This window comes from Myodes glareolus, chromosome 18 (assembly GCF_982192425.1).
Source record: "Myodes glareolus chromosome 18, mMyoGla1.1, whole genome shotgun sequence".
NCBI classification, from domain to species: domain Eukaryota; kingdom Metazoa; phylum Chordata; class Mammalia; order Rodentia; family Cricetidae; genus Myodes; species Myodes glareolus.
Genome location: NC_142043.1, coordinates 29670535 through 29814713, shown reverse-complemented (window position 1 = coordinate 29814713; position 144179 = coordinate 29670535). Strand labels below are relative to the sequence as shown.

General features: G+C 41.2%; 1 long non-coding RNA gene across 1 annotated transcript; it reads right to left on the bottom strand.

The window, feature by feature from the left end:
* Positions 1–74604: 74604 nt before the first annotated feature.
* LOC146890752 (uncharacterized) lies at positions 74605–132552 on the bottom strand. The gene is made up of 3 exons (XR_014998446.1): positions 132351–132552; positions 75186–75288; positions 74605–74689 (listed from the first exon to the last, which is right to left on the bottom strand). It is a non-coding gene; the product is annotated as an uncharacterized LOC146890752 (long non-coding RNA).
* Between the last annotated feature and the right edge of the window lie 11627 nt (positions 132553–144179).

The window sequence follows — 144179 nt, the reverse complement described above, 5'->3', positions numbered from 1 at the left end:
AACTAGTAGGCACTCACTGACTCTGGACTGGCAACCAGAGAACCTGCATGAGACCTATCTAGGCCCCCTGAAGGTGTGCAACAGTGAGTGGCTTGGCAGTTTGTGGGACCACTGGCAGTGGGACGAGAAGTTATTCCTAATGAATGAACTGGCCTTTTGGAGTCCATTTCCTATGAAGAGAAACCTTGCTCAGCCTAGAAAAGACAGGAAGGGCATTGGTCGTGCCTCAATGTGGTGATGTGACAGAATTCGTTGACTCCCCATGGGAGGCCTTACCCTCTCTGAGGAGCAGATGGGGGTGGTGTGAAGGGAAGGTGGGAGGGGGATCCAGAAGAAGGTCTATATATATGAGATAAAGTAAAATGTAAAAGGGAAAAAAAAAGAAAGAAAATATCCCCATGAGACTGGCCTATAAGCATGCCTGTGGAGCATATTCTTGGTTAATAATTCATATGGAAAGGCCCGTATTACTGCGGGTACAGCCAACCTTGGACAGGTGGTCCTGAGTTGTACAATAAAGCAAACTAAGCAAACCAGGAAGCAAAAACCAGTAAGGAGCCTTTCTCCACGCCCTCTGCTTCAGTTCTTGCTTCCACATTCCTGCCCCAGCTTCCCTTAGTAACCAAGTATGACCTGAGTGTTATAAGGTAAAATAAACCCTTTCCCTCTCCGAGTAGCTCATGGTCATGATGTAATGGCACAGCAATAGAAACCATAACTAAGACACAACCCTCTGTTTATTCCCTTAAACTCTCTTCTATACACTGCTGAGAGAGAATGTGCTAATGCAGTTAAAACCCATGGTTGTAAAATATGGAGATTATCTAGGTGGCCTAATTGGCTGCAGGAGCCATTTGAAATCAGTTTCCTCTGACTACCCAAGGTAGGAAGGTGACTCAGAAAGACTGAAGACCACCAAAAGAAACAAATGCTACCTGGAGACAGAGAAGGCCACAAACCAGGCAAGGACACCAGCTTACGCATGATATGTCAGGCCTCCACCTGACCAGCAACAAGGAAACAGACTCAGTCCTGAGAAAGAGTGGGATATCTGTGTTATAACTAGAAAGTTTAATGGGTCATTGTTGTAGACTATGATTTTAAGTTGTGTTACATTTGTTTAACAATGTAAGGATGTGTTGCATTGGTTTATGCTGTGGAATATTATTTTAACTGTTTAGAGATGTATTACATTTGTTCATGCCACATTTGTTTAATTATGAAAAGATGTGCTGCTGTTTCACCTTGCCTGCCTAAGGCACCTGATTGGCCTAATAAAAAAGCTGAATGGTCAATAGCTAGGCAGGAGAGGGATAGCTGGACTGGCAGGCAGAGAAAATAAAATAAAATAGAAAATAAATAGGAGGAGAAATATAAGCAAGAGAAGAGGAGAAGAGAGGAGAGGAGAGGAGAGGGGAGGGGAGGGGAGGGGAGGGGAGGGGAGGGGAGGGGAGGGGAGGGGAGGAGAGGAGAGGAGAGGAGAGGAGAGGAGAGGAGAGGAGAGGAGAGGAGAGAAGAGAAGAGAAGAGAAGAGAAGAGAAGAGAAGAGAAGAGAAGAGAAGAGAAGAGAAGAGAAGAGAAGAGAAGAGAAGAGAGAACAAGGGAAAAAGAGAGAAAGCCAGGAGCCACCAGCCAGACATGAGAAGCAGTGAAAGAAAGATATACAAGAGGGGGAAAAAAGCCCAGAGGCAAAACGTAGATGAAGAGAAACAGGTTAAGTTATAAGAGCTAGCAAGAAAGGAGTCTAAGCTAAGGCCAGGCATTCATAACTAATAATAAGACTCATGTCATGGTTTGGGAACTGGTTGGTGGCTCAAAAGTAAAAGCCTGGTACAGGTCATATTTTTCTTACAGTTTTATCTAAAAGGCCAACCCCAAATCAAAACTTCAGCTTTGGCCGTAAAAGAGGAGAACCCAGAAAATTAATAACAATCTCTGTGTGGTAGAGTTTTTTTGTATGTAAGTGACTATATGGGGATGACCCTGTGTATTTGTGGAGATCTGAGAACAACTTTGTGGGGTTGGTTCTTGCCTTCCACCTTTATGTGGGTTCCGGAAATAAAACTGAGATCCTTAGGCCACACAGAAAGATCTTCACCTGCTGAGTCATCCTCAGAAATGGAATTATGAAATAATAAATAGGTATGATTTGGTTTGCTAAATTACTGGCAAATTTCTTTCTTTCTTTCTTTCTTTCGTTTCTTTGTTTGTTTGTTTTGTTTGTTTGTTGAGACAGAGTTTCTCTGTAGCTTTGGAGCCTGTCCTGGAACTCACTCTGTAGACCAACCTGGTCTTGAACTCACAAAGATCTGCCTATCTCTGCCTCCCGAGTGCTGGCAAATTTCTTATTCCAACATAGAAAACAAATATAATTCCAAAGGATTATAAAAGCAATGCCAAAGTGACTTGAACGTCTTAGCAATAAAACTAAAATCTAGAAGGAAAGCAATGCCAAATCCAAAACCACCTCCTACAACTATCAAGCAAGAATGAAGCTATGCAGTGACAGTCCAGAGAACCAGCAGTCTGTTGATCTGAAACTAGTCACATAGCCACTTAGCTGCAAGAGATGCTGGGAAGTAATTGTCTCCATTGTGGTCAACTGTACATCTTACTGAAAGTCATGGGCCCCAAAACTAAGGAAAAATCAATGATGAGTCTGAGTAGCAATCTCAGGCACAATAATTTTCCCCGAACAGGTTTCCCTACTTAATGAAAGAAGATGCTTCCATAAACTAAGTTTGCAAAGTGAAAGTGTTTTTCCTGAAATCCATATTCTATTTCCTCAATCCATTTGTTGATTATTATGCTAGCCCTCATTTTACTGCTGCTATTTTAAGCATATTTAATGACACTGCAGCTTAACCAGAAATACATATTTATTTTCTGCCTGGCCCTGAAACAGAGTTCCTCACACCCGAGCAATGTTCTGAGCAACAAGTGTGCTAGAGAAATCTTTGATCCTCTCGTTTGACCTTGACCCAGTTGTCAATGGAGCTTAACCCAGGTCCGTAGAGTTTCCTGGTTGATGGGATTGTCTTCATTGTCGCCTCAGTGATGTGGGAGTTCATCATCAGAAAGACCAACTCACAATGACATGAGTGCTGAATCAGTACCTCCTACAGCAGGGAGAAGCTGGAAGGTGAGCTAATAATTGATAGAGTCTCTATTGCATGAGCAGATTTTGCAGGCAGGTCACCATTGCAGACCAGGGGGTTTGTAGATAGGCTGTTGTTTATCTTTCTCCAGAGGGTTTGTAGATGGGCTGTTGTTTATCTTTCTCCTCTGGTAGCATGCAGAGTACCTTCTAGTACCACGAACGGTAGCAGTGAAAGTTATAGATAGATACACAGTCTACTTCTGCATGTTTAATAAGATAGGTAGGTACTGTCTTCAGTAGTGGGGCGTTAACATTAGTTTGTGGTGAAAGCTTGAGTTGTTTGGGGTTTCCATGGGGTCTCTTTGGCCAACAATTCACTTAGATGTAACTCATTCCTGGAACCGGCAGTTTCAGGTTGCTGGGGAAAGATGTCTACTTGTGCCATTGTCTCTCCATTATATTTTATTTTTCTGGTCTTTGCTTATTTATTGTGGTTTTCAGTTTTGTGTTGTTATTGTTTTGTGTGTGTATGCACACACATGTGTATGTGTTTCTAGTGCTTTTTTGTTCTTTCTTTATTCTGATTTTCTGTCTTTTTTTTTTAATTTGCCTGTTTGATTTTAAAAGAAAGAGAGAGAGAAAGAAATCCTGAATTGGATGGGTGGGAAGGTGGGAGAATCTTGGAGTCAATGGAGGAGGGTAAACTGTGATCAGAATATATTAAATGAAATTTCCATGAATTTATATAATTGGTAGAGACTCCCAGAAGACTATGAGCTGCATTTTCTGAACACGGAGGACATGGAGGTATTATATTGATGGTACACTCCAAATAGGTCATGGAGAAGGCTTTTTGTAACTTACTTTTTGCTGCGGCCTGTTCATTTGTACCCTCTGCTACATCCTTTCTAATAAACTGCTAAGCCTGAGGAAAAGATCCTCCTAAGATCTAGGCGCCACTCTGGCAGATGGCAGAGCACAGGTAGTCAACATTGGTGTGTGGGGAGAAAAGAATCTAACATATGGTGTCTACGTAAGGAATTCAGAGTGCAGACTGAACGTAAAGAAAAAGGCCTTTAATAAAAACAAAACTGCTTTCATTGTCCCCTTTCAAAACTCCTTTACATAGGAATTTTGAACGCAGTATCTTTAAAACAAATAAGCCATAAAACCATGCTGTCATTTTGAATTTGCATCAATCTGTAGGCTACCTGAGGGGAATTGCTTCTTTACAATTTGTAGCGGTATTATAATGATATTGTTCTCCATTTATTTGCGCTGTCTGTGTTCCTTAGTTAAGCTGAACGGTTTTATTTGTTGATCAGATATACAATTGTAAGGCCATTTCTAGAGCTGGCGAGCTGGCTCAGCTGGTGAAAGTGCCTGCCACACAACCCCAACAACTTTGATTTGATTTGATTTGTAGCACTGATGGAAAATAGCCAGATGCCGTGCTTCCTGCTTCTAATCCCAGCCCTTTTACTCATACGGTAAGATGGGAAACAGAAACAGGAAAATGGTCCAGAAGCAGTAGCAAGAGTAACCCTGCTCCAAAACCAAGGTAGGAGGGACGAGAACCAACTCTTGAAAAGTTGCCCTCGGACCTCTAGGTGTGTGTGCGAACAGCCTTGGCACACACACCTGCATATCTGCCTCCCCACCTCATCCCCTACACCCACTAAATAAAAATAAATCTTAAAGCCATTTTTTTTTCTGTTTCCACTTCATCTCTATTCCTTCATCCCAGGCTCACGCCCTCCTTCCTTTCTTCCGTCATTCATTTTTTCCCTGGATGGATTTTTCCAATGGGATATGAAGTCTAGGAAGGTCTCTAGATAAAAGGATGTTTTCCACAGTTGATGGCACGTTATTTATGAAAGCAAGCGAGATAACTGATGCTCAAGTCCTTTGAAAATTTGGAAAGTTACAAAGTAAATTTGTGTTCAATTAGTCACGAGCTGAAAATGGGCAAGCTGCATGACTAACGGTGTTTGGGACGCCTCTTCAATCAATGGTAACTCATTAAGAATCTGAAATACTTGCTGATTCATAAGTGACTCACATAGCATGGCCCATTACTCAGGAGTGACTTGGGCAGAGCTATTTCTAGTATTAGAAAAATGTTAACTATGGAAATGAAAAATAAGATGGAAGACTCAGCCTCTAGTCCTTGACATCTCCAAAAACCAAAGCAGAACCCTTCTTCAGCCACCAAAAATCAAACAAAGCCATTCATTCATAATAGAAGGTAATAAATGACTTGGTCATTCAGTATTAGGCAAGAGCTAAGGAATTTAATCAAACTTAGAGATTTAGGAGAATGATGAGCTTGAGAAACAGTGGCCACATAAGAAAAAAACAAAGACAGCCAGCCAGATGCAAATAATGAGGGAATGTCCATAAACTCTTGGCTTATAGAACATTCTGGTTTGTTTTTCTTTTTTAGTTAATAAAGAAATCTAGCTGGGCGGTGGTGGCACACGCCTTTAACCCCAGCACTTAGGAGGCAGAGGCAGGTGGATCTCAATGAGTTTGAGACCAGTTTGCTTGGTTTAGGAGTTCAAGGACAGTCAGGACTGTTACACAAAGAAATCCTGTCTCAAAAGAAAAGAAAAGAAAAAGAAGGAGAAGAAGAAGAAGAAGAAGAAGAAGAAGAAGAAGAAGAAGAAGAAGAAGAAGAAGAAGAAGAAGAAGAAGAAAAGAAGGAAGGAAGGAAAGCAAGCAAGCAAGAAAGAAAGAATGAATGAAAGAAAGAAAATGTCATATCTTTAAGTCACCCCCAGGCTTGTAGAGGGACAAGGATAAACCATGCAATTCTAAGAAGATGAACGAACTTCTTGGGTGGAGTAGTGAAGCCTCTTGGAGGACTAATGACAATAGAAGCATGGATTCAAAAAGGAAAAAAAAGGCTTTCAAAGGGTAGAGGTTAATGCAAAGCTCTCTGGAGGCGTGGTTTACATCGGTGTGCGGCCTTGAAACAAATGCTGTTTGTATTCCTGGAGGTGCTGCCCTGCCAGAGAAGCCAAAGCTTGAGGCTCCCTGCGCTGAGCAAACAAGGGGAGCACTCAAGGGTGCATTAAGGAGGGCGTAGAGCAGGAGAGGTTCAGGCCCTTCCCAAGACCTTACTTACCTACCAGGAAAGCCGTCTATCCGTCAATTGTTACTGAGGCAGGGGAGATATTTAACTTAATCATAATTGCACTTTAGAAAGATGCCATCAGGAGTCCCACTGGAATGTGAAATGGGAGCGGTAAGGGGAAAACTGGAAAATGGGGCCGAATTACAGAAGGCTTGCAATGCAGATGAGACAACAGTGCCCTAGATTTCCAGGCTACAGACACCTTTCTTTTTTATATGCATTTATTGGGGTGGTGTGCAAGCGCCATGCTGGGTGTATGGAGGTCTAACGACTTCTTCTTTTTTGAGGGGGTGAGGGTGGAGTTCCAGGCTTGCTCTCAGTTTGATAGGTTTTTCCTTTTTTTTTTTTTTAATTGATTTTAATTGAGCTCTACATTTTTCTCTCTGCTCCCCTCAGCAAGGGCGTTTTTAACCTGCGGAGTGGTCTCACCAACCCTGTACATCCTGTTTGTTATTCAATCACACATTACCTGAAATCCTCCTATGGACTTTGTGGTGCACTTCAGGCCTCACATCCGTAAGGGTGGAAAAACTACCTGGAAGAGCCTGCCCTCATCATGAGTCCCAAACTCTGTCTAGAGGCGCACAACAGAAGCCAGAGCGAGCCAAAGCATGAAAGGAATGCCACACCTCCAGGGAGTTTGCCCAGGGCTCAGTGAAAGTGGCCTCTGAAATTTGAGCCGCGGAAGCGGAAGTCCAGCGAGGGACTTCAGTCACACTTTAGACTATGCCCTCCTGTGCTTCCAGGGCTCCAGCAGGTCCGATGTCCAGGTGTGACGCGGTTAAATTCTGGGCTTAACATGGGGACCTGGGAAGGTGAGTCTTGCATGGAGACTCCGTGGAACGATGCACTTCCAAACTCTTCCAGGAAGTGAAAGTAGAAAAAGAACGAGTATTTAACACACAAATTAATTACGCTAACTCATAACTTTGGAGTTAAGGAAACTAAATGCTCCTGGCAGGGATGACATATACCTTTAATCCCAGCGCTCAGGAGGCAGAGGTCTCCTCTGTGAGTTTAAGGCCAGCTTGCTCTACAAAGTGAGCTCCAAAACAGCCAGAGCTGTTACACAGAGAAACCTTGTCTCGAAAAACCACAAGAAAAAAACAAACAAGAGAACCAAATTCTCAAGGTTATTTTTGGCAGATGAGGGACATTGTTGCACAAACACAAGTACTTCAATTTCTGTGTCCAGCTTCCAATATCTGTAATATAAAAACAATTACCTCGCTAATTACCTTACGTGTCTACTAAGATATTCAAAGTGTTGCTGACTCTAAAACAGTTTATATATTTTACTTAACCCTAGAGCTAGTCCAGTCATAACCACCCATCTATAAGCCAGGTATTATCGCTGAGCATTTAAAGTAACCTGAAATAAAGCTAAAAGTTTCTGAAAATTTGTTGTATTTCTGGATTTAAGGAGGACATACTAAAAGCTGTGCTTGATGCATATTGCAGAGTCATCAAGACAATTCGGAAATTAATTAGCAATTAAAGAAATTGGTTTTCAGCCTAATAAAAGATAATTGACTACTCAGTCACTGCCATCCAGTGTGTGTACCAGTGCCAAAGCCTAACTGTATTTGTGCCTCCAGTTCTGCCCCATGAATCCGGCATTCAAATCCTAACCTCCAGATTAGTGCATTTTGCCTCTAAAAACTGACTGGATCCTCAGGACATTAAGCTAAAAAACAAGATGAGGGTCAGGGATCGCTGGTCCCTCTCCCAGCGAGGCAGGCATGAGTAGACTCACAGATCCCAAGTCCTACATCAGTTCTGTCTGGTTCTCCTCATCCTACAGGACGGAGATAAATTTGTTCACTCTTAGAGCCCACGTGAGTTATGATATTTTGTTATAACAGCCTGAAAAAGTCTAAGACGAAGACAAAAAAACTAAAATCATTTTCCACAGAATAAAACTAAGCGGCAACCCAGTAATTCAGTTGGAAAAACGATATATTTTTCAATAAGATTTCAGTTACATAAACTATAACCTGTTCAAACCTGAAACAGGTTTTGTTTGTTTGTTTCGACATACTAAAGGAGATCTCGGGAACGCTAGAACTTTACGTCAGGATTTTCCAATCTATATTAATATAAAATCTTACAGCGAACAGGTCGGTACAGTACTTAAAAGGAAGTTAATGAAAGCGTAAATAATTTTAAAAGAGAACGTGATCGAGGTAAAAGAAATGAAGTTTGGGGGAAGCGTGTTTGTTACATAAGGGCGTTATACCACCAGCAAACAGCAGGTGGCAGCATCTGCACAGCCTCTGTGGCCGTCACCATGGCCGTGAGCTAATGATTCACCAAATGTGGGACTTTCCCAAATTCACTTACCAGAAGCGCTATTTGTGCATGAGTACATTCTTTGATTGTGTTCTTTTATTTTAGGACAGCGTGCTTGTGCCTCGTCAGAGGGACTCCGCTAGAGTCGTTAATCTTTAAAATGTTCCAGATGAGTCATGTTAGATTGTTCATCTAATTCTGACAGGAAGACACAGAAAATCTTCCCTCATGTGGGCTGGACAGATGAGGCAATCGAATTAGAAGGGGTTCAGAATTCACAGAATCAAGGGTACAGGAGTTTTTAAAACCTAAAATAATCATTCAATTCATCAAGAAATGAACCCATTAATTCTCTGCTTGATATGTTTGTATACTAGGGAGCCCTGGGGATTATTTTCTTCAACCAAAATTTGCCCTGGTATAAATGAACAAGTGGAAGTTCGAGAAGTGGATCAGCAACTAAGAGTGAATTCGGCTTGCTGATTCCCAACAACGAGAACTCACAGGCAAAAGGTGGGCGGACTTCAGGTGGGGAGTTTTAGCAGGGAGAATGAGGGAGTATTAAGAAAAACAAAGCAGCCACAGAATCATCCCGACTACCATATTTTACACTGGCAGAAGGTACCTCTGGAGACACAGGCTGTTTCGCCTTTGAACACAGCAGCCCACTCTGTTCTCTGGAAGCCTGAGAACCAAGGCAGATGTGTGAGCCCACACAGTTATCACAGGTGAGTTTCCACTCCTAAGAGGCCTCTGAGGAAGTAAAAGGCCAAGTCTCTGTGGCCTTGGAGTCTGTTCTTTCCAGTTGCAGAGACTCGCAGGAGCACCTTTAGGACAGCAGGGGTCAGTAACACAAAGATGAGGGACAAAGGAATCTGCAGGAAGGCTGCCTCTCTGTGCTCCACTGTCAACAGGAAAGAAATGGGCAGCAATTTTTCCAACACACACACACTACATTCACACATATGCACAATATGTCTACCGCATGTGCACTATACACACACCAGACACATACACACGCTTTACACAGACCACACCACACATATACACAAATATATATACCACATACACTATACATAGACCACACATAAACCCCCACAGACACATACACACACAAATACACACAATACACCCTGCATACAGACAATGACTTGGCCCTCCGCACTCAGCAGAACCTCTAGACCATGTGGGTCTGGTCCTGGCAACAATGCCTTCACGGTGTGGTCAGATACATAAGACTCTTCTGACCAAGTAGTTCCAATCCTAAAATATTTTTTTAAAGAACCATAATAGATTGTAAGGTAAATAATATATATAATTTATATATATACTATATATATAATTTAAAATATATATAATTTATATGTATATATTGCTATATATATATAGCAAAACTACATTCTTATGTTACTGAAGTTGTGTCCCATTTCCTTGATAATTAGACAGTTATTTTTCTTTCAAAAGGGGACAAATTATTTTTTTCAATGGAATACTGAAATATTTACCTCTGCAGTCTTTCGACAGCTATTCACTGAGTGCCATATAGGGCTCTGAGTACTGACGGGGGGGGGGGAATGAACAAAGATTTTCATGCCCCTCCCCTTAGAAAGCTTAGCATCTATAATGGCAGACAGAAATAGAAACAGTAAACAAGCTAAACCTAATGTATACATATCAGGTGATAGGTCCCAAGACAACCAAAGTGAAACGCCGCAACTGAGTAACTTAAAATAACCAAAATGTCTTGTTTTGCAGTGTTGAGTGCTTGAATTACCAAGGGAGTTGGCGAGGCACATGGATCTGAACGAGGATCCCTGCTTTTCTCTGGAGCCCAGTGTTTCCTCACAGCGGCCAGGCAGGGCTTCAGAGGCGTCACCCTCGCCCTCCAGCTTCACACAGAGCTCTTTCTGTCTCTCCGCGTGTTCGTTCATCTTTGGCTATGTCCACACATTTTCCTTTTACATAGGATACCAGTCATATTGGACTATGACCCAATAATCTGATAATCAAATCTAGATCTCCACCCCAAGGACCTCATTTACAAATTCACCTCCTGAGCTACTGGACATGAGGATTTCAACAAACTGTTTGGAGGGGGACACACGCAATTCCACTCATATCACACACAATGAGAGAGTGACCTAAAAAGAACCAAGGAGAGATCAGAGGCCAGGGACAGTGACACATGTCTATCATTGTAGTAGTGGGGGAGGGGTGAGATAGGAGAAGAGTGAGTTCAAAACCCACCTAAGATTCATAGTATTTCTGTCTATAGAATGAGAGAGAAAGAGTGCATATTGGTCGGGGGAGGGTTGTGCTTGGGGTTCATCTCAGTAGAGTGCTTTTCTATTAAGCATGTATGAGATGCCACATGAGGAATGAATGGGGGACAGCTGCACCAGATAAGGAAGAAGCATGTCTAGTTGGACAAGGAAAGGAGGGACATTTAAAGAGAGATGGGGCAATTTGAAGAAATAAGGGTAATTTGTTGGCTATGCATGTAACTAGTAACCATCTTCCACAAAAGTAGGAGTTTTGGTTGGTTGGTTGGTTGGTTGGTTGGTTGGTTGGTTGGTTGGTTGGTTGGTTGATTGGTTGGCTGTTGGGTTGACTGGTTGGTTGTTGGGTTGGCTGGTTGGTTGTTGGGTGGGTGGGTTGGTTGGTTGTTGGGTTGTTTGGTTGATTGGTTGGTTTGCTGGTTGGTTGGCTGTTTTATTGTTTTTTAAAGATGGGGTTTCACTGTGTAGCCCTGGTTGTGCTGGAACTCTGTAGACCAGGATGGCCCCAAACACACAGAAATCTGCCTGCTTCTGCTTCTCAAGAATTGGGATTAAAGATGTGTGCCATCACTGCCCAGTCAAAAGTAAGATTTTAAGTGCTGAAACTATACTATGGTCATTTTTTCACTATCTAAAATACTTCTATGATTATAAAACCCTATAAATAATGACAGCCACAAATCATAAGTCTGAACAAAGAGACAATTCTCACTTACTTCCAGTGAAAACAGAAGAAATGCTGTCTGTATTCTGGGGCACTGCTTTTACAGATATGTTTTAGTTTAAGGTCTGTATATGTGTCCGTATACATACACAAGCATATTCGAGCTTGCCCACATGTGAACGCAATGCTGGAGGAGGCCAAAGGGGGACCCCATTTACCCTGGAGCTGGACTTGCAGGTGACTCTGCAAGAACAGCACCATCTCTTAATAAGTGCCCTCTCTCCAGCCCCCAGGTACACATTCTTGCTGTGAACACAGCAAGGGCAGAAGAATGTGATGCTCTTTGCCTTTACAAAGTCTAGCATTGTTTAAGACCTAGTTTCGCAAAGCCTAGAAAGACTTCACACTTGCTCTAAGGCTGAGGGTGACCTTGGATTTATGATCCTCCTGCCTCCACCTTCCAAGTGACAGAGTATAGGCCTGCGTTCCGTTTCCTTGACCGCTGGTTTAGAAACTGAAGACTCTTCAGGAAGAGCAGAGCAAATTCACAGGACCACGGAGAACCATGGCCTCTCGTGAGGGACCCATAAAGGCATTCTGGTCTAAGCACCTACCTAACAGAGAATTTTCTATAACAGTAAGGCAACATTAATTTGTACAGCATCTATTTCACCAGTGCAGTTAGCAGCCCTCCAACCTCGCTGTCATGAAGCCAACTTCCCTGGGACGACCTTACCTAACCCTAACCAGCTCCCACAGGTCCCTTGTTTGAAAATGTAGCCAAATTACATTTCCACCATCTGGATACTTTGCAACGAGGAAACTGTTCAATATCAAAATCATAACTCTCTTCTCCCTTCTAGAATTCTCTCACCCTCCTCTCCGTTTGAAAATACAATCCTGCCATGAGTTGTGGAAAGCAATGCTGTAGAAAGCATTGTTGCTTACTGTTCTACAGACAGACTAAATTGCCGGGCGGTGACGGCGCGCCTTTAATCCCAGCACTTGGAAGGCAGAGGCAGGTGGGTCACTGAGTTCAAGGTCAGACTGGTCAACAAGAACTAGTTCCAGGACAGGCTCTAAAACTACAGTGAAACCCTGTCTCCAAAAAGAAGGAAGGGAGGGAGTGAGGAATAGAGGGAGGGAGGGAGGGAGGGAGGGAGGGAGGGAGGGAGGGAGGGAGGGAGGGAGGGAGGGAGGGAAAGGAAGGAAGGAAGGAAGAAAGAAAGAAAGAAAGAAAGAAAGAAAGAAAGAAAGAAAGAAAGAAAGAAAGAAAGGAAGGAAGAAAGAAAGGAAGGAAGGAAGAAAAATGAAAGAAAAAAGAAAAATGAAAGAAAGAAAGAAAGAAAGAAAGAAAGAAAGAAAAAAAGAAAGAAAGAAAGAAGGAAAGAGAGAGACAGACTAAGTTACACAAAGCCCACAAATAGGTGTTGGTCTCTGTTGCCACTAATGCATATGAAGAGAATATTTCAGAATTAGCATGGCAGTGTTCACGCAGGCACGGAGCCAAGGTGGGTTGCCACCCTGGCAGTTAAAGTCACGATCTCACCATCCTACAATCAAACAGCACCAGCAAACAGGTGAACCATGAGACCCGCTCTGTAAAGCAAAGGGGGAGGCATTCCCCGGTGCATCTGTTCTGGAAGTTATTTGAAACTCGGGCCACCTTCAGATTGTCTTCCAGAAATGGGCCATGAATTTCAAACTGAGCATCATCTCCTTGAGAGCCATCTGGTGCTGATTTTCTCACCACACCTCCTGAGAACTCAAAAGAGCCAAAAAAAAAGAAAGAAAGGAAATAATAATTCTTTTCTTTGCAGCTGCTGAAGTGGTCATAAAAGTTTGTTTTTATTTTACCTATAAATGAGACCCAGCATTCGGAGCAGGGCGGCGTTATTAAAGCAAGGGCTTAGCGGGCAGAAGGGAATGTCTTACTCGACTATACTTAATCCTGATGGCTTTTGGTCATCTTAGCTCCCTAGAATCAGACAGTGGGATTTTTCAGGTCCAGGACAATGATGGGAGAAATCCAGCCCCAGAGCAGATCTGTTACAGAATGGCTTCTTTTCCAAGAGCCAGCCCATTGTTTTCTTCTGTTCTTTCTTTAACAGACTTTTCTTTCTCATGGTACAGCTTTTGAGTCTACTGTTTTCATCTATGCTTATTCTCACCAAAGTCAACACCCTCTCTAATCCGAATCTTTCTTAAACTGTTGACTTTAAGAATTGCATGCTTGCAACTCAGGAAGGTAGATGTAAATTTTGATGACTATATAACCAATTTTACTTATGGCACAAAAGAGATAGAATTTAAAAAATGCCCCCGGGCCCACTGTGTCCTTGAGACACTAGTTAGATAGCTTTGCCCCAGGCATAGAAGTCAATTGACTGTGTGATAAGATTAGAAAGCGGTTCCCACAGCTCTGAACTTAACACCTATCAAGAACCCAGAGTGGTGAGAATGCTCAGTGAAACTTGGCTTCTTTGATCAAACTGACATAGAGTCCTGTCCCCTGCAAACCCAAATAAGCCAAAAAAAAAAAAAAAAGGTTGAAAGATAGTTTATCTGTCTTAACTCACTGTTAGTAAGTCGATTCATCTTTTTTTCTTAAGAGTATCTTTATCCTTGGTGTGGGTGAGAAAGGAATAGGAAGAGAGGCAAAATAGTAGTTAGTAGTCACAAGGGGATTTTCTAAATTCAGGCTGAAAACAGAAGAACTAGCTCTATGTCATGGTTTCGTGTGGGCTCCTCGGGCTGATGATAATGTACAAACCGTTTTCACGATGTTTCTTTAAAGAGTTGCAAAATGCAATTTAGAGAAGAGGGCTGATGATTAGCCTTATTGCAGCACTGTTTCCCCTGCCCATCAATACATCGGTGACATCCCATTTCATAAAATATCTCTCTGCCCAAGAACCGCAGCCACCAGCACGAGGCTCTGGGCTGACGTAGGCTATGGAGAGCCAGCTGGCACCCCTTGTCATCTCCCATTCATTCTCACCACAGCCATTTTGTTTGTGCAGTTTGAAAACGCTCTGCTGAGAAATTATGATGAGAAGAATAACATATAAACGAGCACAAAGCTTATTCCCACATTAGATGTCTTTGAGGGGGTAGTAACTAGAGTGGATTAATCTCGTAATCACGTCAGTGAACGCCAGTAATAAGAGAACTGTGGGAGGTGGCCCCTGATAATTGTGTGAGGTGCCACAATGGGAAGAAGAAGGAGAAGCTCTTATGTTCTGATCCCGTCCTCAAAAATTGAACATGACGTGTGTTTGCTTTTCTTGTTTAGTTTTTGAAAACTTGTGTGTGTATAATATGTGTATGCAGCATATATGTAAGTGCCACAGCATGCATGTGAAGGTTAAAGGATAAACTCAGCTACGGTCTTTGCCTTCTGCCTTGTTGGAGGGAGCGTCTCTGGCTTGAGTCACAGTCTAGCTGACCTGCGAGCTTCTGGAGCGTTTCCTGTCTCCCTGCTGTCTCACCGTAGCTGCTCTGGGACTACGGAAGGTAACTACAGTATCTGGATTGTAAACGCTTCCGGGGATCTCAGCTGCAGTCAGGTTTGCTCAGCAAGTCCTCTTCCACTGAGCCATCTCCTCGGCCCCTTAGTTAGTCTTTGCTGATCATCCTAAACTTGACGGCCGTCCAGCTCCACTTGGGAGATCAGGAAAATGGAGAGCCCGAGGAGCTGCAGGGAGAGTACAAATCTGTAGGCAGATGTGGTGGGGTCACTTCCTCCCTACGGAAGGAGCAGTGCTGTGGTTGGGTGCGCAGTTGAATGCTTCGCCGTTGTCCGCATCGGATAATGTTAATTTTCTCAGGAGTCTTGCAGTTCCTGGACCTAGAGCAGCTGGTGGCTTCCATGATGCTCCTGCCTTCTTCCATTCCAGAACTCACACAATCTACCATCCAACCTCTCACTACAGGGGAAAAACTGAGAACCAACGTGCTGGGTCCAATGTTTGCCATGGGCAGTATACAGAAGGACTACATGCGCCAAGGTGAAATGTTATCAAGTTTCTCTCCATATATGGACTTGGCTCCATTGCTATTATGACATGTGACGTTACCACCCTGGCACATGAAACCTGGAATAAGTCTATAAAAGAAGACACCATTATAACCAAACCCTTTCTCTGCAGTGCTCAGAACGTAGAAGCTTTGAGCTGGCTCTGGAACTTTTCTACAAACAGCTGGAAGGAGGCAGTGCTCAGGAGCTTCTGGAGATGCCAAAGCACACATGGAGGCCGACCACGACTGACAACAAACCACTACAGGGAACAGCCATGCCTGCAAAGACTGTATTCTATTGTAAGGACATATCAGAACCAACCTAAATTACGTTTTTAAAAAAGTATTTTATTTATTCTTTTATGTGCACATTTGTCTGTGTGAGGGTGTCAGATCCCCTGGAACTGGAATTATAGACAGTTGTGAACTGTCATGTGTGTGCTATGAATTGAACTAAGGTCCTCTGGAAGAGCAGCCAATGCTCCTATCCACTGAGTCATCTCTCCAGCCCATCTAAATGACATTTTATTTCACAACATTTTTAGCTAGTAGGGCTAAAGACATAAGAACTACTTAATTAAAGAAGACTAAAGAGACAGTGATGAGGTACTTCATTTTGAAGCCTGTACCAAATAAGAAAACCCAAAGACAAAAGAGTGTCTTTCAAATACTTTATCGATTTAAAGGTGACCTTTCTGGCTAGTTTTGGTGTGAGTCTACTTCATCAGCTGTTAGAATAGCCATGCTTACTTACTTCTTAGTTCCATTTGTGTATGGTTTCTCTTTCTATCTTTTTACACTAAGGTGGTGTCTATCTTCGATGATGAAACAACAAAAAGACGGATCCTGTTTCTAATCCAGTGTTAGTTTGTGCTTCTCTTTCTTGGAAAATTGATATCGTTAATATTCAGAGTTATTAATGAAAGATGTATATTATTTCCTGTCAGTTGTTTTGTGATGCATTCTTAGTCCTCTTTTTATTAACAGTTATGGAACTGTTAATTCCTAATGCCTTCTCTCCAGACCAAAGGGTTTCTTCCAGTATTCTCTGTAGTGCCAGTTTGGTAGCCTTAAATTCCCTTAGTATGCTTCTATCATGCAAATTTTTTCTTTTTTCCTTCTGTTATGACTGGTAGGCTTTTTTTGTTACAGAAGTCTTGGCTAGCATCTGTGGTCGTTCAGTATGAACAGAACGTTATTTCAAGTCCTCCTGGCTCTGAAAGTCTCCATTGACAAATCAGCTGTTAGTCTCACCAGTTTGTCTATATATGACTTGGTCTTGCTCCCCTGTAGCTTTCCATAGCTTTTCTTTGTTCTGTAAACTAAGTGTTAGTGTTTTGCCTATGACCTGATGTGATTATTTCTTTTGGTCCTGTCTATTTGGTGTTCTGTATGCCTTTTATACCGCCATAGGTAACTCTATCTTTAGGAACTTTTTTTCTATTGCTTTGCAAAAATATATTCTGGGCTGTTAGAAAGAGGTCACTTGTTTGTTCCCGGCCGCTTATTCCCTAAATAATCACACAGAAACTGTATTAATTAAATTACTGCTTGGTCTATTAGCTCTAGCTTCTTATTGGCTAACTCTTACATCTTAATTTAACCCATCTCCATTAGTCTGTGCATCACCACAAGGTTGTGGCCTACCAGCAAAGTTTCAGCATGTCTATCTCTGCCAGTGGCTCCATGGCATCTCTCTGTCTCCGCTCTTCTACCCCCCCAACACACTCGTTCAGCCTAGCTTTCCCTGCCTACAGAAGTTCTGTCTTGCTATACGTCCAAAGAAGTTTCTTTATTTATTAATGGTAATCACAGTACACAGAGGGAACTCCCACATCACTGTCCCTTTAATTTGGGTTTATTCTACTTTTCCTATACCTATTATTTCTGAATTTTTGTCTTTTATAGTGTTACAAAGTTCCTGCTTGCTCCATTCATAGGTATTTTATATTTAACATTTTTTTTTTGAGTGACCCTCTTCGTCTACCTTGTCATCAGGGTATTCTCTTTTCCGTTTGATCCTTTCTAATGATGAGGCTTTCCATTGACCTTTTTGTTTAATTTCCTTAATTTCTCACTTAGAGTTAAATTCAATTCAACTTTTCTTCAGAAATTCTTTGTTAAATTCTATTTTCATATCTAGAATTGTTTCCTTTATTTAATTGATCTGATTTGTGTTGTGGTGTTCATTCTGGCATTTATTCATATTGTCTTTGAACTCCTTGAACATATTTGTACCTGCTATTTTGAAACCATTGTCTTGAATGTCATAAAAGATGATTTTCTAGGGAACATTTCTATGGGAGTAGTGAGTTTGGGTGATGTTTAACTTAGGGTTTCTGTTGTTTCAATGAAACACCATGTCCATAAAGCTTGCTGGGGAGAAAAGAGATTATTTGACTTGCCACTTCCTACGGTGATTTGAAAGAAAATGACCCACAAAGGGAACAGCACTACTAGGAGATGTGGTCTTGTCACTGTGGAGGCAGGCTTTGGGGTCTCATATATGTTCAAGATATCTTTCAGTGTCTCAGACCACTTCCTGTTGTGTACAAGTCAAGATGTAGAACTCTCAGTTATTTCCCCAGCATCGCGTCTGCATGTATGCCACCATGTCACACCAAGATGATAATTAACTCAACTCTGAAAGTGGAAGCCACCCATTGTATAACACTGTATAAGAGTTGCAGTGGTCACAATGTCTCTCCATAGCAATAGAAATGCTAACTAAGACACTTTCATATTTTTGCTCTTCTTTGAAGTAACTTCAGAAAAGGACATATCAACTAATCAGAGACCATTTGCAATTATACCAGGCAAGAATCTTGAAACTTTACCATCATTTTACTTTTACAGGAACCTATGGAAAGAACATTACCCCCAAGACAGCTGGAAATAATTTTAGAAGACAATGGCCCCTTCTCCCAACAAAGTTTGTCCTCAGGGTTAAGGACATCATTAAGGATTTGATTATTACTGGTATACAGTTGGGGTGGAAATTATATAAGCTCAGAGATCTCTTTGAGGAAAAAGGGAGAATTGAATGGGATAATAGGTAGACTAGTATATAATAATAATAATAATAGTAATAGAGTAAATACTTGTGAGCTATTATTTATAGACAACTTACATTGGTATAAATTCTTGTATATTGCTACAAATTCAAATTATATTTGTTATATTGAATATGTTCCTATTTCTATTTCCAATATTTGTACACCTATGCAAAGTTATTTTGTTAGATTGTATGCATGCTTGTTTCTACCTCTGTTTAAGGCAGTTTGTATATTGGTACAATTTTAGGATATATTTATCATACTGTATTATACATTTCTACCGATGATCAAGATACTTAGACATTGTTTACATTTTGAGGTCATTGTTCTTGTTTGCTGCATAGTCGTTTAAAAATTGTTTAATATTCCAATATGAAGTCTTAGTCTTAAAGTATCATAGGCTAATAGTCATTTATGTTTGTAATATTTATGGTTAGAGTAATCAGATTCTTTAGATACACAGAGCTTGTATTTTGCCTGAATAGGTAATCTTCAACCACTTCAAAGAACTGTAGAATATGTCATTTAAATAACTTAGGGGTCTGTTAATATAAAACACAATTGCTCCTGGCAGCATAATCTATTCCCAAGAGAATGTTGAACACTGAGACACTCCACCTGGAGCTTGTTTTCTTCTTGGCAAAACTGGCCTTTGGGCAAGGAACTGCCCATGCCTTGTCCAGACTGGACAAGCAGGATACAAAATAAAAAGACTGCCAAACCTTGCCAATGCAGGGTAAGACAGTTTTGAAAAATTCCTGCCTCTGAAAATGGTCTGTTGGTTGTTCTAGGCCTTAGCCAAAGTTGGTTGCTTCAACATTGCAAGTGAGACTTTGGGTGATTGTCCAGGTGATCAATTATCTCTGTCATCTACTGCATATTTTGGAAGCTGCTTGATTCTGTTTCCTGCCTACTAAAGTAATATTATCTCATTTCTCAGGCCTTTGATGAGGTTGAAGATTAGATAGTTACTTTGCTCTTATAACTTAGCCAAGCCATGTCTAACACAAGACTTAGACTCCTTAGGATAGAGTTAGTATTGAAACATTTAGCATATGTTCCTTGTTTAATATTGTTTATGCTAGTTGTTATAATTCTAAATTTTATACTTAATATATGTTCTTATTGTATATAGTTTCGTATTGGGTTTGAAACTCTCTTAGAGTTTCAAAAGTGTAAGGTAATAGGGAACCTCCTTCAGCCAAAGGCCTTTGAAAGGCTGGACCAGGTCAAGGCATGGCTTTGCATATACCAAAATATCACAGTCCTACCCACTTGCCGCTCTTCTTCCCATACACCACACTTGGTTATCAGATCCCATTCTGATTTTTTCATTGTGATCTGTGAGTTTTCCTTTTAAAGAAAGAAAAACCTTAGTATGTCTATTTGGAGCTAGTGTGGGAGTATTTGATTCATGTTCCCCGTTTGACACGTTCCACTTCACTAGCCAGTATTAAATAAAGCTTGTTTTAATTGAAAAAAAAAACATACTTCTCAGTGTCTCAGACCACTGCCTGCTGCCTACATGTCAAGATGTAGGACTCTCAGTTATTTCCCCAGCATCACGTCTGCATGTATGCCATCATGTCACACCATGATGATAATTAACTAAACCTCTGAAAATGTAAGCCACCCCAATTTAATGTCTTCCTGTATAAGAGGTGCAGTGATCACAATGCCTCTCCACAGCAATAGAAATGCTAACTAAGACATGTCCATACTACTGCTCCCATTGAAGGAAGGCCGGACAAGAACTCAAACAGAGCAGGAACCTGGAAACAGAGCTGAAGCATAGGTCATGTAGGATGCTGCTTACTGACTTGCTCATCATGGCTTGTTCAGACTGTTTTCGTATAGAATCTAAGACTACTAGTTCAAGGATGGTACCATCCACAATCGGCTGAGCTCTTCCCTATCAATCACTAATTTAAAAAGTGACTGACAGCCATATCTTACAGAGGGATTTTCTAAATTGAAGTTCTCTCTTCTCAGACGTTTGCAGGTTGTGTCAAGTTGACATAAAACTATCCAGAACAGGTAGTTACCTATTATCTGTGTCATTCGTATTGTTTGTGTTTATGCAATGGGATTTCAGCATTTGGAGTTAAGCTGTTAGTAATGTTTCTTATATGGATATCTGTTAAACTTTTGTTGGCAGGCCATTCTTTATCTGCTACTATACCCACATGTTAGATTAAGGATCAGCTGAATGACACTTTGGCATTCAGTCAGGGGAAAAAACACTGTTGTTGTAGGAGTAAAGTATCAGAAGTGATCCCAGCTAATCAAGGGCTAGGTACAGCTTCTGAAAGCAGGAGCCAACCTTCTTTAGGGTTACTTCTTGTTGCAGAAGCCCTTGTGAAAGACTCGCAGGTCTCTATGGGTGTTACTTAGGTGTCAGGAGCTAGGGTTACAGTGGGAGTAGACAGTGTTACCTAAAGGACTTGGACAGGATGCAAAGTTCGCAGGCTTTGGGGACTGAGAGTGTGAGTCACTGCCTCAGGCAGGTGCACAGGACACATAGTCTTCAGACAGCCAGGATGGGTGTCTCTGTCTGGAAGGTCTACACACACACACACACACACACACACACACACACACACACGAGGGGCAGGTGATGAGCCTGAGCAAATGGTATAAAATTTTAACTTTTATGAAAGTAAAGCTAATTCTCAACAGAAGAATCTCAAATGGCCAAAATATATTTAAAGAATTGTTCAACATCCTTAATCATCAGGGAAACGCAAGTCGAAATGACTCTGAGATTCCATCTTGCACCTGTCAGAATGGCTAAGATTTTAAAAACACTGATGAGAGACAACTTACGCTGGAGAGGATGTGGTGGAAGGATTAACTTGTACAGCCACTTTGGAAATCAATATGGAGGTTTCTCAGAGTAATGGAAGTCAATCTACCTTAAGGCAAAGCTATAGCAGTTTTGGGCATATACCCAAAAGATGGTCAATCATACCACAAGGACACATGTTCAACTATATTCGTAACTGCATTACTCACAATAGCCAGAAGTTGGAAACAACCTAAATGCCCCTCAAGCAAAGAATGGGTAAGAAAAGTGGTACATTTACACAGTGAAGTACTACTCAGTGGTTAAAAAAACAAAACAAAACAAAACAAAACAAAACAAAACAAAACAATGAAATCAGGAAAGCAAATGGAAGGAACTAGCAAAACAGACAAACATGGTATATATTCACTCATTCATGGATATTAGGTGTAAAGAACAGAATAACTAAGCTACAATCTGCAGCCCCAGAGAGGCTATATAGCAAAAGGGACCAAAGGAGGATGGATGGATAAATTTCCCTGGAAAGGGGAAATAGAAGAGATCTCCTGGGTAAACTGGGAGCAGCTGTGTGACAATGCTTTTGTATGCAATAAAGATTTATCATTCATATTGGTTTAATAAAACACTGATTGCTCAGTAACCAGACAGGAAGTATAAGTAGGACAATCAGACTAGGAGAATTCTGGGAAGAGGAAAGGTAGAGATGCAGTCACCACCCAGATGCAGAGAAAGTAAGACGAGAATTCCTCACTGAGAGAAGGTACCAAGCCACATGACTAAACATAGATAAGAATTATGGGTTAATTTAAGCTGTAAGACCTAGTTAATAATAAGCCTGAGCTAATAACCAAACAATCTATAATTAGTATAAGCCTTTCTGTGTTTCTTTTAGACCAAATAGCTGTGGGACCAGGTGAGACAGAAACTTCCATCTACAGTAGGCAGGAGTGGAAGGATGGGGGGATGGAAACTTGAGGGAGTAGATTGGGCAGGCTGGGTGCAAAAAGCAAGTTGAGGGTGGAACAGAGCAGGAGAGTAAGGAAAGAAATGTCTTGATATTGGGGACCATTTTGGGGTTAGGGAGAAGCTTAGTACCAGGGAAACACCCGGGAATCCACAAGGATGACTCCAGCTAAGACTTCTAGTAATAGGGGAGAGGGTACCTGAACTTGCTATCTACAATAATCAGATTGATGACTACCCTAATTGTCATCAGAGAGCCTTTATTCAGTAAGGAGATAGCAGATACAGAGATCCACAGCCAATCACTGGACTGAACTTCAGGAACCCTGAAGAAAGGGGGGGAGAGATTGTAGGAGCCAGGGAGGTCAAGGTCATGATGTGGAAATCCACAGAGACAGCTGTCTGAGCTCATGGGAGCATGTGGACTCTGGACCAACAGCTAGGGAGCCAGCATGGAACTGACCTCTGTATGTGTGTGACAGTTGTGTAGCTTAGTCTGTTTATAAGGCTCCTACCAGTGAGACCACAATCTGTCCCTGGAACTTAGTTGACTTTTAGGAACCTGTTCCCCATACTGGATTACAGTGCCTAGCCTTGATGTGCCTTGTTTTGTTCAAGCCCATGGAAGACCTGCCCCTTTTTGAACAGAGACAAAGGAGGAGTGGATGGGCATGGGAATGAATGGAGCCGGGGCAGAAGAGGAGGGAGGGAAAAGTGTGGTTGGCATGTAAAATAAATTTTTAAAATATTAATTAAATAAAATTAAATTTTAAAAAATTTAAAAAGAAGGTAATGCTAATACATAATGTGCATTGTTTTCTGACAGAGCTTGTTAGGTAGCAACAGCCTAGAACCCACTAAGGAGACTAGGCTTTCAAACTCACAACCATCCTCTTGTCTCTGCCCACACAATGCCAGAATTACAGGCATGTGCAAGACGTCAGGCTCTATGACATGATCTTTCTAGTAGGTGACACTGAATTCTATGTCTCCGGTTCTCAAAAGAGTGGGTAGCACCGTGGAGCACCTTTGTCACCTGACCAGTAAGATGTGATTCTGAGATGCATTCTAGCTTCTATAATATTATGGAGAAGAAAATAAACATGTTGAAATCATAGCCATATTTTAGTCACAATTTACAAATTTAGAGACAGGATTCAAGAAAATTATGACTCAACTATTGTACCTAATTTAGTATCTAAGCAACTTTTCCCTATTGCTGCAGTTGCAAATTAGCATAAATTTAGTAGTTTATAGATAATACAAATCTATTATCTTAAGGTTTTGGGATTCGAACATGCAAATTAGATCTACAAGGAAACCCTCAAAAAAAAATCTCTTGCCTTTTTTGTGTCAACTTAAAGAAGTTGTCTGCCTGCCTTGACTTGTGGTTCCCTCTTCCACTTTTTTATTATTGTGTACATCATACTGTTACATGATTGCAACATTCCCTTCAAATGGAAATATTTGTCCCAGGAAGGAGGAGAAGCTCATGAGCTTCAGGTAACAAACAGGAGGTAACCAAAAGGTCACATACCTAGCAGAAGTATAGAAGCTGGCCCTCACCAACAGTATAAAAGGGAGTATGAAGTTGCTGGGGTTGGAGACTCTAAACAGCCAGAGTGGAAAGAAGATGTTTTGACTGTGAAGCTGGCTGTGTCAATTGCTCCAGGGTTGCAGGTTTAGGGAGTATCCCATGTTGAGGTTGAACGGCTTTTGAGTCATTCCTGAATTCCCTCTCCCATGCTTCTTTTAGTAACTTCAATAAAACAAACAAGTCTCATTGCTTCATCAGTTTGGACATTGGAGCCTTCATTACTCCAGTCTTTTTATTATGGGGTGAGTAAATGTGTGTTTGTTTCATCTCCCCAGGAAAAGTCTGTCACACACACACACATATACTTACTTGATTATGATGCCTACATATAGTTTAGACATGGTATTTATTTCTCCGTGGCTTTCCATTCTGTTGTTTAAGGAAATACTATGCAAAACCTGAATTTTTTGTTTGTTTGGGTTTTTTTTGAAAGTTTGTTTGGGGGATTGTTTTGGTTTTGCTTTTGGTTTTCTTACTTTGTTTGTTCGTTTTGTTTATTTGCTTTTGCTTTTCAAAACAGGATTTCTCTGTGTAGCCTTAACTGTATTAGAACTCACTCATAGACCAGGCTGGCCTTGAACTCAGCAGTCCTCTTACCTCTGCCTCCCTAGTGCTGGAATTAAAGACTATGCCACTCATGCCCAACTGAGATTCTTATCATTAAGAAAAGGAAATTGTCACAGCTGTCACTGACTCCTTTACCAGCTTTTGGGACACTTTTCCTTATTGTGGGATGCCTTGCCTGGCCTTAAAACAAGGGTGGGGGTGCTTATTCTTACTACAACTTGATATACCATGTTTTGTTACTATCCATGTGAGGCCTGCCTTTTTCTGAATAGAACAGGAGGAGTGGGCTGGGGAGGAGTACAGAGGGAAGGTGGGGGAGAGGGACTTGGAGGAGAAAATAGAGGGGGAAATATGTCCTGAATGTAAAATTAATAAATAAATGTATCTAAAAAGGGGGGGAAGAGAAGAGAGAGAGAGAGAGAGAGAGAGAGAGAGAGAGAGAGAGAGAGAGAGAGGAGGAAGAAAAAAGAAAGAAAGAAGGAAAGAAAGAAAGGAGAAAAGAGAAATTGTAACCAGAAATAAGAATTTTTTTTGCTAACTTTAAAATAGTCAAATGATTTGGGTTTTTTTTATTTTGATTTGTTTATTGAGATAGACTCTCATATAATTCAGGCTGGCTTTGAACTCGCTATGTAGCTGAAGATGCCCTTGAACTTTTATCTTCTTGCCTCCTCTTCCCTGAGTGCTGGAATTCCAGGGCTGTGCTCCTAGACCCAGTTTCTGGGATACTGGGTATCAGAGCTCTGACATACTAGGTAAGTACTCCACTGACTGACCTACATCCTCACTCCCTCTGAGCATCTCTCAGTCACACTGGGAGCTGGGATTAAATAACATATCCTTTTATTATTCTTGATGGTGGTTTCAGAGACAGTGTGAAAATGTCTTATCCAGAAACTATAATTAAGTTTTCCCTCTTTACTCATCAAAGCAGCCAAGGGATGCAAATCCTTGTAACTATGGAGTTTCAGCAACTTTCAGTAGTGTTAGTTGTGCCAAGCGTTGATGAAAAGAGAGCATTGTGGATAATCCTCATTACCAATATATACTCCATAATTAAATGCACATGTACATTAAAAGAGTATTTGGCAGCCTTTATGTAAGTGTCAGTTATTTCATGTCTATAGCAATACAGAAATCATTAAGATCATCATTAACAAATATAATACTAGTTTGAGTTGGGATCGCAAGCAAATCTGAAACACACAAGGAAAGATTGCTCTGCAAACTCTCTAGGCTTAATGTGAAACCCAAGATAAAAACACTCTGTGTGTGTGTGTGTGTGTGCGCGCGCGCGCACGTGCGCGTGCGTGCGCCTGTGTGCATGGATCACCAATTTACATTACCTACTTTACAGTATTCATGCAAAGTTAAGTGGTAATTTACTTAAGGCAGTACACACTGGGCTGCTACATTATAGTAATGCATATTATCATTAGTCAAGTCATACAATCTTTTGAATCTATATGTGTCCAAGTGTGGAATTCATATGATGTCTACCAGGATTTGAGTCTCACTGTCTACCTTAGTTGAGGAAAGATCTCTCTTTGTTTCTAAAACTTCACCAAAGCTGTCTAGTTGGTCCACAAACTTCTGGGTGATTCTCTTGTCTCCTTTTATTTATCAGTAGCAGTGCTGAGATTATAGGTGTGAACTACCTCATCTGATTTAAAAAGATTGAAACTCAAGTAGTTGGGCTTGCATGGCAAGTGTGTTATCCTCTGAGACGTCATCCAGGTCCTGTGATGATCTCTCCAAAAGCTACATTTTGAGATGAAGGAAGAAAAACAATAGATAAGGACAGAATGTTAGCATGGAAAAGAAATTACCTCCTTTAATGAAGCAATTGCTTGATTCTTGAAGTAATTGTTTGATTTTAAAAATCTTACAATGTTAACAGCAACATTTTTGTGTACATACTGTGGTCAAAGTCTCAAGATAATAATTTTCTGTGTATTATTTAATCTAGAAGACCAAATGAAGTGAGTATTGTATTGTTCCCCCACACACACTTTTCTTGAGATTGAGCAAATTGGCTATAGTCACACATTAAATACAAAGAGAAATAATGAGATTCCAGACCCCAAGGCACTGTGGTCTCTCTACAACCTAGCGTTCTTCCTCCCCATCCTGTTTAAAACACTTTATGTTCTCTGTGTCTGTGTTGCCCAGCCGCTTTCTGTCTCTGCTTGTATTGGCAGAGATGTGTCTCTCCCAGCACTGAGTATGCTTCAAACGAAAAGACAGGCTCTCTTCCTCCTTTCCCTTCCCTTCCTTTCCTTTCCTTTCTTGTTTATTAACTTACCCGGGGGCTTACTTTGGGGGGAGACAGACCACAGATCATTTCTGAAGAGACACCTCCTCAGGCCCTCAGCACACAGCCATGCAGGCAAACATCCAAGAATACATCTGAAAACAACAGAAAATCCGAACTATTCCCCACTGTCAGTTTTCTTAATCAATAATTCTATTTACTTGGTGTCAAGCCTGTGGAGGTGGAAGATTACCTTGACGTGCAAAGCCTCCAGCTACTGATGCTGATGCCTAGACACCACAGCGCCTGGATTCATTATTCTACATTCCACCTCCTTCACACTGCAGCGAACAGAGGCAGCTAGATAGAGAGCTGGCATTCACAGCTTTGCTTTCATTTCTTCTACAATTACCTGGTTTCCTCTCACTTGAGCACAGTAGAATTTTAGATGTCAGAAAGGAACAATTAGAGAAAAGACCTCACATGGAAGAGAAAAGTAAGAAATTACCATCTAATTTGAGTCTTTAGACTGTCTACCTTGAGCGTTTGAACCAGGCTACCAGTGGGGATAAGATTGCACTGGGTGACTTCCACTAGGGCACACAGAGTGCATTTCAGCAGGGGCATGCCTTCACAAATGACCACTATTTTTATCTGAACATCACTCAGTCAGAGATAATAGGGCTCCAGAAATGTTGAGGCACAAAGCAGAATAAAGGGAAAACATACTCCATGAAGTACTCTTGCCTTCTAATCTAGAACACGCTGCTCTCACAGTTTAAAAAAATGCCTTGAGTGAAAACAACACTTCAAAATAGAAACAGATGCACACAAGCTATAATGCATATCTAAAACGAATTTGACATTGATTTTCCTCTAACTTAGAGGGAAAACATTGCAAAAAGAAACCTGTCTATCTTTGTCACACATGTACTTACAACTCTGTGCAGAAGCCAGTAAATGTTCTTAGCGATCTTTGGTCATAGATACTAATAAACCTTTTAAAAACTATGGCTTGTCCATAGGTAGAGAGAAAACTGTGGGAGGTGCATAAGAGACCCAGCAACCAACCAGGCAGCAAGCAGGGTAAAGTCTGGCAGGTACCATCTGTGTGCTGAGAAGGAGAATCTTCACCAAGCTCCAGTGAAGCCTGACTTCACCCATTTCATCCAGCTCCCTGTCTCTCCTAACGTAGCTTTGAGAAAACTGTTCATTTAAACCTTTTTATTAATTTTTTGTATATGGGTATTCCACTTGCATGTATGTCTCTATACTATACGGGTGTCTATTGAAAAGAAACCCAGAAGGGGATGTCAGATCTCCCAGAATTAGAGTTACAGACAGTTGTAAACTGCCGTGTGTGCTGGGATTCAAACCCAGGTCCACTGAAAGAGCAGGAAGTGTTCTTAACCACTGAGCCATCTCTCAGCCCCCTGTTTGCTCGATCTTTCAGGAGTATTTGTTGAGAACTTATCTTGCCTCTGGCCTGTTACTGTCTGTGTTAGGAATACGTTAGTGGCCAACTGTATGTCTGTCCACACTGGCATACAGTCCAAAGGAGCTCAGAGTTAGATGTTCTGGGATTTGTTACTTCATGAGCGATAAGTACGATATCTATTCAAGTTCTTATAAAAAAAAAAAAGGGCATTGGTAATAATGCAGAAAGTCAAGGTCAGCTCCCAGGGGTATCCTAAGTAAAAGAAGACAGGAACATCTTTTTTTCTGTCAGTGTCACAGCAGAAGGGCAGGAGACAACTGTCCTTTTATATGCACCTGCCTGAAAGTGACACTCACTTACAGCCAGAATATTGATGAGCCCAATGATATGCTGCTCCTCATGACAGCACTAACCCCAAGGACCGAAAGACACGTGCAGTCTGGTGGGATGCTGAGTGAGCTTTGTTGTTCCTGGGATAGACATGTTATTGATAGTCCTGAAAGCCATATTTAAGGAGTCTGTTCTTTCTCAATGGTCGTGAGGTGCCAATAAAGGATGTCTGAGCTATTAAAGGGACAGATTGCCTTAATCTACTTGTAGCATTTACCATTGCATGTTCTCCCCTTACTGCTAATCAAAGATGGGAGTCTTTTAGAATACCCACCATGAAAATAAAAGAGAATGAGAAACTTAATTGACAGAATAAAACTAAAATGTGCTTCAAGAGTGCTTCCATGAGTAATGATCGAAAGTTAAAAGCCAGCCATGGTGTCACACGCCAGTAATTCCAGGTCTTAGTAGGTGGAGCAAGGAGATGAAGAGCTGAAAACCAGCATGGGCTGCATAGACTCTATCTGTAAAAAAAAAAAAAAAAGACTAATACCCTTGTTATAATGGAACAATTTAGTTCTATCAACCAGAGACAAGTTTAATAAACAGAACCAAGAAAAGCCAGGCAGCCTCAGTCCTGAGCTCTGACCATGAGCAGGCACTGTACTTTTATGGTATGTCGTTTCACTTCCTCCACGCATACACCAGTTGACTGTATTACCATCAGAACACAATTACAGACCCATAGCGCAGCATCCAGATCAACACGTAGGGGGCGCTCACATAAGAGAAACCTGGGATGAAGGAGGCCACTTTCTCTGTCATACCAACACAACTCCCCTGTAAAGTTTTCTCGGGGACAGAAGTTAAGGAACATCTGGAAGCTGGGTGCACTGGTGAGCACCAGTATTTCTAGAACTTAAAGGAGTAAGATGGATGAATCGCTTCAAGTTTAAGGTTGGCCTGTTGTATACAAAGAGCCTAAACTGGCTATATACCTGGTATAAAAGCATAAAAGACAGGTGTTGCATATTGTGTAAGTCAAAGACAAGCCCAGCAGGTAACCTTTATCTCATCTCCAGCTGGTCAGTACCTCAGGAGGGTTTTCAAATACAGCCATGTGTCATATGTTCCATTTACTGGAGGAAGACCTTTTTGGTTTCGTTTTGCTGTTGTTTTGTTGTTGTTTTGTTTTGTTTTGTTTTGTTTTTTGTTTCTGAGACAGGGTCACTCTGTGTAACAACCCTCATTGTCCTGGAACTCACTCTGGAGACCAGGCTGGCCTTGAACTCACAGAGATCAGCCTGCCTCTGTCTCCGAGTCCTTGGATTAAAGGCGTGTGCCACCACCCCTGACGTCTTTTTTTTTTCAACAATCATTTCTTCAGACTTGCAAAATGTTGCTCTGTTTAATGTGTGCCATGAAATCATTTTCGTGTTCAAGGTCTTTCATGGCTTTTAGTTGTTTGTAGTTTACTGTTATTCTTTAAGTGTGTCTGTCTCAACTTCTTTCTCTCCAAAAGGCTGTTGAATTTCTAAGCCATAGTGTCCAGGCAGGGCAGACACCTCGGAAACACAGACTAGACAGAAAACAAGCTTCATGGATAATCTGGATGGGGGAATTCTGCAGACACCTCTCAAGGAGGAAGCAGCATTTCTGCCCTGGGCAACACCTATTTTTATCAGTCTGTTCTTTGGAAGACAGCTCATGAACATCACTCTGTTGCATGACAGGTAGCATCTTGAGTGATTGACTCAATAAGATTCACTTCTAAATGCACTTTTTCCAACCTTCCTACAGAAGTTCCAGAAGGAGCATGTTCATCAGGTTGCAGGTTGCATGAAGAGGTATAGGATTTTATCATTTGGAATCAAGATGAGAATAGTTATTTGATCTTTCTTTCTCTAAAGAAATTTGTCAGGTCTCCTTATCCTACATAAATTAAAACTTCCATTTGCCTGTGTGGTTTTTGCTCTGTATTTTATAGAAATGGATTTTCATGTTTGGCTTGGTTTAGTTTGTTGTGTGCTGTTGGTATTTTGACATAGCGTCTCACTATTTAGTCCAGGCTGTCTTCAGAATTCTGATCCTCCTCCCTCAGTTTCCCAAATGCTAACATTACGAGCATATGAGCATATACTATCATGACTGTCTAGGATTGCAAGTTTCTATGAGTTTTATGGAAACACAGAAAATACTTTGGGGGATTTGAGAAAGTAAATTGAGGAAATGCAAATCGCCTCAAAAAAGGTGTGTTATTAGCATTGAAAACTACCTAGCATAAAGCGCCTCTTTTCCTAATCACAACAATAATGTGTGTAAGGCTGATGCTAAAGGCTATTAAAATCTTATAGGGTGAGACTGAAATCAGCAGCCGTCAGGTGACACACTGCCATACTTTCCAGTTCCCTAAAGGCGCTTTGGATGGTGGTGAACTGACAATGAGGGAACCTGCTGAGCAGACTCTTCAGGCTCAGCATGGAGTCCTTGGGCACCTACACAGACATGGGAAATGGGAATGAGCCAGCTGGACTTCTGGGTTTGGTCATCACCTCCCCGCCCCACCCCGCACCACACTGCCCCACCCTACCCTACCCCACCCCACACTAAGAAATATGTTAAGGAATGTTCAACATTCTTGGGCAATTAAAAGGGGCAACTTATAAATTAGTTTGGAATTTTATTTTACCCCTCTCAGAATGGCTAAAATCAAGGAAATAGCTGACAGCAAAAGCAAATGAGAAGCCGGGTGGTGGCGGCTCACGCCTTTAATTCCAGTCCTCGGGAGGCAGAGACAGGTGGATCCCTGTGAGTTCGAGGCCAACCTGGTCTACAAGAGCTAGTTCCAGAACAGGCTCCAAAGCTGCAGGGAAACCCTGTTTTGAAAAACAAAACAAACAAACAAAAAAGGCAAGTGAGGATGTGAAAAAGGAATCCTTATTCAGTGTTGGCGGAATTACAAACCGGTGCAGCCATTGTAAAAATCAGTGTGGAGAATTATTAAATAGGTAAAAACCGACTTGCCATACTATCCAGATAGACCACTCCTTGTTACATGCCCAAAGGACTTGACGTTCTATTCATAGTCACCTTTTAAGACCCGCCATCTCTAAGAGCATCTGACAAACAGAAGGTGCTAAATAGATGTTCAGCAACTCAAGACAAACAATTAAACAACATACAAACACTCGATGTTTGACTAAGAAGAGCCTCAACTTCAAGCCTAGAAAAGAGAAAGCCCATTTGGCAGGAACATGGTCCTTGGTCTTGAGTTCTACTAGGCAGATGCACGGCTAAAAGTGGGGGAAATATTTCCCTACACGCTGTAAACTTGTTCAGGATTCAAGAGTGTATAAAAGATAGGAGGAATGAATGTAGTGCAGTCCTACCAAAAGTGAACAAAGTAGATGTAAGTGTAGATCAAAGACACTCTTATATTCTAGAGAAAGATGAGATGCAGCCAGGTACCCCATCTGAACATAGTCAACACTGTCTGACAACTAGATGAAATTTTCAAAGTGTTATGAGAGGAGTACAGAGATACACCTGGTAGCCTTTCATGGAATGTATCACCTTCTAGGCCATTTCTTATGGAGAATGCATTAAACTGTAACACTCTGAAAACCAACACTGTAAATCAAGGCACAAATTTAGTCTTAACAGCTATTTTTTAAAACCCATCATTAAAATACATAGTGATGTATAAATAGGTAACTATAATTGGATGTTTATACCGACCTGTCATAAGTAATAAATGTGTTGATCACACACAGGGATGAATGGCTGATTATGTTCTCCAGGTTTTAAGGACAGACCATTTTTGAGTAGGACATATAAAATCATATTTCTTTGGAGGAACACAACTTGTTGTAGCAAAAGTCAGTCTCGGTATCTGTTGCCTAAACCTGAGTGGGGAGGTTCAGTATAAATATCATGACCTGAAGTATCAGCTATGGGCAGACAAAGTACAAGACTTTTATCTTTGCTCTAAGTCCTTGTTAGTTCTAAGAATCTGTAGAAACATATGCCAAGATACCTGTAATCTCAGAATCACTGCGTTGAGGCAGAATTGTAAATTCAAGGCCAGCCTGAACTACATAGCAAGATTTTACCTGTAATTGATTATTATTTTTTTTTACTCTTTGCTCTTTGGGGGCCACTACCCAGCTCCCAAATAAATATACAGAGACCTATTCTTACTTAGGAATGCCCAGTCTTAGCGTGACTTATTTCTAGCCAGATTTTCATAACTTAAATTATCCAATTTATCTTTTGCCTCTGGGACTTTACTTTTCTCTATTCTGTATACCTTTCTTTACTTTTAACTCATGGCTGGTTGTGTTGGTGGGTGACCGGCCCCTGGCATCCTCTTCTCCTTCTCCTTTTCTCCCTCCTCCCTCCTCTTTCTTCTATTTATTCTCTCTGCCTTCCAGCCCACCTACTTCTCTCTTCTGCCTAGCTTTTGACCATTCAGCTCTTTATTAGACCAATCAGGTTTTTTAGAATGGCAAACACAGCTTTACAGAGTTAAACAAACGCAACATAAAAGAATGCAACACATCTTTTCATCATTAAACAAATATTCCACAGCATAAATGACTGTAACACATCTTTAACTACTATTCCACAACATTTACCTCAAAAAAAAAAAGTATTCAGCTGCAGTCAGTAATAGTGAAACTTCAAACACAAGGCAGATCTAAGACTTTATTGGTCAAGTTTGCTCTAAATCAACAGATGCCACACAGCAGTCTTTACCTGTAGGAAATTTAATGGAAGCCATATAGAGCTGGACTAAGGCGACCAGCAAGGAGAAGTTGAACAGCCAGTGATGAGCACTTCTCAGAAGCAGCATCGCTACTGAGGGAGGGGTGAGCATCCTCTAGGCCTCTCCTCTATTCACTTCAGTTTTCTGAAAATAATAGAAAATGAGAACACACTGCGAAAGTCACAAAGCAAATGGGGAGGTGAAAGTTGAATGAGAACAGACATTGGCAAGTCCAGCAACTTCGGTGACTTTGCAGGGAACAGAGAGCTGGAAGCTGCTGCGCATGGGTCTCTGGTGTCACCAGTCTGCTCTCTCTTTAAGGCAAGGTTCTGACGAGCAGGCGCACATTTGCAGGAGACTTTTGGGGTCACGCCTTATGGCTACAGGTTGCCCATGCTCAAGGGTGTGGAATTCCATGATAGTTATGTAACTTCTGTTAGATTCTCACGTTCTCTATTACAGCCCTCCTAAAGAAGCAAGCTTACGTAATTTCTACAACTCAAGGGACTTAGTCTTACCACACAAGTAGCTCATAGAAGAATATCCCTTCTGGTCTGAGCCCTCCTGAGAATGTAAGCTTAGCTGAGACTTTCACCGCAGAATTCTCACACACCAAATAGCTACTCTTGGTTGTAAATAGGATTGGATCCGGAATCAATTAAGAAACAGAGAAGGTCTGAGGGATATTTCTGAGGGGAGGAGATGTTCCCTCAGAGTGCCCAGCCTGGTTATAAAGAGATCTCAGAGAAAAACGATGCTATTTCTTGCCTGTTCACCTTCGCTCCTTGCTGATGGATGAATCTACTTTGCTGTTGCTGCAGCTGCCACTCTTTGCTGATCTTGGAACCTAGCCTCTTCAGTTCTCGAAGATTCCTCCAGGCCTTCTGGACCACACTAAGACTTCGCCAGCACTCAGCTTTGTGACCTGTGAAGCTACTAGATTCTCAGCATCTGCAGGGTGAGGACCTGCCATTTCTGTACTCTACAACCTATATCATGCAACCCAATCTAATAAAGGCTCTTTCATTATGTATCCATGCCATCAATTCTGTTCCTCCCTAATGCGGACCCTCAGCTGACTCTTGGTCCTCAGAAGCAGAGATAATGAATATGCGTTCAAGTCACTTTTGACAGTTATCATAGTATATAAGGGCAGGCAATGTCATACAACTACAAATAACTTTATGCACATATATTTGATGACTTAGATTTAAGAATTTTTTTTAAAAGAATAGAAATTGTCAAAATTCACATCTTCCTCATATGTGACCTGTATCTTCTCGTTGTAACTTGACACACTAAGAGTCCAACAGACTCTTTTGATCTCTTAGGAGAAAGTGTAAGAACATTTATGATGGTTCCATCTCCCAAAGACCCACCAATAGCATCATACTGAGGGATAAGGTCCTAACCACTTAAAACTATGAAGCAACAGACACTATTATCAATTATCTGTATTTATGACTGCTAGCAAAGAAAAATGAGGGGTTGACATTTTAAAAGATCTTTTATAATATCACCAAAATATTAAACATTTTTATGACATATTGGATAAAAGGCACCAAATGTCTCTTCAGTTTCTATGATCTTTCTTAGGCATGTATTTGGCTATCAGGTATTACTTGATAATTTTCTCAGACTCCTTTACCCTGTCTGACACGTGTCTAACCTTCTTAAGTATTCATTTACATGATTGTCAAAAGCAACTAACCTTTCTTTTATCAAATTTTGACTATTTCTAGTCATTGTGGTTGTTCTTAGCCACCAGGTTGTAGGTGACATGATTTTGTCTGAAGTTCCTGCTTTGACATTTAGCATCTGCATTATCTGATACAGAAACAGTAATATTTTATAGCTGCTCATTTTTAAAATGAAGATAGGAATTGCTAACAATTCGGGGAGTTGGATACACTGCTTTGGATCCCTTCTGCCACCTCCTTGCTGAATGAATTGAAGTGTATTAGATCTCTGGTGTTTCTGATTTTCAGGATTACCACATCTGTAAAACCGTACATACCTTAGAATGTGGTTATGATAAAATGATGTAAATGTCCCACAGTGATTTAGAGCAAAACCTGGCAGTCAATATATACTTTTCTTATCTTTTCCACCCTGGCTGGCACAGGCCCCATGAACTCTCACAGTGGTGGTAGCTATAATTCCATTCTTCCAGTTGCTTATAATTGAGCCACTCTAAACACAGTAAAAACATACATTTGTTAAAATGTTTTGATTTTTTTAATTGACAGTAATCCAATCAAAGGCCATACTTGATATTATCATAAATTTGAGTGGCGCCTTAATCCGATGTTTACATGAATATTTACTAAGACTGAAACACAAAGTTCCTAAGTCCGTCTCTCTGCCTTTATTTAGCAGTAACCTTTCCCTATTTTTCAAAATGAAATCTGACTCGGAAGACCTATGTATAAATATGTATCAGGTATAGAAGGCAAATAAAAGCACTTTAGTTGAACTGTAATCTCAGGAGGCTATATAGTAATTTCATACTAAGTATGACTATAAAATTGTGCCAGCCCCTGCGGTGGCTCGGGGGCTTTACTTTAATAGATTAAATCAAATGTAAGAAGCCATTTAAACCTTGGTCATTTGTCAATATTAAGTCACCCAAGGAGCAGGGCTTTATGATGGACATTTTAACCAGATAACTAGCCCAGCACTGGGCACTTGGGTATGTAGCAAATGTTAAAAGTAGGCTTCACAGAGTGATCTAAGCAAATTTAGGAACAGCCCTGCATATGGTGAGCAGCTGATACTATAGGCACTTGATATGTCTCCTTTCCAGGACAGAACAAATTTACCTTAAAGTCCTAGGCAGTGATGTTTGGAATAAATTCAAAGTCAGAAATCTCCATTCAGTCTATGCCCTGTGGGCATACAAAAGCACAGATGGGACCTTGTATTGAACTAGTACAAAACATTATTTGTACATTTGGGCCTAGAGTTACCTGTTTATTCTCAGGATACAAACTCTCCTCTGGTAGTTTGCATGTAATTGGCCCTCATAAGCTCGTCGAGAGTGGCATTATTAGAAGGTGTGGCTTGTAGGAGAAGGTGTGGCCTTGTGGGAAGAAGTGTGTCACTGTGGGTGTGGGCTTTGATGTCTCCTTTGCTCAAGCTTCATTCACTGTGACATTCAGACCACTTCCTGCTGCCTGCAGGATCAAGATGCAGCTTCTTCTCCACTTTCAGCTCCTTCTCCAACACCATGTCTGCCTGCATGCCACCATGTTCCGCCATGATGATAATGGGCTAAACCTCAGTAACTGTGAACCATCGAATTAAATGTTTTCTTCTGTAAGAGTTGCTGTGGTTGTGGTGTCTCTTTCACAGTAATTAAAACCCTAAGACACTCCAGTTCTGGATTGGCCTGGAGACTAAAAAACTCCAGGACCCTCTTCTTCAAACTGACTAGAATTTCTGTGAGATCTTTGAAAACTTTGTTGACTGTCCAAAGACCTCAGAAATGCCCTGATTAAGTCATGACAATGGTTTGAAATTTTTCTAGTGTATTAGTGACTTTTCTATTGCTTGGGTAAAAACATCAAGACCAAGACAAGGTATAGAAGAAGGAGTTTATTTGGATTTACATTTCTAGAGGAATGAATCTATCCTGCTGGGGGGGGGGGGTATAGCAGCATGTGGTAGGCACAGTGGCAGGAACTAAGTGCTTACACACTTAACAGCAAGCATGAGGCAAAGAGAGAGAAAAAGACAATACACATTCCAAAGCTGCCCCAGTCATGGATTCCCCTCATTAAGAACACACTCTCTAAACCTCCCTATCATGGCTGACTAACCTTGGTGGACACTTGGCTACATCTGGGATCAACTTCAAGCTCCTGGTCACATGGCGAGTCATTTTCTTAATCAGATTATTTGAGGTCGGAAGACCCACGCTAAATCTGGGCCATACCTTCTGGTGGCAGTCCACATGAAAGGACGTGGACGAAGGCTTTGCATTTTACCTGCTTGCCCCTACTCTCTACAGCAAGCTCATCTTTCCTGCTGCTGAGGCATTCTTTCACCTGTTTAGAACCTATTTCCTGTATGAGGTTTATTGTAGACTGATGACAAGCAGCTCTCCAGGAATCTTCTAGAAGTATGATTATTATTATTACTACTACTACTACTACTATTATTACAGGCATCCCTGAGTAATATGCTCACCAAACAGTGCCACCAACTGGGGACTGAGCATTCATATATCTGAGTCAACAGGGTACATTTTCATTCAAACTACCCCTGAACATGAGGAATCACGGTGTGAGCTGGCATTTTACACCTGAACATGAGGAGTCACGGTGTGAGCTGGCATTTATCAGACACTCCCACAATTATTTTCGCTTTCCAATTTTCAACTAGTTCAAATCACACGGGCGACAGGTGAGGGGGAGAGAGAGGCAACAGAAGTGAGAATCATGGCAATAGAGTCCTGATTGAGTCATCTTTCCATTTAAAGGCCATTGTCTTCCACATCATGAATCCCAAGATCTGCCCCTGCAGAGAGACTTCAACCTCTTTCACTGCAGAGCTCACACTGATCACTAATTTAACAACCATGAAGTTTACTTTCTTTGTGCTCCTATGTAAAATAATTTAAGAATTTTAAATGTCCAAATGGTCACTAGATCTTGCACGTTTGATAACACCCAAGTGTTTTAACGTAATGGTGGGCAATTAACAGAGAGTCAACAGAAGAATAAAATTAATTTTTGATATATCCAAAGGCAAAGACAAAATCTAAAAGCAATGATATTCGATTTTCTGGTTTATATTTACAGACTTGAAAGAAAGGCAAGTTGGAAGAAGAGACTAGTTTGAAAATTATTTGCTAGTATAAGTCAATGGACTGAGAAAATTTGAGAACATCATAATTTTTATATGTCATTTTTATTTAATTTATTCATTTTACATCCTGGCTGCAGTTTCCCCTCTCAGCTCTCTTCCCATCCCCTCCATCACCTCTCCTCTACCACCCCCAAATCCATTCCTCTGTTTCTGTACAGAAAGGGTCAGGACTTCCATGGGTATTGGCAAAGCATGAAACATCAAGTTGAAATAAAAGCAAGCACCTCCCCTTACACCAAGGTTTGGCAAGGCAATCCAGTAGGAGGACTAGGTTCCCAAGAGCCAGCCAAAGCATTAGGGACAGCCCCTGCTCCTGTTATTAAAAGTCATACAAGTAAACCAAGCTACACAACTGCCCCATATATGTAGAGGGCCTATGTTGGTCCCATGAAGACTCTCTGGTTTAGACTCTGTGAGTTCTCATGAGCCCAGATCAGTTATTTCTGTGGAATTTCTTGTGCTATCCTTGACCCCTCTGGCTCAAACAATCCTTCTTCCCTCTCTTCAGCAGGATTTCCCAAGTTCAGCCTAGTATGTGGCTGTGGGTCTCTGCATTTGTTTCCATCAACCGCTGGATGACAGATCCTTGGTGGCAACTGGGGCAGTCACCAATCTGATCCCAGGAGGTGATCAGTTCAGACTACACACCCATAGTCTTACCTGGGGTCAGCCTTGGAGATTCATGGGAGTTTCCCTCACACCAGGCTTCTATCTGACCCCCAAAAGCCTCCTCCTCCCATTCATTTCTTTCAGTGCTTACCTCATGCACCCCCAAACCTGATCCCTCATGTTCCCATCTCTACCTGCCCCCAGTCCACCCAGGAGATCCCTTCTATTTCTCCTTCCCAAGGAGAGTCATGTGTTTTGTCCCCACCATACCTTGGGCCCTCCTTGTTACCTAATTTCCCTGGTCTGCGGATTGCAGCATGGTTATCTTTTACTTTTCAGCTAATATCCACTTTTGAATGAGTACATACAATGTTTCTCTTTCTGGTCTGGGTTACCTCACTCAGGATGATTTTTTTTCTAGGTCCATCCATTTGTCTTTAAATTTCCTGACGTCATTGTTTTTTAACAGCTGACTAATACTCCTCTATGTAAATGATATCCAAAGTAGCTAGCTGGACAAGTTTGCTGTTGTGGGAGTAACTTCCGCTGCCTCAACCAATAATCACTGAAGCAGGAGCCCACAGTGCAGCGGGGAGCGACTTCCGCTCCGTCAGCCAATAGCTGCTGAAATACCAGCCCACTGGGGCGTGGTATATTTCTCTCTTAAAAAGAGAAGCAGTTCCGGATAAGGCCCTCTTGGTTCCGGCTCTTGGTTCCGGTGCTCGGTCTCAGCTGCTGCTCCCGGCTCCTGCTCCAGCGACTAGGCTCCCTTCCTGACGGTTTATGGTGTATGTAAGTTTTACCCCCCGCCAAATAAATAACCCCTTAAAACATAACTGGTGTGGGATTGATTCGTTAATAGTTTGCATTCCCACCAGCAATGGAGGAGTGTTCCCCTCGTCCCACTTCCTCTCCAGCACAAGCTGTCATTTGTGTTTTTAATCTTAGTCATTCTGGCAGGTGTAAGATTAAGATGAATTTTTTTTCACTAAAGTCCTAGTGAACCTACAGATTAATAAAATATGAAACACTATTATCTATCCCAATGATAACACATTACTGTAGGAATCTATATGACAAGTGAAAGTTTTACTCTTTATCATCTGATAAGCATCCTTGAACCTTTACAGAATGGGTGCCGCATGCAGTTTTTAGATCTCTAGCAGGGTAACTGACAATCAAGAATAGATGTGTTTCTTATTGAAATCTATAAACCTCCTAAGAAATGAATGGTGGTGTGGTTTGTAAAAACACCCCCATATGTGCATGCATTTGAATATTTGGTCCCTAGTCGGTGGAATTATTTGGAAAAAACTAGGAGGTGTGACTTCACTGGGGAGAGGTGTGCCTTTGAGGTTTCAAAAGTCCACATACTCCCATCTGATTTTAATTCTTTGCCTAGTGCTCATGGATCAAGATATAAACTCTCATCTACTAATGCCTGCCTGTTGCCACATTCCCTGCCATGATGGTCATGGACATTCCCTCTGAAACTGTAAGAATTCTTCTATAAGTTTCATTGGTCATGGTGTCTTACTGCAGCAATGAAAAAGTAACTAAGACAGGTGATACTATAAAATTTGAAAAGGAAGAGAAGTTGGCATTTATTACATGATGTTTTTTCCTTACATCAAATTTTTGCTCCAATTTTACTTAGCCGCATATCTGACTGATGCCAGTCGTGTATGAAAAACCCACACCTTGCTGTAATTAAGTGATCGCTGGGCTAGAACGAGAGATTCTTGTGCTGCAGTTCCAAGGCTGAGTCGTTCTCCAACCTTAGGCAACCCTTCCAGCAGAAGTCTCAAATCATTCCAATCAAAGCGAAAATGCCAGTTTCCACCTACTAAATGTATGGCACATGGTCTGTGATATGACTTTCTTCCTTCGCATGAATAAAGGTTATTCCAAATAAAGGCACAGGGCTATGGAAGCATTTCTCTATGGAATGCTACATTTAATTATCTGCTGTAATTTAGCCTTGATTGAGCAAGATAGTAAGATAGAAGGATATTCTTCTGAGTTTTCTTTAAAATTAAAATGCATAGTAGCCTTTGTGTATGTGTATACTTTAAATATATTACCATGCTTATCTTAAATATTAGAGTCAGAAGAGTCACTAATCTTGGTGTCCTGTATTTAAAGTCTTGCAGTTATTGAGATGCCTGGAAATTGGGTTTCTGAACACTGCCTGTGTTCTCTCTGTGTTGTCTACATTTCATGACTGTGGTCAAACAGTGTCTCGGCCTCAGCACATAAGGGTATCAACATAGTATTGGAGATTTGGTCCTTAGTGTTGTGATGTGAAAGATAGTAGGTATCTAAGAGGGAAGAGCCTAGCGGGAGGCCTTTAGAAAACTGAACATAAAAGTCTAAGCTTTTTCCAACTGTGGTATTACACATCAACAATCTGAGCACTTGGGAACCTGAGGCAGGGAAATCAGGAGTTCAAGACCAGGCTGGGCTACCCTGAGACTATAGACCAAGACCCTGCTCAAAAACAAAGCAAGCAGCCTGGAGGGATGGCTCAGCTGTTAAAGGCTAGGCTCACAACCACAAACATAAGAGTTCAGTTCCCAGAACCCATGGCTGTTCCTCCAGGTACATTAAAGAAAATAAAATCAAAAAAAAAAAAAAAAAAGCAAGAAACTTCTAAGTTCAACCCCTAAATCTCTCCCTGCCTTCCTGGCTGCTGGTTTATTCTCTTCCTCCCATATGGGTTCCCACCATTGTCACACTAGCCCGTGCAGTCCATCCCATAGCCAAGCTATGCCAGGATCATGCTCAGATTTGTGAGCTAGTCGTATTTTCTTTATAAAGTTAACTTGCCTTATAGATTCTGTTATAGAAACCCGTCAATGTTCTTTATCTTACACTTACTGTATACATATATTTTTTTCAAACACTTGCCTTCTCTTTTCTTGAAATTTTTTTGTTCACTAGTTATAAAATTTCAGTTACATTAAATTACAAGGTTGTGTGACAATTCTGGGAATATATGTATAAACATCTATTTACCCCAGATAGTAAACCAACCAGAAACCAAAGTAAGCATAACACCAATGTCTAACTTACTGAACCAATGAGTTTTATTGGGGTTACTTACAGGAATATGTATGAATGGTTAGTTACAGAACAGCCACATCACCAAATGCCTACCCGTCTGGATAACAACTGAAAACTTGGAGCACTGTGCACAACTTGTGGGCAGCTCAACATATTGAAGAGTATCTCTTTCAAGAAATTCTGGAGGGCTAAGCCTCATTCAGGTAATTGTACTGGTTACCATCTCTTTCAGGTAGCTTTGGTAGTCTCTGTTTTTACCAAGCAGCTCAACTGATCTGAATGTCTTGTCGAAGTGAGAGCACCTCTCAGCAGTCCTTATCACTTACATTCTCTTGGGGTGGGAGGTGGCTAGTGAAACTGCTTGGTTTCAGGGACTTCCTCAAGCTTTTGAGCTGAGCTTAAGAAGATTCCTCACAGGATGGAAAGTTTCACTTCCCTTTAGAAGATTCTACATCTTAATAAGCTTTCTTCCAAAGTGAAGTTTATTTTTCAGAGGAAATTGCTATATAACAATAAATTCTGCAAAACTATACAACTTAATCACTATCATATTGTGTATTTCAAAACTGTTAGGAAGGTAGATGCCAAGCATTATTCAATGAAACCAAGGGACATTCAGAGAGAGGTGTTGGTGATTGTGGTGGTGGTATCAGCAGTCTTGCACATGTACAAATTGTAAGCTAGTGCGAATGAAAGAATTCAGCTCTTTGTATATTTATTATAACTCAATAAAGCACTTTTAATAGATGGAAATTTTCTTAGTAAAATTAAATATTCCACCATTTCTTTGAAAAAAAATTGAGAGACTTCATGTAGCTAGAGGAAAAAAGTGTTTTCCCAACATGAAAGACCCCTGCAATTTCATAGAGTTCCAAATCACGCCTGAATTTTATTCTACATGTCTTATTTCATGTTCATATAGATGTCACATAGGTTGTGTTATGTGAGCTTTCTCTTTGTAAAGTCACATGTGGATTCACTATTCCTCCATCTAAACTCATTAAACATGTGGAGAATGCAGACACTGGGATGAAGTATCCACTTAATCTAATAAAGAAACATCCAAACTGAAACAAATTCTTCTCATCCTTCATTTTCCCAACCAGTGAGGAGAAAAGAAAAATCAAAAAGTTACATTCATTTATTTCATCTCAAATTTCATCTTCCCCTCTCCTTACAAATAAATATAATTTTATGGGAGAGAAAAGTTGGCACTGTACCTAGCTAAGCCTTGGCTTCATCCTTCTTCCCTGCAGAAACGTTACTGAAAGGCATCATGATTCACCGCTACTGATGCAAATGCTAAGGCAAACTGTCTTCAGACAATACTGAAGTGTGTGTGTGCAGAAAAGCATTCAGCATCTGCAGAATAGAAGTCGACAGTCAATGATCACGGTGCCTTACAAGAGAATAATAGGTGCCAAACTGAGAAATAAGGTGTGTACATCTTTTTAAGATCAATTCTATTTTTAATAATGTATCTATGGGTTGTGCTGGCTAGTTCTGTGTCAACTAGATACAAGCCAGAGTCATCAAAGAGGAGGGAACCTCAACTGAGAAAAAAATCTGCATCAAATTAGGCTGTAGGCAAACCTGTAGGGCATTTTCTTAATGAGTGATTGATGGGGGAGGGTGCAGCCTATTGTGGGTAGTGCTAATCCTGGCCTGGTGGTCCTCAGTTAAGTAGGGTAAGACAAACAGGAATCAAACCAGTAAGCAACACTCCTCTATGGTTTTTCCATCAGCTTCCACCTCTAGGTCCCTGCTCTACTTGAGTTTCTATCCTGATTTCCTTTGATGATGAACTGTAATATGTAAACAAAAACCAAATAACACCCCCCCTCCCGATTTCTTTAGTGATGATGTTTCATCATCAAGAGTAACTCTAACTAAGGCAGGCGGAGAGGGTATGTGCATATGAGTGCCGGTGTGAGTAGAGACCCAAAGAAGGCATTGCATCCCCCGGAGCTGTAGTTAAAGGTGGTTGTAAGCACAGGAAGAAGCTGAGAACCAAACCTGGGTCCTCTAGAAGAGCAGTATATACGCTTAATTGTTGGATTGTCTCTTCAGCACCAGTGATATATAAAATAAGACTATAAAAATTAGATGAGAGATATCAGAGGAATACAAATTTAAAAAGTGCTGACATTTCATCTCGCCTCAGTTGGGACAGCAGACAAAGAGGAAACAAATGTTGGTTAGGATGTGGACAGAAGTGAACCATTCTACCTTCTGCTGGGAATGTAAAATAGTCTAGCCACAATGAAAATCAGAAGGCAAGTTCCTCAGAAGACTGAAGATAGACCTACCATATGCACCAGTGCCCCACTCCTGGGTGTTTACCCAGATGGCTCCAAGTCAAAGCATCACAGAGACACGTCTACACCAGCGCTTACTGCACCACTATTCACAATCATTAGGCTGTGAGGCCAATCCATAAGGCCAAACTGTGGAGGAATGAATAAAGAAAATAGAGTACTCATACACAATGAAGCTCTTCAGCCTTAAAAAAGAACAAAGTCATGAATTTGCAGGAGAGTAGGTGCAACTGTAGATAATCATATCCCACAAATTAATCTTCAGAACGAGAGATACATTTTCTTTAATGTCGCTGTCTATTTAAAATCTTTATACAAAATCAAGGAGGCATATTTGACACAGAAGTAGAAGTGAAGCTATCTGGGGTGATAAAGAGGATTGATTGGGAAGAACTGGGAGGAATTCACACAGCTGACAATATATAGTTGTACAGAAATGTCTGTATGTAACACAGTACCACAGACACAATGCCAGGCGAGGCAGAGGTTAAAGCGGGATCTAGCTGTCAGATGTTGTCATATGGGGAGAGGAGGATGCGGTAGAAGAAAGGAAGGGAGCACCAACCGTACCCTGCCATTCATTCAGGATGAGAACTAAACCACGGCACAGGAACCAAAAAAAAAAAAATTGCAGAAATAACCTGGGTTTAATAACATAATGCAATACTGAGAGGATGAACAATGCACAAATGAGACAATTTCATCACATAATGTGTAATGATGGTGTTTAAAGATAACGTCTGCAAAGTAATAGAAAAAAATGTTTCTTAATGGGATGATAATAAACTTCAGAATAGCTAGGAACGAGGTGTTCTCTCTGTCGGGGAAGAAACTGGAATTGTGAAAAGTCAGACAGACGTAGTTATGGGTTGTCCTCAGTCTTTGCACTTTGTTTTTTAAGGATTTCTTTTCATATTTATGCATGCAGGTATTTTGCCTGCATGTATGTCAGTGTATGCAGTCCCTAAGGAGGCCAACGAAGGCATTGGTTTCCCTGGAAGTACAGATGGTTGTGAGCCATGATGTGGGTAGTAAGAACTGAACCAGGGACTTCCAGAAGACCAACCTGTGCTCTTAACCACTCAGTCATCTCTCCAGTTGCCTGCATTTCATTTTAATATTTTGGTAAGTAGACAATGTGAATTTTAAGCCGAGTATGGTGGTGAACACCTAATTTCTTCACTAAGGGGTCTGAGGCAGGACAGACACTGGAAGGTTAAGGCCAGCCTAGGATATCATATGAAATTCTGTCTCAAAATTATTATTTATTATTATTATTATTTTTCAAAATCCACAACAAGACCCCTTCCCATATGGATGAATTAATACATACTTTTTCTATATTTTAATATAATTATAACTAAAGTCTTCAATATTATATATAAATGAAAAATGTTATATATAAAAGAAAAAAACCCTATGGAAGGACAAAGGAACAGCTCAGCTAAGCAGCTTAGAACTAAGGATCAAGCCAAGGCACAGGTCCCTGGTTTGCTTGGTTTTGTTGCATGTGCCGTGCACTTAGAACTGAAGAAGCCCTCAGTTGGGGAATCCCAATGACTTCCAGCCAAAGAGCCAAGACAGGGTTCCATAGCAAGATAAGAAAATTACCTTTAGTAATGTGGCAGGATACAAGATCAACTCCAAAAAATCGGTTGCCGTCCTATACACAAAGGATAAAGAAGCAGAGAGGGAAATCAGAGAAACATCACCTTTCACGATAGCCACAAATAGCATAAAATATCTTGGGGTAACTCTAACCAAGAAAGTGAAAGATCTATTTGACAAGAACTTTAAGTCTTTGAAGAAAGAAATTGAGGAGGTTACCAGAAAATAGAAAGACCTCTCCTGCTCTTGGATTGGGAGAATCAACATAGTAAAAATGGCAATTCTACCCAAAGCAATCTATAGATTCAATGCAATCTCCATCAAAATCCCATCAAACTTCTTCACAGACCTTGAGAGAACAATAATCAACTTTATATGGCAAAACAAAACACCCAGGATAGCCAAAACAATCTTATACAATAAAGGAACTTCTGGAGGCATTACCATCCCTGACTTCAAACTTTATTACAGAGCGACAGTATTGAAAACAGCTTGGTATTGGCATAAGAACAGAGAAGTCGACCTATGGAATCGAATAGAAGACCCGGATATTAACCCACAAACCTATGAATACCTGATTTTCAACAAGGAAGCTAAAGGTATACAATGGAAGAAGGAAAGCATCTTTAACAAATGGTGCTGGCATAACTGAATGTCAACCTGTAGAAGAATGAAAGTAGATCCATATCTATCACCATGTACAAAACTCAAGTCCAAATGGATTAAAGACATCAACATTAATCCGACCACTTTGAACCTGATAGAAGAGAAAGTGGGAAGTAGTCTACAAGATATAGGCACAGGATACCACTTCCTAAGTAGAACCCAAGTAGCACAGACAATAAGAGAAACAATGAATAAATGGGACCTACTGAAACTGAGAAGCTTCTGTAAAGCAAAGGACACTGTCAGTAAGACAAAAAGACTACCTTCTGACTGGGAGAAGATCTTCACCAACCCCTCATCAGACAAAGGTCTGATCTCCAAAATATACAAAGAACTCAAGAAACTAGACACTAAAACTCTAATTAACCCAATTAAAAAATGGGGTACTGAACTGAACAGAGAATTCACAACAGATGAACTTCGAATGGCCAAAAGGCACTTAAGGTCATGCTCTACCTCCTTAGTGATCAGGGAAATGCAAATCAAAACCACTTTGAGATACCATCTTATACCTGTCAGAATAGCCAAACTCAAAAACACCAATGATAGCCTGTGCTGGAGAAGATGTGGAGTGGAGTGAAGGGAACACTCATCCATTGTTGGTGGGAATGCAAACTTGTGCAGCCACTGTGGAAATCAATGTGGCGGTTTCTCAGGAAACTGAGAGTCAACCTCCCTCAGGACCCAGCAATTCCACTCTTGGGAATATACCCAAGAGATGCCCTATCATACTACAAAAGCATTTGTTCAACTATGTTCATAGCTGCACTATTTGTAATAGCCAGAACATGGAAACAACCTAGGTGCCCCTCAATAGAAGAATGGTTAAGAAAGGTGTGGAACATATATGCATTAGAGTTTTACTCAGCGGTAAAAAACAATGATATCTTGAATTTTGCATGCAAATGGATGGAAATAGAAAACGCTTTACTGAGTGAGGTAAGCCAGACCCAAAAAGAGGAATATGGTATGTACTCACTCATAAGTGGATTCTAGCCATAGTTAAAGGTCTTTGAGCCTATAATTCGTGATCCTAGAATAGCTAAATAAGAAGGTGAACCTGAAGAAAACCATATGGTTATCCTCCTGGATATTGGAAGTAGACAAGATTGCCAGGCAAACTTGGGTGCACGGGGGGTCGGGGGTGGAAGTAAGGGGAGATGGTTAGAGAGAAGGGAGAGGGGGAGGATAGGGGATGGCTTGGGGGAATGGGATGGGGGGAGGGAGGAAGGATGGATATGGGAGCAGGGAAGTATATATCTCAACTAAGGGAGCCATTTTAGGGTTTGCAAGAGACTTGATTCTGGAGGGATTCTCAGGCCCAAGGAGAGGTCCCCAGATTGTTCCCTGGGCAGCAGAGAAGAGGGTGCCTGAACTGGCCTTGGCCCATAACCATACTGATGAATATTTTGCATATCACCATAGAACCTTCATCTGGCGACGGATGGAGATAGAAACAGAGACACATATTGGAACACTGGACTTAACTCCCTAGGTCCAAATGAGAAGCAGAAGGAGGGAGAACGTGAGCAAGAAAGGCAGGACCAGAGGGAACCTTCATCTGACGATAGATGGAGATAGAGACGGAGACCCACACTGGAGCACTGGACTGAGCCCCCAAGGTCCAAATGAGGAGCAGAAGGAGGGAGAACACGAAAAAGGAAGTCAGAACTGCGAAGGTTGCGTTCACCCTCTGATACAAGGGGACTGATCGAATGAGAGCTCACCAAGGCCAGCTGGACTGGGACTGAACGAGCATGTGATCAAACCGGAGTCTCTGAATGTGGCTGACATGGGGGCTGACTGAGAAGCCATTGACAATGGCACTGGGTCTTGTTTCCTCTGCATGTACTGGCTGTTTGGGATCCTAGTCTGGTTGGATGCTCACCTTCCTAGACCTGGAGGGAGAGGGGAGGAACTTGAACTTCCCACAGGGCAGGAAACGCTGACTGCTCTTAGGACTGGAGAGGGAGGAGAAGAGGGAGTGGGGGGAATGGGAGGGTATGGGGAGCAGGGGAGGAAGTGGAAATTTTTATAAACAAATAAATAAATAAATTTGGGGAAAAAATACAGCTGTCATAACTCACAACACAACACAGAAAACATTGTATCCCAAGCCCAGAGTGCCCAGTCACAGGGCTCGCTCCCACCCTGCTAGCAGGCCACCCACTCCCACCGGGGCAGTGCCCGGGAAGGCCTGGTGCAAAGTCAGAACTGCAGCCATTGCTGGAAGGAGTTGGGACTCCTCCACATCCATGTCCACCAAAGCCAACTGATTTGAATACTGAGGAAAATTGTGTGAGATTTTTCGTGTCCCACCATTGGCAACTGAGAGGCCCTAACCCGGAGGGCATCACAGGGAAGTCATTCTCTTATGATACAGTCTGAAGAAGTGAGGTCAGGGACTCAGGACCCGGAGGCCACAGTCCTATCTGAACATGTATTTCCAGCCCAACCCCCTCTCGACTGGGGTCTCCTTCTAGCGAAATGCCAGAGAAACTGAACACTAAGTGTGTGGTACTGTCCTGCCATTACCCTTCTCACTCCCCCAGCCCTGAATCTGGAAAACTGGAGTCATCCTCTGCTTATAGCTCCCTCAGACCAGAACATACGGTTAATTCCAAAGACCCAAATTTTATGACCCATAGGCTGAGAGCTCCTCCTAATGCACTTTGTAATTCTGATCTAAGTAAAATTTAAAGTGATTCAACTGTGATTTGCTCAAAAAGTAAAAAAATAAATAAAATAAAAAACAGCCATAAGGATGCTAAAACTTGGTACGAAAATCACTCAATTCTGGCTACCTCTGGGCTTCTGATGCTCACACATATACACACAGCATCGATGTACACTGCTTATACATATACACACACATACATGTCACATAAATCCATATTGCTTACACACATATGCACACTTCCTATACACTCACACACATACTTGTACACATACACAGCTTACACACACACACACACACGATGCTGCTTGTCTTTTATGTATGTACCAGTACTGAATCCCAGGGAACCAAGGGCTGCATAAAGGTATTAATTTTAAATTCCCCTCATTAAGGGTAAGTGAAGTCTGAACCACTGTCCTGATATTCTAACTATTACAGTGTGAAACAGCTCATGAACTTGTCTTGTCTTCCCATGGCTGACAGTGTTGGATTTGACTATTGCTGCACCCTTTTGTATTTAGATAGAATTCCATGTCATAAAAGAATTACCTAACAGTAAGAACTCACAGGCCTCTTCCTCTCTCCCTCACAGTTTGATGTTTTCCTTTGTGTGCCTCTACAATGCTAACTACCATGAACATGTATTACTAAAAACTTACAGAGAGAGAGAGAGAGAGAGAGAGAGAGAGAGAGAGAGAGAGAGAGAAGAAAGTTGAAATTTTAAGCAAAAGCTTAAAATTCCTTAAAAAAGGGAAAGGGAGTTTAGGCCATTTCTGATCTTTCTTCTCAATTTAAAGGGTCACAACACACATTCTTAATTCAAATTATTTTATTTTGCTTTTAGACCCACATGTGCACACATGTGTTCACATCTGTGTATGTATATACACACAGGGGCACAGTTGTGCTGTGGTACACCTGTGAATGTCAAAAAGCAACTTTTTGGAGCTGGTTCTCTCTTTCCACTGTAGCTTCCAGGTATCAAATTCAGGTTATGGGTCTGGAAAGTAAGTGCCTTTACCCTGATTGCTTGCCCAGATTTTCACATTTTTTTAAATATTTATTTATTTGCTTATTATGTATACAGTATTCTTTCTTCAGTCCAGAAGAGGGCACCAGGCCTCATTTCAGATGGTTGTGAGCCACCATGTGGTTGCTGGGAATTGAACTCAGGATCTTTGGAAGAGCAGGCAATGCTCTTAACCTCTGAGCCATCTCTCCAGCCCCAGATTTTCACATTTTTAATGTACTAGTTTGAAATGTTTGAAGGCAAATATGGTTCATAGTAGCTGGCCAGAACTACTCTATCAATTCTCTTTGATACTGTGTTCTCTAGTCCTTTACCTAGTGATTCAAAGGACTCCGGTTCCTAATCAATTATAAATGTGTTTTTCGCCTTGTGGGAGGCTTGGCTAAAATGAGATTATGAAAGAAGACACTGTCTTCTTGTGACCAGATTATTAAAAATTTGTTCTCATAATCAAATGGTCAAAACTCAGCTCCAATCAAAACACCAACCAAAGATACAATAAATAAATGAAACTGAAGTCTGTCACTTCAAATAAAGTTACACTTGACACTAGAGGCCTATTTTCTTCAAGATATCGATAAGAAATAAAAACTGGCTCCTAATTATCCATATATCTCCGCATTTAAGAAAATAGTATCATAAATGCTAGCGTGATTGTTTTTAAATCAATATGTGGTGTGGAGACATATGACAGACATGAGTTATAACCTTCAGCCTGTGGTTTCCTAACAGGAGTAAACAAGTCATTAAAAGTAGGGTGGCTGTCCTGGGGCTTCCCCTTCCACTGAGGGCAACACTCTCATTGCTCTGGATGTTTGCTTTGAAACCAAGCATCACTATTAATAAGACCTCTTATACAAAAATAAAATGTTTACGAAATGAAGCAGGCCCCCACCCACCACCTCCCTCTGGTGAAACCCTGCCTATGTTTGGTTAGAATCCCTTTGTAATTACGGAAATCTGTTTTTGGTTCTGCGGCTTGGATATGAGGTACTTGTGTAAAGGAATGGACAAATGAGTTAATAGAGGCACAGTTCTTTAAAAATAGAATATTCACAAACAGCATAGGTAAAACTCCTAGACTGGCGACCTTTTGATCCAGATGATCTGCAAACTGCTGCTGCCTTTATTCCGCCTCAGTGAGGCGAACCCCCAAAAACCACTCAATTGTGTGGAGGAATTAGCCCCTGATGGGTGCTTCAGTCCTCATGGATGGACCCTGTCTGAGAGGCTATACGTGAGGATGCTTTCCAGCAAAGCTTTGATTGTCCTCATCGAAAGTCCTGATTCACTTCAATAGTTCTGAACTTTTGTTTGACGAGTCAGCGTTATAAAAGGCTGGAGAGGTGGCTCAGTAGTTAAGAGCACTGGCTGCTCTTCCAGAGGTCCTGGGATTGATTCCCAGCACCCACATGGTGGTTTCCAGCTGTCTGTAACTCCAGTTCCAGGAGATCCAGCATCATCTTCTGGCCTCCATGGGCTCTATAAGCCAGTGGTGCACAGAAGTACATCTTCACACAGACAGACAGACACATAAAATAATAAAATAATAAAATTTGTTTCAAAGTGATGGGGAAGATACTACCTCGTAGACATATAGATGAGGCCTCAGGAATTATCCAGAAAGAACCTGTTTCAGCAGTTCTGCACCTGTAGCAGGAAGACAATCACAGGCAGAAATAAGTCTGGCATGATGGCCCATGCCCATACTTGCCACACTGGGGAGGTGGAGGCTGGAAGATCAGGGGAGCGAAACCACCTTCAGGTACATAGCCAATTCTAGATCAATCTGGGCTACATGAAACCCCCTCTCAAGAAACATAAAAATGGACTGGGAAGATAGCTCATTTGAATGAATACTTACCTATCAAGCAGGGGGCCATTGGGACTTCACAGAACCTTTGCAAAGACCTTGTCAGATTTCTAAGGCTCACGGGCCCACTTAATCTAAATGGTGAGTTTCAGGACTCTGAAAGACTGTGCCTCTCAAGCGGTTCCAAAAATGTTAGACAGGGCCAGAGAAATGATAACCAAGGCTGTCCTCTGACCTCCATGTGCACTGCACACACACACACACACACACACACACACACACACACACATCACAAAACACAAGGAAATCCTCAAAAACAAACCAAAAAGCAAGAGTTACAAGTGGTAAATATAATGAAATATGTTCTTTGGATATGTCTCCCTTCCTAAAATTTTGGGAATATATCAATCCGGCTGCCATATATTCCCTTCTTCAATAATGAATTCTTGATAATCTTTGAATACCACTATTTTGAACTTTATTGTTAAAAGCATCATTATGTGTGCATGTATATGTACATGCTTGTGTGTGTGTGTGTGTGTGTGTGTGTGTGTGTGTGTGTGTCGCGCGCGCACATCAGGGCCCACAGTGTATGCATGGATACATGTAAGCAATAATACCTTGCTTTCAAGAGTTGGTTTCGTTTTTCCACTGTGGACTGTTGCGAATTAGGTCGGTATGAAAAGCAACCAGGCTAGCTCAAGAGTAACAGGAATACTTTAATGGTTAAAGAGGGGGAAACTTACATTATAATAATGGGAGTTCCGAAATCCGATAGGTCCGGCGGGCACCGCGGGAGGGGGGGGGGGAGCCTGCATCCCCCGGTTTTTCCTCCTGGGTACCAGGTCACCACGCCCCAATTAGCTGTGATTGGCTAACAGAGTTTCCCCATCATCGGGCCCCAGGGATTGAACTCAGATTATCCAGCTCGCACTTGGCACACCAAGGACTTCTACCTGCTATGCTCTCCAACGGCCCCTTCAAGCTGACAGCTTGTATTTCTTTTCAGAGATGGCGAACAATAATTATGACAGAGGTGTGTGCTTCTCAAAACATGGAGGAATCAGAACAGCTAAAGTACAAAGGTTGAGAAGCAGTACAAAGCAAGAAGAAGTCTGGAGGCAGCAACTGTGAAAGCCGATCCAGGTGCTCAGCACGGCCACCAGGAACCCAGACTCCTAACGTTCTGTCCCAGTATCTTCAGCATGTTGTCTTCTGTAGCCATGTTGCCTTATGGTAGCACGGTGCTTGTGGGCCCTCGTTCATGGAAGGATTCAATGAGGAATATGTGCAATATTGTTCATATTTGATTGCCTTTAGTAATAAAGCCAGAAGCAGTCAGGACTGGTGCCTCACCCTTAGTCCTAGCACTTGGAGGGCTGAGGGCTGAGGACCATGACTTTTAAGGCAGCCTGGCCTATATGGTGAGATACTGTTTCAGTTAAAAAAAAAAAAAAGCCACAAATGCCACCACCAACAGCAGCAGCAAAAATATCTCAGAAATGCCCAGGAGAGTTTCTTCCTAAGTTTGAATGTCTAGAGTGAAATGAGTTATGACTTGAACAGGCCAATTTGGATGAATTACACCAATGCTTTGCTTACGGCTGTGCTGTCCTGAATAAATGAAGGATGGCATTGATGGAAGCTCCGAAGACAGACATAAAGGTTCATGCCTACAGAAGCTGAGGTAGGAGGATTGCCACAAGTTCCCATCCAGCTTGGGCTCCAGGTGAGACCCTATTAGAGAGAGGAGCGTGGGAGGAGAAAAAGAAAAGTGGAAAAGAGGTAAGGAAAAGAGTGCAAAGGGAAAGAAAAATCTATTTGGTAGGTCCTAACCTTGTCGACAAGATTTATGATTCAGAATGAAGGACATTTAAAAGAAACTTGAGCGATCATGTCTTACTCAATTTTTATTGCTCTCAACTGGGTGTCTGGCAAAATACAAGTCTGCTAATGAGCAAATAATAATACCTTGCTCGTCTAGAAAGCCTTGCAGCATACAAAGTGCCGGCACATACATCATCCCATTTGATCCTTGCAAAGATCCCTGTGAGTCAGACACCAAGGGCATCTCATCTCACCTCGCAGATGAATAATCAGAAGTTCAGAGAGGAGAGCCACCCACCTGGCTTTGGGTCATGCTATTATTAAGTGGTAGAACTAGAAAACAAAGTCAAGGTTGCTGACTCCAAGCTCTGCCCTCCAGAGCCAAGCCTTGGCCACTGTAGCTCCTGAAAGAAGGGCATGAAGTCAACGGCTATGTGCTGGCTGGCACCTGTGGGAGAGGACGAACAGCTTCTTTCAGAGTCTCCAATTTCCTAAACTCAAAGAGTCTGACACAGGATCCCTGGGACAAAAATGTCAAGCTAGACTAACATTACCAGAGCGCTCTGAGATCAGCAAGATGGTGTACCTCAAGGTAGAAAATGATCAAAACACCCAATGCCAACCTCCAGCGTCTGCACTTGCACACTCATGCAAACATGCATGCAACACACACACACACACACACACACACGAGTAATTTCATCTGCCTCTTGAGCGCTTGACATTTATATGAGAGTTGAGGACTTGAACTCTATTCCTCCCTTCACACAGTGAACCATCTCCTCGGGCCACAGATTCTGTTTCTAACTGAACCTATTTAGAATATAAGTTTCAATGTCATACAACATAAATTGAAATCTTAGCTTCGATATTGTCTAGGTGACCATAAGAAAGCTGTTTAGCCCCATGTTCTGTTGATTTTGCTATTCTGTCAAATGTAAATACAGGGCTAGGGTGATGGCTCTGTGGTGATAATATTTGCTGCACAAACAACTACTGTAAGGAATGGAATTCTGATACCATAAACGCAATTGCTGGACGAGTATGGCAGCCCACCTGACATTGCAGTGCTCAGAAGACAGACACAGGGACACGCTGGGACAAACTGGCTAGCCAAACTAATGACATTGACAAGCTCTGAGTTCACACAAGATACCCTGCCTCCATAAATAAGGAGGAGCTTAATGAAATGAGACTCCCAAAGTCAGCCTCAAGCCTCCCTACTCATGAATACACATATGTACATACTCACAAAACACCACAGACCCATGCAAAATAGAACGAAATATTGAGGTCCTTGTTTTAATGTTGGTATGAGGTTTAAACTAGATGGTCTATGTAAAGTAGTTAAATAATGAATGTGGTACCTCACCTCTGTGATACTGTGACTGCCGATGATTTGAATTCTGTCAGAAGTCTACAGAAGTTTTCAACTTTGTCAAGAAGTAGCATGGATAAGCGACAGAGCCATATCCGTCAGCCCTCAACAATGTGATTTCTATGCCTCTGGCCCTTCGCCTGTTTCTGATAGCTAATGTTTCCATATGCCTGACATGCTTCAGGGGGCAGGAAGTAAAATTTTAATATTTCCACACAGTTAGAGTTTCCTGTAAAATTTTTACTTTGTTTTATAATAACAGATTCGACATTCAAAATATTATTGACCAGGTAGTAAAACAAAACAAAACAAACAAACAAGCAAAAACAAAAAAAACCTATTTACCTGGAGGTCTCAAGCTCTAGAAGACTGCCGACAACCACAGAGACCCCCTGAGAGGGGTAAACTGCCTACATGTGCCTTATTTCTCTGGAGGTACTTGCTCTCTACAGGGTGAAAATTCAGGATTCTTCCCTTTCTTTGCCCAAGGAAAGTTATTTTCTTTTTATCCCTTTCTCAAACTATAAGGAAATGGGCCTTTCGTAAAACAGTTCCATGTTCATTATCAGTGGGGTTCCTGACCTGCAGGACTGTCTTCCTGCTTCTCAGTCACACACATGTGTGGACATCATTTCATCACCGGAGAAGCCAGATGTTTGGGAGGGAAGGGAACCAGTATAGTGATCACTGTAGCATCAGCAGCCTGACCCTGTCCAGAAACCTCCTCCTCCTGTTCTTCAGGATGGTGCAGAATATGGAACTATCAGATGTCATTCATCTATTTCTCACTAGTATGTTTATTACAACCACTATTTTTTACTTTTGATAAAATATATGTATTTTTTTAAATTTTCATACATGAAAATAGTATATCTTATATACCCACCCCACCTCCTCCCTTCCACTCTTCCCAGTCTTCCCAATGTGTTCCTCTCTCTTGTGTAGGTTTTGGGCAAGTAAACACAGTTGCTGTAATTTCCTGAGTGCCACAACCATGCCATGTACAGCATTCCTCTGCATCCTCCAGTTCTTGCGTTCTTTCTGTTCCTTCCCTCACAGCATTCCCTGAGTCTGTGGTAGGGTGTTAAACTTATGTCCTGTAGCACGAATAGTAAAAACCCAGAGACACTATTGGGGTTCAACCTAAAGATCAGAAAAGCAAAGCAGTCAAGCCACTAGAGATCTCTTACCTCTTTGACATCTTCAAACTGAAAGAGAGTGAGTTCCTGTCTCATCCCGGTTTATATTCCTCTCTAGTGTTGGGGTTAAAGGCGTGCACCACCACGCCTGCCTTTGGGGCTAACTAGTATGGCTGGTAGGTAGTGTGCCACTACAAAACAGTGTGGTTGTTTTATGTTCTGATCTTCAGGCAAACTTTATTTATTAAAATAAAAATGAAATCTCACTTCATTATCGCCTTTAGGACTGAGTCCCAAATGGTCACTTATTCTCATCCCTATCACTGTTTACAGTCTCTGCATCAACTGCTAACAACTTCAGTGAGAAACTTCTCTAGCCAAGGCCAAGTGCAGAGCTGGCCTGTGGATAAACATTTAGAAAGCAGCTTGACAGACAATGTGCATCTTGACAACGTGTCATTTAGCAAAGCAATAGTAGTCAGTTTCCCTACACACCAAGAACCTCTGCTCTGCTTTTGGACCAGATTTACAGTATGAGGCACAAATTCCCTCCTGTGAAACGTGTAACATGGGGGGAGGGGGACCTGCTTTTTTGTGTTTTCTGTCTCGCTTGGTTCCCCCAGCCGGCAGGCCCCAGAGAAAATCAACCACCCAGAGATTTCTATACGTTCTAAAGCTGATTGGCCCTTTAGGTCAGGCTTCTCACTGGCTAACTCTCACATCTTGATTAACCCATTTTTTTGATCTATTTTAGCCATGTGGCTCAGTACCTTTTTTAGTGGGGCAGCTCACATCCTGCTGCTTTGATGGCCTGAGCAGAAGTGTGAGTAATCAACTTCCTCCTCCCCAGAATTTTCCTGCTCTCCTTGTATCAATTCCACTTCCTGTCTGTTTTTCCCGCCTATACCTCCTGCCTGGCCAATCAGCATTTATTTAAAACATGATTGACAGAGCCTCAAATAAAATCAGAAAGTGGTGAACTACCCCCCTACAACCATCACTCTTTTACTAGTGGCCACATCTTGCCAGGAAGGTCAGTATTCTTGTATACCACTTGGTCATACCGTTGATGGATTTTCTCTCTGTAGTAGTTTGAATGAGAAATGTCCCTCAGGGGCTCATGTCTTTGAACACTTGGTCCCCATCAGTGGCACTGCTTGGTGAAGTAATGGAACTGTTAAGATGTAGAGCCATGCAGGAGGAAGTCCATTGCTAGGAATGGGCTTTGAGCATTTATAGCCTCACCACACATCTAGTTCCATTTCTTAGCTTCCTGTTCCTGCCACCAGCCACCATGCCTTCCCTGATATTATGGACTTTCATCCTCTGAAACAATAAGCCAAAATAAAGTCTTCATTAATTTGCTTTTGGTTATGGTACTTGTGGTATTTTGAATAAGAATGGCCCCCATAGGCTCATATACTTGAATGCTTAGTCACCATGATGTGTAATTGTTTGAAAAGTTTAAAAGGATTAGATGGTGTGGCCTTGTTGGAGGAAAGTGTGTCACAGGGGGTGGGCTTTGAGGTTTCAAAAGCTCATGCCACACCTAGTATCTCTCTCTCTCTCTCTCTCTTCCTCTCTCTTTCTCTCTGTCCTCCCCCTTTTTCTTCTCCCCCTCTCTCTCTGTCTAGATAGATAGATAGATAGATAGAGAGAGAGAGAGAGAGATAGATAGATAGATAGATAGATAGATAGATAGATAGATAGAGAGAGGTAGAGATATATGCTTACAGAATTAGAGTATAGCTCTTAGCTGCTTGTCCAGCACCATGCCTTAATGTGAGTTGCTGTGGTCATGGTGTCTCTTCACAGCAATAGAACAGTGACTTAGATGGTATTTTATCACAGCAGTGGAAAAGAAACCAATACATTCTGCCAGTGAACCGCACAGCACTTTCCAGCAAAGAGGAAGTTTCCAGATCAGCTCCATCTTGATCCCCCTATGACCTGCAACTTAAGTATATGGGATCTTCATATACTGTATTAGCTGTATTAGCATTAACATCTACGAAGTCCATTTTCTTCCATGGAAGTGCTGAGGCACAGAGATATGATGTAACTCCCCTGAAACTACTCAACTAGTAAACAACAAAGGGAAGATTTGAGCAGCAGGATTGGAGCCCAAAGCTCTGCTCCAAGTCCTATGTCACACTTCCTCTAACCAGTGACTTTTCCTCCAAATGTCTGCAAACCCAACAGAAACTGTCCCACAACCAAAAATCTCCTATTTAATCTTCTCCCCACATAGCCTCTTTCAACTGAAAGAACTGTAGAAGGATTGTCCTTCTCCTAGTTATCATGGGTCCTGAAATAATAAGTACACACATATCTACATAATATTCAATAAAAGTACTCATTCCTCAAAATCACTTTGCCTATGCTAGGTTCCCGTAGGCCATGAGTGTTCAAGTCCTGGTGGTAATAAATGACCTGAACCTGAGGGTGCTCTACTCTGAGACAAAATTGCCTCTGATGTTTAAACAGCTTTGAGTATTTTCAGTACAAAGGGTTCTTATTTTCCCACTCATCTCTGCCCGTGCAGCCTAATCAGGAGGCTAATAGGAAACAGGCAGGACAGGGAAGGGGCGTGCAATAAAGCATGTATCTACAGAGGAAGAAACGGTATTAAGAGAGGTCAACAAAGGCTGATGTTGCTCCTAGTTCTGAGAATAACTGGGATCCCTCAGCACCCCTATGGTTAGAGAGGGTTCCTGGAACCCAGAGAGGCCAATGCAAGCTCACACACAGGGCTGCGCCTCAATCTTTATGGCATTCGTCAGAGTCACAGTCACTCCATGGAACCCAGAAAAAAAAAACGAGCCTGAGCAATAAGCTGGAAAATCTCTTCCGTTTTCGCGATCACATCTCTACAAACACTTGAAATCAAAGTAGGAAGAGATGCCTGTGGTTCATCCTTAAAAGGCTGCCGCTGAACACGCAGGAGAAAGCAGTCACGATGGAGAAACAGAAACTGCGGAGCCTACTGTAAAAGTCTCATGGGCTTGCCCCTTCCTGTTAGCCCAGTCTATTGGTGATGCTCTTCTTCAGCTCTTGCTTAGGCAGCCATGTTGATAAGGTCTCACAGGTGCCAGCTTCTCTGACATTTCTAAGAAGCACAACCTCACAGTAAACTCCCTGCTCCTCCGGCTCTTACAAACTTTCTGCTGCCTCCTCGGCGATGTTCCCTGAGACTTACATGCTGGCCTTGAGTTACAGTTGTATCAGCTGTGGTTTTCTATAAAGATCACTATCTATTGCAAGGAGAAATTATCTCGATGAGGGGTGAGAACCATACTTACCTGTAGGCATAGGAACAAATATTTAGGAATTAATTAGGAACTATGCTCCTTTAGCAAAGTGGGAATTGTACACTAGCAACCAAGATCTACGATTTCATAAGCTTTAGGTGATTAGCTAGGTTTCTAGAACCAGGCATGATCTTGGTTTTTTGTTTGTTTGTTTGTTTGTTTTGTTTGTTTTGGTTTGGTTTTGGTTTGGTTTGGTTTTTCTCTGTAGCTTTGGAGCCTGTCCTGGAACTAGCTCTGGTAGACCAGGCTGGCCTTGAACTCAACATAAATCTGCCTGCCTCTGCCTCGGAGTGCTGGGATTAAAGGCATGAGTCACCACCACCTGGCGGTCTTGTTCTTGTTGAGTCCAGTTAGAGAACTGTTGGTTACCACCAACACATGCATGCCACTAAGGCATCCTATGGGTTATTGTACCATGGAGGTCATTGTGGTTCACAGGCATCATAGCTGAGTAGGACTGTTGTTTGCTTTACCCCCCACTCCTGCTGGAAGCATAATTTAAACGTCTTCTGATACCATGAAAGTCAATCCTCAGGAGAGGCTGTCAAGTCACTTGGAGATGGTCTCTGGTGACTGTTCTTTGCCAAAAGAAACTCTCTCTAAAGAGAAGCTTCCTGATCTCTGAGTTATGTGTTTTGAGGAGCAAGATGTTCTCGAGCCATGCTATCAGCAGCAACAACGTCATCATAGAGCTGGAGCCACTGATCTGTGATCAAAACTCCATGATCCAGCCAGCTCAGGACGATACTGGCTGTGCTGGAAGAGATCATGGAATATAGAGGTGGCGGGAGAGGGACATAGCCCAAGGTGGCATGAGAGGAACATAGTCCAAAGCCAGCTAGGTTCACAGATCACTGAACTGGGTTCCAAGTAAGATCAGGTTGGCCGACTGGAGCACACTTAAGGATAGAAAAAATTGGAGCTTGCAGTACACCATTCCTGTCCAATTTTGCATTTGAAGACACTGCCTATGAGGCTTCTACTCTAAACCTGGCTGCTCTTTACCCTTCATTAGTGTGTATTGCAACAGACACTCTAAACACTAATGGTGATATGGGATTATATATTACCCAGCTTCCACCTCTGTTTACCTCACCCCCAGACACATAAGTCTTTTGTCCAGAAAGGACCCAATGCGACTCTTTTAGAATGTAAGTCAGATAGCAGGTCTTTTTTGCTGTTGTTTTTTGCTTTTTGTTTTTTTCCCCCTTTGCCTGTAACTCTCTATTGATTTCCCACTTCAGTTACAGTAAAATCCAGGACTTAGAAACATGAAGCCCTATCAGATTTTCCCCAACTGGACACCATAGCTCATTTATCATAAAATCTGTTTAGTATATCACATTTAGTATCTTCTTGCAACTGAATTATAGCAGATATTTAACATGGAATCACATAAAATAGCAACTACTAGCAAATGAAATTAATAAATGTTTGATGGTTTCCATATGTGCTTATAATTTGAATAACATTTCTAATAGTGAGTCTTTGTTCAAAACAGTTTTCAATTCTCTGTGACCTCTGGCCTTTTTCCTGATTTCACACTCAGCCTGTCCTTTGGGTCCCTAAGCTCCAGCCAGCTGCTAACCTTGTGTCTTTGCACTCTGACAAGTGGCATTTCCCCCAGAAATCCACACAAAATCTACCCCCAGATGTCTAAAAATGGTTACATGTCAATTCCCTCAGGTGCGAATGTCACATTCCCAGACAGGATGTCCCTGGCTGTGTAATAGAGGAGACACCATCGTCACTCCCTTGTCCTTTACCCTACATTATTTTTTCTTCAAAGTTTTTTATCCAGTGAAATGTCATATCTTTATCTGCTGTTTTCCTGCCTCCCTGTTAGAATGTCAATTCATTGGGAACTTATAATTCATAGTACACACTGCTACATCTCCAGGCTGAGAACAGTGCCTAATGTGTGGTTGGGGCCAGAAACACTGCTGTTTTCGGTGGGTAGGCGGGTAGCTGGGAGAGGAATGCACAGGAAAGAGCGGTGACATGGCCTTTAGGAAATAGTGTGCTTAAGCAAGACCCACAAATCCTGCAATGGAGCATAGTGGCTCAGGCCTGGAAACTCAAATGTTGAAAGGGTAAAACAGGTTTACTTTGAGTTCAAGGTCAGCCTGGAATTTTCCCTCCCTCTGTTCTATGTACAGCTCTCTTCTTCTTCTTCTTCTTCTTCTTCTTCTTCTTCTTCTTCTTCTTCTTCTTCTTCTTCTTCTTCTTCTTCTTCTTCCTCCTCCTCCTCCTCCTCCTCTTCCTCCTCCTCTTCCTCCTCCTTTTCCTCCTCCTCATCTTCTTTCTCTTCTCCTCCTCCTTCTCCTTCTTTTTAATTAAATTTTTATTATTTAAAAATTTTTAACTTTAAAATATTTTGATCATATTCTTCAGAACCCCCATCCTTACCAACACAGCTTTAAATTCTTTGTTGAAAAGCAAATAAAAACCCAATACAACAAAACCTCCACCAAGGCGAAAAAATAAATTAAAATACCACCAAAAAAAAGAAAATAATACATAAAACGAAACACCAAACTGTAACAAAATTAAAACATATACACAAAAACCTATAGAGTCCATTATATATTAGTCAACTGTTCCTCAGCATGAGGCCTGCCCTGGAGTGATTGGTAGTCCAGTAACACTCCTTTAGAGACAACCGGTCTTCCCTCTCCCACCAGGTATGAATGACAGCTCAGTTGTTAACCTTTACTGTTGTGGCTCAGTTTTTATTCATTTGTTCTTTTTTTAACCTAACAAAATCAAGATAATAAGACAAAATAAAAACTATCACACAAAAGTGGGACAAGACTAACTAACTGAAGGAAAAGAGCCCAAGAGAAGGTACAAAAAATCAGATAGCCACTGGCCCTCACACTAGGAGTCCCATAAAAACACTAAACTAGTGTTTTAGTGCAGAGGACCTGGTGCAGGCCCACCAAGGCCTTGTGCATGTTCCAGTCTCTGTGAGTTCATGCGAGCTTTGCTGTGTTGATTTATAAGGCCTTGTTTCCTTGGTGTTCTCCATCCTCTCTGACTCTTACACTTTTTCTGCCTCTTCTTCAGGATTCCATGAGCTCTGAGGGGAGGGATTTGACGGAGAGATCCCATTTAGGGTCTCTGTATTTATTCCCATCTGCTTTAGGAGGAAACTTCCCTAATGATGGCTGAGCTGACCTATGAATGTAGCAGAATGTCATTAGGAGTCATTTTATCTTTCTTGGTTGTGTCTTTGTGTGGTTTTGGTATCAGGGTAACTGTAGCTTCATAAAAAGAATTTGGCAATGACTCTTATGCTTCTATATTATGAAATACATTAAGGAGTATAGGTATTAACTCTTCTTGGAAGTTCTGGTAGAATTCTGCATTGAAACCATCTAGTCCTGGGCTTTTTTTGGTAGGGAGGTTTTTGATAACAGCTTCTATTTCTTTGCTGCTAACAGGTCTATTTAGATTGTTCACCTGCTCTTGATTTAACTTTGGTAAATGGTACTTATCTAAAAACAAGTCCATTTCTTGTACATTTCCAACTTTGTGGCATATAGGCTTTTGTAGTAAGATCTAATGATTCTCTGAATTTCCTCTGTGTCTGTGGTTATGTCCTCCTTTTCATTTCTGATCTTACTAATTTGCGTGTTCTCTCTCTGCCATTTGATTAGTTTGGCCAGGGGTTTGTCAATCTTGTTGATTTTCTCCAAGAACCAGCTTTTTGTTTCATTGATTCTTTGGATGGTTTTACCCTCAGTCTTTAGAATATAGTTTACTTTTAACTGTGAACACCACACCACACACACACACACACACACACACACACAACCTCTCCATCATGACTACTGCCCAGACTCTGACTACTGATAGCATCAAAAGATGTTTTCAGCCAAGTGAAGGTTGAGCCAGGTGTGGGTTCAGCCAGGTGGTTCAGTATACAGAGAAAAGTTCAGGGGGAGTCCATTTGTGCTCACTCACCTTGCCTGGCCTTGATGAAGGTTTGAAGGCAAGATTGTCCATCACAAAGTTCCCGTTTAAAAGCTATTGTTGCCAAAGCCTTCCCTAAAATCTACATGAATGTTTAAGGTCCTGTGCCTTAGTAATTTTTACATTCATCCAGACATGGTGGCTCACACCTAGAATTCTAGCCCTTGAGAAACAGACTGAAGGGTCAAGGAGTTCAAGGTCATACCCCTTTGGCCACACAATGGGGTCAAGGCCAATGTGAGATATATGAGACCCTATCTCAAAAGAATTATCCGAGAGGGAGGAGGAGAGGGAGTGGAGGGAGTGGGAGGGTGTTGGGAGGAGGGGCGGAAATGGAAACTTTTATAATTTAATAAAAAAAGAATTATCCAACTACATTAAAGTCTACTTTACCCACAAATTCAATCTTATCCTCAATACTTTTTACTTTAGAAATATGGTTAAGTGTTTTTGATTAAACATATGCAATTTTTAATAATATCATCCAGAATATAGCTAATTTTATAGCATATGCAATTCCTTTCAAATTTTAAGAGAGAAAAAGATGATGTTTTTATTTTCCAAAGTAGCCCCCTTACATTGGTTTATTAGCAAGGCAGAATATCAAAACTCATTGTTTTCTAACCAAATAAATTGGTGCACTTCAATTACAAGAGTGCTGGATCAAGTTTTCCACCCCACTTTCCCAGGATTAACTCTCCCAAGGCCCTGTCTTCAAAAGAAAGAAAGCAATAGCAACTATTCCCCAAATAGCAAGGCTCAGGATTAGCAGAGAGTGACTGGCCCAAACCCAGAGTGCATTCATCAGCAACTCCAGAGACTTAAAGCCGAGGAAGACATTAGAAAATACTACGGTTTACTTATTCATTAATTTGATAAATATGTATGTGTAAAATATTCCTGATCTATTTTACGTTAGTCACAACTCTTAACAGTGGAATAAAATGCTGAAGACAGACAGCCTATTGCTGTAGAAGTATAAGAACTATAAATATATCAACATACAAATCAACTAATTATGAGAGATCTTACTAGAGAGTAATCATCCTATGCAAAAAAAAATCAAATGTCATAAGGTCTTCTGGAGTGAAGGAGCATCTGGGGATACAAGTGGGTGGAACCGGAGTTGACTAAGTCGAGGGCTCGTGCAGGGCCTCTCTGCACAGTAATTACATGCTCAAGAGATGAAAAGGAAACAGCTTTGCAAAGGTCTCTGTGAGACATTTCCCAGGAACAAGGACAGAAAGGCTCTGAAGTAGAAAGATTTGTAGTGTTTGAGATAAGCAAATGCCATGATGGCCAGAAAGGAGTGAGCAAGATGAATTGAGGAAAACGAGGACAGAAATACAGTACGCATTAGGTTCAGGAGAATGGAGAGATGACTCTGGGGTTAAAGGACTTGCTGCATAGTCATGAGGCCTGCTGGGAGTTTGAATACAGAATGTGTGTAACAAGCCTCAAGCCAGGCATTCTGTAATCACAGAACTCTAGCGCCAAGGGAAAGTCTCTTCTGCTCTCATCTCACGTACAGACACACATATATACATAGACAGACAGACAGAAAGATAGACAGACAGATAAAATGCATTTTAAAAATAAAAATATGTATTAGATTCAAATAAGAGTTGCCAACACTGTAAAAACAAGGCTATTGCTGAAGCAATTTTTAGAAGAAGGTATCTTTGGTGTTAATAATGTAATAATAATAAAAATCATTCTCATCATCATCACTTAGTAGAATCAATATTGTTCCAATACTCAAACCATAGACATACAGCACAAAAGAGAGGAGGGGAGGAAGGAAAGTCAACCGGTACCTCTGAAATATGTGAATGTGAAGCTTCTCAATAAAACATCAGCAAGCCGAATCCAACAGTACATCAACAGGAGTGTCCTCTTCAATGCACTGGGACTTACCCCAGAGATCAAGAAATGTTCAAAACACACAAATCAATATTCATAATACATAAATAAAATGGATAAAGCTACATGATTTTCTGCAATAGTTATATCAAGTGCATGTAAAACATTTAACAAAGGTAAAGAGCAAGGAGGATGTGGATCTTGCATCTGCTTCCATCAGTTACTGGAGGAAGGTTCTGTAATGACCTTCATATACTCTTCAACCTAATTACAGGAAAAGGCCAGTTCGGGCACCCTCTCCACTCTTGCTACTCTTGCTTAGGGTTTTAACTACGGTCAGCCTTGTAAAATGCTGAGACTTTCCTTAGTGTTACATTTATTGAAGAGAGGGAGGAGTGACAATATGAGCAAAGGGATCAATATCATGATGGGGACACCCTCAGAATCAGTTGACCCGAGCTAGTGGGAACTCACTGACTCCAGACTGGTAACTGGGGAACCTGCATAGGACCAAACTAGGCCCTCTAAATGTGGGTGACATTTGTGTGACTTAGGCAGTCTGTGGGGTAACTGGCAATGGGATCAGGATTTATCCCTTGAGCATGAACTGGCTTTTTGGAGTCCTTTCCCTATAAAGGGATACCTTGCTCAGCCTAGATACAAGGAGAGGTCCTTGGTCCTGTGCCAGACTTTGTTGACCCCCCATGGAGGCCTTACCCTCTTTGAGGAGTGGATGAGGGTAGAGAGGGGGAAGGAGAGGGGAGTGGGAGGAGGGGAGGGAGTGGGAACTATATGTAAAATGATAAAGATTTGTTTAAAAGGAGCTTCTCTTGGGTTGGAAGATTTAATGTTGCTAATATATCCATATTACCCAAGGCAATCCACTCATTTGATACAACCCCATCAAAATAACAACCCCAACAAAATAACAGTGGCATTCTTCACAGAATTAGAAAAGACAGTACAAAGATTTCTTTTAAAATATTTTGTTTAATATTCATATGTGAATATATTTTGATCAAACCCACTCTCCTCCAATTTTTTTCCTATGCCCCATTACTTTTTCTTTCAACTCCATGTGCTCTTTCCCACCCTCTTCTTCCCTCTCTGTCTCTCTCTCCTCTCCCCTCCTCCAATATTCACTGAGTCCACGCAGTGCTGCCTATTTGTGCGTGGGTATGGGACCATCTACTGGAGTATGGGCAGCCTCTCAGAGGTTGCATCCTTAAGAAAACAGACTCTCCCTCCCCCACCAGCCATTAGCTGCCCATAGCTCCTCTGAGAAGGGTGAACTTCATGAGACCCCTCCCCTCCATCTGACTTGATCTTGTACAGGTCTTACACACACAGTCACATCCACTATGACTTCGTTTGTGCGGCAGCCCTGTCATGCCTGGCAAACACTGTTTTGCTACAGATATCTACTCCCTCTGACTCTTAAGTTCTTTCTGGCCATCTTCCACAATGATCCATGGACTCTGAAGCAGTGTGTGATATAGATGCCCTGTTCATAGATGCACGGTTCATAGATGCCCTGTTCATAGTCAAACAGTGGAAAGTGCAGCATCATTCCTCTGGAAGCTATAAAGACCCATTTTGTATGAATCTGAGCATAAAAGGAAAGCTGGAAACATCATAATACCTACAGTCAACACACACTGCAGTCCTAATAACAACAGCACACAATACCTTTTCTAGAACTGACATATTGAAGAGTAGAAAAGAATAGAGAATCAAGAAAAAGAATACAAAAGTTAGAGATTGCAGACCCTCAGACCCTGAATTTTCTGCGATCCCTTGCCTGCTGGAGTAAACAATTTGTTTTCCTGTGCTTGCAGCTGCTCTGAGCACGAGCCCCTCATGAGTTCCTGATGGCTCGGGAATGATTTCTGGTGGGCTTACAGCTGAAAAATCCTGAGAGCTAGGGCATGGCCATTAGTCAAGGAGAGTCCTATATAAGTTGCCCTGGAACACAATAAAAGGGGCATTCATATTTCAAAGATGACCCGTCTCTCTCTCTCTCTCTCTCTCTCTCTCTCTCTCTCTCTCTCTCTCTCTCTCTGTGTGTGTGTGTGTGTGTGTGTGTGTGTGTGTGTGTGTGTGTGTGAGTTTCAATCTCCAGCCCCTTGCCCAGCTCGCGAACCATACCATGGTATATGAGTGGAATGGTACATACATATACTTATTAACTTTCATTAATGATACCAAAAGATATCATACATTTTGAGGGAAATTACAGTCTCTAACAAATACATCTGTACCAACTGGATAGCAAAGATGCAAATTAATGAAACTAGAACCCTGTCTCTGACCACTCTCTCCTTCCTCTCTCTCTCTCTCTCTCTCTCTCTCTCTCTCTCTCTCTCTCTCTCTCTGTCTGTCACACACACACACACACACACACACACACACACACACACTATCATCCCAAAATAGATCTAAGAGCTAAATAGGAAACTTTTAGGAGAAAACACATGAAAAACACTTAAAGACAATGGTATGAGCAGGTTTTTGCTTGGATAAGACACAATAGCAAAATTAGACAAGTAGGTCTATGTCCAATAAGAAACTTCCACACAGCAAAGGAAACCACAGAGTAAAGAGACTCCAGAAGAAAAGATTCATCCAATAAAGGACCAATATCTAAACCACATAAAATATTCAACTACAAAAATGATTGGAAATAGATCATCTGAGTAGACATTTTCAAAAATGAAGATATAGAGGTGGTCAAAAAGGTCAGAGAAATAAAAATCAAGACCAAATGACATCATTTGACCCACAGGATGATGCTCTGGTTTGAATATGAGAAGTCCCCAAAGTCTCCTTTGTTGAAGGCAGGCCTTCCAGCAGGGAAAAATGGATCCAGCAATTCCAAATTGAAGCCATGAACCAAAATTAGCCTGTCACCCTTTAACCTGTTCATCTTTGGGATCTGTCATAGCAACAAGATCTAGCTTAAACACATTGCTGTCACTACAATGATTTAAAAAAAAAGTTGGAGAAGATACAGAGCAAGAAGAACTGAGGTCAACAGGGGCCGGACTTTGACCCAATAACCTCTCTGCTGGGGATAGATTCAAGCAAATGATAGGAGTCTGTCTGGGAAATTGTGTTCTTTTGTGTTTGCAGCACTGACTGGCTGCACTGGCCAAGGTATGGACTCAATAAAGGTGTCCTACTAACAGAAGAACACATCGAGAAAATGTGATGTTTCTACACAGAGGAACGTGATTCAGTCTTTACAAATAATGAAATCCTGTGGTGGTGGTTGTTGTTGTTGTTGTTGTTTGGAGGTTTGGGTTTTTTATTTGGAGGGTGTTTGAAGACATGGATAAAACTAAAGACAATATGAGAGAAATGTCAGTCCAGAGACATTTGTACTGCATGTCCTCTTTTATGTTTGGAAGCGAAAAGTTGATTTTGTGGAAAAGATAAAGGAAGACAGGAGAAAATAGGAAGGAATAGAGAAGGGGAACAGAGAGGAAGAATAGAATAGGGGAAAAGAGGAAGGGAACAGTGGAGGGGAGGAGAGGAGAGGAACAGAGGACTGGAGTGATACATTAAGCAAAAGCTACTCAACAAGTGTTTTGTTTTTAATTTAATGCCTGTAGGATAGAGTGCAAAACATGGATCAGAAGGTCACTTTGAGTATTGTTCCATGAAGCTCTTTTCAATCCCATTTCCAGGCCTTTTTTTAATCCGTCAATGAGGTATAGAAAATTCTATTTAAAAGGACTCTAAGTAAGTAGATATTAAAAACCATATTTTAGCTAATATCAGTTAACTGGTAAGAGTCCCATACAGGAGTTTTTATCACCAAGAAATATTGGTGTTTCTTTAATTGACAGTGCCTACAGAGTTTCTAGCAAGTGTTCTGGGATTAAGCTTGCTTTCTTTATTTACTTGGTTCTTTTTTTTTCTTTCTTTTTTCAGTAGTGAAAATTGAATCTACAGCTTCATGCATGTTTGACAAGCACGGAGTTATATCCCCAGCCCTCTTAATTACAATTTATTTTAAGATATGGTCTTGCTATGTTTCCCAGGCTGGTCCTGAACTCCTACTGCAGCCCAAGCTGGCATTAATCTCGTAACCGTCCTTCCGTAGTCTCCTGTATAGCTGGGGTTCCAGGCCTATGGCACCAGGTCCAGCTCTGTCTGAGAACTGTATCCATCTTTAACTCTTTGTAACAACTCTACATAGTACAGCTACCTGCTTTTCGTAGGTGCAAAAACTAAAAGACAAGTCAAACTACTTATGGGAGATCCCCTGGTTGGACAGACCGGCTCAGAAGTCTGTGCTCACGTTCCTTCCAGGGTTACAACCCCAAAGCATATCTCTTTGATGTATAATATCTAAAGCATTGAAAGATAGTAATGAAGGCATGAGATCTCTTGCTCTAATTTGTATAATGTTTCAGACAGTGTTTTGGTTTAAATAGGAACGGCTCCCATAGTCTCAGATATTTGAATGCATGATCATCAAAGAGCACCAGTACTTGAGAGGGAATGGGAGACTTGGCTTTGTTGAAGTTGCTGTGGCTTTGTGTCACTGGGGGTGAGCTCTAGGGTTTCAAAAGCTCAAACTAGGCCCAGTGACCTCCCCTTGCTGCTGTCTGCATATCTAGATGGAGAACTCTCAGCTATTCTCTAGCACCGTTTCTATCTATGTGCTGCCTTGCTCCCTGCCTTGAAGATGAAGGACTAAAACTCTGAAACTATAAGCAAGCCCCAGTTCAATGGTATCTCTTACAAGTTGCCATGGTCATGGTGTCTCTTCACAACAGCAGAACACTGGCTAAGAGAGTCAGAGATTTATTCATTTTCTTGAAGTAGTATAAGAAGCTAGTTCATCTCTTTCCAAAGCTCCCCTGAACCTGGGGGTTGAGGCAGGAATGGGAAATGACCTGAAACTTCCTGAATATTTGCTCAGCATTCCACTATCCTCTGGGCCCCCTCTCCATTCTGTCATTGAAACTTCTCAGTTTCATTTGGAGAAAAATCGTGCTTAACTACACCAAAACTATTTGGTTGGAACCTTTTGTCCCAGCCCCTCTCCTGAAGAATTAATATGCTATCAGTAACTTCGCTTGCGTCCAATTTCCTCTCTGGTTAACATAGAAAGAGGAGAGAGAGGAACAGAACACCATACCTTTGTCCAAACTAGCTGAGTTGATTCAGGGTCTGGGCATGAGTACATTTCCTGGAAAAAATGCCTCATGCAATGCTAATAATCTCATTGATATGCTCTATGCAAGAAATAAGAACATGTACTGATTATCTGTGTTAAACTGTTCTCCGTCGCTGTGACAAAGTACCGGAGCAAAATCAATTCAAAGGGAAGCGGGGTTATTTGGGCTCATGGCTTCAAAGGCAGCTATGCAAGACTGGCCACCTTCATTACTTTGAGAGTGAGAAGAAGAGAAGTGGGAAGAATAGCAAGACAAGGATAGAGAAGAGAAGAAAAAAACTCCAGAGGCAAAACACGCACTTTAAAGGCATCCTCCTAGTGATCTGCCTCACAGTAGACCTTAACTCTTAACAGATTTTCCAGGGGAATCCTACATAACCATGCACTAATTTCTTATAAGAATAGATGTGGGGGCAAAGTACTGGGGTTCTGGAGTCCAATCGAAGTGAAGGAGGAGGGATTATGTGAGCAAGGGGGGTCAAAATCCTGACGGGGAAAACCACAGAGACAGCTGACCTGAGCTAGTGGACTCTGGACTCACAACTGGGGAGCCTGAATGGGACCAAACTAGGCCCTCTGAATGTGGGTGGCAGTTGTGTGGATAGGTCTGTTTGTGGGGACATTGGCAGTGAATCCAGGATTTATCCCTAAAACAAGAACTGGCTTTTTGGAATCCATTCTCTATGGAGGGATATCTTGCTCAGTGTAGATACAGGGGAGAAGGCCTTGGTCCTGCCTCCATGTGATGTGCCAGACTTTGTTGACTTCTCATGAAGGCCTCAGCCTCTCTGAAGAGTGGATGGGGGTGGGCAGATGATGAAAGGATGGGGAGGGCGGGTGATAGGCACAGTATCCGCACTTGGCCATGGCACCGTGGTTCCCTCTCACTCTAGCCAGCAATGGTGTCTTGTTGCAGAAGGAGCGGCGGGCTGTATTTCTGCCTGGATCCCAGGATCCCGGCTAGTTTACACCCAAAATAATTACATGGAAACTGTATTCTTTTAAACACTGCCTGGCCCATTATCTCCAGCCCCTTATTGGCTAACTCTTACATATTGATCTAACCCATTTCTAACAATCTGTGTAGCACCATGAGGTGGTGGCTTACCGGAAAGATTCTAACCTACATCCATCTTGGACCAGAGCTTCATGCGCCTGCCTCATTGCCTTCTTCCCAGCATTCTGTTCTGTCTACTCCACCCACCTATGTTCTGACCTATCAGGCCAAGCAGTTTCTTTATTAATTAAGCAATGAAAGCAGCAGAAATACAGAAGACCCACCTACATCAGAAGAGCAAACAAGAACTACGCTCACCCCAGTGTTGCTTCTGTGTCCTTTTACCCTCGTCTTTTTGCTCCTACTATGCCCTGGTTCCTGACATTACACCAATTTGCTTACTGTGTCTATTGCAGCCTCTTTCTGCGATGACACAGCACAGTTTTCACAAAGACGAGGATTTTGTCCACTGCTCCATCTTCTTAGAAAGCTTGGAGTGCATGGCATGGACCTGAGAAAATGCTTGTTCAGTGCATAAATTGCCTTCGGTTATGAAAGTCGTTATCTACATTACTGGTTCTGGCCCATCTCTAACATACTTTGGGGCTTCTCAATTAATGATGAATTTTAAAATGGCGTCATAGGGTTTATTTGATCCAAGAAAAACCCAGTATACTGAAGAAGACGAAGCTCAGCAGGTTTCAATTTTTTTCCGTTTAATAGCGGCAAGCAGACTTTGCCTAATAAAGCCGCCTTTCTGTTATGATAAACAGTTGTGAGTATCTGCTAAGCAGGAAGGCTGGCTGTCTCTACTGCCAGCAAAGCTCTGGCTTTTTCATGTGGACCGTGAACACTCAGAGGAGTCCTTCTGTTTATGTTCTGGGTCTCAGCGTAGGGTGTGGACCGAGTGATCAGAACTCCGACTACAATGTAAACATGAGAAGTTACATCTAGTGAAATTTACTATCCAGTTAAGTGCAATACTTATATTATTCTTAACTCGATTTGTCTGTTCATTTATATTAATGGCCTTTACAGGTCAAATGATTTCTGGCATCTTATTCATTTTTCAGTATATTTTTAGCACATTTAGAAACTGTAAACAGTAAAGTTAATTTTCCATCAATTTATTTATTTATTATTTATATCTTTAACCTTTGAGAAGTCTTCAAGGAGCTCCCTCCTAGAATCGCATTACAAACGCCAATTCCAAGTGAACGAATGCTCTAGCTATATAGAGTCCAGTGATGGCCTGTATCCATAGGCAACACGAGAAATCCGACTCGACCATCCAGTAAAACTTAGATGCCATTCTACAAGAAAGACTCTAGTGAGCCACAATCCTTGGACTTTTCACAGTTCGCTAAGAGCCTCTTTGATTACAATATTACCTTGGCTGGAAAAGCCCCATTTCAGAAAGACACTTTCCAATTACCAACAACAGTCCATTCAAAGACTTTCTACAGAGAAGACACTGTGCCGACATAGATGATTACATCTCGCTTTTATTTCACAATGTCCTAAGTAATTTTGCTGTACTGAGAAAAAGAAGGCATAAAAGGCTCGCTGTGTACAAAGAGGAAGACTGGACGTCTTAAAATCCTGTATCGGAGAATGAACGGTGCAGACTATTTGAAAAACTAACATTTAGCATGTATCTAAATCTCCCTGACTTTCCTCCTAATTTACTGTAGGTTCCATGGAGGAGTTGAAGTGTTTTAAGAGATTTTAGGCATGAACCACAGGGGCAACTTTCTAGGCTACTGTTACTGTAGATAGGATTCTGTTGCTGTGATTAAAAGCCATGACCAAAAGTTGTTGTGGGACATTTGTACACTGTGTGAAGATGTATTTGCCAAGATTAGTATAATAAAAAGCTGAACCGCCCATAGCTAGGCAGGAGGTGTAGGCAGGACTTCTGGAGAGCAAAAGGAAGAAGAGGAGGAATTGAGATGCCAGAAGACACAGAGAGGAAACAGGAGGCACAAGATGGAAGAAAGGCAATGCCACAAGAAAGAGCATAGATTAATATAAATGGGTTAATTTGAGTTGTGGAAGCTGATTGGGAACAAGTCTGAGCTATATGCTGAAACTTCGTGATTGACGGGAGGTCTCTAGGTCATTATTTGGGAGCTAGCTGGTGAGATAGAAGAAAGCTCATAACAAAAAACAGTTTGAGGAGGCTTACAGACCCGGGGTCATATACAGTTTACTGAGAGAAGTTAAGGCAGGAACTAAAGCAGAGCAGGAACCCCGGGGGCAGGAGCTGACACAGAGAGCAAAGAGGAGTGCTGCTTCCTGGCTTGTTCAGCCTGCTTTCTTACACAATCTAATACCACCACCCCAGGAACAGCGCCACCCACAATAGGTTGGACCTGTCTACATCAACCACTAATTAAGAAAATGCCCTACAGTGGGATCTTATGGAGACATTTTCTCAATGAAGAGTCCCTTCCCATATGACTCTAGCTTGTGTGCAATTGGCATAAAACTAGTCAACTCAGTTGTCAAATTTGGTATATTAGTCTAATCACTGGACTCTAATACATGCAAGTAGAAGTCTAATTTTACATTGCCTTGAACTCCTGATACCTATAAATTGACAACTATGAAATTTAAAGTGGAAAAACCTACCAAAACAACAGAGAATAAGTGAGCCATCTGAGAAAAAAAGAAGAAACACATCACAGAAAATTTTAAAAAAGAAAATAGAAGGAAACATCTGGAGTTAGAAATTCAAGATGGCAGTTGCTCAGACCTCCAAGAAACCAACTGTCCAAACTGAATCAAAAAGACAAAATCCCTGACCTCTGAGCCTATTCAGGCCTGACGTTTGCAGTCTATACAAAATGTTAAAGGGGAATTAGTAGTTGGATCATAGAAAAACCACAAGAACAAAATTAACTCTGAGAAGACCTGCAGGTGTGTACAGCATGAACTCATTACCAACCCTGGCATAAACACACTATAGACAGAACTGAAAGTGACGTTACCTTTTCCCAACAATGGGAGGTGTGCAGAAACCCATTCTCTGAATGGGCACTCAGGTCAGTGCGGAGAGAATGAAGTTCCCCTGTAAGAAACGGGAAATACAACTTAAAAACTACTTCTGCTGTAAAACGTTAGCAAGTGTCTGTACACATGAAGGTAAATAACAGGAGCATCTAACAGAATCGGTTGCTATTAGGAATACAAGAATTAAGTGTAAGGCAAGCCAAAAGGGAAGGTTAGTGCCCTTTTTTTGTAAGTCTAATGCTATTGCTTGAAATATATTCGTGGTTAAAATAAATTTACTTTTTGATTCATTTTGATTTGTTGCTGTTTTATTTTGTTTAGACAAGATCTTTCTATGTAAACATGGCTGTCCTCGAACTCTTTGATGGAGACTCAGAACTCAAACTCTGAGATCTCACTTTTGCCCAAGTCCTGAGATTAAAGGCATGTGCCACCACATTTAGGAAAAAAAAAAAGAATTTTTTTAAAAGGCAATTAGAGACTGGAGAAATGCCTCAGTGCTTTAGAGCATTTTTGCTCCTGCAGAAGATCTGGGTTTGATTCCCGGCACCCACGTGGCAGTTCACAACCATCTGTAACTTCAGTTCCAGGGAATCCAATGTTGTCTTCTGGCTTCTGTGAATATCAGACACACAAGTGGTTCACCGAAATGTGTCCCTGTGAAACAAAAATAAAAGTAAAAGTGTAAAGAGAAAAGGGCATAAAAAGTAACATTCAAAGAAATATGTGTGCATGTATGCGCACGCACACACACACACACACACACACACACACACACACACACACACTACATCGGCTAAGACAGCCATAGATCAATTTGATGGATAACTGTGATAGCTCTACAGTTCTTAAATTAAACTTGGATTCAAGAGATAAACTCACTGCTTGTGATGTGTTTGCACTGTAGTGTTTGGTTAAGGATTTTTGCATAAGTGTTCAGAAGAACTGTTGGCATTTGGGCTTTTTGTTTGGTTCTGTTTTGCTTCTAATGCCCAAATGAGTTCAGACACGATCCCTCTTTGACTTTCTGAAGTCTGTGCAGAAGTGGTCAGTCTCCTCAGATCACATGCCTGGCGGTGGCCTCACTGGGCACACCATCCAGGTTTGGGGTTTTCTTTATGGGAACACGCTTTGCTGACTCTCACGGGTGTTAATAGGCTGGTCAAGTTGCCTGTCTCCTCTTGGGCAAACTTTTGTAGTTTGTGACTTCAAAGGCATCTTAATAGCTTGTGTAACTTTTAAATTTATTGGAATAAAATTATACATAGCCTTTCTTTGGGGTGACTGTGCATGAGTGTGGTATGGGGTGTGTGTGTGTGGGTGGGTGGGTGTGCGCGTGCACACACACACACTACGAATCTCCTGTCGTCATTGGTAACATTCTGTGTTATTTATTTGTCTGTTAATTTTGTGATAGGGTATCTCACTGAAACTGGAGCTCACTGTTTCAGCTCGACTGGCCTGACAGTGATTCCCCCAAGATCTCTCTTTGCCTCCTCTGCCAGTCACATGGCTGAGGATCCAAATGCTGGTCTTTATGCTTGCAGAGAAAGCTCTTTACCAACCGAACCATCCCACAGTCCCCTTTTTTAAATCCATTTTTAAGAACTATCTATTGAGGTGGTTTTCCTTATTTCATCATATTGCTATAACCCTCCCTTTATTTCCCCCACTCCACTCCCACCCCGCCTTTTAATCTTCAGGCTTATCAAATTTATTGATCTTTGCAAAGAAATAATGGCACAATCTGGGGATATATTTTCTGCTTTCTACTTCATCGATTTCTCCTCTTATTTTTATCATTGAATTGTGTGCTTACTTTGGGCTCTTATGTTCTAGTTTTTAAATATTGAACTTTGAATTGTTAATGTGAGCTGTCTTCTTTCCTACCACAAGCATTTGATGCTATAAATTTTCCACTAGTAATGTAGCTGTACATGTCATGCGTTGCTTCTATTTCAATCGATGCAACATATTTTGTCAGGTTGGGATTTTATTATTGCTGTTGTGGCCCTCTGCATACCAGGTGAGAACCACTGAACTATGGCCCCAGTTAGTGGGTAAGTGGTTTTCAACACTGTTATTATGGCTTTATGCTGAATTCTTACTGACTTGCCACCAACCTGTTCATTACAAAGAAAGCAGGTTAGAGATCTGCCTCTTTCTCCTTTTGGTGTCTTCTGATTATTTGGAAGCTCTGTCTTTAAGTACATATGTATTAAGCTTTTAAATTTCCATATGAATTGAAAACTTTGTAGATGTATTAGGTCCCTCTTTCTCCCTGGTAATGGATCCATCTGGTGTTAATATAACTGTGTCAAATTCTTAAAGTATTTGCCTCACAACTGATTTCTGTTATTACCAGCATATGTCATTGTATTTAATTCTCAGAGCAACTCTATGAACTTGGTCCTATTATTAGCCCCAATTACATGTGAGAAAACAGCACATTTCTCCTGCCTGGTGATGCCTCCCCAAGAGCTGGTTTCCAGACCTCTAAGGCTTATTCATGCTACTTCCCAACATAATTTCAAGATTTGTCCATGCTAATTTTTGTTATTTACCATATGAAGTACCAAAAATTAAGTTGCATTTCTTGCTTGCCATTGTCACCATACCACCCAATAAGACTTTACAAAAAGATCATGTGTGTGCAATGTGTGTACACATGTGTTTGGCATGTGCACGTCACAGTGCATGTGTTGAGGTCAGAAGAAAACCTTGCATGTGGGTTGTCACTTTTCACCTTATTTGAGGCAAGGCCTTTTCTTAGGTTTCTGTTTCATAGACCAAGCTAGTTGGCCTGGGGGTTTCTGTGGGTCCTCCTATCTTCACATCCCAGTACCAGCTCTGGGATCGTAGATGCCTGTATGTGTGCTGTCTTTTTACATGGATTGTGAGAATTTACATCCAGACAGTCAGGCCTGCACAGCAGGTGCTTTTTCAACTAACCCATATCCATAGCCCAAGGCTTTAAAAAGCTGCATGTGGAAAACTGAACTATTGATTGAAATATTTGCAATTTCGATGAACTGGTTCTTAAGGGAAGGGAGAGAAAGAACGAAAGATCCCTTATCACTATTGTATAGATACCGCTCTTGAACCACACTTGTATATGTGTTTTCCTCCTATCCATTTCTGCTTTAATTTACTTAATAATTTAGATACAGCAGATAAAAAGCACCCAGCCAAGCTCTGAGCTAGAAGTATTTTTACACCTTAAGGCAGTAAGCCACAACATCTCCGCCAGTAGCATGAGTCAAAGTCAGGGACTAGCTTGTGTCGTAGAAGAGGGTGAGACTGGGAACAGCACCCTCTGATCACGCTCACTGCCCTCAGTGTGTCAGACCATCCTATGGTGGAGTCCTGCTGTGTGGGCTGTGCACTATCAACCCAGTTGTCTGTGATCCTCAGAGATCGAGAACATGGTGAGCCCTCAACTGTAGCACTGGCTAAAAAGCAAAGAAGCTGGAACTGTTGGTGAAAGAGAGAAGGGGAGAAATAACTACAGTCCCACACTGCAGTGAGCATCTCTGAAGAGGCTAGGGATGCCCTCTGTGGTCCTTACCCTAAGTCAACATTTCTAACAGGAGCCCACGGAGATCCTGAATGTTTACCCAGGTTACCTTACAGCTACTCTACCTGAACAAAGGCAAAGCATCCTTTAACCTAAGTGTTTACTGCAAAGCCAGAGCCTCCCTCCACAAATGAGTACCACTCACGCCTTGGCCCCTCTCCTCTCTCAACCTGCCAGCTAGAATATGTGTGATACTCTGGGATATTACAAATGCCTAAAGGTTATGACTTTGACCCTACGTGGCCAAAGACTTAGGTTGACTGGTTTTTTTGTTTGTTTATTTGTTTTTTGGTTCTTCAGCTGAGACAGCGAGAAAGATGGTTCATTGTACACAAGTTACACTTGGCCACAGTGAGAACAGAACTAGCCCAGAATGCCATAGGTCCAAGACAAAGGGCCAGCGGACTGTTTGGTTGTCATGACAACAGTCAGTCTCTCAGGTGGTCTCTGCGAGCAGATGGCGAGGTTCAGGATCCAGAGACTTATACCGACAGTAGCACAGTCGACCTTGTACCAGCGTCCCGGCCTCCAGCATCCCTTACTTCTGCTCCTTCGGCCTTCATGGGTGGACAGGCTAGTTTACTTGGACCTCTGCCTCATCTTTCTTCTCTTGCGCTTGAGCCTGTGCATTCTCTTCTTCCTCCACTTCGCTCTCATGGCACAGGAGCTTCAAGGAAGATGGCAGGCACTAAGGCCAAGAGCGACTAGGTTTTCTAGACTAAATTCATCGTCTAATACATGCATATTTGTTTTTTAAAATATATGTGTGTGTGTGGCATATATATTTATGCTAGAAATTGAATAATTTAGGCTGTTTGCTATCTAAAGTTTTAAAGGTTCCTAAACCCCACATCATAGTAATGGTAACATATTGTAACATCAAGCCAAACCTCCACACTTCCTCCCTCTAGACACTAAAATGATTGGGGGATTTGACTTGATTTGGCTCCTATTGGCTTAAGTTGGGAGTTTTTCACTTTCTATCTCTACCTGAATATAAGGTCTTGCTATATAGACCAGTTTGACCTGGAAATCAGTGTGTAGCTCAGGCTGCCTTACAATTCACAGTAATCGTCACACCTCTGCTTCCCAAGTATTGGGACTATAGGCATGAGCTGCCATACCCAGCACTGGCTTTAATTTTTGAGAATGGATGTCTATCTATAGCGTAGATTGGCCTAGAACTAAGTGATAGTCCTTAAGCCTCTGTCTTCCAGTGGAAGCTATAATTTTATGTTGGGAAAGGACCACATAAAGCATCCTTAGAAGCAAATATCTGTGCCTGTGTATTTTAGACGTTTCATTCACGTTGCTACAGCTCTGGCAATGGCACTGCATTCTGGTCCACGTCCCGCAAAGCAAGAGGTGTGCAGTAACTCAGAATAGTCTCTTGCTTAGAAGGAAGCCGAAGGTCTCTGCTTTGGGAACCAACTGAGACTCTGGGACTGAAAGTCCCCCAGACATTCCTAGTCTCTGTTTTGTCACCTGTGACAATAAAAGATTAGACTAAGTGTTCACGGGGGACCTGCTCAGTTCTGAGGAGAGTCTGAAAGTCTTCAGAGAGAGAGTGTACCTTGGCGACATCGAGCCAGGTATATGTTTTTGAAGTGTTAATAATTGATAGGTTGTGACACTGAAATCAGTTTAACTCGACTCAAATATTTACACATACTTCCCATGCAGTGTGTTTTCCATTATGGGATGGTGTTGAGCAATGGAAAATTTTTCAAATACTTTTGCTAGAAGAGACTAATTAGGCTGGCTTTCCTGCAAAGCTCATGCTAGGGTATTAATGTTATGTGAGGGCTTCTGTTTATTCACAGTACGAAATAGCACATCAACATCTAGTTAACAAGTTGCTCTCCGACAGCAAAGCCGATGGGGCTGCTAGAGGCAGCCATAGAGAACACCAGAGACTGGTGCCATCTAAGAGCCCAGGCCTTCGTCCCGGGTCCTAACAATTACAATTCACGACATCAACAGTGCTTTTTAAATTATACATACCACCCCTTGAAGCTGACCTAAAATGGAAATCAGAAACAAGGATTCATGTGCGAAAATTTAGTCACTGCCTTCTTAAAATGTCAAAGAATTTCTGTGCTCTCAAAAGATGAAAAAAAAACATACCTTCCTGCCACCAGGAGTGACCATGCTTGTTGTTCTGTGAGTGTTAATATGGAAATCTTTGGAAATACTCTAGCTGCCCACGTGTTTCGCCAGGTATGTTATAAATTGACAAGCACAATTCTGAATTTTAAATTTTACACTAGATTTACAACTAGTTAATTCAGGATTAATTCGATATAGTTCTGCCGCCCTCCCCTTTTGAGACAAGGTCTCACATTGACCTCTAACTGTGAGGATGACCTTGAACTTCTGGCATCCTGTTGCTGACTTCTGGCATCACAGACATACGACATCAAGCTCGGTTACCTTGTTTTATAAAGCAGGCCTTCCCTTTCTTTATTTTAAAATAATGTGGGAAAGCTTTATTAATTATCTAATCATGCTGCAATTCAGGGATTTGGTGACCAAGTTCCAATTCTCTGAGTGCACAGCCTTCCTTGTGCAATAATGATTGATCCTGTCTCCTGGGCCTTTTCCACACCAGAATCCTCACTTTGATTCTGCGTTTAAATGGAAGATTTAAATTCTCTACATTTTATTTAATCCTCCAACTGCTGAAATCCACTTATTTATATTTATATTATATTTATATTTAGCTCTATTGTCTTTCTTGAGTGTCAACCAAAAAAACACAGCATGATTTACTGACTGAAAGAAAATAAGCTTTCTTCCTTCCTTCGCCAGTAGCCTGCATATGCTGCTACTGAAATGACACACAGAGAAATCAAAGAGATGTCTGCATCCTTGAGTTATAATCAACACCTCAGAACCTTGACGTGCAATTCTGTTGCCACATGCCAACCCTTATACTTCTCCATACTCAGTAGTATCTGCCGTAGCCTTGTTCTTTCCTGTTAGAAGGGAGCTTTTACTCCATCCATTTCCACTGTTAAAATGGCAATTGTCTTTCCCAGGACTCAGGTCACTTTCCCTGTTCTGTCCTGGTCCATTCCTGGTGATCCTCTCCCATTGGAACCTGTGCTTCTCGATGGCACCAAGTCATCAATTGACATTAACAATCACAGGTACCAGAAGAATAAAAGGGACAGGTAGACAATGGGAGAAACTTTTGATGCCTGCCACAGTAGTGTGATAATAATTATAATTGGAGAGAGGATCTTAAAGTTCCATTATTTGATCATTGTACCTTTATACATATCAAATTATCACACCATACTCTAAAAATATATTCAATTACTTTGTGCCAGTTTAAAAATATTAAAGTGTGAAAAAAATGTTCCAGGTTGATTTAGAAGAACTCTCATTTAATATAGATGAAGAGTTATAATTCAAAAATTGCTGCTGTGTCTGATGCAACATTATCTTTGGGCATAATCGTCTTAAGTTTTTTTGAAAGATTATTGGAATGTTTTCAGTAGGGTTGCATACTGGCAGATTTGTATGCAACAGGTTTCTGTGTATGCCTGTTGGGGTTATCTCGACTAAGTTAAGTAAGATTGGAAGATCTGCCCACTATGGATGTCACCATTACCTGAGATATGATTCTGGGCTATAGAAAAAAAGAAAGAAAGAAAGAAATTGTAAGATTTCACATCTCTCTGTTTCTTAATTGTGAAACCCACCACGAAGAACTGCGACTTTGAACAATGAGCAAGCATAACCCCTTTCTTCTGTCTCTCGCTTTGGTCAGAGTGTTTTGTGACAGCAAGGGGAAAGGTAATTAAGAAAGTACTCTTTAGTCCGCCTCATTCTATTTGTTCCTTGCCCACCCTTCTTCTGCTCTAGGGATCACTATTCTATTCTGTTCTGGAGCATCAACCTTCTTAGCTTCCACATAAGAGTGAGAAGTGTGTGGTATTTGCCTGCCTGTGTCTGCCTCATTTCCTCTACCATCCTGTGCTCCAGTCCCATCCATATTGCTAAGAGAGATTTAGATTTGCATAAAATTAGCTATACTAACAGAACCTCCATGCCAAATGTTAAATTGTGTTCTATGTTTTGTGAAAATTGTATCTTTCATTTTTTGAAGACTAGAAAGTCAATACTTTATTCTTAAATTAAATATATGGCTTTCAAAACTCCTCACTACCAAGGTTAGGGAGACGTCTCAGTGGGTAAATAACTTGCTTTGTAAACATTTATACCATAGCACAGAGCTCCAGAATCTACATAAAAAGCCTGGCATGTCAGCGTGTGCCTGTGATGCCCGCACTAGAACAATAGAGAGTTAAATGCCAGGGGCTCCCTGGCCAACCTGTCTAGCCAACTGATGAAGTCTGGGTTCAGAGAGGAAGATGCTAATTCAAAACTAAAGTAGAAAGTGATCAAGAGAGACACTGCGGGTACCTCATAATATATACCTCATTATGGGCATACACACATAATGTCATAACTATGATTCGCCAGAAATATAGACAAACATGTTTGTGTCTTTCCATAATGCTTTCCATAATGTCAGACTGTATAGACTAACAATCAGCTCACAAGGTGTAGCAGTTTCAAGAGCAGCAATTTGCCAGACAATCCTTCCTACCCAGGCAAGCTGGCTAAGACAGATGCAGGTTCTTCCGGTCCAGCCCTAATTACTAATATTAACTCCCATATTATGTAACATGCAGTACATATATTTGTGTAGAAGTGGTTTGCAGAATGAATACAATAGGGTTTGAGAGCTGTGCAAACTGGGCTGAGAGTAGTTAAGTAGAGACTGCATTAATAAGGAAACAAACCCAGAGCAGTCGAGAAGCCGTTGCTGTGAAGCACAGGCCGTGGGAGAGCAGTGATTCAGAGCAAAGACGCAATCAGCTTGAGAGAAGAGAAGGCAGAACCTGGTTGGAGTAAGAGGTGGTAGGTACATGTCCGGTTGGGTGAACAGATAACAGAGACAGCAAGTCAAGTAGGCCACGCCAACAGCAGGGCACCAAAATAAGCCGAAGCCCCAGAAACAGTTGAGATTCTCTGTTTCTTGATGACACAGTCCTGCTATCCTTAAAGACACACCAGCTATCAGAAGATAGGCTAGTATGGTGTTGTACCATTGCAGTGTTAAGGATCCATCTCTTAGGACAAGAGAAGGAGCTATGCTGTTGACTGAGGTTTTCTGTTCCGCCCGGTCCTGTGACTGTTAAGTCCCAAAGAAATCACAAACAGGTCTACATTAGTTATAAACTGACTGGCCTAGTAGCTCATACTTCTTATTAACAAATTCTTATAACTTACATTAGCCCATTATTCTTGTTTGAGTTAGCCATGTGACTTGGTACCTTTTTATTGGTGAGGCAGTCACATCTTGCTTCTTCTGTGGCTGGGTAACGACTGCAGACCAATCTTTCCTCTTCCCAGAATTCTCTTGTTCTTGTCACCCCACCTCTACTTCCTGCCTGGCTACTGGTCAATCAGCGTTTTATTAAAATACAATTGACAGGGTATAAACCATTGTCCCACAGCACTATTCCGTTCCCCAGTCTGGCATGTCCTCTAAGTCCTTGGACCTAATTTCCCTGATACGATTTTAATATGCCTATGTGCCTCATATAGATTTATAGATGACCGTCTTTACACTCCCAGGAAGAAACCTTTTATCAGCTTGTATTGCATGGGTGGTGGCAGACCTATGCTGCTATTCATATTCCCATGCAATATCCTCGTCCCTCAAAATGAAGTCAATAGCTGCTTGTAAAATAGAGTCTGTCCAGGTAAGGTGGAGTCTGAAAACCTATGTTTTAAACAGTATGGAGTAACCTAGAGCAGAGCATAGTGTGATCTAAACACACACACACACACACACACACACACACACACACATGCATACACACACACATGCATACACACACGCACTCCTTGCTACTAAAAACATGCTGGCGAAAAGAAAGCATGAATGACTAATGAAATCTGATCTCCCTAAGTCTAGAGATTTGACCTCTGTACTGTGATTTATTCCCCAAACAAGCTGTTTCTTAAACATCACAGCAGCCTCCTCAGCATCCAGAGAATAGACTCTCAGTGAACACAAGGCACTTCACAAGATGTGCCCAGACCTGTTTGAATCCGAGAATAAACAGTCCTGGCCCTAAGGTCAGCTCTTCTGTGCAAGAAGGTCAGGATGTACTCAAGGGAGCCCTAATTATGGAGGCAGAATATCTGCATGTGTAATTTACACATTTGATGTTAATAAATTCATAAATCTTTTTCTCCTTTATCCAACTGACTGCTATTAGGCATTCCCCTTTCTTTCCTTTGTACCCATATCTCTCCTTGCTCTCCTCCTCCCTTTTCTCCCTCTCTCGCTCCCTTCTTCTTCATCAGATCTTTTCAAATTAGATAAACCTGCTCAGATACTCTGAGGCAGAGAAGTCTTTTACTCTGCTAATATAGCACCTTTTAAACTTCACTATCCCTTTGTTTAGATGTAGAGTATCTACGTATTCGTATCACCCTGTGAGCTACTAGGCACTTAAAAACAAGAATCTCATCTGACTCAAGGTATGTACCTCGTGTCAGAAAATAAGTCCTGGGAACATCCAGAACTAATACCATTTACAGACACAGAACCCTAGATCCTGTTTTTGTTTCCAGAGCTTTATTGCCTAAATACTTCACTTCAAACTTCTCTCCTACACAGTTCTACAATGAGGAGATGAGGCCATGTCCTGATCTAAGTTATGCCGTAGCACACAGGGCAGAGGTTTGTTGCTTCCTTTTTTCCTTCATGTTGCTCGTTGCCCAGAGAGATTCTAATTTATGAGCAGCTTTTGACTCCGTCTTGAAGGAGTAGGATTGCTGACCTCTAGGTGGACCCGGACACTGTACCATCTGTTAAGCGCCACTGTCCAGACTGACACATTATTTATCCCTGGGTTTATAAAGGGAGACACACTATAAGTTTATTGGGGAAGAATTAAAACTTCAGGGACACATGAGCATATCTAAACCATATCAGGGAAACCAGGCCCAAAAACGTATCCTACACACCAAACTGAGGAAATGCTGTACTCCCTCACTGTTCGCGTTAGAATTACTATTGCTGTGATGAAACCCCATGACCTAAAGCAAGTTCAGGAGAAAATGGTTTATTTTTGGCTTACACTTCCACATTGCTGTCCATATGAAGGAAGTCAGGACAGGAACTCAAGCAGGACGAGATCCTGGAGGCAGGGGCTGATACACAGGCCCTGGAGGAGCGCTGCTTACTGGCTTGCTTTCCATGGCTTGCTCAACCTGCTTTCTTATAGAAGCCAGGACCACCCACCCATGGATGGCACCACTCACAATGGGCTGGACCCTCCCCATCAATCACAAAGTAAGAAAATGCCTACAGCCAAATCTAATTGAGGCGTTTTCTCAGTTGAGGGTCCTTTCAGATGACTCTAGTTTGCATCAAGTTGACGTAAAACTAGCCAGCACACTCACCTAGTTCCCATAAAATGACGAACACCTAACACAGTCCTACACCAGCCTATCACCTGAGACCTAATGAGTGCAGTTAAGGTTGTAAACTCTCAGACTTGACTCAGCATCCTGCTGGTCACACAGTCTGACTGTCTGACTGTCCACCTGTTTACCTGTCTAGACGTGACCCGACATTTCCTGTTCTGCTGATCACCCATTTCCTGCTCTGGATCTGGTGCAGCCTTTCACCTTGATATTTAACTCTGCAAATTTTCATATCTTAACGATTTATTTATGTTTCTCCTGTCTGGATCATAATTCCACATGTCCAGCAATATAGCAGATAGAACAAAATACATATAAATACATTTCTTACTTTGTTCAATCAGAATTTTTGTTTGTTTGTTTTTCAAGACAGGGTTTCTTTGGAGCCTGTCCTGGAACTCCCTTTGAAGACCAGACTGGCCTTGAACTCCCAAAGACCCTCCAGTCTCTGCCTCCTGAGTGCTGGGATTAAAGGTGCGTGCCACCACTGCCTGGCGGTAAATACAGATTTATGTTCAGTTATATCTTAGGGAAAATTATAGGCAGCTAATTGAGTCATTGATTTCATGGATGTTTTTTCCAAAACTGAGAATTGTGAAGGAAACACGGTGAGTCTGGGTGTTTGGAGGACAGCTGTTGCAGTGACTGCTTTCTTTCTAGGAGCAGAGACACCCTAGTTGCAGAAGCCAGACTCTGAAACTAGACACCCAGGTTCAAATCACAGACTCCCTCTTCTAGTTATATAATGTTAACAATTTTTTTAAATATCTCAGTATTCCTAATCATCTATCTTCCAGGTAGGCATAGCAGTCATATTGTTATTTTGTAATTGTTGAGAGGATCAAATGTACTGATACATTTTAATCATCTGTCTTAAGTTTGACATATATTAAATATGATATAACTACATGCTAATATCCTGCCATCATTGTTTGGACGAATGTTTCCTACTTAAAGAAGATCATAGTGGAGGTCTGCACTAACTTCTGTCATAGAATCTAACTTCTTAATCTAATTCAAACTCTTATTTTTTATGAGGTTCCATCAACCTAGGATGCTCCTATTCCTAAGACCAGCCATGTTTTAATGAATTTTTCATAAGTATGTATATATGATTCTCATCATCTCCTCTTTGAGAGTATCTATATATTCATATTGCCCAGTAAGTTTTGAGGTACTTAAAAATAAGGATCTCAAACCGGGCAGTGGTTCACGCCTTTAATCCCAGCACTTTGGAGGCAGAGGCAGGCGAATCTATCTACAAGAGCTAGTTCCAAGACTGGCTCCAAAGTCATAGAGAAACCCTCGTCTCGAAAAGAAAAAAGAAAATCTCACTTTACTCAGGGTGTGCACCTAGTGTTAGAAAATAATTCCGCCTCCCAAATACTGGACCATGCACAGCTGATATTTCCTCCTTACAACTAAAAATATACTTTTTAAAAATTGTAATACTTTGTTTGCTCTCTAGACTTGACCGTCTTGCAAAAGCTTAGACATTTCATGTGATGGCTAACCATAAAAACTCATGTCATGAAGCATGTTCCTGGTGAAAACAGCCATGCTTGCATGTACCCAACCAAAGTAGACAATGACACAGAGACCTTTAGTTGCTTCAATAGTAGAATGCGGGTATTGACATAGGACTTGAAAGTCCAAACTTTATAGGAGGCTTTAACAACGTGTTTCAAATACCATGCCTCATTTAATTAAAAATTGCTATGACTGCTTTGTAGAGTAGGAACCATTTGATTTGGTGTTTGATTCAGAGACCAAAATAATAGAAACAAGACTAAAAGAAGTACTTTGGAGAGAGACAGATTTAGATTTGCTACAAAATAACTGAACTAGAAAAGTGAGTATAGATAAAAACAAATGAAGTTGATAATTATTGAAGGCTGATAGTAGACATTCAGGGTTCATTTTCTGTGTGTCAATTTTATGCCATTTGGAAATTTTCAATAACTTTTTAAAGCTAGGCTGTTTCTTAAAGAGGATTTACAGAACCGAAAGACAAGATATGAACCCTGGCCTTGTTCCTTGACCACTGTATGTCACTGGGAAGGCCTGTGCTGTTTCCGGTACGCAAAATGGGAGCAAAAGTAAAATGCTCCTCCTTAACAAGCGAGCTCTCAAACTGAGATAAGCTAGTCTGGTGTCTGTGAGGACTTTTGACAGAGATGCTGTCCTGATTCCTGGTGTGTTCCTTCTCTATAGATCAGTCACTTTGTACAAAAGATTAATCAACTCAATTATTTCTTCAATAAGTAAACATTTAAATGATGTACAAGCCACATTCCTAGGTCAACTGGTTTGATGGCGAACAAAATAGCAAATACCTAGCCTCACTAAGTTTAAATTATGGTGAAAAAATACTATGTACATGAGAATATATGGGTGTGTTTGTATACTCACTGAGGTAAGACCATTTGGTCATTTTGTCTGTCACTAAAAATGTTGCTTAGACCTGGGCTTGTACATGATATATTAAAACTATAATACATATATAATATGTAGTTTTAGGGACTAGTGGAATAAATATAGCAAGGTAAATGCAATATAAAATAAACTATTTTACACTGAATGATCAATTAAGAGGCCAGTGGTATACATGGTCATCACTAAAAATTGAATTACACAAACTTTTAAAAATGTATTTTATCTTTGCATGTAATATATTTATGGGAGGGTGGTGTGTGTGTGTGTGTGTGTGTGTGTGTGTGTGTGTGTAGGGTGAAGTTTTACATCAGTACAGTGCCACAGAAGCCAGAAAAGGGTTTCTATCCCCTGAGGTTAAAGATGATTGTGAACCATCTGGTGCGAATGCTAAGAACCACACGTGGGTCCTCTAAAAGAACAGCAAGTGCTCTTAACTGTTGATCTCATGTTTCTGTCCTATGAATCATATAAACCGCCGTCTTTGTGTTAGTAAGCTTGCTATTACTATGATAAGAGAACTAAAATAATTGAGTGATAACGGTGGTGGTGCACGCCTTTTAATCCCAGCACTTGGGAGGCAAAGGCAGGTGTATCTCTGAGAGTCCGAGATCAGCCTGGTCTACAAAGAGAGTTCCAGGACAGCCACGGCTACACAGAAAACCCTGTCTTGGAAAAGAGAGAGAGAAAGAGAGGGAGAGGAGGAGGAGGAGGAGGAAATGAGAGAGGTTTGTTTTGTTTAAAATAACAATTAAAATAAATATAATTTTTAAAATAAAATTTTAATTGTCTTACTACTTTAAAGATATTCCACTGCATCTGTGCTCTGTGGTTTCCTATAACTTGTATCTACATAGAGGAAAGGTTAGCTTCAGAGGTTTCAGTTCATGATCAGTTGAAACTACTGCTTTAGGCCCATGACAAAGCAGAATGTCATGTAGTGAGTAGACAGCAGGGCAAGGTTTCTCACCTGATGGCTGCCAAATCACAAAGAAAAGAGGAAAGAAGGATACGGTCCCAATGTACTCTCCTTGGACATATTGCCAGTGACTTAACATCCTTTTATGAGGCTGCAATCCTGAAAGTTCCTCCCACAGGCTGGGGCCCACATGTTCAATGTAAAGGCCTTTTGTAGATATAACAGACCTAAACTACAGCAATTTTGATTCAAGCAAAAGTTTAAAAGAATTCAAACTTCTTAATTGGGGTCAGTAAGATAGCTGAGCTGGCAAAAGAGCTCGCCACCAAGCCTGACAATGTGTGTTCAGTCTCTAAATACATGTGATAAAAGGAGGAAAATGACTTGGACAAGTTCTTTTCTAAGTGTCATGTAGACTTATACACGCAAAATAAATAAATGTGATTTTTAATAAAAACTTACTTGTCTTACTACATTGTACACACGTACATGTCTGTTCCCTTATGGTTTCACATAGCTCTGTCTACACGGTGAAAATGCTGCACAAAGGATGTTCTGCCATGGCATGCCTATTCTTCATATCTCTTTTTGGGGCATTTTAGTATGTAGGGACTGGCCATGGAAAGAGCATTTACACCAGGAAATCGAATACAACAAATCGGGACCTAGTTTATTATTAAGTGATTGACATCTTAAAAATGATGAACAAATTATCAAGAATTTAGGTTGAGTTTCAGATTTTGTTGTAATATACATTCAGTTATAATATTTGTGTTTTTAAAGACATCCAGTTGTTGACGTTGTGCCAAACACTACAAGGTAAGTTTCTCGAATAAGGATATCTTGATTAATAAAATAATAGAGTCTTGAAGATAAGAATGAGTCTGTTGATATCCTGGAGGAGACTACTTTCTGACACAAGCAGAAGAAGCAGGAAACATAAATCATTGCATCTGGATAGATGAGAGACAAAGAAAACTTGGTGGGGTCAAAGGAGTAAACACAGTTGGATTGTATTGTGCTTCGCAGGCCATTGTAAGAACTACCTTTTAATGTGATGGAAACCCCCACAGGTTGAGCAAAGAGGTAACCTGATCTGACTTGCCTTTTTGTGGAGTGTTCTGGCCACCGTAGACAATGGTTCACATGAGGAAAAAACATGGAAGCAGAAGGTCGCTTTGTAGACAATAACAAAGGGATAAGTGAGGGTGGTCTCCAGTGCTGTGGCAAGAAGATGCCTAAAATTGCTCAACTCTTAGAAATATCTTGATGAAGAAGGCAATGAAGCTTCTGACAAATGGGAAATCACAGAAGTTCAGAAATAGCTCCAACTTTTTAGACTCAAGTATCCGTAAGTACAGGATTGATGTTTACTGAGTTAAGAAGTCCAAGACAGTGTGTGTTTTCCGAGGGTGAGAAGGAAGAGTTTGGACTTATGGTTGCCTTTAAGACATGCTAAATATGAGATTCCTAACTATCACATGTAAAGAGATTGGAAGAAAGCTTACAATTGATAGATGATGGATGGATGGATGGATGGATGGATGGATAAATGGCTAATATATGCATATGTACATACATACATACATGATAGATAGATGATAGATAGATAGATAGACAGATAGATAGATAGATAGATAGATAGATAGATAGATAGATAGATAGATAGATAGATTCCAGTATATCCACATACAACATACACACACTTCACAGCTAAACAATAAAGTCATAAGTCTGTCTGAGATCAAACAAGAATTGAGCTGACATAAGGAAAAGTGAATGTCTGAGGGTTGAGCCCTGCAGCACTCCAACATTAAAGAGTCTAGAAATAAAAAAGAACCATTACAGCAAACTGGAAAGGTGTACCTGAAATAAGAGACCCTGTAACTATAAAGCATTCCTTCAGGTTGTTATTTATTTCATTGTGTCCTGCTTCTTTCCTACAAAGGCTTTGAAGCCGCAAACAATAAAAACAAATAATAACCTAATAAAATTGAAAGAGAAAGAAGTGAGTCACAAAAGAAAGATGAAAATACAGGGATTGTGGGGAGATGGAACATGTGTGGAATTAGCGTGGACTTCACATTTGGTTCTGAGTTTCCTAGAACTCACAGCAGGAAGAGAACACAACTCACATCTTAGTTTACAGAACGGCCATGATAAACAAGCATGTACTTGGTCATTAAGACAACCGCAATGTGTTATGTCAGAGTCCCGAAGGCTGGAAATCCAGCATCAAGGTGCCCTACGTCTGGGTTCTCCGGAGGCCACTCTCAGCCAACAGATGATCACTCTGCCTCTGTCCTCAGAGGACCTTGCTTCTGCACACTTGTCCCTGGTTTTTCTTCTTCTAGAGACACAAGTTCTCTTGAAGTAGGGCCCAATCTTTATCATCTCTTTTATATTTAATTGCCCTTTAAAGGTTCTGTCTACCAATAAATGCATATTCGAAGTTGGTGATTCCAATGTATATTTTAGGGGATCCTATTTCATCTGTAAGAATTAGCGGCACAGGTTTTACTTTTTAAAATATTCTAGAATGTATTCTCAAGTGGGCTCGTGTGTTAGATATGGCACTTCAGTCCTTTTATGATGGGACCTATTATTTTCACCAGTATTATTAATACAATGATGAGTCTAGAGAGAATGTTCCTGAGCTGATCATGGAGGCTGGAGCTAGGACAACCTTGGCTGCTGCCTTCAGAAGTCTAAATGTGTTCTGAAGGAAGGAAAGACTATTGCTCTGCGCTGATTACATTCTTAGACTTTGGTGATAAACGTCAAAAGAATCAGGTAGGGAAAGTTCTAAGCAATCCTTACTAGAACCCAGGCCAGACTGTGGGAAACAATGCTAGATAACTGTTAGAAATTGACAGTAAAGATAAAAATGTCCAGAATAAAGTTAATGGGACAAGACTACCTACTCAAGGCACAGTGAGCCACAAAATGGTTTTCTCTATTAAACTACTGAAAATCTAATTCTTCCTTGTAGTATTGGGCCTCATATTGAGTAGCCAAGTGCTCTACCACTGAGAGCCACCCAGAGCCAAGATTCACTTATGCTCTCTGGGAGATGCACAGTAAACATTTTTATTTTAACCTGAAAAAAAAAAAATTAATGTGGAAAGTTCTGGAAGCATGAATTTCCGTAGTTTACTGGAGATGTTTATCCACATCTATTTCCTTGCTCTGATAAGCAATAAATTGCAAACCTTAAAGGGTTTGTCTGTCTCTTGGGGAGGGGGAGCAGGCAGGAGTGTTGGTGTCACTGTGAACTCTCCTGACACTGTAGTTATACCTAGTGAACAACAAGACGAACAACAAAAAACGGGCACCACGGGTGGGGCAGTGCTCCCTTGAGTGTCACTAAGGCAGCACGCCCACTCCTCAACTGTTACCAACTGACCTAAGTCATCGAATTCCCTGGCTGATGCTCTATTCCCCGCTGTGGTGCTGCTTGGACAGAAGACCTAGCAGAGGTAATTAGCCTTAGCTAAATTCTTGAGAGTGGAAGCCTCCACGGGGAGATTAGCACCCTTATAATGAGAGCAATAGCAAAGGTATGTTCTTTCTCTGCCGAGTGAAGACAAAGAAAGATAGCTCTGTACCCACGGGGGAAGGGGGGAAGAGCCCTCACAGAACCAGCACTCCAGTTGTTTCTAGGATTATATTCTGTCTCTCTCTCTCTCTCTAACTCTAACTCAGGGAAGGGCTTCTCAATCTTCAGGCTTGCGCCCTATGCTGCAGCCACAGATTCAGCAACCTTTCTGATTCAGGTCCTTGAATTGTGAATGTACGTTCTTTTGCAGCTTTTGATGGTGCACATACATATCAATCCTAGCGCTCCTTGACTAAACCAGATTTCAGTTCTCTTTCCAAGGCATTTCCATCCCAACCCCAGCTCCTTCAACCTGCACTTGACTGAATCAGCCTTGGATATATGCTAGCTCGGAATTTATTTGAAAGCAGAAGTGAGACATGGCATGAGGAAAATGTTATCAGATCCCAAGTTTCTTCACCACAAAATGGACTGTGCTTTAATGGTGCCTGACAGGCTTCAGCTGAGGTGATGCAGGCAAAGCCACCTTCCTGTTTCAGCTGACTCTGTTGAAAGTTCCTTGGAGAGTACAAATTCCACCAGAAGACTAAACTATAGAGGTATGTCTTACTTTTTCAGGAGCAGCCTCTTCTTCCTCCCGCCTGCCCCCCAAAAAATTATATGCAATTCCAAGTTAGCTTTTGAAGATTTGAACATTTCTGCCCATTATAGTGTAGTGGCATGGGGATGGGGGTGGGGGCAGCAAGATGACTTGCTCATTAATGTGGAGACCCAAAGAAGCCAAAGGTCAGAGAGTTTGGGACCTGTTTCTAGTTCATGCAAGGTTATTTTGTTTCTACCTCAAAGAAAGGTCCCACCTAGTTATAAATCAGAGAGGTCTGCTCTATCAAGGCTGTTGTCAACAGGTGTGGCTAGTTGTCAGACCTTGTGTTCCTGAAATAGGGAAGTAGTTGGTTCCTACCTAAAACAAAAGTCTAAGGGTCCAACTAAGTTCCAGTTCCCTTTATGGAAATAACTTGGGATTCCACCCAGGGAGTGGTTTGCCTACAGAGTGTTTGGTCTAGAGCAAGAGTCTGGGGCACAGCGTGATGAATGTAGCCTGTGACTTTCAATTAATATGTTAATGCAGTCTTTTGTTTTACTTCTACTTTTTGGGGTCATGGGTATATTAACCTGTTGGAAATTAAACACGGAAAATTACTATATTTCTAAATTCCCATGCCTCCACTCTGGAGAAAGTGAAAGACCTCCAGAGCGGGAAGACTCTCACTCAAGTCTTGGGATAACACAATCCCCCAGGAATTCACAAGAGACTGTCCTTGCTGCAATCACATGAGGTTTATTGACAAGGACAAGAACCAGTGCACTGGGGCTGAAATTCATTTCCCACGCAGGGGTAGAGAGTTCGACCCCGAGTAGCTGGGAGAAGGAGTATTTAAGGGAAGAAACCATTCAAAGGGGGTACAGAGGGCGTCATTGGAAAATTCCAAAAAACCAGTGATCTTTGAAAAATTTCAAAAATACCAGTGATAATCACAAAGGGGTAACTCACTGTTTCTCAAGATTATAATCTAACTTTATCTTCAGCTAGTTCCTGAAGGAGTCACTGAACTGGTTAATCTAGATTTTTGATTCTTCTCTCCCTTCTTAGATTTTTGGCTCTATTTTTTTCTGCTAGAGGGGTCTGGATTTATCCAGGTCTTTCAAAAGGTAATTTGTCGAGGTTGGTCCCCAACACATTAAGAGCACATACTATTCTTCCAGGGGACCAAGTTTGATTCTAACAACCCACATCAGGCAGCTGACAACCACCTGTAACTCAAGATCCAATGGAGCTGATGTAACATGAAGGCCTGCTTGTTGGGGTTTCTGTCCTGTCCAGTTCCCACAAGCCCTAAAGAATCACACAGAGAGTCTGCATTATATATAAATTGATTGGCCCATTAGCTCAGGCTTCTTGCTATCTCTTATAACTGATATCAACCCATTATTCTTATCTATGTGAGCCACATGGCTCGGTACCTTTCTCAGCAGGGCAGCTCACATCTTGCTTCTTCGGTGATCTGAGCAGAACTGGAAAGGGAGCTTTCTGCTTCCCAGAATGCTTCTGTTTTCATTGTCCCGCCTCTACTTCCTGTCTGGTTGACCCACATATACTTCCTGTCTGGCCAATCAGCGTTTATTTAAAACATGATTGGCAGAATATAAACAATTCCCCAGCACCAACTGATGCCTACTTCTGACCTCCAAAAGAATGTATCCACTGAGACTGGGTTCCACAAGTCTACCTTTTGATTGGTTGTGGTAAGAATGTTTTTTAATTGCACTTTCTCTTGTCTAATTTTTAAATTTTATTTATTATTTGATTTATGTGTATAAGCACTTTCTTGCATGTGTATATGTATACCACATGCATGTAATGCCCGTAGGAACAAGAAAATGGCATTGAATGCCTGGAACTTCAGTTACAGATGGTTGTTAACTGCAGTGTAGAAACTGGGAATTGAATACCAGTCATCTGTAAGAGCAGCAAGTACTCTTAACCACTTAACTGATGCTTAAAATATGAGTAGGTATATGTAAAATGATAATAAATGACAGCCACACTTGGTTTTCCAGTTGGGGAGAAAGCACAAAGTAGTCATTGCTGGGCCAAACTGGAAGGCTCTGGTAACATCAAAAGAAGATGCTGTAATGTAGCTGCCGGTAGGTGTCATGTGACAATGTGTAAGTTAGACAAATGTCACATTGTGTGATTCTTCCATCAAAGTTAGATTTGGGGTAAAAATCTTCTGACTCCTAAATATTAGCCCCTTTGTCATTTTTATAAGAAAGTGTGTAAGTTGTACAAAACTGATCCCTCAACAAAATAACCGCAGCTAATGCTCAGGGAACATTAGAGGGAGCAGAAAGATTGTAAGAGCCAGGAATCAAGAAGTTTGCTGTGGGACTGGGTCTCCTAGCAATGTCAGAAATTGCACTTATCAAGTGTCACCAGCATGATGGCCCAAATGTGAGATGAACAAGAATAACAGCAATAGACATGGCAGTGTGGACAGGGAAGTCCAGGAGGCCTTAAGAAAGAACTAAGGAATGCTGAGAGTGGGAAAAGTAATCTTCCCAGGGAAGACACACCAACTGGTTGTCCAACACCAGATGGCCAGCCCTGAAAACATACATACAAATACCATTACACAGACTGAGTAGGCTATATTTAGACATATATATGTTTACACATATACATATATGTAGCAACAATTAATGTAAACTAGAAAATAGAAGGGTCTCAAGGAAGGAACAGGAAATGACATAATGATACTATAATCTCAAAAATAAAAGTAATATTTTTTATTTAGCAATTAATCAAAAGCAGAAAAAAATTGTAAAAGTCATTTTTTGCTGTTTATATCTCTTATTTATTATTGATGTGTGAGTATGTATTAATATAATTGTGTGAGTGTTAAACAACAGGTCAGGAACACATTTCTAACATTTGGGCTAATGGTAATTAACCCCCCAACAAGAATGGAGAGTCAAAAATGTTTTAAGCAGAAGAGAATTCAGTAAGCAGTTGTTTTTTATACTAACTTAAAATTAAATATGTGAAACTAACTTTAAAAAAAATAACAGGATTTTTCACACACACACACACACACACTTCAATGCCAACAGGTCATGCTCAGAACAGAGTGCCCCAGAAGGAACCAAGAGCAGAGGCCACTGAAATCTGGGGAATGTTGTAATCAGAGCAGCCTTTCCCAGGAAGGGGGAAAGGGCAGCGAGTGGGTAGCAAAGTTCAAGTAGGTAGAATGCCAGCTCTTTCCGTCTGACATAACTCAGATCGAGTGCAGAGTGCAGATAAAGGAACGTTATGTAATTCTTCTCTGCTAGATGTGATGAAGACATAAAACAGAAGCTTAAGGAGATTCGTCACTAAGCAACAAAATCATTAACAGTTCACCTTGATGTCATAGGGCTACCCATAATTACACCACTTGTGTATTGCAAGTCCTCAAATGGGCTTCTCCAGCCCTTGCAGACCCATAGCTTCAACACTCAAAGCCTGCTGTGACAGGGTTGTCAGAGCAGTCCAGTCAAAGCCAGACTAAATCTGAGGTGTAACGAACAACCATGTATTTAGTGTTGACACAGCCATTCTGTTCTGCTTACGGTGCAAGAGGCTAAGGATGTTCTCGGGCAGCTCGGAAAGCCGCTCACACTGCCGTGGACTGTGCTGGACTGATACTGGAGAACCCTGGATGGCGGTATGTGGGCGGGGCTACGAGAACCCCACACCTGCCTGTTCTCACTGCATTGTTATCTCAAGAGGAAGAGGCCAGAGGGCAACTCCTCTGAGAAGACCGAAGAAGAAGCCGTGAGGCTTCTGACTCCGCATGCAAGTCTCAGGGAGCCCGTTGTGCTAAACTTTATTTATGGAAGGTATTAGTGCAAACCAGGCCAGTTTTAGTGGAAGAAGAAGAAATGGACCCTCCCTGTCTCTGCAAAGGCTGTCAGAGAACTTCCCAGCGGATTGACTGCACCGCAGATGAAACTTTCCGTGGGCCTTGTAAATCCTGTATAATTGCGCCAGAGCCTTCCTTCTGTTACTGGTTCGCACAGAAGTTCTGAAATAGATATCCTGTAGTCTGAAGATAAGACTTTTAAGTGAATCTTTCCTAGCAGTCAAGCCTATGGGTATGAGAAAACAAATATAAGTTGTTATCTCTTAATTTACATATGTCTTATCTATGTACAACTTTACCGGTCAGAAGAGGAATTCTCACCCTCAGTTTGTAATGGCAACATTATTTTTCAGTTAAATTTTAGCACATAGAATGTCAGTTAACCTTTCATGGCGAATACAAAGCAATGCTGGCTAAACTTGAAAATCAGGACAAGCAGCAGGCTCTCTGAGTACATGCTATGCTAGTATAGTTGGTTTAAGGTTACTGTTCTGATCTCAAATTGCCTCTGTTTAATAGAAACAGAGTAGTCAAAGTCTTCCTTTGTTCTCATTTTCAAAGGTGCTTCTGATCTCTTATACTTTGCAGAGATGTTCTTGTGTTCCCCAAAAACGATCAAATTTCTGTATTTTCTTTTTCTCGTGGCCAGTAAGGTGATTACCCCAAGTCAGATGCTCTGTTAGAGAAATTAAGGGTAACATGGAAATGGAGGTTTGTTTTTTTTTTTAAATACACACTTCTGGTTCTTGTCCTACTCTCTGAAGCCTGAGGAATGGTTTGCACCATGTAGTAACTAGTTGTTACTAGGTATCTTTTCATCCCTTTGTGTTTGCATAAGTGGGGTACTGATCTTTGCAGAGTTATTCAGTGGCTGCTTTGGTCCTTCCTCTACAACACCGCCACCTTCCTCTACAACACCCTTCCTCTTCTGTCCCAGCTCCTTTTATCTTCCTCCTCTTCTACCTCCTTCTCCTACTCTTTTATCCCTTCTTATGATTCTGTATTATTGACCTAGATTCATATCAAAGGAAAAAGAAAGGAAAAACAAAACATGAAGCTTTATGTACCCTTTACTATAGGGACTCATGGAACTGAGCCTGCCTAAATTACAAGTTAGTTGTCATTTAAATTAAGCTAAGAGGACTGTTTGAAGCTGAGAGAAAAATTTTTAAAAGCTAGTAATCAATTAAGGTAAAAGGAGTTTTATAATATATGATAGATAATGGCCATGACCAGTGGGACAGAAAGATGCCTAGGGATTGCTCTAGACTCAGAGAGGCAGCACAGGAGTGATAATGAGTCATGGATTTTTCGGGAATGATGAAACTAAGATACTGTTCTCCTTAATATACTTATTAGGATGCTTACCTGTTTTTATTCTAATGATAAGTTTCCACTGTCAATCCTAACCAGTTGAGTAACGCTATCATAGTGGAGTCCTAAGAAGGAAAGAACTGTTTTTCATTGCTAGGCTTCTTGAGACTCCTTATTCCCCAGGGAAAGGCCCCACAACACAGGACAATCCAGCCTCACTATGCAGGACAATCAGACGCAATAGGGAGTCAAGTCAAAGCAGGAACTCAGTTTATTACTGTGAGCGTCAGCTTATATCGGTCAAGTGATGTGGTGTGATGTGGGAGTACCTCCAGCCAATGAGAGGCAGCCAAACAAACCCTCCCTCTGGCTGGAGGGGCATCTACCTAGCTTTTGCTGTCTCATTTTCGCTCAAATTTGAACCAGGCTTTTCTCTGTCCTTCAGGCCTTGAAGGCCCTGAACTTTGAGCGAGGCTTTTTTCTGTCCTCGAGGTACAGGTCTGTAGTGAGCTTTATAACTTATAGAGATCTCTGTGTGGTTTATTTTCTCTGGGACTTGCCAGCTGTGGGGTACTGTGCAGGACAGATACCCCAACAAGCTGGCCCTCGTGCTACATATGGCGCCCAGACGTGGATAACTGAATCCACAGAAAGCCTGAGAAAGCTTGGGAAAGAATAGAGTAAAGCATGTTTTCTTAGTAGCAGCAATTTCTTGGGTTTGCTCTGCTTGGTAGAGGCAAGCAAATGCTCTCATCTAAGAGAGGCTTCCTGACTGAGCTTTAGCTGCAAAACCTTGCAGCTCTTTTAAGAGATCCTGCCACGAAACACTTAAACGGTGTTGACGAAAAGCTGAACGCATGCTTTTCGGTTGTCAGCCAAAAGCTGTGCTGTTTTAAAATGCTGGCTTTCTGGCCTGTCCTGCCAGAGCAAACTCTGACTCTTTCAGGCAGGCAGTCCGACTGAGTGTGGTCTGTGAGCAGAATGCTGGAGCTTGCTTGCTGGCAGGAACCTTGAAACACTGTAGAGTTGTGACGATAAAAATGGCTCTGGCGGTACCTCTGCCATGAGGCTGGAAAGCTAAGGAATGGGCTGGATCCAGCCATCAAAGCCACAGCTTTATCCTCTCCTTAAAGACTCATGTGGTCAGAAAAAGAGAGATATACAATAAAGAGAGATTCAAAGATGAAGAAAACCTCTAAAGGGTTTCTAGTGTGTTACAAATAAATGCAGGATAAAAGTTAAAGTTCTTAAAGTAAAAAGAGAGTAGTTAGGTGTGGTGGTACACACCTTTAATCCCAATGCCCGGGAGGTAGAGGTAGATTGACCTCTGAGACTTCAAGGGGCAGAGGTAGATTGACCTCTGTGACTTCAAGGTGTGGTAACACACACCTTTAATCCCAATACCTGGGAGGCAGAGCAGACAGATCTCTGTGAGTTCAAGGTGTGGTAGCATACACCTTTGAGCCCAGCACTGGGGAAGCAGAGACAGGTGGATCTCTGTGAGTTCAAGGACAACCTGGTCTACAGAGTTATTCCAGGACAAAGATATACAGAGAAACTGTCTCAAAAAGTAAAAGTAAAAGAAATAGAGGTTAAAATAAAGATGGAAAATATACAGAAAATCTTGATACTGTATGCTATTATGCTCTCTTTGAATTGTTTGAATGCTGAGGAAGGAGCAACAGCTGCTAAAAGACTCTTGTTTATAAATGCTGCTGAACTAACCCAAGATAGGTATTTTGAAAATACCTTGGCTTCAAAACTGAAGTCAAAAGGTATGTTACTTTGGAGAAGAGATTTTGCTTTTGTTTCCACAGAAACAAAATGAGTTAAGAAAAACCAGCTTTGATCAAGGGAGGCCACCTGAGAAATCTCTGGTAGGAACAGATGGCCCGGATGCCTGAGTTCTACATCCAGAACAGATTGAAGACTGCTGCCTGAGATGATCAAACTCACAGGATACTCCAGTCAGGACTTGATGATAATTTTCTTTAGTCCCCCATAAGATTATCAGTGCCCCCAACCAGCAGGAAGTAGCCTGAAATACTACGCCCACATTCCCAACAAATGGACTATGGGTATTTTCCTTTGTTTAAAACAAAAAAGGAGGGAAATGGTGCGGGAGAATTGTCTGTATTCTGTCAATCATATTTTAATAAAACGCTGATTGGCCAGGCAGGCAGTACAGGCAGGAAAGCCAGACAGAAAGTAAAGGTGGAGCAAAGAGACTGGGAGTACTCTAGGAAGCTCCCTCTTCCAGTTCTGCCCTGACCACCGGAGAGGAAAGATGTAAGCTGCCCCACTGGAAAAGGTACTGAGCCATGTGCTAACGTAGATAAGGATAATAAGGTAACATAAGTTATAAGAGCTAATAAGTAGCCTGACCTAATGGGCCAGTCAGTTTATAATCTTATGGAGTCTTGTGTGTGATTTTCTTTGGGCTTGCCAGCTGTGGGGTACTGGGCAGGACAGATACCCCAACGAGCCGGCCCGTCATGTTACAGATGGCGAAATAGCTGGGGGACAGGGCAGGACAAAAACCCCAACAAGCAGGCCCGGCCTTCTCTTGTTACACAGGTCCTGAGATAATTTTGGCCCAACAGTTTTGTGGAACAAAGAGTCAAAATTAATCTAGAGCTGAAATGCCTTTTCACCTGCACCATGCATCTCTCACTGTAACCGTGTAGACCAGCCGTTCTCAACCTTTCTAATGCTGCAACCCTTTAATACAGTTCTTATGTTGTGGTGACCCAAAACCATAAAACCATTTTTGTAGCTACTTCTTATCTGTAGTTTTGCTATTGTGATGAATCATAACACAAATATCTGTTATCATTCAACCTCCAGAGGAGTCAGAACCCATAGGTTGAGAGAACTGCTGATGTAGACACTCATTCACCTTTGCTCTCAGCTTTCCTATTGCCATGTATGGTTCACTGTAACCAGGTGGATGCTCATTCATCTCCGCTCTGCTCTCAGCTTCCCTATCGCCATGTGTGGTTCACTGTAACCAGGTGGATGCTCATTCATCTCTACTCGGCTCACCATTCTGTTGAAAGTAGGCAAGAACTGAATTTGACCCCTCAAATGAAGCTTACAAAGGCTAAACAAAATCTTGAATGAACAACGAAGACTTAATTTTTCATTTATTTTTGTTGTGGCTGTTGTTAGCATTACCTCTCATGCGCTTAATCCCAACTGCCAGCTTTTGTGAAAGCTTAGCCGCTGTGGTGTGAGGCTTCTAGACACCTGTAAAACTGTTCTGACAAGAACGCGCCTTCCAGTAGCACTCAGAACCACTGAGAAATAAGTGCATTTCCCCCACAGTCATACCTACTGTCTCCTTGTGCCTCTTAGGACTGGCGTCTACTCCAGACCAATCCTTGTGGGTCAGGAAAATGCTAATCTAATCCAAACACTGCCTCAAGAGAAATGGGTTTATTGCTGTGAAGAGACACTATGTCCACAGCAATTCTGATAAAGAAAAACATTTTCTTGTGGGCTGTCTTAAGGTTCAGAAGTCATGGCAGCACACAGGCAGACAGAGTGCTGGAGAAGTAGCCGAGAGTTCTGCATTTAGATGCAAAGGTAGTAGGAAGAGAGAATGACACTGGATCCTGTTTGAGTATCTGAAATCTCAAAGCCCATCCCCAGTGACACTTTCTCTAAGAGGGCCACACCTACTCTAACAAGGTCACACCTCCTAATAATGAATTTGTGGGCCCTATTTTCATTCAAATCACCACAATTCAAAGTACAGCTGCGGGACTCCGGTACAGAAAAAAAAAATAAGTACTCTTAAGCAGGGAAAGGAGGTAACAGATCAGTGCCCAGTATTATTAATGTTGCCATTCTTGCCTCAGCAGAATTTCCAGAGTATTGGTCCCAGAACACCTACCTCCTCTGGGCACCAAAGTCTGTGTATGCTCAAATCTCAGATGTCTTATGAAAAATGATGCACTCTGCCTATAACTATACAATATCCTCTTAAATACCTTAAATTGTTTCTATAACAATAATTACTTAATTATAAGGCCAAATATAATACCAATGCTGTGTAAATAGTTGTTGTGCCATATTATTTAAGGAGTAATGCAAATGATATGCTGCATAAAGACGTATTTGTTTTCCAAACATTTGATCCTTAGTCACGAGTTGACTCGTGGATGTAGAACCAAAGAACATACAGGGCTAGATGATGTATAGTAAGTAAAGCAGATCAGGCAAGAGGTATGGTAGCAAGTACTCTCTTTCCTCTAGGCAGTAGAATGTCAGAACTAAACGGATTCTTCCAGGTCGATTTAATTTACAAAGTGTATCAGGCATGCCCGTCCTTCTTCAAGTTCATTTTCAAGAATCATACAATCTCTGCGAGAACTAGAGGGTAAGAAAGATCCTGTTGCTAAAGACACTGAGCACTTTACTTGCAAAACATAGAGAAATTGAGCTGAAACTGACCTAGATGCTTCTTCGGGCCTGGTATGACACTACAGGGAGACCAATTGCTTTCTGGTTGGAGATGAGGCCTGCTCCACAGGACAGTGGTCGTGTCTGATCCTATACACCAGATCAAAAGCCCATGACTGTAGAAGTCCTAGCAGGGAACTACTACTGTTGTTTTGCTAAATGGACATGTTGTCAAACTACCTTCCAAACATTTTGCTAATAGCCCTCTTAGTAGACCTCTAAGCCTTAGTCAGAAAAGTCTGATTTGACAGTAAGCAGCAGTTAATCCAGAATATTCAGGGCAAGTGACTGTGGGCCATTCAGCCCAAAGGGAGACATCTATATTACCCCCTCTAAGAGCCAAAAATATCAAGAAAGAACAGGCAAAATAAGAATGTAAGAACCATAAGGTGGGGATGGGCAGAACTGTAAAATAATATCTTCTGGACAGGGCCTGGCCAAGGCCCTTATGGATTGACAGGATCTGAGGTTATCTGCTCAAGCCCTGCACAAAGGACCCATCAACATTCCATTGCCCCTCCCAGGAAGCGCATGGTTGCTAACAGAGGGAGGACTCATTTTCTTCAGGGATATACCCACTAGTAACTTGCCCATGCTCCCGTAAATACCACATCACTCATGAACCCTTAATTTAACTCAGTGAATTCTTTTTAAAAAAGCACAAAACTACAAAAAGTACTTTTCTGATTTTTTTTTTTGAGGAGAAAACAGTTTATTTATAAACAAAACAAACCCCTCAAAATCCCCTGTTGGCTTTTCTCAATGCCGTTAGAATGAAGTGAGAACGGAACAGACTCTCACTCGCAGAAACATCTCATCTCTTCTTGTCCTTTTACTCCCTTCAGTGGGTTCGTGGCCCTTAAGTCACACGGGGCTCTCTGTGCCTGTCACACTCATCTTTTCCACCCCAGAGTGTGCAACTGTAATTTGTTAATTGATTTTTATTGAGCTCTACATTTTTCTCTGCTCCCCTCCTTGCCTCTCCCCTCCCGTTCAACTTTTCCCCAAGGTCCCCATGCTCCCAATTTACTCAGGAGATCTTGTCTTTTTCCTACTTCCCATGTATATTAGATCTCTGTAAGTCTCTCTTAGTGTCCTCATTGTTGTCTAAGTTCTCTGGGATTATGATTGGAAGACTGGTTTTCTATGCTTTATGTTTAAAAACCACCTATGAGTGAGTACATGTGATAATTGTCTTTCTGTGTCTGGGTTACTTCACTCAAAATAATGTTTTCTAGCTTCATCCATTTTCCTGCAAAATTCAGCTACCGTTATTTTTTTTCTGCTGTGTAGTAAACCATTGTATAAATGTACCACATTTTCCTTATCCATTCTTCAGTCAAGGGGCATTTAGGTTGTTTTTAGGTTCTGGCTATGACAAACAATGCTGCTATGAACATAGTTGAGCACATGTCTTTGTGGCATGATTGAGCATCCTTTGGATATATACCCAAAAGTGGTATTACTGGGTCTTGAGGAAGGTTGTTTCCTGATTTTCTGAGAAATCTCCACACTGACATCCAAAGGAGCTGTACCAGCTTGCATTCCCACCAGCAATGCAAGAGTGTTCCCTTTCCCCCACAACCTCTCCAGCATAAGTTGTCATTGGTGGGTTTTTCCTTGGTCATTCTTACAGGTGTAAGATGGAATCTCAGAGTTTTTTAATTTGCATTTCTCTGATGACTAAGGATGTTGAACATTTCCTTAAGTGTCTTTCAGCCATTTTAGATTCCTCTGTTGAGAGTTTTCTGTTTAGATCTGTAGTCCATTTTTTTTTATTATTGGATTATGTGGTTTTTTGGTGACCAATTTCTTGAGTTGTGTATTTTGGAGATCAGACCTCTGCCTGATGAGGGGTTAGTAAAGATCTTTTCCTGTTCTGTAGGCTGTTGTTTTGTCTTGTTGATCATGTCCTTTGCTTTACAGAAGCTTTTCAGTTTCAGGAGGTCCCATTTATTAATTGTTTCTCTCAGTGTCTGTGCTGCTGGGGTTATATTTAGGAAGTGGTCTCCTGTGACAATGAGTTCAAGTGTACTTCCCACTTCTTTTTGTTAAGTTGGGGGCGTAGTCCCAAACCCCTAGCATCTGTTCCAGCATCCCTGATCTGGAAGTTGCTTTGGTCTGGACTCCAAATCCCAGCATGCCAAGTCCTTACACCACTCCCACAGGGTGTTTCATTAAACCTGGATATTTTTTAATTTGACTTGTTTTGATTTGACTTGATTGGGATTTTTACATCAGCAGAGAGCTCACATTAGGAAAAATTCCTAGCACGCTTCTATAAGGTTCAATGCGGCTGGCTTTATGCTGAGATCTTTGAACCATTTGGACTTGAGTTTTGTGCATGGTAATAGATAATGGGTCTATTTTCAACCTTCTACATGCTGAATCCAGTTATGCCAGCACCATTTGTTAAATGTGCTTTCTTTTATTGTACAGGACTGTTTTGGCTATCCTGGGTTTTTTGTTTTATCATATAAAGTTGAGTACTGTTCTTTCGAGGTCTGTGAAGAATTTTGCTGGGATTTTGATGGGCATTGCATTGAATCTGTAGATTGCTTTTGGTAAGATTGCCATGTTTACTATGTTAATTCTGCCTACCCAAGAGCATGGGAGATCTTTCCACTTTCTGGTGTCTTCTTCAATCTCTTTCTTTAAAGATTTAAAGTTCTTGTCGTACAAGTCCTTTGCTTGTTTGGTTAGAGTTACTCCGAGATATTTTATGCTATTATGGCTATTGCGAAGGGTGTTGATTCTCTGATTTTTTTCCCCAGCCCTTTTACCATCTGTGTACAGGAGGACTACTCTTTCTTTTTGAGTTAATCTTGTATCCTGCTACATTACTGAAAATGTTTATGAGTCGTAGAAGTTCCTTGGTAGAGCTTTTGGTATCGCTTATGCAAACTATCATATCATCAGCAAACAGTGAAAGTTTCACTTCTTTTCCGATTTTTATCTCCTTAATCTCCGTTTGGTGTCTTATTGCTCTTGCTAGGACCTCAAGAACAATATTGAATAGATATGGAGAAAGTGGACAGCTTTGTCTTGTTCCTGATTTCAGTGGGATCGCTGGGAGTTTCTCTCCACAAAAAGGACTTTTCAATGTAGAAGTGATTCAAGGAGAGTGAAAGAATAAACAAGAGAGAGTAATACAAGTAAAATTACCCAAATATATTATATATGCATAAAACTAATGATAAATTAAATGATTTTATAAAAACAATCGAACTCTAATTACAGAAAATATTTACTCATGCACACAAGTGCACACATGCATACAAATCATATTTTAAGTTTGTTTTAGGCTGAGCTCACACTCATCTCTGCATACAGCCTACATACCACATATTGGACATGTCTGTAGATCATCTATTTTCTAACAGTTCAATCATTTATTAGTAATTACTTACTGAGTACCTACTGTGTGGCAGATACCTCTCTAGTCATTGTAGAAGTGGGAGGGTGCAGAAGTTTGTTCTTATGAGGACCATAGTTTAGTGGGACATTTTCCTTTATACTATTACTTCCACACTCCTTAAAACAACCCCAGTAACACAGAATTGACCTTTCATTAGTATAAATTTCTGATCAGCTATGAAATCTTACTTCTACCATCTTTTAATATTAGTAATTATAATTCAGGAATTATAAAATGGAATGTTTCAACCAGGACCCTTGGGTTCATCATCTTTTACTCTCAGGATAACCACTTCCTTACTAAAGTATACATTTCATACACAGTGTCTTAGTGAATGCTTGGCTGTAAAAGTTATGTTTTCAAGTGCAAACAGTCCTCACACCTAAACCTACTTCTCTGAATCCCCCACCTGGATACAGATGCAGCAGAAAGAGAAATAATGGTTTGAAAACCAGAATACACAATGTGGGGTCTTTTACTTGTCAAAATCAGGTTGTGTCCAATTCTTCCACATGCATTTGCTACTGTGGCCTAGAACAGGAAAGGGGAAACTTGGCCTTAGCACTCATTTCCCTTACTAGAGCAATAATTGAATTCTTCTTGACCTCTTCCAAAGCATTACACTTCCTTTGTTACTTTGTGGGATGTAACTAGTGGAATATAGCTTGTTATCGATCATTAGCATCTTTGATCTCTTGTAACCAGTACATATTTGGAATCCTAATAGATCCATTGCTGTCAGAGCCCAGACAAGGCTGTTTCCTTTCCCTGTTAGTATCATGAGGGTCAAAATGCAACCATGTAAAAAGTGTAAGGTGCCTTTGATCAGAAGAGAGGAGTTTGGTGAGCACTGGAAGAGACAGCTGGGACCCAGCTTTAAAATCGTTCCTCTCAGACTGAGCAGCATCCCGACAATTCCTCAGTGGGGAAATCCACAGGCTTCAGAGCCCTAGAAATCCCAAACACGATTCTTAGAGTTACATTTTAACTCAAATCAAAACCACTTTCATTTCTGTCTCCCTTTTTGACTGCCTCCTACTTCCAAGCTCAACTTCCCACAAAGAAGAGTCTGTAGGTTTGGCATATCCATGGCAGTCTCTTTGTAGCTGAGCCAACCTGTGAAGGTTCTGACAGTCTGGTGGCCGCTCTCCAGCATCTACTGCAGAAAATCTTTCCTTGAAGTGCCATCTGGAGAGCTCATGTCTGCATCAACACGCCCCACATTAATTCAGACTGCATGAAGTTACCTCTACAGAGAGCCCTTCTGACGCCTTTGGAAAATTGCTGTCCAGTTTCCTGTGCCCCAAATATAATCTGTCTTCTTTCCCCTTTCTTTCCCTTATTTTCATTCAATGTGCTAAATACTGATTTGCTTAAGTCTATATTTTTAAGTCTGCATGCACCAACAATTCATTAAATGTAAACAACACATGGCTCGGAAGTTTTAATTCAAATTACTATTTCCCCAACATCTAGACCATGGAAATATCCTCAGCATATAATAGACAGTCAAAAAGTACTTACAAATTAAAAAGATAAAGGCTGTGTATTAGTAGGACCATTCATTAGAGGAACAGCACATCTACTGAAATAAGGTGGCAATTCTGTTTTCCAAGGCTGGGAGTTCCTAGGTGTTATCCATAATGCTTTATTAAATTAAATAAGAATATTAATATACATAGGTAGCATCTAAGGTATGATCCACTACCTATACCCTACAACTCCAGAGGAACGAACACAAGCAACTCACTTTAAGGTATATAGAATCTGCCCTGCCAAGCCCACTGTTGGAGGAGGGCCACTTGTTGGTTCCCAGATGGCTGGCTAGCTTAGACCCAAAATAATCACACAGAAACTATATTAGTTAAATCACTGATTGGCCCATTCATTTTAGCTTCTTATTGGCTAACTCTTATATCTTAATTTAACCCATTTCTATTAATCTGTATATTGCCACTTGGCTGTGGCTTACAGGCTAAAGTTCTGGATGCTGTCTCTGGTGGGGCTACATGGCGTCTCTCTGACTCCGCCCTTCTTTCTCCCAGAATACAGCCTAGCTTTTCCTGCCTAGTTCTGTTCTTCCCTGCCATAGATTCAAAGCAGTTCTTTATTCATTAACCAGTAAAAGCAACACAGAGACAAAAGGACATCCCACATCAGCCCACTTTCTAGGGATGCTGAAGGAAGTCCCATAAACCGGGTGGTTTAAATAGCAGTCATTTTCTCACGGTTCTACAGCAATGATGATTAGCATGTGAGATAAATCTTGCTAACTCGTTCTTTTTTTAACAAGTATTCTTTGACCATAGAGTAAAAGAAGCATCCCACAGCCCAGTCTCTATGAAATATGACCCAGAATCCATATTCTTTCTTTATAGGCTTAACATGATGCCTTTTATTCTTTGGTCACTGAAGTTCTACAGCCCCCAAACTCATCATCTGCTTCCTAGCAATGGAAAAGTGACTAAGGAAGTTTTTTCTGCATTCTTTTCTGCATTTGTCTGCCAGTCCATCATGATAAAATTCCACTGGATGGGGGAGCTGAACTGGGAGACAGTTATGAAGGTATAAGTCCATAAGCAAGGTGTCAGCGTGGCTGGTACCTCCTGGGGTCTCTCTACATAGTATGTAGATGGCTGTCTTCTCGCTGTGTCTTTACCTCTATGTGCCTCTGTTATTCTGCCCTCTTCTTGTAAGGACATCAGTCATATTGGGTTAGGGACTCTCTGAATACCTCATTTTAACTTAATTACCACTTTAAAGAGTTATCTTAGAGATCTCAGCAGGGAAGTGGGCAGGAGCACAGAGAATTGAGTCCAGATTCAAATCCCCTCAAATCCAAATCAAATCAAATCCAAAACTTAGCTGCCAAAGAGAAGTGCTTCTTTTCACATACACTCAACCTGCAGGACAAAAAGGAGGCAGCCTGAAGTACCAGGGTCTAAGAGTATTACCAGGAAAGAACTTAGTCCCTCCACTCTCTGACATGAAGTCTTCAGGGAACTTGGACACTGAAGACACCAAAACTTGCACTCACATCTCCCCTATCCAAAACCAAGTGTATCCTGATAGAAGCAGAACAACAATTTCACCTTTTAACTCAGCACTGCTGTGCCAGCAATTTGCTCCATAAGTGTTCTTTTTAATTCTTATTTTCTATTATTTAACCTCTACATATATGTGTGTATGTGTATATATGTAGAGTTCATGATATTTTGACTTTTGTTTGTATATTGCTAGGTTGTTTGGAGTTAATGTGTGCATTCTCTGCCTAGTCTATTACAGGGTATTCTCTACTATCTTTTACAGGCACATCTCATATACACCCCACTTCTTCCCACATCTTTTCATTTCCTCTCATCTTTGTCCCCTTTACCTTTAACCCTCCAGAGCATTCACATTCTCTAAACTCTATGGACTCGGACAGCATCCCTCCCTGCTCTCTTTCTTATCCACCTCAATTTCTTTCTTTTCTATGTTGGCTTCTGTGGTATCTGTTCTCAGTTGTCAACTTGCCTTTGTCTAACTAAAAATCCTAAGTAGTTGGGCACACCTGTGAGGGATTTTTGCTGTTGTTGTTGTTGTTGTTATTTGAGGTAGGAAGACCCAATCACCACACTTTCTGATGGCAGCCTATATGAAGGACACAGAAGAAGGAAGCTTTTGCTTTTCACCTGCTTCCTCTCACCCTCACTGGCAAGGCCATCTATGCTGTTGGTAATGCACTCCTGGTATTACAGCCTTCTTCTTCAGGATTCCTCCTGTGTCCTGTGTGTACTGAAGACCACCTGAGGAATCCAGCCTCACAGACTTAACAATTGGATTCTTGGACTTTTCATCGGGAGACAGTCATTGGTGGACTACCTAGATCACAGTCTGTAAGTCACTCTAATAAATCCCATATAAATGTGTGTGTGTGTGCGTGTGTGTGTGTGTGTGTGTGTGTGTGTGTGTGTGTCTGTCTGTCTGTCTGTCTGAGTGGTGTGGGATGTCCTTCTGTATGTGTGTTTCTTTTATTGACTAATGAATAAAAATATTTAAAAAAAACTGTGTGAAACAATGAAAATAATCCTAACGCAGATGTTTAAGACCTCAAATAAATAACAATAATAAGCATTAGAACCCTGAAAGAGGATGATGCCAAAGCCCAAACCAAAACATCAAAAGAAATCATTCAGAAATTAATGAAATGGAGAGAAAAACAGAAGAACAAAGAATCAGTGATAGACATAATTGGTTTTATGCAAAGATAAACAAGACCAAAGTAAAGGGAAGACCCATGTTAGTAAAATTAGAGGTGCAAATAAAACCATTATGACTGATACAAGTAGATTTTACCTTAAAATCATATATGCCTTGGGAGGTTGGAGGGAAGAAGGACAAGAGAGAGTTGAACGGTCAGAGTGATATAATTATACTTAAAGAAAAAATTTAAACATTTAAACTTTCTTAAAAGTTTAAATAAAGACAAATATGACACTAAATAGGGTATTATAAAAGTAATGTTTGATTTCTAGTTGGTGGCCTACAAAATCAAACCAAAGTGAGATAAGCAATTTAAACAGATCTGTAACAAGCTGTGAAATTGAAGCAGTACTTAAGGCTCTCCTGGCGTCAAACAGTTCAGGGCCGGGTAGATTCACTGATCAATTTTACCAGATTCAAAGGAGATCCACCAAATACTTCTGAAACTATTCCATAAAGCAGATAAAGAGCACTACCAAACTCTACATACAAAGCTAGTACAATTCTGATACCAAAACCAAATAAAGATACAACAGAAAAGGAAATTACAGACAAAGGTCCCTGATGAGAATAGCTGTAAAAATTCTCAAGATACTATTGAACACATAAAAAGATTATTCCCCTTGTCTGATGAGGGGTTGGTGAAGATCTTCTCCCAGTCAGTCTGATCTCCAAAATATACAAAGAACTCAAGAAACTAGGCACTAAAACTCTAATTAACCCAATTAAAAAATGGGGGTACTGAACTTAACAGAGAATTCACAACAGATGAACTTCGAATGGTCAGAAGACACTTAAGGTCATGCTCAACCTCCTTAGCGATCAGGGAAATGCAAATCAAAACCACTTTGAGATACCATCTTTCACCTGTCAGAATAGCTAAAGTCAAAAACACCAACGATAGCCTATGCTGGAGAGGATGTGGGGTGAGGGGAACACTCATCCATTGTTGGTGGGAATGCAAACTTGTGCAGCCACTGTGGAAATCAGTGTGGCGGTTTCTCAGGAAACTGGGAGTCAACCTCCCTCAGGACCCAGCAATTCCACTCTTGGGAATATACCCTAAAGATTCCCTAACATACTACAAAAGCATTTGTTCTACTATGTTCATAGCTGCACTATTTGTAATAGCCAGAACCTGGAAACAGCCTAGGTGCCCCTCAATAGAAGAATGGTTAAAAAAGGTGTGGAACATATACACATTAGAGTTTTACTCAGCGGTAAAAAACAATGACATCTTGAATTTTGCATGCAAATGGATGGAAATAGAAAACGCTTTACTGAGTGAGGTAAGCCAGACCCAAAAAGAGGAACAAGGTATGTATTCACTCATAAGTGGATTCTAACCATAATTAAAGGTCTTTGAGCCTATTATTCGTGATCCTAGAGAAGCTAAATAAGAAGATGAACCTGATGAAGATTATTTAGCTATCCACCAGGAGGTAGGAAATAGACAAGAGTACCAGGTAACCTCGGGTGCGGGGGGGGGGGGGGGGGGGGTGGGAGGGTTGATGGAAGGGGAGAGTGTTAGAGAGAAGGGAGTAGGGGAGGAACAGGGAAAGCTCGGTGGCCTGGGATGGGGGGGAGGATGAATATGGGATCAGGGAAGAATATATTTCAACTAAGGGAGTCATTTTAGGGTTTACAGGAGACTTGATTATATATGGGATCCCAGGTCCAAGGAGAGATTCCCCAGATTGTTCTCTGGACAGAGGAGAGGGTGCCTGAATCGGCCGTGGCCCATAACCATACTGATGTATATTTTGCTTATCACCATAGATCCTTCATCTGGCGAAGGACGGCGATACAGTCAGAGACCCACATTGGAGCACCGGACTGAGCCCCCCATGGTCCAAATGAGGAGCAGAAGGAGGAAGAACATGAAAAACGAAATCAGTACTGCGAGGGATGCTATCACCCACTGATACAAGGGAACGGATCTAATGAGAGTTTACCAAGGCCAGTTGGACTGGGACTGAACGAGGACGTGATCTAACCAGATTCTCGGAATTTGGCCGGATTCTCGGACTGTGGCTGGCCCGAAGTCTTTCGGAAAAGCCATTGACTATGATACTGGGACCTGTTTCCTCTGCATATACTGGATTTTGGGGATCCAGTCTGTTTGGACACTCACCTTCCTGGACCTGGAGGGAGGGGGAATGAACTGGAACTTCCCACAGGGCAGGAAACCCTGACTACCCTAAGGGACGAAGAGGGAGGAGGAGAGGGAGTGGGGGGAGTGGGAGGGTGTTGGGAAGAGGGGCGGAAATGGAAACTTTTATAATTTAATAAAATTTACTTAAAAAAAGATTATTCCCCATAGTAAACCTGGCTTTATCTTGGACATGGAGGAATGGTTTGTTATTCACAAATAAATACATGTTATAAATGATATAAATGAACTAGGACAGAAATAAAGACCAGAAATCACAGGACCATCTCAATAGAGCAGAAAAGACTTTGATAAAATCCAACAACTTTCAAGCTAAAACTTCTATAGAAACTTATAGTAGAAGGAAATACTCTCAACATATAGTCAACATTATGTTAAGTGGGGGAAAGTTCAAAGTCATTCTCTGCAGAGTAAATATGTCCCTATATAAGTCACCCTAAAAACTCCATTAGAAAACTCTTTAATAAATACTTTTAACAAAATGCCAGCATGCAAATTTTAATTGAAAAAAATAGCATCATTCCTATATATGAATACCAAAGACAAATATATTTAGGGGGAAATTTCAGGAAAGCAACATCATTTTCAATGTCTAAAAATGGTCAGAGGATAAGCCTAATCAAGGAAGTCAGAGGCCTCTATATTACGAACCTTCCAACATTGAAGAATGAAACTGAAGAAATCACTAAAAGCTGGAAATTCCTGATTTCAAGGAACACTACACAGCCACAGTAATAAACAGCACGGTCCTGGCTCAGAGATAGACACAGTGATGGATGGAATAGGGAAAAAAAGACCCAAAGAAAAGCCCACATAACTAAAGCAACCCAATTTTCACAGAGATGCAGAAATGTATGTTGCAGAAAAGACAGGCCTGTCAATAAGGGGTGCTGGGAACTGGTATCTGTATAAAGTCCCTCCTTCACCTAACACAAAATTGAGCACCAAGTGGGCCAAGGACCTCAACACAAAGCATAGATCTTCAAGAGAAAAAAGTAAGTAGCACATTTCAAAATATAGGCATAAGTAAAGGCTTCCTAAATATCTCCAACTGCTTAAGAAATAAGGTCACTAAACCACAATGAGACCTCATGAAATTAAAAGGCATGCGTACAGCAAGGGACATTATCACCCGAACGAAGCAGCAACCTGCAGAATAGCTGAAAATCTTTGCCTGATATATATCTGATAGATGAATACACACAAAAAGTAAATATCAAACAAAATGATAATAACCAGATGATCCGCTCAAAAAGCAGACTATAAAATGAATAGTGAGTTCGAGTTCTAAAAAAAAAAAAACTTTAGTCATCAGGGGGATGAAAGCAAAGGACGGTGAAGATTTGGAAAAAAGTGCCAATATTCACAGTTGATAAGAGTGGAAATCAGTAAGGTCACTATGGTAGGAAGTGGACAAAAAGCTAAAATTAATACACTGTATGACAAACTATACCACTCCCAAAAGACTCCATATTCTACCCCAGAGATACCTGCACTTCCATGTTCATCGCTGTCCTATTGAGAGTAGTTAGGAAACAGAATCGGTGTCGATGTCCATCAAATGACAAATGAGTAATGGCATGGCTTATATTCATTCCATATATGCAATGGGATTTTATTCAGCCCTAAAGTATTGAAATTATGAAAATTTCAGGAAAATGAAACTGGACAGTACAATTCTAAGTGATATAACTTGGGCCCAGAAAGACAAATACCCAATTTTTCTCTCATGTGTAGTTTCTTGCTTTAGTCATTTAATTCATGTTTAACTTGGAGTGCCTGGAGAGCTTGGGACGCTAGGAAAGATCCATGAGAGAGATGAGGGAAAGGAGCTTTACGTGGAAAGGGAATGGCAGACTACTGGTGATGTGAGAGCTGGAGAAGGAACACCCATCTCCTTAGGGTTAAAGTAGGGATAGGAATGTTTGTGACGGGGAAGATGAGAAGATGTGGTAAGCCTAACCAAAAACTTAGGCTACCCACTACCTTATAAACTAGTTTTTTAGAATATAATTTTACATGTGTATTACAACAAAACATCTTGCATGTGTGAATAATACTGGTCCCAACAGCTATGGGTTATTAAATGAAAATCCCAGTACTGGGCATGGGGTAGCTCCTTATAGGTTGTTGGTCATGTCTTCTGGACATGACATAGTCCTTGTACGTGGCTATGATCACCAGCATAAGACGTATGCAAGATGGAGCCAATCAACACTTCAACATGGATAAGAGAAGGGCACATGATACTCCATGCTGAGTTGAGGAGCTATTGGTGGTCATTTTTCTTCAAGTTGTCTGTTATCTAATAAATGACACCCCACTCACACTTATAAGGCAACCCCAATTAAACTCTGTTGGATTATTTTTTTAGATTTCTTTTATTATTATTAATAATAATAATAATAATAATTTATAAAAAATTTCCACTTCCTCCCCTCCTCCCAATACCCTCCCACTCCCCCCACTCCCTCTCCTCCTCCCTCTCCAGTCCTAAGAACAGTCAGGGTTTCCTGCCCTGTGGGAAGTTCAAGTTCCTCCCCCCTCCCTCCAGGTCTAGGAAGGTGAGCATCCAAACAGACTAGGATCCCAAAAAGCCAGTACATGCAGACGAAACAAGTCCCAGAGCCATTATCAATGGCTTCTCAGACAGTCCCCATGTCAGCCACATTCAGATAGTCCGTCTTGATCACATGCTTGTTCAGTCCCAGTTCAGCTGGCCTTGGTGAACTCTCATTAGATCAGTCCCCTTGTATCAGTGGGTGAACGCCCCCCTCGTGGTCCTGACTTCCTTGTTCATGTTCTCCCTCCTTCTGCTCCTCATTTGGACCTTGGGGGCTCAGTCTAGTGCTCCAATGTGGGTCTTTGTCTCAATCTCCATCTATCGTCAGATGAAGGTTCCCTCTGATCCTGACTTCCTTGCTCACGTTCTCCCTCCTTCTGAAAGACCTCCTTTGCTCTTGGATTGGGAGAATCAACATAGTAAAAATGCCAATTCTACCAAAAGCAATCTATAGATTCAATGCGATCCCCATCAAAATCCCATCAAACTTCTTCACAGACCTTGAAAGAACAATAATCAACTTTATATGGAAAAACAAAAAACCCAGGATAGCCAAAACAATCTTATACAATAAAGGAACTTCTGGAGGCATTACCATCCCTGACGTCAAACTCTATTACAGAGCTACAGTATTGAAAACAGCTTGGTATTGACATAAGAACAGAGAAGTCGACCTATGGAATCGAATAGAAGACCCGGATATTAACCCACAAACCTATGAACACCTGATTTTCGACAAGGGAGCTAAAGGTATACAATGGAAGAAGGATAGCATCTTTAACAAATGGTGCTGGCATAACTGGATGTCAACCTGTAGAAGAATGAAAGTAGATCCATATCTATCACCATGCACAAAACTCAAGTCCAAATGGATTAAATGGATTAAAGACCTCAACATTAATCTGACCACCTGATAGAAGAGAAAGTGGGAAGTAGTCTACAAGATATAGGCACAGGAGACCACTTCCTAGGTAGAACCCCAGTAGCACAGACAATAAGAGAATCAGTGAATAAATGGGACCTCCTGAAACTGAGAAGATTCTGTAAAGCAAAGGACACTGTCAGTAAGACAAAAAGGCTACCTTTGGACTGGGAGAAGATCTTCACCAACCCCTCATCAGACAAATGTCTGATCTCCAAAATATACAAAGAACTCAAGAAACTAGACACTAAAACTCTAATTAACCCAATTAAAAAATGTTGGATTAATTTTTTAAGGTTGCGAAAGTAGGAGAAGACATGGTTGGAAGAAGAATCCTAGAGAGAATTGGAATGGAATAACATCAGGGAACGAGAAATATATATGATCAAAATACACTGTATACTGTATTAAATAGTCAAATAGTAAGTTTTAAATCGTTTGTAAATAATAAAAGAACAACGATATCTCCTGTGCGATCGAATCTTTAGGTATGAGGGAACAGCATTTTACAAAGCTGGAAAAATTCAATTCAATCCATAGGACACAACTAACTAAATTTCAGTGCTGACAATAAAAGAAATGTTAAGAATAATCCACACACCACAAGCCCGTGCTCAAACAAATCAGCATATCTTACTAGAAAACTGATAACATAAAACTCAAAGCCCCGAGATGAGAACTGGAGAGCTTTGCAGGAATGAATGCTTGGTCATTTGAATAGTGGTTAGGCCTGCTCCAGCTACAAGCTAGCACCTCAGTCTTGCACTCTACATACTAAAAAGATGATTTCCTACAAGGGCCATTACACTGAAGAATGTTTCTAAATGGGTCCAATGATGAATAATCTCTGTGTCACAGCTGAATCCCTAGCAAGGAAGATCTTGATGCTGAAAAACTGACTAGCGAACTGCTTCTAAATGGGGACACAATGAATATCTCCGTGTGCCTCTTCAGTTACACCTACACATTGCAAAGGAAAGGCATAGATTAACTTTGTGCCTCTCGCCTACTTACAGCTTTACTTAAAGAAGACATTGGATCATTGATCTTATGTTACTAGTATGTTCCTTTCAAAAGCTAATTCAGTCTGGTACCCCACACTCATTGAATAAGGCCCTGGAGGGCAGGACATAGCAACCTGCTTCTGCTAAGCTCAGTGAAATTTGGACAGTCCTTTCAAAAGTAGATGAGGATCTCATAATCAAAATACTTCCTTTGTTGGATAGACGTGGAAGATGGGATTGCCATTAAAATAGCAGGAAAAATAGCCAGGCGGTGGTGGAGCAGGATTTAATCCCAGCACTAGGGAGGCAGAGGCAGACAGATCTCTATGAGTTCAAGGTCAGCCTGGGCTACAAGAGCTAGTTCCAGGACAGGCTCCAAAGCTACAGAGAAACCCTGTCTTGAAAAATCAAAAAAAAAATAGCAGTGGGAATTCACCTTCTGTATGAGCTTCTCTTCGTCAGCACTTTTTTAGAGGTGAAGTTCCTACAAGCAACCAAACAGATCCTCAACACCAGCTACCATGATAGCTGCCAAGTCAGTCGGTTTGCCAAGTTTCCATAGATTCAGTCAGGAAGGAGACAATGAGGCCACATGTATCAGTACAGTTTATTATGCATAGGACAGCTGACCACAGGAGCCCCATGCTCACACAGCACCTGCAGCAGAGAAGCAGACATAACCAAGGTAGATGCTACACACCCAGAGGGTAGGGGGCTACAGTTGATTGGAAGCTAAAGAATCCAAACTTAGAAAGCCCTCACTCTTTTAAAGACTACTAGTAAACCTCCCCACTCATCCCTATAGAAACATTGCCTTTATTGTCCTAATCGGAAAGCCTGTCTGCCTCTGACTCAGAGGGAGATACCATCTTTATAACCCTGGACTATCTCCAATTAGGGAAGGGAAAGAAGTTTATTAACTTAGAAGGGAAGTGAATCTACTCCCTGCCCTACAGCAGCTTGGCACGTGCCCTAAAACAAAGCTGTCCGCCTTCTTGACTCAAAATCACCCAGGAAAGCAAGACTACATTTTAATATGTTCTGCTCTGGTGATTCAAAAGTTAACCTTAATATTTAGGGACTCCAATGTGTCTTTTTTTCATGAACTTCTATTTAATCCTTCTTAGCAACAAAAACAGAACCTCAAGTTTTTTTTTTTTCAATGATGGATCATTGCAAACTTTTGCAAGGAACCCCAGAAATACAAAAGCAGATAAAAGCAAAACTATCCTTTAAGGAGATGGTTTTGATTCTGCTGTGAGCTGGACTTCACATGGGGCCATCCTAAGCTAGATTCCAGCCCAGGTTGGCCGCTTGCAGTATTCATCCGCCAAATCCCAAAACCCAGTTAAAAGTTGTGTTTGTACTGAAAGAATAGTTGTTGAGCTATGGTCACGTGGCCTCCTCAGCAGACTGGTAGGTTGTTGTCAAGCACTAAGAACAGGGACACGGCCCAGGTAACCTCGGGTGCATAGGGTGGGGGAGGGTTGATGGAAGGTGAGAGGGTTAGAGAGAAGGGAGTAGGGGAGGAATGGAGAAAGCTCGGTGGCCTGGGATGGGGGGGGGAGGAAGGATGAATATGGGATCAGGGAAGAATATATTTCAACTAAGGGAGTCATTTTAGGGTTTACAGGAGACTTGATTATATATGGGATCCCAGGTCCAAGGAGAGATCCCCCAGATTGTTCTCTGGACAGAGGAGAGGGTGCCTGAACCGGCCGTGGCCCATAACCATACTGATGTATATTTTGCTTATCACCATAGATCCTTCATCTAGGCGATACAGACGGAGACCCACATTGGAGCACCGGACTGAGCCCCCCAAGGTCCAAATGAGGAGCAGAAGGAGGAAGAACATGAAAAAGGAAATCAGGACTGCGAGGGATGCTATCACCCACTGATACAAGGGAACGGATCTAATGAGAGTTTACCAAGGCCAGTTGGACTGGGACTGAACGAGGACGTGATCTAACCAGATTCTCGGAATTTGGCCGGATTCTCTGAATGTGGCTGGCCCGAAGTCTTTCGGAAAAGCCATTGACTATGACACTGGGACTTGTTTCCTCTGCATATACTGGATTTTGGGGATCCAGTCTGTTTGGATACTCACCTTCCTGGACCTGGAGGGAGGGGGGAGGAACTTGAACTTCCCACAGGGCAGGAAACCCTGACTGCCCTAAGGGACGAAGAGGGAGGAGGAGAGGGAGTGGGGGGAGTGGGAGGGTGTTGGGAAGAGGGGCGGAAATGGAAACTTTTATAATTTAATAAAATTTACTTTCAAAAAAAATAAAATAAAATAAAATAATTAAAAAGCAAAAAAAAAAGAACAGGGACACGGATAATTCAAAACAGTTCTGACTTCAGCTGGGACGCAGGAAGTGCTGGTGGTTTTAATTAGACACTCATCATTGACGTACAATGTTTAGTGCCTATTACCAAGACACATGTCCAAAGGAGGTCTTACGGAAGAGTTGTCATCTCTGCACCTATTCATTTACTGAATCACTAGTGCATTTTACTCAGCGAGACACTGATACTAGCAGGGTGTGGTGGGGCATGCTATAATCCTAGCGCTGGAGCAACAAGAATGAGAAGAATATGAGTTCAAGGTTACCCTAAGCTGTAGAGCAAAACTTTTTGGTGGGTATAGATAGACAGGTAGAGGATTGATTGATACTTACATATATACACACATACATACATAGAAGTTTCTAAATGTCAAACATCTTGTTAATTTACAATGAGCCTGTTAGTTATTCCAATGAGTTTCTGGCATGATAACACATGCCTATAACCTTAGCATTTAGGACAAAGAGACAAAGAGTAGTTCAAGGTCATCCTCATCTACATAGCAAGTTCAAGACTAGCCTAGGCTACAAGAGTCCCTAGCTCAAAAATAACAGAATAGGGTCCAATGAAAGAATTGGAAGAAAAACAGAAGTAAATATATAGAAAAATCATGTAAATTTTATAATGATAAGAATTATGTTCATGGCAACAGATAGGGATCTATTTTCATTCTTCTACATGTCCAAATGGATGAAAGACCTCAACATAAAACCAACCACACTGAACCTCATAGAAGAGAAAGTAGGATGTACACTTGAACATATTGGCACAGGAGACCACTTCCTAAATATAACCCCAGTAGCACAGACACTGAGAGAAGCGATTAATAACTGGGACCTCCTGAAACTGAGAAGTTTCTGTAACGCAAAGGACAGGGTCATAACATAGACATAACAGCAACCTACAAAATGGGAAAAGAAGCCAGGCGGTGGTGGCCCACGCCTTTAATCCCACCCAGCACTCTGGAGGCAGAGGCAGACAAATAAATCTCTGTGAGTTTGAAGCCAGCCTTGTCTACAAGAGCTAGTTCCAGGACAGGCTACAAAGCCACAGAGAAACCCTGTATTGTAAAACAAAAAACAAAAAAAGGGGGGGTGAGATTTTTCACCAACTCCACAGAGGACAGAGGGCTGATCTCTAAAATATACAAAGAACTCAAGAAATTGGTCATCAAAAGAACAAATAATTCAATAAAAAAAATGGAGTACAGATTTAAACAGAGAACTTTTAACAGATGAATCTAAAATGTCTGAAAGACACTTAGGGAAATGCTCAACATCCTTAGCCATCAGAAAAAGGCAAACCAAAAACAACTCTGAGATTCAATCTTATACCTGTAAGAGTGACCAGGATCAAAAACACTGATGACAACTTATGCTGGAGAGGTTGTGGGGGAAAGGGAGCACTCCTGCATTGTTGGTGGGAATGCAAGCTGGTACAATCCCTCTGGATGTTAGTATAGCGATTTCTCAGAAAATTAGGAAACAACCTTCCTCAAGACCCAGTGATACCACTTTTGGGTATATATCTAAAGGATGCTTAATTGTACCACAAGGACATGTGCTCAACTATGTTCTAGCAGCATTGTTTGTCATAACCAGAATCTGGAAACAACCTAAATGCCCCTCTACCAAAGATTGGATAAGGAAAATGTGGTACATTTACACAATGGAGTACTACACAGTTGAAAAAAATTAATGACATCTTTAAATTTGCAGGCAAATGAATGGATCTAGAAAACATCATATTGAGTGAGGTAACCCAGACCTATAAAAACAAATATCATATGTACTCACTCATAAGTGACTTTTAGAAATAAAGCAAGGAAAACCAGCCTACAATTAATAATCCCAGAGAACCTAGACAACAACGAGGACTCATGGATTAGATCTATATGGGAAGTAGAAAAAGATAAGATCTCCTGAGTAAATTTGGAGGATGGGGACCCTGGGAAAGGGTAGAAAGGAAGGGGAGAGGAAGGGAGGAGAGCATAGAAATACATACAGCTCAATAAAAACAATTAAAAATCAAGTTTTTTTTAAAAAGAATTATGTTCACAGGCCATAATGTTTCTTCCATTTCCCCCTCGATGACTTGCTCTGAGATAGTCACCAAGATCATATGCAGCAATCCTCTTAGAGAAGACAAGTGGTTGTCAGGAACACGTCCCTTTAATTTACTGGTTTTGATGGTAATCAGGTTTTAAAATTCTCATCTACTGCTATGATGCTAAAACCATGTAATCAGTGAATCAATACTAAACACCAGGGAGGTCTTTTCATATTAATAACATCCAGCTGCTTTTCTGATTAGATTAAACTCATAATGACAGATAACCCGTGCAGAGATTCATTGCTTCTAAGAGAAGTGTCTTGAAGTTTGATGTTGAGAATATAAATCTTTTGTCATAATGATAATGCGTATTACAATGCTTCATGCTCTAAATATATCCTGACTTCATATGGGCTAAGTCCTTCTGCAAATGAGAAGAGGCAAAGGTAGTGTTGCTAGCTAATTTACCCAGGATGATTCAGGTAGTCAAAAATGGAACTCTGTGGAGCCACCCCCATTCCTAGACAGCCCACGACTCTGTTCCATGCCTTCATGAGGAGAAAGCCATTGCAAGCACCTCTTTGCTCAGGCATTCTTTTAGCTTTTATCATAAACGCAACCTTTTCTCTTTCATTTATTTAACAAATAAGCCCTATATAAGCTGTCTTTTTTAAAAAAATGTCTAAGGAAATAAGAAAATATATGTTATTTAAGGCTTATAAACTTTCATTGTTGTTATACAAAATAGAATCTTACAGCACAAAGTTAAACTAATTGAAAAATTAAGACTGTTGGAGTCCAGGGAGATGGCTCAGTGATAAATGCTTACCACACAAATGTGAGGACCAGAGTTCAATCCCAGCACCACATAGAAGCAAGATTGGTTTGTCAGTTTGCCTGTTAGCCAAGAATTTGAAAGGTGTAGACAGGAATCCCCAGGCACACCAGCTAGCTGGACTGACCAGACTAGAGAGTACTAGGTAAAGCAGGAGACCCAGGAAACAGTGGAAAGTGATGGAGAAATACATCTGACATCAAATGCCGTTTTATACACACACACACACACACACACATAAATATATACACAACCAGACTGCATGTATGTGAATCCACATACATGTGAATGCACACACACACATAAATATATACACAACCTGACTACATGTATGTGAATTCACATACATGCAAATGCACACACACACATAAATATATACACAACGAGACTGCATGTATGTAAATCCACATACATGTGAATGCACACACACACATAGATATATACACAACCAGACAGCATATATGTGACCCCACATACATGTGAATGCATACAAACATCATCCACACATACACAATCATGTGGAAAAAGAAAATTCCAGTGTTGAATCTTGATAAAACTTTTGACATACTTTATATGAATACCAAACTCTTTGAAAAGACATTTAAAAATAAATTTTATCTTCTAATTTTGAACTGACAATCAAAGCAAGTATAGTAGATAGCAGAATGGGCATTAACTAAAGACCACTAAAATAATATTGAGATAATACAAAACATTTTTATGCATTTTATTGTTTTTAATTATGTGCCTGTGTCTATGTGAGGGTATATTCACATGAGTGCATGGTCCCACAGAGGTCAGACACATCCAATCCCCTGCAGTTAGGGCTACAGGTAATTGTGAGGCACTCGACACAGGTGCTGAGAGTGCTCCTCAGATCGCCTGCTAGACTACTATGCGCTCTTAACAACTGAACTGTGCTTCTGCCCACACACATGGTTATTCTTTAACATTATTGGGCAGGAAAGATGACTCTGTGTTTAAATGTTTGCCTTGAAAACAAGAGAAACTGAGTTTGATCCCAGAGTCCAAGTTTAAAAAAACAAAACAAAACAAAAAAAAAACCTCTCCATTATAAAATGACTCATAATAACATTTTGTTATACCCATAGATCTTGCTCATCCATCATCGGGGAGGCTTCCTCTTTCAGTCGATGGGAACTAACACAGACCCAGAGAAGGGAGACGGCTCTAAGAAAACAACGTCTTCCAAACACAACAGAACTGATGCACAGGCGAACTCGGCTGTGGCAGCACACACAGGGTTTGCACAGGTTCGAACGGGATAAGTTCCCAGCACTGAGAAGGAAGTGGACATGGCTTAACCAAGAAGCTATGTACAATTGACATCTGCTTGCAATGGGAAAATCAGTTTTCTCCAGTGGAGTCTCATTGGGTATACTAACCACACTTCAGGGTGGGCCCTGTACACAGTTGTTCACCAAACGAAAAGTGAACGCAATGGTATTTTTGTAGGGTTTTCTTTTCTTCATATTGCTTTGTTTGGGCTTTTTTTTTTGTCGTATTAGTCTTTTGCTTGCTTTTTGGCTGTGTGTATGTGTGTGTGTGTGTGTGTGTGTGTGTGTGTGCATTCCTTGTTCTTTAAGAAAAGGAGAATAGATATGGCTTTGAGTGAGTGGGGGAGTAGGAAACATATGAGAGGAGCTAGAGGAGGGAAAAGTGTCACCAGAATATATTGCATGAAAACTTTTTCCAGTAAAAAACAAATAATAATCATCAAATAAAGTTATGCATTGTGACCCATTCTTGGAGTGTTGGAGACAGGCAGATCTCTGCAGTACCATTGCTGGCTAGCCTAGCCTACTTGGTGAACTGCAGGGAAATGAGGACTCCATCTCAAAATAAAAAAAGTGGGCAGTGTCTGAGGAATGACACCTAAAGCTATCTTCTGGCTTCTATGTGCAAGCATACACATGTGGACATGTACCACAAACTTGCACATATTACAAGTATGCATACACCCAGACATATACATATAAAAATGCCATTATTTTAATGAAACTATTACAAAATCAATTCATCTTCCATTTTAACTAACAAAGAATATTTTTTATCAATAAATTAATTTTCAAGTGATATTTCAACAATAAAGTCTGCTAAATATGTGAATATCATGCTTATTCAACTTAAGATTCTGTTAGAATTCTATCTAAATATCCTAGAATAAGATCTACCTTTAGTCCAGAAGCTAACTGTGTATTTTCTTTAAAACGTAGATATAATTTCAAATGGCATCTGCTTAAAAGTCCTTTTTAAAGGTTAGATTGACTACTTGGGTCTTGTTTTGAACATAAAACACAATGAAACATTACTGAACTTACTGTAACATAGAAAAAGAAAATGCCCAAATGGACATGCAAAAGGGTCTATCAAAAGTAAAATATTTATCCAGATATAGTGTAGGCCTTTAATTCCAGCATTTGGGAGGCAGAGGCAGGAAGAACATTGCAAGTTCAAGGCCAGCCTGGTCTAAGAGCAAGTCCCAGGCCAGTCAGGACGACATAGTGGCACTGTCTCCAAAATGTTCTTTTAAAACAGTAAAATAATGTGGGCCGACAAGATGGTGAAAACCTGGCTTCTATCACTGTAAGCTATATGCTGAAAGGAGAGAACTGACTCCTGAAAGTTGTCCCCTGGCTTCTACGTGTGCCCTCCAAACTTAAATAAGTAAATAATGAAAATTTTCAAAGAAGTTGAAAAGTATATTTGGTTTGAAGTTTTGACACAGCTGCGTGGAGCCTTTGGCTCTCTAATGCCAGGAAAGAAGAGCATCTCATTCACTTCCAGTTAGACAATAATTGTGTCACTTTACCATTTTCTCACTGGACGTCTATGTGAACTTGAGAGTAGATGGACAACAGTGGAGAGACAAGAGGAGAACCAGGGGCTGAACAAGAATGTATAATGCCTGCCTTTGTAACTGAATGGCTCGTCCTTTAGACATATTGTTGGCAGATGTCAAGAAAGTGTACACAATCTTATATTTACCAATCAAGCAGGAGACACAGGAAAGACAATTCTTTCTAGTCATTAAAGCTAAACTTAATTATTCCAACCAATGAGAGATGTTCACATATGTTATGTGGTAGAGTGTTCAGCCTTCTCTAGAGAAATATAACCCAGATTGATAGAAATGTAGATAAGAAGATTGATGATAGATAGATAGATAATAGGTAAGTAGATATAGATAGATAGATAGATAGATAGATAGATAGATAGATAGATAGATAGATGATAGATAGATAGATAGATAGATAGATAGATAGATAGATAGATAGATAGATAGATAGATAGATAGATTCAATGCTTATAAAGACTAATGAAGTCCCATTATTTTCTTTTTGCAAGATGGAGGCTCAAGGAAGCTCATTGTGGTGGGTTGAATGAATATGGCCCTCACAGGCTCATGTGTTTGAATACTTGGTTTCCAGTTGGTTGGATTAGTCTTAGAAGGATTAGAAGGTGTGGTTTTGTTAGAGGAACTGTGTCACTAAGGGTGAGCTTTAAGGTTTCACACCATCCCTAGTGTGTCTCCCTGTCTCCTACTCACCTATGAAAATATGAGTTCTCTGATGTTCCTGTTACCATCAGGAACACCTTTGCTCCACCATCATGGAATCTAACCCTCTGAAAGAATAATTCCAAATAAACACTTGTTTTTGTAATTTTCTTGGTCATAGTGTTTTATCACAGCAATAGAAAAGTAACTAAGACACTCAGTTTCAACCCAAGCCCAAAGCTTGAGAACCAATCTAAGTGTACAAGCCTGAGAACACAGACATTTCTAGCAGAAGCTTAAATTCAACTTGTGGAGAAAATAAATTTGCTGTTTCTGCTTTTTATTTGATTTGGGCTTTCAGAGGACTGAATGTTTGCTGCCCACATTGGTAAGAGTGGATCTTCTTTATTTGGTCTATTGATTCAAGCCATCACCTCTTTTAGAAACACCCTCACAGACAGGATCAGAAATGCTGTTATATGAGCTGTTAGGGCATCTCAGAGCTAACCTCAGGGTAAACACGCTGATGAAGTGCCACTGCCAAAAAGTTAAGATGCCACCAAGACCCAGACCTGCCAGATCCATGCCAGAGCTTGGTGCTCTGAAGTTCCCCTCCAGTTTTAGCAATTATTACCTAAGCAGTGAGGTGATGGGTCACTTTCTAAAAACATTCCAAAGCAGAATACTACAGGAGGCCTAAACAGAAGCCTTCATAAACTGGGCAGTAAAGGAGCATGTCTTTAATCCCAGCACTCGGGAGGCAGAGACACATGGATCTCTGTGAGTTTGAAACCTGTGTGGTCTACAGAGCAAGTTCCAGGACAGCCAAAGCTACACAGTGAAATGTGTCTCGAAATACAAAACAAAAAGAAAAAAAAAGTCCTCATCATTAAACTGTCCACTGGAATATGTCATTATTTCAACAAATATGTGAAACAGCCTTTTTCAATCAACTCTAGAACCATTATTATTAAATATAAATGAGAGAAGATGCAGGGGTTAAAGAGCCCCTTGGCCCAGTTTAAAAATCAAGGCATCATTGTGCAGGTATTGAGCTGTCTTCCTAATTGTAGTATGTGAGTTCCTGATGGATTTCTCAAGGGCCATACGCCAGTGTGGATGGACCCAGGGTATACATCTGCATGTCTTATTTCCATTCTATTTCATATACAAATTGGAGTGCTATGGCTTATCATTCCTACTGCATTTTCCCTCTTACCTCTAACATTTTTCTCCTAGTCAAGCATGTTCAAACTTTCTTTAATACCCATTTTGTAAATGTTGGCATGTACTGAACTCTCCCAAAGCAAGACTCACCCATAGAGTACAGAGGCTATTAAGTTCAAAGAGCTCACGGCAAATGTGGGTGCCGGCCAACCCCTCCTCTCAGCAGCTGTTAGATGAGCCTGTGTTGCCTTTAATTTATTAACCTAGGACAAGTTAATTGCATTGTTTCCACAAACGAGAACATGTTGCTCATAGTAACTACATGCTAATTCCTTTGAAAACTGCAGTAATTACACAGTGACGGTGCATCTCCCGGCAATTGCATGAGTGGCTGATGCATGTTTAAAGCTGTGTGTGACCTAAGCACCCAGGCAAACACTTCTGGAAGGGTTTGTGTTCTGTTCTTACTCTGTTTCTTAAGACATTTCTTGTGCAAGGCTAGCAATTTTGCACATAATTCTGGCTGAGCCCGAAGGGATGGCAGCAGCAACCTTGACATTTAAAGCGGCCACACACAGAAGGTAGCAAACCTTTTCCAGGCATGGAACAGTGTGTACCCACAGGGAAAAAAGTGGCAATGGTTGCCAAGTAAATACACACCTATATAAAGTTCAGCAAACACACAGATATAATAAATAGACTGTGTTTTCCATATAAACATAACTTACACCACACTTCAGGCCAAGGGCTTCTGAGAAATTGTTGCACTGTTTGGATGATTGGAGCTTTATAAGTTTCAGGATTGGGTCCGGGAAAACAAAGAAAGAAGTGTCATTTTTGCCTGAAGTATTAATTTGACCTTGAACCTCAGATATTATGGAATACTCTGCTTTGGATTATGTTCTTGGGAATAAACAAGCTTGGTGGTCTTTCTTGGCATTTGCCCAGAGCCTTGCCGTCTGCTGTATTTGCCAAGCTGCTTCATCAACCTTTTTAGTTTGATAAGGAAATTAATATTTTTCGCTTTCTCATTTTTTGCCCCTGAATGTCTGTTTTGGTTAGTTAGCTCAGCAGAAATGACTGTCGGGAAATCAAGGTCACAAGGACACCTGCGGATTTAAAATGAAGTGGAAAGGTACTTAAATTACAAAATGACTCTGTTGGAAATGCAGAAGCATAGAGAGCAATGAGAGAGACGTCGCACCCAAATCTCACGAAACAGATACAGAAGTCTGGCTAAGTTTATAAACTACAACGCACATTTTCTTCCCCCTTCCCCACAACTCTTCAGTCTGGATGGGAGAAACACCCCATTTTTAACCCTGGCTATTTGGGGTTAACACTGCAGCAGGCTCCAGCGTTTCAGTCTTAGAATTTTGTTTCAGTATTTAACCTAGGTGTATACACAGAGGTCATCCCCTGACATTGAGTCACAGTGTGCACAGGCTCTTGTGTCCTCCTTATTGAGGAGGAGGGAACCTATGCTCTTGACCTTGCCCACACCGGCTGCGGGGCTCTCACTTCTTCCTGCCCTCTGCGTTTAATGAAGCAATCTGGCTTGTTAACCTGACAGGCTTGAGCCCCATGAATAATTGCTGTTTCAGATTCAAGTTCAGTCCTTCTATGACTCATTTCCAAGGGGCCCTCTGGGAATGATTTCTCAAGTTTTATAACATATGACTTTATAAAATGAAAATTACTTCTCCAGAGATAGATTTAATTTCCAATAGAAATGAATCTTTATACCTTGGGTACTCTTGGAACAGGAATAGAGAAAGAATCTCCAAGTCCTCCATCCAGGGTAGGCAGAATACGTATGTTCTGTCTATGTATACATGTACAGGTATTTGCACTGAGGAGCAAAGAAAGAAAAAGGAATGATGACACATGTCTAGCACATTTGTCTCTGTCACTCTGTGGTTTAAATTTCTAAGTGCAGTTGGAGAATCATATTTTAAAAGCTGTGAGAATTGCCATCTCACCAGTTACCGAATGTCCTATGATCCAATTTCTCAAGAGACATAGCATTCAGAAAATTTAAAAACCACTCTGCTCCATTTTTAAAGAAAAAAAAACTTCATAAATCAAACTTCTATTTTGCTTTCTCTCTATTGCCTTTTAACATTTTGTAGACTTAGGAATTAAATTAATTAATTAATTAATTTAAGTTAATTAAATTTAACTTTTAAATTTTTGATAATTTCATATATGTATATATCCTGTTCAGTTTCATTGTTATAACTGTAGTTTACATTTATTAAGAATTTACAATAATCTGTCTTGAATTTAATTGTTTACAGGGATTATATAATTTGATCTCACATTCATACAAAATTTTAATTTTATCTCTATTTTATTTCTATTTACATCTCAGAGAAGCTGAGCAACTGTGTCAATATCCCACTTAGCAAGTAGCCGAGATCCTCTCTACTAAAGCTAATACACTAAGCATCCATATATGTGTGTGTGTGAGTGTGTGTGTGTGAGTGTGTGTGTGTGTGTGTGTGTGTGTGTGTGTGTGTGTGTATTCCCTGGTCTCAAAGAATCTGAGACAAGGGAGACAGATAGGAGGATCCTTGAAGCTTGCTGGCAAGCCTAGCTGAATGGAGTTGGGGAATACTCTGTCTTAAATGGAAGATTCTGTCTCAGAGTGGCTTCGAGAGGCTGGGGAGGTATTGCTTTTCTGGCTTACTCATTTTGGCAATTGAAGAGAAAGACTATTTGATCCCTATATCTAAAGCTTATTGTTGATTTAAAAAAAAGATTATTCATAATCACCCTTTAGGATAATGATACAAATGGAGTATGGTCAACAATCAGGACTTTTGAAGACCATGATTTATTAGGAGGTAAATATGGCTCATTTATGCTCTTCCAGAAGAATGGAGTTCAGTTTCCAGCACCCATGTAAGGTGGCTCACAGCTGCCTATAACTCCAGCTCCAAGGGATCCAACACCTTCCTCTGGCACTCTGAGGGTACTCAAGCTCACTTGCATATACCATACACACACACACACACACACACACACACACACACACACACACACACACACAAAATTTTAAAATAAATCTTTTTGAAAACATGTTATATCAAGGGTTCTTCCAATCCAAACAGAACTTACCAATATTGCTGAATCTTCAAAAGGAGAAGAAATGAACCTGGCATCTGGATTCTATTAAATTTCATGTGACTAAACTCATGATGCAATTTTCACTTCTGGGAGAGGTCAAGTCCAATCAAACTCCACAGTCTTAAAACATCATCCCCTCAACAACAGTACACGCTTAACTAGGAAAGTCCTGTGCTTTTTATATAATAAATTACATAAAACTGCTTAGGAGGAGTGACTGGATACTCAGGTGAAGTCTCATGAGCCTCCTTCCAAGGATCAACAGTCCACAGGACCCCCTGTGGTGATCTTTACTGAGGGAGCCCAACCAGACTCTTTGATACAGAGGTAAAGTGGCTCAGGGGATAGCCCTGTATAACATGATATAGAGCCAACTTTTATTTAATCTGTCTAATTGGTTAAGACTATCTTTTGAATGAAACAGGGTCCTATAGATTAAAATAACTGAAATAGTTGAGGTAATTTAGCAAAAGAAATATCCTGAAAGTTGGGAAACCTCCCGACCTGGAAGTAAAGCTAGAGAACCAGGTGTTGAAAGCACCAAGCTAAGGTTCTCAGAGCTACATCTGCAGTCAAAAGCAACTGCTTTATGCTTACAAAACCTAGCCCCTCATTCCCAGAAGACACGGATTCCTGCTACTTCCTCTTTTTAACCCTCTACCAACGACTGAAACTTCTAACTTGCTTAACTTCAGCTCAAACTTTAGCGGCGGTGTTGAGCACTGGCTGAATATAAAAGAACAATGTCATGATTTCCTTTAAGAGAAATGTTGTATTGATAGTAAAAGGAAATAAATAATGAGAAGCCACAGTTACAAATCTCCCATAAGCCATTATTTATTTTTTAACTATTTTAATAATTGCTTCTTCGTAATTCACAATTGTCCCGCTTGGTTTTTTGGTCAACTTGACACAAACCTACACATACCTGGGAAGAAGGAATCTTGATCGAGAAAGTTCCTCTACCAGATTATCCTGTAGACAAGTCTGAGAGGTTTTACCTACATTAATAACTGATGTAGACGGTGGCACTCCTTGGCTGGTGGTCTTGTGTTTGTTGATAAAGCAGACTGAGCAAGCCAGAAGGAAGAAGCAAGTAAGCAACAGCAGGCTTCCCTGCTTGAAGCCTTGTAGTGAAGCCCTCAGCAATACACTGTCTCTGGAGCCATAAAATAAAATAGAGCCTTCCCACTGCAAATTGCTGTGTTCATGATCTTTTGTCACAGCAATGGAAGCCCTAACCAGGATAATTAAGTAGAAAATTCTCTAAGACCAGGCTGTAGGTCTGGCACAGTAGGCAGGAGATTCATGAGATCTCTGCCAGCCTGGGCTATGGGGTAGCTGAGTGAATGTGCGTCATTGATGATCATGGCCATGTCAAGGATCACAATGCCTCCAACCCACGAAAATGGCAAAACCCTCCCCAGGTACGGCTCAGGGTCAAAGCCTTCCTCTGGTCTAAATGTAAGTCTTTACAAGTGATCAACCAACTATCAACCACAGCTTCCCCTAGATGATGGAAGCCTAAGACCCTACAGAAGCTGCCCACTGAGATTAGCTAAGCCTGCCTCCTCAGTTCAGACGTATGAGACAATTGACTGAAGTCACTGAAGTTACAGGTTTCTGTGGCTGCAGTTTCTGCCCTCCATTGGATGGAGCACAACCCACCCCATCCAGCTTTCCTGTACAAGTGTCTGTGTGTGTGTTCTTTCTTCATTTCTTTATCACCCTAGGTGGGCCAATACCTGAAGCTTTGCGGAGTACAGTACGTAGTGAAATTCAGTCTATAGAAAAGCATTTCAGAAGCCCAGGAAGCCCAGGAAGTTCCCTTTCGTTGTGTGATAACTTTAACAGCTAATATAAGCGGAAGGGATCATTGATTTCTCTTTAGCTGAGAATTCGGAGGGTGGAAAGCTTGGGGGAATCTGTAAGATACTTAACAGAGATGTCTACCTGCTCCAGGTAGTCACAGCAGATATGATGGGAGTCTTTCGTCACCCCTGCCTTGCTTCATTTCCATACTAGCAGTTGGCCCTCTCGACACCCCCTCTTTCTTTTCTTTCCTGCCCTTTCCCATCCAAAGTACCTGACTCATCCCGCATTTCGAGTCTCCCTGCTGGTAACTGTTTTTTCCACCAGGTCAATATGTCTTCCCCGATCTCTTCCAAGCACCATAAGGCAGAGTCAAGGAAGGCTGTCATGCTGCTGTGTCTCTTTAAAACAGAAACGGTGCTTTCCTCTATTTTTCACTGAAATGAGGAGTGGCTCAAAACCCTTAATGGAAATGGTGGCCAACGCTAACCCAGAGGAGAACCTCAGCAATTGTTTAACTTCAGGCTCATCAAGGAGCAGAGGAGAGGTGGGTGGAGCCCACAGTGTTTGCTGAGGTACTTGACAGAGCAGACATATGAGAAATAGTTAAAGAAATGCTTTGGAAGGGTTCCGAAAGAAAACCATAAAGTTTTAATTGCCCATTGACTTTTCTTGGGGCCAGAAAATGAGCTTCCTCCTCCCTGCTTTGCTGATAAAAACAATTTTTTTTATCCAGCTTATTCAGACGGTTTCCTGTCTTTGGCTGTTAGACTAGTATGTTACAGGTGGCTAAACTAACAGGAGTGTTTTCAGAGAACTGACATAATTGAGAGTCATCAGAAGGGGAGGGGAGGGATGGGGAGAACATGAAGGAACAGGATGGCTGAGGGAGTGGGAGATTAATGAAAGATCTTGATAGAGAGAACCTCTATTGGGTTAGGGAGAAACCTGGTGCTAGGGAAATTCCCAAGATTCCACAAGGATAACGCCAGCTAGGAATCCTAGCAATAGTGGAGAGGGTACCTGAAGTGGTCTTCCCCTGTAATCAGATTGGTGACTACCCCAACTATCATCACAGAGCCTTCATTCAGCAACTGATGGAACCAGATGCAGAGATCCACAATCAAGCAATAGGCCAAGCTCCAGCAAAGAGAGGCAGAAGGGAACATATGACCAAGAGAGGTCAAGATCATTATGGAAAATCTACAGAGACAATTAAACTAAGCTGTGGAAATTCATGAACTCTAAACCAACAGCTGTGTAGTTTCCACGAGACCGAACTAGGTTCTTTATATGTGGAAGACAAGTGGTAAAGTCTGGACTATCTGAGGGGTCCCTGGCAGTACCAGGATCTATCTCCTGGTACATGAACTAGCTTATTGGAGTCCATTCCCTAGGGTGAAATGCCATATTCAGCCTTAATGCTTGGTCCTGCCCCATCTTAATGTGCCAGACTTTGCTGACTCCCCATGAGAGGAATAGGTAGGGGGTGGGCTGGGGAGGAGGTGAAAGGCAGGAGGAGGGGTGGAGGGAAAACTGAAGTTGGAATGTAAAATGAAATTAAAAATAAATTAATTAGTAAAAGAAAGTCATCATAAATAATCCAAATAAGCCTCACTTGATTTTGTTCTCAAATAAGGGAAACGGCCATATAAAAAGTTTGAACTAATGGTGGATATATACCATGACTTGGGCACAGCATGAATATTTGATCTAGGAGTTGTGTTTGCCCAAAAATATTTCAATGGACTTCTCAGAGTGATTGCATCTCCTCACAGCAGAACCCAAGGCACCAATTCACTTGCTCCACCTTATACATTTCTCTGGAATACAAAAGAAGCTAGCATGAAGGAAGCAGAGCACTCAATGCAAAAGCATCCTGCAAACACCATCTCCCAACGCTGTTCCTGTGCAGCCCACAGCACAAGTCAGGACGCCATAGTCTTCATATATCCATGCCAAAGAACTCCATGATAACTTAATGACTAATTCTGCTCTTCAGAGCACTGCTGATGGTGGTGGGATCTTTCCAAAACTGTCCCTGCCTCTACAGGTGGGGTCATCATGTGGTGACAAATTGTTTTCAAGCGGTAATTTGTGAGAATCCATGTGCAAGCTGAGCACCATTATCTCCTCTTCTATCACTTAATCATAGGAAACCACCTACTTTCCTCCCCTTCTGAGGCCCGACTGGCGAGCTGGGGAAAGATAGTTATGCAACAGAGAAAGGTAACATATAGATAGGTTTAGATCAGAGATTAGATCACGTAATTTATTTTTGCCTTCTGAACTTGTTCAGGCTTGGTCCAAACGTAATGCTTCTATCATAATCCCTTGACGCACCAATCAATCTGCAACTGCTCTCAGTAGCTGATAACATCATGATGGGTGGCTCTAGTGATAGAGTTTCCTGGTCCATGATCAGGAACACTAGAATCTGGTAATATCCAAATCTGGTTTCAGAATGAGATGCTTATAGTTGGCCCTAGTTCCCGGTTCTCCTAAGATATGGTAGTTCTTTTCATTTCAAGGCCTGCTTCTCCAGACTTTCTGCCCAACGATAAGTCCCTGACTTCTTTAACACTTTTTAAAATTGAGTGTGCGTGTGTGTGTGTGTGTGTGTGTGTGTGTGTGTGTGTGTGTTCATTTACAGGCAGGAAAGCAAGTGCCACAGTCCAAGTATAGAGGACAGAGGGCAGCTCTCATCAGTCAGTTCTCTCATGTCACTTTGTGGAACTGAGGACCAAACTCGTCTCCTCTGATCTTCAGGCTCCAACGCAAGAGCCTCTACTCCCAACCCCATCATGTCACCTCTCTCACTGTTTTAAAGGTGAAGCAGAATATACTTTGGTTTCTTACAACCTCATAATTCACATAAATGATCCATTACTTGTGCGAGTTGAGGATTGCTAATTCCTCTGTTCATTAAAACTGTCCTGTGCGTTTTCCCGTAATGTATGACACTGTCAGAACATGACTTACTAATATGAGGGGCAAAACATAAGAAATCACTGGAGCTTTTTATTGTGCCTAAGAGATGAAGAACAAGACAACTCCGGCCTCTGCTCTGGTCAAGCAGAGAGACACACAGCAGCTGGGTTTACAGTGAACTGGATTCTAGTCTCCCTTCTACAAGAAGTCACTGTCAGTTCACACAGCTGTTCACACAGACATAAAATTATTTTATGGTTGAATCGATACCTCTTACTCTACAAGCTATGCCAGCTTAAAATAAAAGGAAAATCGCACTTTCTAATGCTTTTCTAAAAATCATGTTTTAAGAGATAAGGGCATTAAAGTTGTAAAAACTCCACATAACTCATGAAAGCAAACCATCCCAGGGACTGGTCACAGAGATGGGCAGGTGGGTGACTGCGGGACAGGAGTAGGAAGAACTGTCACTTAGTTCCTTCTTCAACCTAAAATGTTAACAACAGGCAACTAATGAAAAGACAAAATTTAAAATGAACTGCCAAGGAGAAAGGTAAAGAATCCAACCAGCTATACTTACATGTTTATGTCTTTCTATGATGAAATCATAAAAATCAGTTAACAGATATTCTTAGGAGACACATGCTAACGTCTTTAGATGTACAATAAATGACAAAAATGCAAAGAAAAATCCAAGGAGTGATTCAGGGCAACCTGATGATGAGGGCAACCAATTTCAGCAGCAGGAGGGTGGCTATATTTTTAGAAGAATGTTTCTGGGGGCTGGAGAGATGGCTCAGCAGTTAAGAGCATCCGAATACAGTTCCTAGTCCCCACGTCAGGCAGTTCGCAACCACCTGTAACTTGAGCTTCCAGGGCCCCTGCGTCTCTCCTGGTTTCCATGGGCACGTACCCTCACATTGTATACACTCAGACAAGCACACACATACACATAACCTTTTTTTTTAATTTTAAGTGTTTATGGGGTGGCCACTGCAGCTCAAGCGCCTGAGTGAGGAGGTAGCTATAAGAGTGTAGTTATGCAATGATTTGTAATTTTGTATTTGACAGTATGAATATTTGTAATAAAGGAAAATATTCTCTTTTAAAAATCTTAAAGGGGTTGGAAAGTGTTCACAATGGAACAAAGGATTCAAGAGTATATTAGAAATAGTCATGGTATCACAAACCTATTATCTTTAGGAGGCAGAGGAAAGCAGGCCAAGAGTTCAAGCTAGCCTAGGCTTTGTAGGAAAACTGAGTCTCAAAAACACAATCAGAGGGCTCACTAGGTGATTGCTCATTATAAAAGCCTGGGGGTCTATGAGTACTGGAACCCACAGTGATGGAGGAATCAACTCCTAGAACTTGTCCTCTGACCTCTGTCTCACACATGATAATAATAACAATAAAAATATTCTTCTGGGCAGTGGTGGTGCACACCTTGATTTCTAGCACTTTTTATATCTCATTTGAGGCCAACCTGACCTTAGATCGAGTTTCAAGACAATTAGGACTACACAGAGAAACCTGTCTCAAAAAATCAAAAGAAAAGATATTTTAAAATGGGGTACAAATATAAACAGAGAATTTTCAATAGAAGAATCTCAAATGGCTGAAAGACACTAAAGAAAATGTTCAACATCCTTAGTCATGAGGGAAATGCAAATCAAAATGACTCTGAGGTAGCATCTTATACCGATCAGAATGGCTAAAATCAAAAACACATATGATAACATATGTTGGAGAGAATGTGGAACACTCCTCTACTGCTGTTGGGAGTGTAAACTTGTTCAACCACTGTGGAAGTCAATATGGTGATTTCTCAGAAAATTAGAAATCAATCTACCTCAAGACCCAGAAATACAACTTTTGGGCATATACCCAAAGGAGGCACACTCACACCACAAGGGCATTTGCTCAACTATGTTCATAACAACATTATTCATAATAGCCAGAACCTGGAAACAACCTAGATGTCCCTCAACTGAAGAATGATTAAAGAAAATGTGGTACATTTACACAATGGAGTACCACTCAGTGGTGAAAAACAGTGACATCTTGAAATTTTAAGGTAAATAGATGGATCTAGAAAAAAACCATCCTGAGTGAGGTAACCCAGACCCAGAAAGGCAAATATAGGTTTACTCACTCATAAGTAGACACTAGACATAAAGCAAAGGATAACCAATCTACATTCCACAACTCCCAAAAAATTAGAACCGTCTTCCAGAAACAGATGGAAGCAGATACAGAGATCCACAACTAACCACCGGGCCAAACTCCTGTATAATCAAAGTGAGGGAGGAGCAATAATAAGAACAAAGGGGGCAAAACTATGATGGAGAAACCCACAGAAACAGCTGACCCGAGCTAGTATGAGATCACTGACTCTGGACTAATAACTGGGGAACCTACATAGAATCGAACTAGGCCCCCTGAATACTGCTCTGAATGTGACTTGGGCAGTATATGGGGCCACTGGCACTGGGACCAGGACCTAAGGCTAATGCATGAATTGACTTTGTGGAACCCATCTCTATGGAGAGTTACATTGCTCAGACTAGGCATGGGGAAGGTCTTGGTCCTCCCTCAGTGAGGTGATGGGACAGATTTAGTTGACTTCCCAGGGAAGGCCTTACCCTCACTGAGGAGCAGATGGGGGGTGAGGGAGAAGATGAGAGGAGTGGGAGGAGGGGAGGAAGGGGGAACTGGGATTGGTAATAAATAAATAAATAAATAAATAAATAAATAAATAAATAAATAAATAAAATAGACAAGCAAAGAGCCTTCTACATGTAAAATTATGCCAGTCATGCTATTCATGTTGTATGCTTGTCAAAAATAAACAAAAATAAATGTACTTTCTGCTAATATGAACCTTTTCAGTTTATTATTCTATAATGATGTATACATGCAAACACATATATATTTTGGTTGTTGGTAGTGGGGTTCAAATCCAGGAATTCATGCATGCATGGGAAGGACCCCCCAGCCTAGCCTGATGGATTTTCTTACGTGTATGATATAATTTATATAGAGATCAATTTTTAAATTTCATTCTAAAAAAGGAGGTGATAAACTTAACTTATAGGGTAAATATTAAGCCTACCTCCCTTCAGATCTGATAAATGCCGACATTTTACATACTACCGTCATAAAACCTTCAAGGTAGGAGACGTCACAGTGGATCCTCTCACCCACCTCTTATTTACTGGTGTGGAACCTGTGCAACTGACAAGTGAGTGACAGGCCAAGGTTCAGATGACTCAGCTGCAGACTAGATTGCTGGGTCAGCACTCAGCTCCAGCTTCCCTCCAGCACTTCACCTGAGCTCCACCAGGGGAGCAAAGCCCTCCTTTCTACAGAAAGCTCTCTACTCCACTCTCCAGAGCAATATAATAAGGCATTGGTTAAAGATTAATTTGGGGAGAATTTTTGGCAGGCTTAAAAGAAAGAAACACGAACCGCAACTATGTGAATTCACTCACAGTCGGCAGGGGCAGCCCGAGAGCAGCAAAGCCACCCCCGTGGCCCCACCACACTGCATGGGGCAACTGCTCTCCATCACAGCCTATTTTGACAGGCTGTGTTTGAGGTCCACCTCACTTGCACTTTCTTCCACTTCTGAGCCTTGTAGACCCAAGCAATTTGTACAAATATCTCCTGATTTCAAAGGGACTGTTCCCTGGAAACCATAGAAATTACCAATGAGTCAAAGTAACTTCTCAGGAAGTTCTAGCGTCTAACTCGCCTACTGTTTGGCTACTTCTCCTTTTTAAGAATCATTCTTAAATATGTGAACACAACTCGATTTAAATTTGTGAACTTTTCTCCCAAATTTTATTCTCTGAAAGGTCGTATCCATTCTCCAACTTTAATGAGGCCCACTTTGGACCAGGCACCATCCTCAGAGTCAGAAATAAATATACTCTCTTCCTTCAAGAAGCCAACTGCTCAGAAAAGCAGCCAGAGGAATGAACTTATGGTGTAATGAAGCTTGTTTGGTTCTAGAGGGTAATAGCACTGTGCTCAAACCCAGCTCACATTTGTCACAAGGTCTGTGTCTACACTCTGTCCCTTTCTGCAACTTCTTCAGCCTATAAAACTAACTGCAAGTGAAGCCTACTTGCCACAGCCCCAAATTCTGCTCAACTTTATGTAAGCACTTTTTGTTGTCTGAATGTACAAAATCCAATACCAACAAGTATTGACTACAAAGTTTTCCCTTATATTTTTACAAGAGCTACAGTATAAAGAACACTCCTAAAACAACTGATTTGTTACATTTCCATGACACAGGCAAAGGATTAACATCAAAAGAGAGACTATATAAGAAGTGGTGCGTATGGAACCACCATCTACAGAAACGCCCTTTAAAGAAACTCCATTGTATTTATAGACAATGGTGTGTACACACCCTGACACTTTGTTACAAAGCTTCACACACTCTTTTTTTTTTTTCAGAAAGTACCAGGGTGGCATTGTCCTGCTAGTGAAACACTATGGAAATCAGCTAAGGGGTTCTGGAAATTTCCCAATTGATATAAATATTAAATGTTTACTAAATGTTCTGCTTACTTAAGACACTTTGATTGCATATCGTCTTACTTGCTACTGAAACATTCCTTGCACAGTTTGTATATAGGCCCTGCTTGGCTCTTAGCCTTGGCTCTAACAGCAATGCTCCAGCATGTAATAAATAAGTGAAAACGTGTATTCATTCGAAAGAAAAGAGAGAGTGGATTTCGAACCAGACACTAATCATCATACATGAACTTGTGGGTAACAAAAAAAATTATTGAGCACTGAGTCTGAGTATAATTTCTCTAAGGAAATTCTGAAATTAAAACTTTATCACAAACTACTTTTCCTATAGTAACAAACATCTCAGACTTTTCTACCCTTGAGCTCATTATTCAAAGGAGGATGACTGTACCAGACTTTCTCTTGGGCCAGCAATCAGCTCCCAAATCATGACACGGACATTTATTATTAGTTATTACTGTTCAGCCTTATTTTAGCTCTTATTTTAATCAGTTTCTCTTTATCTACATTTTGCCTCGGGTCTTTTTACCTTTCTTACTTTCTGTGTATATTATTGTTCTGCTGTGTCCAAGGCTGGCTGGCAGCTGCCTGGCTTTTGGCCCCAGGCATGTCCTTGCCTTTCTCCCTCATTCTCTTCTTCTTCTTCTTCTTCTTCTTCTTCTTCTTCTTCTTCTTCTTCTTCTTCTTCTTCTTCTTCTTCTTCTTCTTCTTCTTCTTCTTCTTCTTCTTCTTCTTCTCCTTCTTCTTCTTTCTCTTCCTCTTCCTCTTCCTCTTCTTATTCCTCTTCCTCTTTCTCTTCTTTTTCTCCTCCTCCTCCTCTTCCTCCTCCTCCTCCTTTTTCTTCTTCTTCTTCTCCTCTTGTCTCTCGAGCCTACCTTCCTCCTCCCCCTATTTATTCTCTCTGCATACCAGTCCCACCTATCCCTCTTCTGTCTAGCTAATGACCATTCAACTTTTTGTTAGACCAATCAAGGACCTTGGCAAGCAAGGTGCAACAAATACAACACATTTTTTCATATTTAAACAAATGCAGCACAAACAAATGTAACACATCCTTACATCATTCAATGAGTGCAGCATAAAGAAATGCAACACACCTTTACGTAAAGTCATATTCCACAAGATAAATAAATGTAACACATATTTGCCTAGTTAAAGTAATATTCCACAACAATGAAATCTCTCCAACCCTCCAAAATTTCAGTATGGATCGATGTAAGCCAATATTAATCATCTCAAATTCTTGAATGATTTACACCAGGATAGTGAAGCGATTGTGAGCAAGTGGGATAGTTCTGATGGGAGCTTAGGAAAGGTACTCCTGGGAAAGGCATTATATGAGTGAAAACGGCCTTCTGGTGCAGCAGCCATCTTGTACTGATGGAGGATGAAGCCTAAGGACTCAGCCTCCACAGTAGGCCTGGGACTCTAGCAATTCTTTTTAGTGTCCAGGCAACAATTTAATGTTCCTGAAGCTGTACTGGGAGTTACTAGAGAGTAAAGTTAGTTGCCACCAAAGCCTGGTGACCTGAGGTCAATCCCTAGAATTCATGTAAAGGAGAGGACCTCCTCCATAAAAGTTGTCCTCCGACCTCTAAATGTGTGCTGAGGCGTGTGTACCCCCCCACACACATCATGCAACAGCAAATGACTTTTTACAGACAGGTAATTGTCACTAGAAATTGGTCATTAACATCAACTGTGCACCGAACACTGTGATATACACCTGGTGTGCGTGTTTTTCTCTTGGTGAAAGTTGAATACTACAGTTACCAGTGCAGTATCCACTCACTTCTTACTAGATAAGTAAATTATTGACGTTTAATATTTATTTATTTTATTTATTCATTCTTTTATTTATTCACTTATTTATTTATTTATTTATTTATTTATTTATTTATTTATTTATTTATTTATTGGTTCAAGACATGGTTTCTCTGTATCTTTGGAGCCTGTGCTGGAACTAGCTCTGTAGACCAGGCTGGCCCTGAACTCACAGAGATCCGCCTGCCTTTGCCTCCGGGATTAAAGGTGTGCGCCACCACTGCCTGGCTCATTTTTGATTTGTACAAGCCTCATCACCTACTCCTTTGAAGTGCTGCTGCGAAGGTTAAATAGGGTCATCAACGTGAGATGTTAATATATCACTGGACATGACTCCAAAGAGACCAGACACCAAAAGATCAAGACAAGTGAAACTAATGTATGCAGCCTATGTCATCTGTCTCCACCAGACTTTTGACTTCAAGGTTATAGTACCCAATATTCTTTAACTTAGTAAAACTAAGCAGAGTGGGTGGTGATCTCTGAAGCTTCAGCAAAAAATTATTGGAAATATATGGGTTACTGAGATGGTTCAGGGAGTACAAATCCCTACCACCAAGCATGAGGACTTGTGTTCAATCTCTAGAGCCCACACTATGGAAAGAGAAAACCAACTCTTGGAAATTGTTCTCTGAGCTACACACACACACACACACACACACACACCCATGGTACACTCATGCACATGACACACACAAGTAAATAATAAAAAAAGCTAAAAATTTGAAATGAAACTTTTAAAATTTTAGTAAAGGGTATGTATTAATGTGTTAGTTATTTAAAGACAAGTTAGTAACAAAGGGTTTGTGGGAAAGCCCTGTTCTGTCCTGATATTGTTGTTGTTGTTGTTGTTTTGCTGTTGTTATGGTTGAGGGTGAGGGTAGTGGTGGTGGGTTTTATTTTTGTTGTTGTCAACTTGACACAAGTTAGATGGCCCCGGGGCAAGTTTGTAGGGCACTTTTTTAATGAATGATTGCTTTAGAAGGGCCCAGGTTACTACAGGTGCTGCCACCCTGGGCAGGTAGTCCTGGGTAGCATAAGAAAGCACAATGAGCGAGGCATGGGAACAAGCCAGCAGACGGCACTCGGCGCTCTGCCGTGTTCCTGCCTTGGGTTCTTCCCTGACTTTCCTCAGTGACAGAGCGATATAGCGATGGATAAGCCAAACAAATCCCTTCCTCCACAAGGTTCTTTTGGTTGTGGTGTTTTACCTCAGCACTAGAAGCATAGCTAAGACAAACTCTTACAGACTAACCAATTGTGTTTTTCTGGAATTATCTTCTGGGTCGTGGTCCTGTTCTTACTCAGTGTTTCCAAAGGACCAAAGACACACAGCAAAGTCATAAAGACGTCACGTCTCTCTGACCTGGCATCTTCTCAGTGTCACAGGTCCCTCTTTCTTACCTTATGCCTCATCACTGTAAAGCACTTTCTTTGGTCACAACACTGACAATCTCTATTGAACAAATAATAAAACATCAAGCCGTTGATAATTCATGTTATTAACCACTCTGTGCACCCAGTGTTACTTATGTATTAATGAATGGAGGACTTGTGAAAAAGCTGAAATGTATCAATTACCTTAATCATATTTGGAATAGTATTAATACATTTTCAGGAATCTCTTAAAATGTTAGGCATTTTAGGCAACAGGCAACATATAAACCTTATGTGTGACACATATAAATCATGACATTTACTTTTTGGTTATTGCATTCATATATCCTCCTTTGCTGCTAAAGAACAGAAAGCTAGGCAGGGATGCAGAGGCTCAAAAGTCTTCAGAGTCTCACAGACACAAGAACCTGACAAAGCGAATGTTAAAGACAACAACCCAGAGGAGCAGGCAGGCCTATAAGCCCCACTACTTGTAGGCTGAGGTCTTAAACCTGAACAGGGTGAGTTTAAGACCAACCTGGTTACCGTATTGAGACCCTGTATCAGGAGAGTGAGAGGTAGGCTAGGGATGTAGCTTAGTGGCAGAGCATATGTTAAGGACCCCAGTTCAGTTCCCAAAACAGCAAAACGTAACATTAAAAAAAAAAAAGTCTTGAGTAATAGAAAAGAGGAAGCAGGGGGAAGACAAGGGAGAATGAGAATGATGAAGGCAGAGGAGGCTTGGCACATAATGAATTATAAAGCTGGATCTTTATTCAGATGTGATGGTAGAGGATCATCGGTTAACCGGCAATAACGGTTTCCAAAGAACTTAGAAGCAACAACCTAAGCTGCCTTGAAATATATCATTAGGAAAAAAGATCTCAAGGCTATGGTGACTTTTTCTAGATGAGATTATTTTCCCACTCATTCTTATGGGTCCTAAGGAAAGTTCTATCCCTTTATTATCTGGTGTAAAATCTAAATCATCCTGAGGGCAGCGAGGCAAGTCCCAATGGGGTTTAAACTTGTCGCAACCCTCAACAAGCAGAAGCTGAACATAAGACTTTAATCTGTCTACCAGCCAGTTTTTTTAAACCTGCCAGTAATTCTATGAATCCACCTGTGAAAAAGGTCAGCAAAAGCAAAGGCCTCGTTGCACAAGTGGACGCCCGCATTGCTTCCTTTGCCAACAAGGCAGGGGAGAAATAAAGAGCGCCATTGTTTCAGTAGGTTGACCTAGCAACTTCTTTGGGAAGGTTTCCTTTCCACTAATTTAGCAGATGAGATAGAATAGGGTGAAATAACCGTTTTAAGGTAGAAGCACTTCAAAGTAGAGCCTAAGGACACCAAAGCTGAGCTGACCTGGGTTTGAATCCTGGCTCTGAGCAGCCAGCAAATCAGCTTAGCCCTGCAGGACTCA